Genomic DNA, 141,223 nt, shown 5'->3' with positions numbered 1-141,223 from the left:
TTATTGAGAGGGCTATTAAATCTTGTTGCACTTGAATTTTGAATGGATCTTCTTGGTGGTTGAATGTTCTTATTCTATCTTATGAAATTCTATGCTTTAAAATCCTTGTCTCTCGAATGTTGATCGACTTAATTTCTTGAGGTATGCTTGCTTAAAATTGTTTTTGGATGAGTTGAGATGAGAATTGAGTGGAGATTTGAGATTAATCTTGAGTTATATGCTTGAGGACAAGCATCATCTTGGTGTGGGGGAATTTGTTAGAGTGCAATTTATGCACTAGTTTTGCATTATTTACTTCCCTTAATATCAATGTTTTGCACTTAATAATAGTGATTTACTTGTGTTTTACTTTTGTAGGTGCAATTCTATTGATTGATGATAAAATTGAGCTATAAGATGATGTTTAAGGATGATTGTTCTCTTTGAGAAATTATGAGCGTCAGAAGAACTTTGTTGATAAGGCGTGGGCGCGTGCTGTCAACTGCGGACCTGCAGTTTTAGTTTAACGTGTTTTGTATTTTTGGTTATTTTTGTAATTACGAATTTAATATTTCAGATATTAGGATTTTATTTTAAATAGAATTCTAAAAGAGAAGAGAGAGAGAGTATTTAAAGGAGGAATCTATTGTGAAAAAGGGGGATTGAGGGATTGGAGAAAAAGAAACCCTAGATCTAATTTTTCTCTTCTCTCTATGAGGAACTAAACCCATTTTTCTGGTTGAAGGATAACGAAGCTTTGATTCATCACTACTGTGAGATCTTTCTTGTGCTTTAATTGTTTTATTACTTTTTGGGTATTTGTTTATTCTCTGAATTATTCTCATGATTATGTTTGTTAATTAGGTAATTGGCCACTATTTAATTATCAACTTAATCTATTGTCAATTAAAGGATTCATCGTATGAAGAATTTGATGTTTGTGACAAATAACATAGCAGAGAGTTGTGTTGTGAGAATAAACAATCTAATTTAAATGAATCATCATATGTGTTGATTAGGATTTGGGTCTCTCTGGTTTTTCAGGCTGTCAATTAATTAAATCCTATGATCGTATCTAGGGTTGTCTATTGATTAGGGAAATAACCAACGGTCGTACCTTGGTTATCGACTAGTTAAGGAGAGATTGGCTATTAGAGGGTCTCAGTAGCTATAACCGGTCTATTCATAAGTAGTAATAATCTATATTTGAATCAATGATCAGTAGTCGAATCAAGCTGAGTTAATTCCTTCAACCAGAGCTTTCTCTAATTTGAATTACAACTTTAATTTGCATTCTTGTTATTTTAATTTGATTTTTATTATTGTCAACAATTCCCCCATTTTATGTTTTACGTTTCAAAAGGATTTAATTAATTACCGATCTCTGTGGACACGACCCTGCTCAATCACTATACACAATTTATTTAGAGTAGGAATTTATTTTTGTTGGCTTCGACACCCATCAACAGTAGTTGAAATTGCACTAACTAATAAACCTATAATACATCAAAATTTATTGCAGAATATGCAGGTGACAAATAACTTTAGCTGGCAAATCATATGTGGGTGAGAAGTTCAAAGGACTGACGATATCCACATTTTAAAATCATTGAATTTCAATACACAAAAACAGTGAAAGATAGAGCATTATTAGTTCATATTTTTCTCATCTTCTAGATCCATCAGCAATAAAGTCACATGATCGTCGCCATATAATAACAAAAAGAGTCTTATTCTATATATATCGAAATTTGATTGTAAATTTAGTTTATCTGTGGAAAGAGGTAGTTTAATTCTTTTGAAAAACATAGTTTTGCATGTGAACAGATTTAGTGTCTATTGAATGAGCTTTGTACTAGGATGTTAAATCATACTGAAGAATAATGCTAAATAATAAGCCATCTAGAAGGGGACCTACGATAAAGTGGCCTCATTCATATTCATGTCTCTCTTTTATACAATCGCGATAGGTCTCATTATCAAAATCACTTCCCATGTGACCTATTTAAAGCCGATGCTTGAGTTTCATTTCTTTTGTATAAACATCATGGGCAAACTTTGTCTCTAATACCATGTACATGTTAATTTTGTCAAATGATGAATTATTAAAGTTATTGACGGGACAAGAGCCAAGGCATCGACTATCAAAAGATGAACTTAGTAAGAAGAGTTAACGTCGACGTTAGGGAATCAATTAAAGTGTGGAAAAAAAGAGTATAATTTTATAATGGTTAATATTGTTTTGGTGGATATATACAGCATCAAAAGTCGATATTTCCAACTAACTTACTGATGTTGATGTACGAGAAGAATATGCTCATGCCTTCCAGATAGAATCATACAATGAGTTTTGGACACGTGTCCTTACATGATCAAACAAAGATTCAGCCAAGTCCGTCCAAGTTGAATCTACAAAAACAGCTCGGATCTCATCCTATCGGCTCTTTGCCGAGCAACTCTTGGATCTCGATCAATCCACGGTTATTCGGATCCTGGACTTGGTCAAAACACCCTCTCTAATATATGATTATTGTTAAAAAAAAATAATAATGAGATAACAATTTAATGTAGTAGCTAATATAAACAACAAGGTAAAACAACAATTGGAAATCACAAATGAACAACTGAAAAACAGCAGGAAAAAGAAAACCGAAACAGAAAAACGGGCACGAATTTTCCGTCAAGCACAGACAGACAATTCTGGCGAACCACAACAACGACAAATTCGATCAGAAAACAAGACGAAAGAAGGAGGAAAGAAAAACCGTAAGCGCTCTGTGTGCTGGTTTCAGTGTGTGTGATAACAGAAGGGAAGGTGCCTTTTTATACTCATGTGGGTACGATGAAATGGAGCACGTGCGTTCAATGGTTAAGTTTTGGCTCGAGAGGGGAGAGACTCGGCTCCAGGCAAGCGGTGAAGTCGCCCGCCAGCTAATGAAGAACGAAGCCAGCTTCAGCTTGATGAGCTTGAAGAGCATTTGTACTTGTGCTTAATGACTGTTAATAGAGCTAGAAACCTTGTCATGAAAGAGATTTTAGATCCCAGTCAATCTAGGAGCTGGGATCTAAATGTGATGAAAAAAAATTACTACTTTTTGAAAACTGTTATTTATTTATGTTTAATTATGCTTAAATTACCACTTAATTGTAATGCTTTCCTATATATATATATATATGTTGGATTTGATAATTTTGCGTTACACGTACGTCTTAAATTTGTTAGTATCTCTTAAGTTCCATCAATATTTGACATTTAATTAATTATCTATAACATAATCTTAAGCTTCTCTATTTTTACAAGTTGTAATAATTTGAAGATAATTTTACTTAAGCTTATTAATATTACGGTGACTGCAACTTCTAAAGAAATATAAATGTAGTGATAAACAAATGCAAAACAAAGAGTGCACAATAAGTTACGTGGTTCGGCATAAAGTCTACATTCACGAACAAAGATTGGAAAATAATTTGACAAACAAATAGGAATTAGAAAATTAAAAATTACTTTTAAAACCCAATAAATCAATACACCTAAATGGATCTTCACTAAAGTACTTAAGTAGAAATTCTCACAATTCTCTCAAATTGTTTTAATTGCAATTGCTCTCAACTCTCGTAATTTAAGATGATTAAAAAAAAAAACTGCCACTTTATTTATAGGAATGTCTGTTTGCACTATTTCTCTTAATTTTGGTAAATTATCAACTTGTCTAATGTGTACGAATTCGACACCCAATTTTCTATCACGTTTCTTGAAAAATTCTCCAAATGGTGGGCAGCTATAGTACAGACATGTATGAGATATGAAAAAAGCTATTTCTCCTAACTCGCACCCTGACTCAAGCCCCGAAATGAAACTCACCATTTTGATTAAAATGAAAACGCGCTGTTTCATAACTAAAGTAAAAAACGGTGTGTTTTGCTTGCCAAATATTTCCCCTTCCCTTCATCGTTTCCCTTTGCCTGTCTCTTTTTCTTTGGCTTCTTAAGAAGAAACAATGAATTTGCTCACATCAAGCTCAAATCATCATCTTCTTTAAAGATGCCAAGATCCTTTGCTTCTCTTTTCTCCTACAAGAAATTGCAAACACTTGCCTTCAAAGATTACTGCACAATCTGGTTCAACACTCTGCAAAAACCCCTCATCCCTCTCATTCACAAATTTCTTTCTTCATCTTCTTCGCAAACCCTCCTCTACTCTCACGTCGACCTCCTTCTTAGCCATTTTCTTTCCTATTGTGACGCATGAAACAATACAACCACCCATGAAAACCTACTCGACCCGTCTTGGCGCAAAAGTCTTGAAATCCCATTTCGCTTTCTTGGCAATATCCACCATTAAATCTTCACCAACCTCGTTAGATCGCTTCTTAATGAAGAAAACGAAGAAGAAGAAGAAGACAATGATGATGAATTTTTTGATAATAGAGCGTGGCAAGTGTTCATGGTGTGGATGAATCTGTCCAAGAATTTAATGTCACAGATTGAGCAAATTGAATGTGGGTTGAGGCTAATACGGAGATGAGAAGCATATAAAACGACGTCATTTTGATGTTGATAAAAACAAAAAATAAAAATTCATGAAAAGTGCAAAAGTTTAGCTTTAAAATAAAAAATTAAACTTAATCAAAACAATATCGTATTGGTAATGTTCGGGGCTTGATTTGAAGTTTGACCCAGGATAAATAGCAGTACTGATGGGATATATGTGCGAGAAATTACCATTAGATTAAATGGAATAGATCCAACGGATGAGATTCGTTTCATTATTAAATAATAAAAATTTTTGAGATGCCTCCCCTTTCCATCACCTCACTTCTCATCTTCTTGTTCCACGACCATCAACAACAGCGCTAGTCGGGAATGATCAATAGCAGCAGCTGATGTTCTTCTCCAGCGATGATCAACAGCAGTACAAATCCCTCGTGGCTTCTCATTTACCGAACCAATTCTCACAAATCCCTCCGAAAGAAAACATAAATATGCTATTTGGCTTAAAGGAAAATTTCAGAGAAAATAGAAGGATGATTTTCTAGAAGATTCAATTCTTATTTATTCATCTGTCAACACATGTTTATATACAATCACTTACACGTGAGAATAACTTGTGACTAACTAACTTTCTTAACAAACAAAACCAACTACAATTTGTTACATAACAGTTTTATGAGCTGGATCAGTGACTGTTAATCGATAATGCTGAGCTGTCATTCTTCACTAGCAATCTCCTGCTGACATGGCTTTATTAAGCTGCTTGAATAATAAGTTGCCTTCACAGCCCCCCTCAAACTTAAGGGACAGGGCATGACATTGAGTTTGGCTCTTAGGTAGCTAAACCGAGTGAATGAGAGTGGTTTAGTCATGATGTCAGCTACCTGCTCTTCACTTGGTATGAATTGAATATTCAAATCCCCAGCAAGAACTTTGTTTCTGACATAATGCATATCAATCTCAATATGGTTTGTTCTTGAGTGAAAAACTGGATTATGAGCTAGCTCAGTAGCACTAAGGTTATCACACCGAATAACAAGTTTTTCCATGCACTGTAATTTCAATTCAGAAAACAGTGATTGCAGCAAACTTATCTCTGCACTTGCTGATGTTAAAGACCTGTATTCATTATCTGCACTAGATCTAGCAATGACTTGTTGCTTCTTAGATGACCAAGTTATTAGATTATGACCAAAGTAGATGCAATAAGCTCCAACTGATTTTCTGTCATCCAAATCCCCTGCCCAATCTGCATATGTGAAGCCTGTTAATTTCATATCACCATCTTTGATAAACTTGAGTCCATAATCTTGTGTTGCCTTTAAGTATCTAAGCACTTTTTTGCAAGCCATAAGATATTGCAGTGTTGGTGCAGAAACATATTGACTCAGTTTATGCACACTAAAAGCAATTTCTGGTCTTGTTAATACCAAGTATTGCATTCCACCAACAATGCTTCTATAATGTGTTGCATCTACAACATAATGACCAAGGTTTTCTTGAGCTTCCTTCTGTAGTTTCATCCATGTACTCATAGGAGTATCAATGTCTTTGCAACTGAGCATTTTAACTTCTGACAGTAAATCCCTTATGTATTTCTTCTGAGACAAGAAAATACAATATGTACCATATATCACTTTAATGCCTAAGAAATAAGAAAGTGCTCCAAGATCTTTCAAAGCAAACTTTGTACTGAATTCAGCAATGAAGTTTTCTAGCTCAAAACTATTTGGCCCTGTTATTAAGATGTCATCAACATATATAAGGACTAAGATCATTGAGGATTTATTTCTTTTTAAGAACAAGGAAGTATCTGAACTGGAATTTGTAAACCCCCACTGCAGCAAGCACCCTTTCAGCTTATCATACCAAGCTCTTGGAGCTTGTTTAAGTCCATAAAGAGACTTATGAAGCTTGCATACATAATCTGGTTTCTCAGCACTAATAAACCCCTCTGGTTGATTCATGAACACTTCCTCTGATAATTTTCCATTAAGAAAAGCATTATTCACATCAACTTGCCTTATCTTCTACTTGTTCATCACAGCTAGACTTAAGACTACTCTCACAGTTGCTGGTTTTATGACAGGACTAAAAGTTTTAAAACAATTCACTCCCATAATCTGTTGGAACCCCTTTGCCACTAACCTAACTTTGTATTTTAGCCACACTCCTATTAGTGTTGTATTTCACCCTATATACCCATTTATTTTCGACAACTTTCTGGTCAGCTGTTCTGGGCACTAAAGACCATGTATCATTCTCCATTAATGTTGCATATTCTTCTCTCATGGTTGTAAGCCATTTTGGATTTTGCATAGCTTCATATACAGAGTCAGGTTCTTTGTGAACAAGAGTTGTTGTATAAAGTTTTGGTTTAAAAATACCAGCTTTGCTTCTGGTAGTCATGGGATGTGTATTAGGTTGAATGAAAGTTGATGTATGAGGTACAAGTTGAGGTGGAGGTGATGAAGTTTGAGGCTCGATAGATGGTTCAATGACTGGTAGATGTGTTTGCAAATGAGAATGTTGATTGTCAATATGAGAAGAATTGTCTGAATGTTGTGAGCTGCTGTTGGTAGGAATTGCTGACTGAGGATTGCATGAATTGTTCACAACTGACACTGGTGTTACAGATAATGTGGATAATTGGTATACTTGTTGAGGTGTAAGAGATTGACTTGAACAGAGTGATGACTTATTGGAATTAAAAATTGAGTCTATGGAATAAGGAAATGTTGACTCATCAAATACAACATGTTTAGCTATGTATATTTTGCCTGATGAATGTAGAGACTTGTATCCTTTATGGGTTGGACTATAGCCAAGGAAAATGCATTTACTTGAGTGATAATCAAACTTGTGTTTGTTATAGTCCTTTAAGTAAGGATAACATGTACATCCAAAGCACTTGAGCATGCTGTAATCAAGTTTAAGCTTGAAAATTTTCTCATATGGAGTAAGAAGTTCTAGGGCTGTTGATGGTAATCTATTGATGTGATAAACAACTGTATGGAAAGCATCCCACCAAAACTTAAATGGTAGCTTGGCTTATGCTAACAAAATGAGTCCCAGCTCAACAATGTATCTATTTTTTCTTTCTACCAACCCATTTTGGTGGTGTGTATAAGGGCAAGAATGTCTGAAAATGATTCCATATTGGTTTAAGAATTGTGTAAATGATCTGTATTCTCCCCCCCCAGTCAGATTGCAGGTTTTTAATAATGGTGTCAAATTGGCTTTCAACCTGCAATTTGAATAACTTGAAAACATCTAATGCTTCTAATTTTAGCTTAAGTGGATAAATCCAAGTGTATCGGCTAAAGTCATCAACAAGACTTATGTAATAGTTATAGCCATCTCTAAAAGGTGTGGGTGAAGGCCCCCATAAGTCTGTGTGTATAAGTGCCAGGGGTTTTGTTGTTTTGGTTTCTGTGCTGGGAAAGTGTAATATGTGAGATTTACCCATTTGAGATGCTTCACATAATTTTTCAAGTGCTTGCTTTATAGTATTATAGAAGAGATTAACAGAAGAAACATTGTTTTAGCAAATGCATTAGAATTTGAGAATTTGGATGCCCAAAACGTCAGTGTAAAAGCTGAACTTTATTATTCAATGCATCACAAGATGAAATGTAACAGGAAAATTTATTGATTGATGCATTACAAGATGAGACACAACTGGAATCATTATTTTGAGTGTTTTTAGGAACACTTGAGTCAAAGGAGTATGCAGACAGTATTGATAAAGGTTGAACAAAAGAAGATTGAGACAAGTAAAAACAATGAAGAGACTCAGATGGCTTTAGAAGCAGCTTATACAATCCTTTCTCAACAATTCCTTTCAGAAGCACTTGTTTCTTCAGAGAATCCTTCACATAACAGACATTACCAATAAATTCAACAGAAAGATTGTTATCAGTTGTCAGTTTTGATATGCTTAGTAAATTCTTTGTGATATCAGGCACTAATAACATGTCTTTAAGTAGGATATATATTGGTTTATATGCAGCATTTGACCCTTTATAAGTAAAGCATGCATTACCAATGTGAGTTATAGGCAAACTTTATCCATTGCCGATGACCAGTTGATCAAATCCTCTAAATTCCTCTCGGACATTCATATTAGCCATACTGTTAGTCAAGTGATGTATGGCACCACTGTCAAGGTACCACCATTTATCAACATGTCCTTTATAGTTGGAAAGATAGGCTTCAGAAACAGTTGAATCTACTGCTGGATATGATAAGTAAGATATAGGATTGTAGCTTGGATAAGGTTGCAGTATATTGTTCTTCAATTGGAGGAGCAACATAACTGGTAAATGGATCAAAATTAGCTACATAAGCAGCCTTAGGTCCAAAAGATTTGCCCCTTCCAAACTATTTAGGTAATGGTGGAGAAGTATCATCATATATATGCCAACATTCATTTACTGTGTGTCATGTTTTGTGACATATCTGACATATAACTGGTGATTCATCAGCCTGCATGTTTACTGAGGGATGAAAATTTGTTTTCATAGGTGGCCTAAAAGGTTGCATCATCTGTCCTCTGCCATAACACCCAAAGTTACCAATACCAGTTGAAAAACCTCTTGGATATTGGTTATGAAACATGCCTCTGCCAGCATTGAAACCTTAACTCATCTTATTTGCAGTAATTATTGAAGCTAGATCTAGATATCCTGGACCTAATCCATTCAAAACTCTCATTGACAAATCCTTCTCAGTAATTATATCACCAGCACAAGCTAGTTTATTAGCAAGCAATTTCATTTTAGCACAGTATTCCTCAACATTCATTGAATCTTTCCTCAGAATATTCATTTCATATCGAAGTTGCATTACCTTAGCTTCAGATTGAACTCCAAATTGTTTTTCAATAGATCTCCACATATCAAAGGAGGTGTCATAGTTGAGAACAGAACTTAGAATACCTTCACTGATAGTTGACAACAGCCAGCCAAGAAGTGTTTGATCTTGTGCTCTCCAGTTGATGGAAGCTGGATTTTCAATGCTCTCACTAGATCCTCCAGATAGATAATGTTCTAGAACAACTTGTGGCTCTGAAATGAATCTTTCAAGACGATTTCCTTTGATTGAAGTTAATACTTGCTTACGCCAAAGTAGAAAATTTGATCGATCAAGTTTCACAGTTGCAGCAAAGGTAAATGAAGTTTGTGAAGTTTGAATTGAGTTTATGATTGGTTGATTTGAAGTTGCATTAATTGAACTAGCCATTTGTGGCTCTGATACCATGAAAGAAAACAGAAATGTGTTGTTTGGCTTAAAGGAAAATTTCAGAGAAAATAGAAGAATGATTTTCCAAAAGATTCAATTCTTATTTATTCATCAGCCAACACATGTTTATATACAATCACTTACACGTGAGAATAACTTGTGACTAACTAACTTTCTTAACAAACAAAACCAACTACAATTTGTTACATAACAGTTTTATGAGCTGGATCAGTGACTGTTAATCGATCATGCTGAGCTGTCATTCTTCACTAGCAATCTCCTGCTGACGTGGCTTTATTAAACTGCTTGAATAATGAGCTGCCTTCACACCCTCAGATCCTCATTTGACAAAGCCTACAAGAAAAACTTCAATCAACAAAGCCTCCAAGAAACTCGAGACCACAAAAATCGAAAATCCAGCTAAAAGCTTCACCAAAAAGATTGACCGTGTCGATACCAGCCTCAAAGAATCCAGCCGCGATATGTCCTCGTTCAGGTTCAAATCCAGCACCATTGGCGCCCTCGTTCTGTTCGTCGTATTTGGCCTTTCGAAGGGGAAAGTTGTTGCGAAATTACCGTTGAAGCCTTTGGGATTGTCATGGAGATGAGCCAATAGCGAACTTCGTTCATAAGATAGTGGTTTGTATTTCTTCTCTATTCTTTTTTATGGGCCAACTCGATTTTTTAATACAATTAATAAGTCTTTTTTATCTATTTAAACTATTTTAGGTTCCAGGAGACTTGGTACTTGACGTATCTAGCATAACAAACTAGACCATCAAGCTTGGCGGTGGCCTCTCAGGTCTCCTTCTAGTTATAATTTGATATTCTGGTTATAGTTATTTCGTAAAACTTGGTTGAAATCTAATCCTCTGCAAAAGTATTACTCCTTTATGAATATTCAGTGTATTAGATGTGATATATTTAAAGTGATTACATTGGGTTTTTGATGGAATTAGTTTTGAATTGTTAATATAGCCGAACTCAGTATCCTTTTAACTTGTTTACTTGTTTTATGTTAAAGCTTTAAAAGAAATCATTTTTATATCAAGGAAACAAATGAAAGGAAAATGCTTGATTGATATCGAAATTCATTTAGAATGATATTCAAGAATGTGATTCTGTTTCTGTCATAAAAGCTGGAAAACTGAGGTTCTCAAAGCCAAACAAATACTAGGTTGAAAGCTCTCAGAAAAGGGTGTGTATGTTTTTGTGTAGCTGAGTTGATCTTTGTTGTTAGCAGTTTGCTGCTTGTATAATATACCTATGCCCCCTTTGATTTATGATATAGTAATTATCTCCTTTTTGTAGTATGTACCTTTGTGGAGGATACTGTTCTTGGGATCATTGTTGATTGTAAAGCTGATGTGAGCATTTTTAACGTACTTTATGAATTATTATTTTTGGTGTCATTCCTCTGTAGTCGGTTTGGAATTTTTTTTTTCCCTGCTTTGTTGTGTTTTAATTTTGGAGAAGGTTTAGGTAAAATTGTAACAACAATTTGTTAGCATGATAGAATATTTTTCTTATATCTTAAGGGAGTGACTCTTTTATGCAAGAACATGGGAGAATCACAACTGCATACCCATTTGGTAGGATTCCATTAGAGTAAATTGGATTTTATTTTTGCCGAACATCAACTTAAAGCGTAATTTGTAATTGATATTTTTTAGCTTGATACTTTATCAGAGTTGATTTTTTAAGCATCTATTTACTCTTTTTTGCAGTTATGAAGATGCTCAGCAACGTGAAGGTATTTCCTTACAATTGTTCTGAATCATAATAATAGATCTACGTGGCTTGATTCATGCGTTATGAAAATATTTATTACTGCTGATATACATATAACTCCAAAAGTTAGTGTACTTCTTGTTATTGTTTTATGTATATCTATAGATTTCAAATATGAACTCTATATTCATCTTCCTAGTTCTTTTATGGTTCTATGTAGTTTCAGTGGAGAGGTTTTTATCTAAGTTATTGGAGCTTTGGTCAAAATTTGTGTTAAGACCCTTAGAAAATCTTGGACATATCATGCTAATAATTGAGGTGTATTACACAAATTTTTTCGATGTGCATGAGAGTGGGCTAACAGTTTGGACACAAGGTAAAAATATTGTTTATTGTTAATAGAATTTGCATGACGGACATTAAATAACTCCGTTATTTACATTTCTAATCTTTACTCCTAGGAGCTCTTACATGTAACGTCATTTAATGTATATTGGTTTATGAAATTTTTTACATGGGATTTTGTATCGGCTATAATCAATTAGTTGTTTATTTTATAATCTCTTTTATATTTTTGTCTTTCAGGTTAAATCGATGATATTCCAAGTGGGCTACAGGCGTTGCTATGTAGCAGGGGGTTTGAGTTGAATTACAATAATTCACCACACGTTTTAGATATAATGCTCCCCTTTCATGTTTTTTTTTTGGAGATGATACTTGTAATAAGATGCACTTGGCATAATATACTAGTTTTCGGTGGATTTTAGGGATGATATGTAGAAAATATTATGTTTGATATAGAAATATTTAATTTGATTTATTTTCATTAAATTGTGTTTCCTATAATTACTAAACAAAATAAAAATAAATTGATTTAGCAGAATAAGGAAATAAGCCTAGAAATTTGTAGGGGACTGAAGGAAATTAAAAATTGTTACAAGGTTATTTGCTGGGGAGATTATGGCTATAAACATTGGTAGCCAAATATAAGGGTTCTTTCAATTTTATTTTCGGGGAAATTGGTAGTAATTTAGCCATTACGTTTATTTTATCCCTGAAAGTAATAGGAAAAAAAAGAAAATAACTTAAAAAAAGACCAAGAAAGAAGAGGAATTTTCAGGTTGACTGTAATACCCCGCACCCGATTATTTTTGATTCACCACTTATATAAATTGAGCGCGATTATAAGCTCGAGTAGTCAAATTTTATTTACGTCACGGGATCGGTATAAGTTTAATTTGTATGAAGCTTAAGTGGGAAAAATAAAAGAGAAAGAAAAAGAATTCGGGTTCCATATAAAAGGAGGAAGCTGGTTTTCAAAATGGGAGAGAGAGAAGGAATGAGAGAGAGGAGCACGCGGGAGAGAGAGAGAGATAGAGTTGACCCGAGTTTGAGCCGGATCCGACCCGGAACCCGCAACTTTGACCCGACGAGTTCTCCCGTTTCCGGCCACCTTACCGGCCGTGCTTGGTACCGATTCGAAGGTTGAGAGACGAGCAACGTATCCATGCCATCCTCGTTGCCGGAAACCGACCAGAACGCCGGCGATTTGAGCTCGAAAACTCGCGGCCAAACCCTTTTTCGCCGCCGTCGATTTCGCCGGAGTTTGGGCTCACTTCTAGCTGGGTTCTACTCCTCACGTCACCAGCATCATTTTCCGACCAACCTCGTCACCTGAAACGGCCGGATTATCGCCAAACGACCACCGGAAAGTTTCGGATTTTTGGAGCTTCGATCCGCCGTCCTCGCCGCGCGTGGGAGGTCACCACCGCCACCATTGGACTCAGCGTGGCTTGAACTTTCAGTTCTGAGCTTCCCGTCGCCATCGGATGAATTCCGGTGACCGTTGACCGGCAAGGGCATTTCGGTAATTTCACAGTCTAAGGACAATTTTGTAATTTCAGATGTTGTGGATATTTTGGTAATTTCTGTAATTGAGGATAAGTTGGTAATTTATGGTTTTGAGGTTAATTTGATAATTTTGATATGAGGGTATTTTGGTAATATTGAATTCAAGGGCAATTCGGTAATTCATAAAACTTGAGGGTGAATTTGTAATTTATGGAATCATTGGACAAATTGGTAATTTTAAATTAGGGCAGTGAGGTAATTTGAGATTACGATAGTAATTCGGTAATTTAAGTCGATAAGGACATTTTGGTAATTTTACGTGCGGATGGTAATTTCGTAATTTTTGACATTTTGGTTATTTATGTAACCTGAATTGAGGACAATTTGGTAATTGACGATTATGAGGATAATTTGGTACAATAATGATGTTTGAGGATAAGTTGGTAAAATATTGATGTTGGGGGGTATTTTGGTAATTTTGGCATGTAGGGGCATTTTGGTAATTTTACTCATGCCGGAATAGTTTATCGTTAATAGATATTTGTTTCGAGATTTATGATATTAATTGGATGTATTTCAATTTACGGAGAATGATTATGTCGTTTTCTTGATTAGGAGGATTCGCGAACGAGAATTAACCCGCGGACATTGTCGACACCGAGCTTGGACATTGTCACTGTGAGTGGAATATACAAAACCTATTTTTAAAGTACATGATGATTTTATGATACAGTGCAGTATGTTTTGATAAATAAGTATTTGATGCTTCGATTTAATGATTTTTTTGAAAATTGATTTTTATTTATGTGTTGATATTTATTGTTATTGAGAATGAGTTTGATTAATGATTTTACTATCGTTTTTTTTGTAAAGGCATGATATTAGAATTGAGCAGATTTGAGATATGTTGAATAGAAAGAAAATGAGATTTCAGATGTGATTATATGTTTATGTACATGTGTATAAATGTTGTTTTTGAAATCATTAGACAGTACCCTTCCCCTCCAGATACAGTGATACAAATGATATGAGATGAGAGGCCTTTGGGGCCCGTTTGAACACACATAGAGGCTTTGGGCCGTGTGTTTGGGCGCTTTTGCCTTTTGGGGGCATATGCATGCGGTATGATTATTACAGTGATACAGATATTGAGATACAGTGATACAGTGTAGCTCCGGGGCGTGACGTTACCCAGATAGTACGTCATTGCCCGTCCGTTGAGGTCCGGATATGACGAGATTATTTCCCTGGGTACTTGTTTTATGATAGTTTTGGTAGTCAGTATTTGATATGATAAGTATTATGTTTCCATCGATTTTATGCAGATTTATGTAATATAGTATTTCAGTGATTCATTTGAATTAAATAAATTAAATAAGTTTATGTAAGTTCTTATGATATTTTGATGAAATTGATTTGAGAAAGATTGAATCATTTTAAATAGATTTATTTATTTGTCAAAAACTAATATCCACTCACTGAGCTTACTGAGTTTTATACTCATCCCGTTTTTATTATATTTCCCCCCCCCCCCTCAGGAGATTTACAGGTACATCAGTCAACCCAGTAGCGAACGTTAGTTTGATATTATGGTCACGTGATGGTGCTAGAAGTCGTGGATTTTTATTATTATATTTGGGATTTGTGTTATTATTTTATGTTATTAAGGATAATCGTTGTATTTTAATATACGGATGATTTTGGTGATATTTGATAAGTTGATTTAAGAAGTTGGTTATGGAAGATGTTTGGTTATTAAATTATTTCGGGAGTATTATTTTGTCATTTGCAGGGTTGGATATGTTTTATTTATAAGGGAGATGTTGCCGAAATTTTTATAGAATTCTTAAGCAGATTGATTTAATTTTACGAGTTTAGATAGACTCGTCCTGGGGAGTGCGGGGCGGGTCGTTTCAGTTGGTATCAGAGCATGGTTTTAGATTCTGTAGACTTTACTGTCGTAAATAGAATAAGTTTTATTGTCATTAAAGTCGGAATTGATATTTTGAGGATGCCATCAGGATTTATCGTAGTCGTAGATGTGATCGTGGCCGTATTAGACTAGTAGCTGGGTTGACTCCAGCAGATGTACTGTACCTTGAGAGATCATTACTTGTGACAGCGGACGAAGAGAGAGATAGTATAATGTTTGTCAGCAGATTAAGGCTGAGTATCCGAGGCCTGCTGAGTTATCGCAGGTGTTTTTTTTTTTGCATGAGTGAAAGTGGGAACACATCAGTATGGACAAGTTAAGAAGTATTTACATGGCTGAAATAATTTGATTTTATGGAGTACCTGTATTTATTGTCTCATATAAGGATTCTCAGTTCACTTACGAGTTCTGGGCTAGCTTGCAGAAATCTTTAGGCACCAAGTTGGATTTGAGTACAGCTTTTCATCCTCGAATTGATGGGCAATCATAGCGTACTATTCAGACATTGGAGAATCTGTTGCGAACTCGTGTTTTCGAGTTTGAGGGTAGTTGGAACATTTATTTACCTTTGATGGAGTTAGCTTACAATATCAATCAAAAGGACATCGTCTGAGGTTTTATATGGCAGGAAATGTAAAACTCCAATATGTTGATCGGATGAGATTGGTGAGTAGAGATTATTTGGTTTCGAATTAGTTCAGGATATCAATGAGAAGATGCAGCTAATTTCAAGAATTATGAGTATTTTGATGGTGTATGATTTTAATTAAGATTATTTGAGGTTAAGTATGGAATGTGATTATATTGAGGAATTTAAGAATATTGGAGTTTATGATTATGGTTTAATTTTATTCTTATGAGAGTATTTTTATTTATTTTTAGGCCGATGATATCGGTGTGCATTGGTTATTCAAGGATTGGTTTACCAGGAGGTAAGTAAACTAGATTTCTAAACGAATCACAATAAACAATATATATGTTTGACATGTTTGAAAAGTCTATTTTGATATATGTACGGATATTGATTTATATGTTCTGCCCATGTGTTTATGTAATGTGTTGATATGATATATTGTTATGTGTATTTATGAACATGGGCATACGAATGTGTGAATATTTCATTGGCATGAGCACGAAAATGTATTATAATTTCTGTAAAATGAGAAAGTCGATTTTAGCAAAAGAAATTTGAAGAAAGAAAGATTGTTTTACAGTTTTAGCTTGGATGCTTGAATTCGTTACTGGCTTAGTGGAGGATACTCTAGATATAGTTATGAGATAAGTGGGCGAAGGACGCATTGGCGAGAAGCCCAAAGAGTATGAAAGTTATGAAAATTAAGAGAGTGTCCTACTAAGCGGTAATCGAATGAAGGTAGCTCAAGTAAGTGGTTTGAAAGAGAATGTAAAAGTTTGAGAAAGACAGAATGAGATTTCGATGATTTGTTTTACGATGTTTTCGAATACCATGGCACGTCATTCATGTGCACTGTATATATGTATGTATGTATTTTGGTATATGCAAAGCTGGTTTACTTACTGAATTTCGTACGCATTATAGTTTATTGTGATTCAATTTCCGTAAATCAGGATTGATTCGTGATGAGCATCGAGAAGGACTTGAATGGAGGAATTAGATGGTTTGGCATGAATTTTAAATTCTTCCGCTGCAGTTAGCGGTTTATATTTGTATTTGCGATTATATATTTTTGAGGTATCAGAGTAGCGCAGCGAAAGTGTGATATGATTGGTTTTGATCTTTATAAGGATTTATAGATCATAAGTAATTCTTGAGGTTTAGATTCTATGAGCATGACTACAAGTGAATTTCGAGGACGAAATTCTTTGAAGGGGGGAAGTTTGTAATACCCCGCACCCGATTATTTTTGATTCACCACTTATATAAATTGAGCGCGATTATAAGCTCGAGTAGTCAAATTTTATTTACGTCACGGGATCGGTATAAGTTTAATTTGTATGAAGCTTAAGTGGGAAAAATAAAAGAGAAAGAAAAAGAATTCGGGTTCCATATAAAAGGAGGAAGCTGGTTTTCAAAATGGGAGAGAGAGAAGGAATGAGAGAGAGGAGCACGCGGGAGAGAGAGAGAGATAGAGTTGACCCGAGTTTGAGCCGGATCCGACCCGGAACCCGCAACTTTGACCCGACGAGTTCTCCCGTTTCCGGCCACCTTACCGGCCGTGCTTGGTACCGATTCGAAGGTTGAGAGACGAGCAACGTATCCATGCCATCCTCGTTGCCGGAAACCGACCAGAACGCCGGCGATTTGAGCTCGAAAACTCGCGGCCAAACCCTTTTTCGCCGCCGTCGATTTCGCCGGAGTTTGGGCTCACTTCTAGCTGGGTTCTACTCCTCACGTCACCAGCATCATTTTCCGACCAACCTCGTCACCTGAAACGGCCGGATTATCGCCAAACGACCACCGGAAAGTTTCGGATTTTTGGAGCTTCGATCCGCCGTCCTCGCCGCGCGTGGGAGGTCACCACCGCCACCATTGGACTCAGCGTGGCTTGAACTTTCAGTTCTGAGCTTCCCGTCGCCATCGGATGAATTCCGGTGACCGTTGACCGGCAAGGGCATTTCGGTAATTTCACAGTCTAAGGACAATTTTGTAATTTCAGATGTTGTGGATATTTTGGTAATTTCTGTAATTGAGGATAAGTTGGTAATTTATGGTTTTGAGGTTAATTTGATAATTTTGATATGAGGGTATTTTGGTAATATTGAATTCAAGGGCAATTCGGTAATTCATAAAACTTGAGGGTGAATTTGTAATTTATGGAATCATTGGACAAATTGGTAATTTTAAATTAGGGCAGTGAGGTAATTTGAGATTACGATAGTAATTCGGTAATTTAAGTCGATAAGGACATTTTGGTAATTTTACGTGCGGATGGTAATTTCGTAATTTTTGACATTTTGGTTATTTATGTAACCTGAATTGAGGACAATTTGGTAATTGACGATTATGAGGATAATTTGGTACAATAATGATGTTTGAGGATAAGTTGGTAAAATATTGATGTTGGGGGGTATTTTGGTAATTTTGGCATGTAGGGGCATTTTGGTAATTTTACTCATGCCGGAATAGTTTATCGTTAATAGATATTTGTTTCGAGATTTATGATATTAATTGGATGTATTTCAATTTACGGAGAATGATTATGTCGTTTTCTTGATTAGGAGGATTCGCGAACGAGAATTAACCCGCGGACATTGTCGACACCGAGCTTGGACATTGTCACTGTGAGTGGAATATACAAAACCTATTTTTAAAGTACATGATGATTTTATGATACAGTGCAGTATGTTTTGATAAATAAGTATTTGATGCTTCGATTTAATGATTTTTTTGAAAATTGATTTTTATTTATGTGTTGATATTTATTGTTATTGAGAATGAGTTTGATTAATGATTTTACTATCGTTTTTTTTGTAAAGGCATGATATTAGAATTGAGCAGATTTGAGATATGTTGAATAGAAAGAAAATGAGATTTCAGATGTGATTATATGTTTATGTACATGTGTATAAATGTTGTTTTTGAAATCATTAGACAGTACCCTTCCCCTCCAGATACAGTGATACAAATGATATGAGATGAGAGGCCTTTGGGGCCCGTTTGAACACACATAGAGGCTTTGGGCCGTGTGTTTGGGCGCTTTTGCCTTTTGGGGGCATATGCATGCGGTATGATTATTACAGTGATACAGATATTGAGATACAGTGATACAGATATGGGCTACATACAGTTATTGAGATACAGTGATACAGATATGGGCTACAGACAGTTATTGAGATACAGTGATACAAATCAGTTATTGAGATACAATGATACAGATATGGGATACAGATTAGTTATTGAGATACAGAGATACAGTGATACAGATATGAGGTACAGCCAGTTAAGATACAGATGAGATACAGGCCTTTGGGGCCCGTCTGAGTACACACAGAGGCTTTGGGCCGTGTGCTTGGGCGCTTTTGTCCTTTGGGGACTAGATTATGCATGCATAGATATGATGAGATATGAGATAGTATTTCCCTGTCTATCTGTGTAGCTCCGGGGCGTGACGTTACCCAGATAGTACGTCATTGCCCGTCCGTTGAGGTCCGGATATGACGAGATTATTTCCCTGGGTACTTGTTTTATGATAGTTTTGGTAGTCAGTATTTGATATGATAAGTATTATGTTTCCATCGATTTTATGCAGATTTATGTAATATAGTATTTCAGTGATTCATTTGAATTAAATAAATTAAATAAGTTTATGTAAGTTCTTATGATATTTTGATGAAATTGATTTGAGAAAGATTGAATCATTTTAAATAGATTTATTTATTTGTCAAAAACTAATATCCACTCACTGAGCTTACTGAGTTTTATACTCATCCCGTTTTTATTATATTTCCCCCCCCCCCTCAGGAGATTTACAGGTACATCAGTCAACCCAGTAGCGAACGTTAGTTTGATATTATGGTCACGTGATGGTGCTAGAAGTCGTGGATTTTTATTATTATATTTGGGATTTGTGTTATTATTTTATGTTATTAAGGATAATCGTTGTATTTTAATATACGGATGATTTTGGTGATATTTGATAAGTTGATTTAAGAAGTTGGTTATGGAAGATGTTTGGTTATTAAATTATTTCGGGAGTATTATTTTGTCATTTGCAGGGTTGGATATGTTTTATTTATAAGGGAGATGTTGCCGAAATTTTTATAGAATTCTTAAGCAGATTGATTTAATTTTACGAGTTTAGATAGACTCGTCCTGGGGAGTGCGGGGCGGGTCGTTTCATTGACCACGAGGCAGAATAGCAAAAGTGGTTTTCGATTTGGTTCTTCTTCTCACAAATTTTGAAATGGTATATTATACCCCTAAAATGAACTCATGACCTAAGGTTTATCCCTGGAAAAATCAAAATTGGTGCGCAAAATTCAAGTGAAACAACTAGCCGCCTCATTTGTTGCACCTAACCGTTTGGATGGCAGTAACTTTGCCATGTTGAAGCGGCCAGCAGCTCCAAGGAATCGGCTAACTGATTTCAATTCTTAAGTTGCGGGTTTTACTTATTTCATCTTCTTCACTTGCTTTATCACTCTATCTCTTTAAGACTAAAACTTCATCTTTATCTCACTAAAATTTATTATCTTCTCATCTGTTTCTAGCTCATTTGATACTTCAAAATCATTACCTATCACTTAAACACCATTTTTCACTCAAAATTCAAAAATCTCAATTGGTAGCCTCTTATAGTACAAGCATTGTGGAATAACTAATCTAACTCATTATACAATATGTTTATTACAAAATTCACATTATAGTTCTTGTAATTATCATTATATGCAAGTAGTTACAAATGAATAATTTTAATACCTAATATTTTACAAATAAACAATTAGATTGTGTCGTATTTTCTTTCTTAATGCTAGCATAGGGAGTCATTACACCTACTTAGACTGGTCATCATTTACACATGCCTTAACAATATAATTCAATATGATATTATACCAACAACGAATTACAATATTTAGTACCATATTTATATTTAAGAACTCTATAATAATATTTTGATGCACATGAAATATGAACATTAAACGTGAAAATAATGATAATATGAAATTACATACAATAAGACAATGTTAGTCATTGAAAATGGAACCTTTTATTACAAACTTGAGTTGTTCATAATTACTATTCGAACTTCTGAATGATTAAATGTAAATTTTAAAACTTATTAAAAGTTAAGCCTGGTATTTAGTAATTTTTTTTAAATTTTTGTACTATTTTTATTTACTTAAGTAATAAAATCAATAAAAATTAATTTAAAGAGATTATTTTTATTTATTTTTAATATATTTTTGTTGGAGAAAAATCAGTTTTTAAAATTTTTTATATAAACTTTTAAGATCACTCTCATACAATATATAAGAATTTGTAATCTGGAAATCGTATCTTGAAAATTTGATTTGGCTTTTTCCGCTGAAATGATTTATGCTCTCAGATCACGATCCGTCACTACCACTACTTTTAGATTACAATACGTCACCACCACTTCTGTTAAATCACGATCCGCCACCAAATAATCTTCCAGACTATGACTCAAGTTTGATTTGCACTTGCGCGTGGACGCCTTTATCACCACTAAAACAACTAGCACGAGAAAATTTTTCTCTCAACAATAGAGAGAAATATATTTTTCTCTCAACAATAGAGAGAAATATATTTTTCTCTCAACAATAGAGAGAAATATATTTTTCTCTCAACAATAGAGAGAAATATATTTTTCTCTGATCTGTATAAAATGGTTGCTTTCTCTTCTTTTGGGAGAAAATAAGCTCTTTTATATCTCTATCTAGTGGAAAAACTTTAGGCTCTATTTTTTATTTTATTTAATTCTATCAAATCAAGTTTGATTTAAATTGAAAATAATAAACCAAAAGTAACGTTACTTTTTTCTTGTCATAGGGGCCCATATTGTAAAATAACACAAGGCCCCTCAAACACAAATACATTACATGGAGCATCCCACTAAATAATATATTTAGCTTTTTAACCCAAATAGTTAATTATCTTACTTATTAATCCAGTAGTGGCGCAATCAATTAAATGAGCTAACCTGGGGATCATTTGAGAACATACAAGAGTGTCTATAATAATTAGGTCTGTAATTAAACTAGCCCAATTTTTTAATTCCAAATCTACTCCACTAAAAGATTGGAATTGACCTCCATAATTGTATGTTCGAATAATAATTCGTCCCAAGCCACATCGATTTCTTTACTGCATAATCATTTGTACCACATCGTTAATTAAATTGATATCTCAACTGTCCAATCGATTTAATTACATCTTATTCCTTGATACTTACTGGTTTCTGTAATGATCATTTTCAACATACTAAATTTGTTGACACACTCTGGCCAGAAAACCCATCAAGAGATGTGTTGTACAAATTCTATGATCAAGTGCCGAAAACCCATCAAGAGATGTGTTGTACAAATTCTATATTATTAATCAATAACTTCAATACTCATAATTGCTCCCACCAAGATACCAGATAATCTTAACCACAATTATGTGTCGTGCCTATTGGTAACTCAAATGGAATAACAATTACAATTATGAAATCATAACTAATTCAAGATTAAGATTACAGTAAAATCAATGCCTATGAGATTTAATAAGTATGACAGTTATTTTAAGGTTAATTAAATCTCATATGTGATCCAGCTCAATGTAGTCAAACTACATCAGTCAATTCATACACGATTAAGACAAATTATTCAATAAATTTACTACAGTCTAAACATAAATAGAGCTCCAAACTCTATTTATCAATTGCGAACTTAATTTATTTAATCATAAGATAACTTGTATTTATGTCTTCTGTGAATCCATATGATGATCACATAAATACATATAATATGATTAAACGGACCTTATTCAAAATATTTATGTAATTGAAAATATCTCCAATATTTTATTAATTAGAAAATAAATTAATATGCTTTAAAAGAGCATATAATCCCAACAATTTTGATATTATGTTGTTGTTGTTATTTTATGGAAATTGTAGTTATTTTTTATTATCAATTACTTTATGACAATAAAATAATAAAAAATAAAAGTAAAAATAAAAATATATTTCACTTATCAATTGTTTTGAGTTACCCAAAAAGAAAAAAAAAAGATAATGAAATACAAAAACTTTACGCAATCAATATTATACATTCATGTTTATATACATGTGAGTGTTTAATTCAATCTTGAATTCGATAATTAAGCTCAATGAATTTTATCTCTTGCGTTACAAGTAACAATGCAGGAATTTTAGGAACCCCATTCATGCTCTCCAAAGACAACATAGAACTGCATTTTGCTACAAATCACTTGGGTGCGTTTTACTAATTACAAACGTTTATTAATTTTAAGTGTATATATTATAATCTAATAATATTATGTCAAGTATTGTCGGCAATAACCTGATTAAATGAATCTTTTTTCCCTATTTTATTAGTTATGGACTGATTAAATAATCCTTCCAGTTTTTCTTGGGTAACCTTGTTGTCAAATTAATGATTTCTCCAGGTCATTTTCTTTTGACTGATCTGTTATTGGACATTATGAAGAAGACAGCACAAGAGAGTAACAGGGAAGGAAGAATTATTAATGTCTCTTCAATCAGTCATTGGTGGCCATATGGTGAAGGAATTCGTTTTGATAAAATCAATTATCACTGCTCAGGGTAACACCATCTGGTGGCAACCCCTAATTACACTTATAACCTCCTCTAGTTTACGATGATATTTAGTGGAGAATGATAATTTTGTTCTTGGAAATTATTTTCAACTCTTAGGTCTTTGAAAAATTTTTCATTCCATCCATACTGTGAAACGTATTGTTGAAGGGTAAATGTGAATTTTTAACAAGTAATTAACTAATTTTAATTCGTAAAAGTCTTTGATAATCAACTTGTGTGTGAACACTCGCAATCACCATTCAATGTGTGTTATATATATATGTGTGTGTGAGTGTGTGTGTGTTCCAGGAAAAAAATGCATATTTAAAAATTTATCAAGGCCAAATGGTAAAAATAAATTCTAATAGGCCATGAAAAAGTATCACTCCATCGTGATGTTATTGTCACTCAAACGTAGTCAATTTATTTGGAAAATACAACTATTGTTTGAATGGCTACTTGCGTCATGGCGGTGTTAATGTCACCGAAGTGTAGTCGATTTATTTGGAAAGTTCAACTATTGATTGGCTACTTGTGTGTGTTAATATCAGTGGATTAAGCATCAGTTTAATTGCCTTAACAAGACTTGCTTAATTATGAGCAGGTACGAAAGTTCCTTCGCGTACATTCGATCAAAGCTTGCCAACGTTTTGCATGCCAATGAGCTTGCGAGACGTTTGAAGGTTAAAATTTTCTTTCAAAGACAGAATTTTTTATTTTTCCTGATTTGATACCATCTTAATTATAACTGATCATGGGATGCTTTCTAATTAAACAGGAAGATGGGGTGGAGATAACAGCAAATTCACTTCACCCAGGAATAGTTCTCACCAACATTTTCCGTGAAGGTGGCTTTTTGAATGGTATTAACTAACTCAATCTTTCACCATGTGCCTATTTATCTTCTTGAATTTTATGTGTGTAATAATTTAGAATGCTTTTGTTGTATGAGTAACACATGTAGTGTGTGTGTGTCAAGTTTGAGTTTTCTGCTTCCCATCAAGTGATATTTGTATGTAAGTTGTGGCTTATAATAATATGTCTCACTTCTATTGTGATAATAAAATAATCTGTTGGATGAAAAAATAATTAAGCACTTGGTAAATTATAGTATTCTACTATGAGTTACGGAAACAGAATTTATGCATTTAAAAAATATTTGATTACTAAGGAGTTGTAATTTGTTGTATGATAGATTTTAAGTTATCTAAACTCAATAATAGACATTTTCATTACAAAGGTACTTAACAAAAATAGACGAGATTACCAAATAAAAAAGTTTCAAAATTAGTAAACATGTGATCGATAGTAATTAATTGTGGTCTTGCTAAAATTCTTTTCTGTTTATTGCAGTTATTCTTGGCTTTGTTGGTAAATATATGTTCAAAAATGTTCACCAGGTACTTTTATATTTACAAAAGAAAGAAATTAAATTCGATATTATGTGTTTGGATACATTGCTGTTGGTTACTAAGTTCAAATTGGTTTGTTTTGAACAGACTATTAGTCATATAAGTGTTTGTTTGTTTGTTCATTTTGATCTGGATATAACTTAGGGGGCAGCAACAACATGTTATGCAGCATTACATCCACAAGTTAAAGGGAAGAGTGGCCTCTATTTCTCAGAATGTAAGATAGCTCAACAAGGCTCGCATGCTGCTGACACGGAGTTGGCAACGAAATTGTGGGATTTCAGCTTGGATTTGGTTAAGAAATGTTCTCAAAATTCATAGAGGGTGTGATAAAGCAGCAGAAGAAGAAGAATCTGGATGGATAATATTTTAAAGAATTGTAATAAGGCAGCAGAAGCTTTAGCATATTTTATATTTTGCTGCTTTGAATTTTATACTTGGATGGAAGACTTTCCAAGCCATCTATTGTTATTTTCTACTTAGTGAAAACTCTAAGCCGGAAAATCATCTTTAACAAGGATAATACTACTATTAAATATTCAAAAATATTATTGTTACTTTCGATAGGAGAATCATCTTTTACTTTTTCTATTACTAATATACATTTTTATTACAGAATGGAGTAAAAATTGACTATAAAATCAAATGAAAGTCTAACAAATTAAAATGTTTCTCCTCTTTCAAAATTTAACATATGAAATTATTTCTTAAAATAGTATATCCTCTTCTAATTTAATTTTTCCCTAATCTTTTAAAGAGTTCACGATGTACAACAATTTTATGATGATTAAGGTTTATTTACTTTATCTTTTTTCATAATTTGATATACTATTATATTAATGTGTTGCACCATCCTTAATTGTAGAAGACAAATAAGAGTTCTAATTAAACAACATCAATTAGTATTCTAATGGTTTAATTTATAATATTACTTCTATATTCTTGATGGATCTTCTAATCAATTTAACGTAGTATTACAGGGAAGAAATAGCCAAATAAATGTATTAGAAATCAAATTTTGAAATAAATCAAACGAAAAAACAGAAAAATTACACAATCAATTAACAACCAAACGATTTCCGAGGTTAGTTGCAAGCCATACTACATAGTTGATGAAGGATAAGAAGCAGCAAATTAGTTTATAGTAGGTGGGAGGTTTACAGACCAGAAACTATTCTTGTATGATTTTTTTTCATATTTTTAGTTATTTATTGGGTTAATTTCAAGTTCCGACAAAAATTTTCTGTTAGATGGATTTTCTATTAGTTTGGAGAAAAGAGTTTGTCTAAAAAAATTATAAAAGAAGAAGAAGAAAAAGACGTATAAATATTAAGAGAAAAAAGTAATCACTTATGGAAAGAAAATTAAAAAAATCCTGACCACTGAATACAAAATTTCCATGCGTCATATGATCTTCAACGCACCGTTTGGTATTCAAGAAATGGGCAACTTCTAACAGCTATGTGCTTATCAATCACTGGACTAAATATTTTGTGCGCAGACGAGAGTTAGCTGCCGGTGACGAAATTGGGATGTGCTGGGATTCTTTCTATATATTCCAGATTCAACTTCTCTGTTCTTAAACGCGCCCCAACCATTATTGTTCAAGACCACGCTAATGTCGCTGCTGATCATGATCATCATCAATTCATTCGCTCGCCTCAATAATGAAATATATTCATCATGCATGAATCCATTTTTGTGCAATACATATCGGAATATATTGAACTTGGGGCGCGCGCATCTCGATTTCTTGTTTTTTTCTAAAGAATCTAGACTTAATAGAAATTATATATGTGTATATTACAAGTTACATCATGTTACTTCGGCATTATCTACAATCAATTTTAAATACTGTATATGAAAATTGACAACTCCATAGCAACCGAGTAACGATATCCAAACAAGTCAATATGAGTGACTACATAACCAACTTTTTTTTTTTAAGGATTTAACTTTAGAATTATGATAACAAAAGAATTAAGAATACTATTGGATCAAGCAACCTGTTGAGAAAAGATGGCGTTGGCCGTTGATGGGTATGACCTGCACGCAATTATTAGAACATTTAATCCATTTAACTATAACAATGACAAAATTTTGAAGATAATAAGTTGTCATTGGGTGACCACATAATCCCATAATTTTGTTGAATTTCGAATTTTAATGATATCGCAAGGAAAAAAAAAGGTCCTCTTTAATTCAATTTGTGACATTAGAGTAGCTACGGTGTGCGAAATGAGCTTGAATTAGTAATGCGTGTTGTTAAAAAAAATATATATATGAGTTTCAAAATTGTAAGTATTGCTAAATGATTGCAGGAAATAACAATGATACGTATAAGAAAAATAGTGTAAAAAATTGCACGTATTAGAAAACAAAAGTATTAACGATAGACCAAAAAAATCACATGTGTGTGTGTACATGTATGTATGTATATGTATTTTATCATTCTCTAATGAGGACATCCTTATTTTAACAAACTGAGGATACCTTCACTACAGAAAGAGTGTATATGTCTATCAACAACCCTCTAAAAAAAAATTAGTTTTACGCTCGTTAATATTTATTAGATTTGAAATGAATCAATGTATTAAATTTATCAAAATTAAATATTTAAGAATTTTTAATATTTTCTCTCTCCATGTGGATCTCAGTACAAACCTTTCTCCCTAATATTTTCTCTCTCCCTTTGCCATGCTCCCTCTTCCTCTTCCTCTCTCTTCTCTTCTCCCTTTTAAAAGATAATTTGATATAGACTAAATAGCTGAAGAAAAATATTATTTCTTTTTCACACTTTTTCTTTACATGATCCTATACAATTTATACAAAGATAAGAAGGTATTTTAGGACTATGTTATGGCTTGAGATATGAGAGTTTCCTATTATATCCACGAAGATTGTGATTTGAGAAAGTTTAGGCTAAAACTAATACTACCCGTTGTTGTCAAGTCTTGAACTTGGCAAGCCTTTAGCTAGAAAATTTATTCCTTCCTTTTGTTAGAGTTCATGATTGCCTTGCTGTCATTGTCTTGATTGTGGTTGATTTGAAATTGATTCTTATCACCTTTGTCGTGCTCTCTTTCTCCCTCTCTCTTTTCTTCTCTTCTCTTGTTTTTCACTTGACCTGGCCTGGCCTTTTACTTGACCTTTTCTTCTCTTCTCTTTTCTTTGTAATGTCAAATTAAAAAACAAATGAATAATCACAACGATCCAAATTAAAAGAGGACGCATATTAACCATAAAAAAGAAAAATCAAATAAAAAACAAGATGAATAGAGGATCCAGTCCCCTTTGATTTCTTTCTTAATACACTCTTCCTCTTTGGTATGCATAAAATCTTAGTAATATTGTAAAGGGAACAATAAATAAAACAAAATCTTGAATTTACTTTTACGTAAAAAAGTAAATCAAAATTAGTTGGTTTGAGGTCTTGAAGATTTGGTCACATGGCCTTGAATTCAATGAATATCACATAGGCAGAGCTTTTTCTTTCATTTCCAAAACTGAGAAGAGAGTTGTGAAATGAATTTGGAGAGAACAAAAATTTTTTCGTGACTAAGAGGAAAAAAGGTTAGATAAAAAAAAAAGATATGAGAAGACAGAGGGGAAGAGGGGGGGAGGGGGGGCGGTGGGAGAGAGCACAACAAAGGAAGAGAGAAATATTGGAGAGAAAGATTTGAAGTGGAGTCCACATCGAGAAAGAAAATATTAAAAACTCTTAAATATTTAATTTCAATAAATTTCATCGATTGATTCATCTCAAATTTAATGAATATTAATAAGTGTCAAATTAAAAGTATTTATATGTATGGACCATGATTGGGAGCCCCTCTTTTTTACACAAATTTTTACGAAAAATCTCAATCCTTAAATCATAATTAATCTAATGATTGAAATTAATGCTAATTTAAATTTCTTTTTTTAAAGAAAATTTAAAAAAAATGGGCCTACTAAAATTAATAATATTATTGTTTGTAATTATTATTAACTTTTTAAATTCTGCTTTCCTTGTTTCTCTTCTTATCTATGCTTCACACGTGTACGGTGTTTCCAGTAGCAACAAATATAAAAGAAGAAATGAACACTGCTATATCATTAAAAAAAATTTTTTATTGGAAATAATAAAGAAATTTAAAGTAAATAGTAGAAGAAAAATTGATTTGCACGTTATAGAGGCTGAATAAAGATTAAAATGTGTCCCTATATACATCAATAATTATCTTTTTATTTCTTATGCAAATCTTAGCCATAAAAAAATTACACTTTATAATTGGATTGGTAATGGTAAGTGATTACCCTAATTTTTCATATTTACCTATTGATTTCAGGAAAAGATAACAAGCCCTTGTATTTAAGTGTGAGTTATATTCGTGCTGTCTGTCATAGACAAATCAGTTGTAACAAAAAAAAAGAACAAAAAAAAGTAGAAATTATCTAGGAAGAAAAAGAAACAGAAGAAGAAGAATTAGTGGGGAAGATTGTGTAGGAAAAAGAAGAAAAATATGGAGCATTGAAAAATAATAAACGATAAAAAAGAGGAAAATAAAATGGAAATAATATTATTATTAATTTGGTGGTTCCAAATTTTTATTCATTTTTATTTTTTTAAAGAAATTTAAATTAACAGTAATGTCAAACCATTCTATTAATTATGATTAAGGATTGAGAATTTGTGTAAAAATTTGTTTAAAAAGAGGGGCTCCCGATCTTGTCCCTATATATATGTATGTGTGTGTGTGTTAGTGAAGCTGCTTAATATGAAGAACAAAGGATTCGAGTGGAGCTTATTTAGCTATGCTTGACTGCAGCAAATTCGCTTACTCAGTTGATGTGGCATGGTGACGTGGCCTAGTTAGTTATTCTGAACGAGCATTCTTCATATGTGTGTAACAGATTACTAACAAAGTGTAACAAGCTACTCTCGTGCAATATATATATAAGTGTAATATGTTCAGATCCAATTAATAAAATAGTTTCTCAAGTTTTCTTTATGTTGCTTTCTTTCATTTTCTTTAGCTTTCTCACTTGCCAAACATAAATACTTAAAGTTCTTTCATGGTATCAGAGCCATCAATGGCAAGCATGATTCAATCTAATGCTTCTTATAACTTTATTACACCTGTAAAATTGGATCGGAACAATTTTATTCTGTGGAGAACACAAGTCTTAGCATCAGTCAAAGGAAATGGATTAGAAGGCTTCATCAATGGTGTTTTGAAATGTCCAGAGCAATTTCTTCCACTTACCAGCACTGGAGAAGCTTCGTCGTCAAATGTAAGTGAGCTACGATCTACAAATCCTGACTTCATTGCTTGGGTGAAAACAGATCAACTCCTTTTGAGCTGGATGCTATCATCCATTCAGCAAAATTTGCTGTCAACTGTGATCGACTGCACTACTTCAAAATAGCTTTGGGACTCACTTAACAGTATGTTCATTTCTCAGTCTCAAGCTCGAATTCAAACTCTTAGAATGCAAATCCAAACTGTCAAGAAATGATCTGTGAGTATGGTTGAGTATTTCACTAAAATCAAACGAATAGCTGATACGTTAACCTTAGCAGGAAAACCAGTAGAACTTAATGACTTTGTTATGCATGTGTTGACTGGTCTAGACTCTTCTGATTATGAGTCTTTGACAACTGTTGTCCTAGCTAGAGAATGAACAATTACCTTAGATGATCTGTATTCATTGCTTCTAAATCATGAAAATAGAATTGAACAAAAGAAAGGAAAGCTTGCTAGTGATGTTATGCATCATATGTCAGCAAATGGAGCTCAGAAAGGTTCATTTTCTGGTAAAAATAACAATGGCTTTTAGAAAAACTTTGGAGGTAATTTTGGTGGTGATAATAGTTCAAATGGTGGTTATAACAATAATGGATCTCAATTTGCTGGTGGTAGAAATTTCTCAGAGGTTGTCTGTCAAATTTGCTTCATTCCTGGACATGGAGCAAATAGGTGCAAGAACAGGTTTAATCCTTCTTTTGTGCCTCAGAAAAATTTTGGTAGAGGAAATTTCAGAGGTCAATATGGTAGAGGCAGGTCTTTTAATGGTTTTGGAAAAGGTTCAATGTTTCCTGGTCCTCATTTTAGATCAAATTTTGGAAACTCTTATATGCCAAGAGGTGCTATTTTTCAAGCCAATATGGCATACTCAGATCCCGCTATCATCTCTGGTTATCCTTATTTTAATCACACCACTGGGCTTAATAACTTTCCTTCTGGTTTCACTAATGGATTCACTAATGGATTCACACCATATGCACCTGGTTTCACTAATGGAGTGCTTAGTAATTCAGCTCCACCAACTCAGCCACACTATGCTGTAAATCCTGAGATGATTGAAGATCCCTCATGGTACATTGACAGTGGAGCCACAAATGATATCACAAATGATTTAGGTAAGCTTGTCAATTCTAAAGCTTATATTGGTAATGAACAATTACTGGTTGGTGATGGAAATGCATTGCTTATTGAATATATTGGATCAATTCAGTTTGTCACAAACACTTTTGAATCACTGCTCCTAAATCATGTTTTACATGTACTAAAAATTACCAAAAATTTACTTAGTGTTTCTAAACTGCTTGCTGACAATAATGTTACACTTGAATTTGTTGGCACATCTTGTTTTATTAAGGCCAGGAGCACAAGGATCATCTTGCTTGAAGGAGTTGCTAAAGGAGGTCTCTATAAAGTCAAAAGTTCAGTCTCTTCCTCTCATCTTCAGTCTGTTACTAAGTCAGCTGCTGTCAATACAGTCACTCTTAGTCAAAATAAGTTTCAGTCTCTTTTTGCTTGTCTTTCTCATTCAACTTGTGAAAAACTTAGTTCAGATTTCTATCAGGGCAGTGGCAAAGTTTGTTTGTCTGTTGTGACTGAGAAAACTCTTGATGTAAATCTTCTTCATAGAAGATTGGGGCACCCTGCCATTCACACTTTAAAAACAGTTTTGAATTCATGTAAAAAATTTAATGATATCAATAAAACTCAAGAGTTAGAATTCTGTAATGCTTGTTAATTTGGGAAGAATCATCTGCTTCATTTTAATTCTGTTCAAACTACTTCTATAGCACCATTACAACTTCTTTATGTAGATCTTTGGGGACCTTCTCATGTTGTTTCCAGCCAAGGTTATACATATTATATGTTCATACTTGATGATTTTAGCAGATTCACTTGGATTTTCCCATTAAGAGCAAAATCTGATGTTCTGCCTGTGTTTGTCAGTTTTAAAAATTTAATTGAAAAACATCTACAAAGAAACATCAAGGTTGTTCAAACAGATTGGGGTGGGGAATTCAGGTCATTTTCATATCTGCTCAATAACTCAGGGATACACTTTAGACATCCTTGTCCTCACATTCATCATCAAAATGGGAGAATTGAAAGAAAACACATGCATATAGTTGATATTGGTCTCACCTTAATTGCCCAAGCTCATCTACTCTTACCTTTTTGGTGGGATGCCTTTTATACAGCAGTCTTCTTAATCAACAGACTCCCTACACCAACTCTACATAATATATCTCCATATCAGAAACTTTTTCATCAAACACTAGATTATTCAACTCTCAGAGTCTTTGGTTGTGCATGTTTTCCTTATCTTATACCTTATAACAGACACACACTAGAGTTTAGAACTGGGAGATGTATTTTTATTGGTTACAACTCTCATCATAAGGGGTATAAATGTCTTCATTCTTCTGGGAGGGTCTACATTTCTAATCATGTAATCTTTGATGAAAAATCTTTTCCTTATGCTCCTGGTATAGATTTTTCATCAGTAACAGAAGTTGTTTCAGTCAATTCTTCAGTTGAGTCAATCCCTGAGTCTGCTTCTGTTACACAATTCCAGGCTCTTTTAACAGCAACTTCAGCAGTTGATCCTGTATCTCCAGTTTCCAACTCTCATCAGGTATTATCTCAAACTTTTAATACACATTATACCTCTCTATCACACTCAACTACTGCCATACCTGATATCTCATCATTTAATTCTCATTCTCAAAATTCCCCCCTCATATTCTTCCTGCACCTCCTTACATTGGCCATTCTATGATAACTAGATCCAAGAATGGCATTTTCAAGCCAAAGTCTTATCTTTATGTTCTTTTAGCACAAACATATGAGCCTACCTCTGTTTTTCAAGCTTTATCTGATCTATTATGGTTCAAAGCTATGCAAAATGAGTTTAAGGCATTAAAGGTTAACCACACATGGGATTTGGTTATGCTTACTGCTCCTGTTAAGGTAGTTGGTAACAAGTGAGTTTTCAGAATCAAATACAATCCTGATGGAACCATTCTGAAGTACAAAGCAAGGCTGGTTGCTAAGGGCTTTCATCAGACCCATGGTGTTGATTATACTGAAACTTTCAGTCCAGTAGTAAAGGTTTCTACTGTCAGGGTAGTTCTCAGCATTGCAGTCATGAATAATTGGGTTCTTAGGCAAATAGATGTCAATAATGCCTTCCTAAATGGCTTTCTTGATGAGGAAGTATATATGTCACAACCTGAAGGCTTTATTGATCCTCACAAACCTCAGCACATTTGTAAATTGAGGAAAGCTCTTTATGGTTTGAAACAAGCTCCAAGAGCTTGGTTTGCTAGACTTAAAGCAGCTATGCTTTCTTAGTGGCATTTTCAGAATTCCAAGTCAGATAATTCACTCTTTTATAAGAGAGAAAATGGGCACTTAATTCTGGTTTTGGTGTATGTGGATGATATTATTGTTACTGGTTCCTGCTCAGCAAAAGTTCAGCAAGTCATTCAAGATATGCAGCAGACTTTTGCCTTGAAAGATCTAGGAGAACTCAGTTACTTCTTAGGCATTGAAGTCTCTAAAATTCAAAATGGAATTCATTTGTCTCAGGCTAAGTACATTGCTGATGTTTTGGAAAAGCATGATTTAGTTAACTGCAGTCCAGTGCCAACACCTATGTCTACAGGCCAGCAGCTCACCAAAGCTTCAGGTTCTGAAATTTCCAACATATCTCAATTTAGAAGCATTATTGGAGCATTGCAATATGTTACTCTCACTAGACCAGAAAATAGCTTTTACTGTCAACAAGCTCAGCCAGTTCCTTTCTAATCCAAGAACTGCTCATTGGGAAGCCTGCAAAAGGCTGTTAAGATATCTCAAAGGCACTATACATTTTGGTCTACAGTTCTACAATTGTGGAGTTATGCAGTTAAATTGTTTCACTGACTCAGACTGGGCTTGTGATCGAGGTCATAGGAAGTCAGTTGCTGGTTTTAGAGTTTACCTAGGTGCTAATCTTGTTTCATGGTCATCTAAGAAGCAAGCAGTTGTCTCAAGATCCAGTACAAAAGCTGAGTATAGAGCTTTGGCTCATGCTGCATCAGAGGTCATTTGGATACAGTCCTTGCTTGCTGAGCTAAGAATTCAGTTAAGTACTACCCCAATTATATGGTGTGATAATCAGGGTGCAATAGCATTGGCTTACAATCCAGTTTATCATGCTAAAACAAAGCATGTTGAGCTGGACATTCATTTCATCAGAGATAGAGTGGCATCAAAAGAGTTAATTGTTTGTTTTGTTCCTAGTGAAGATCAAACAGCTGATGTCTTAACTAAAGCTCTCACTTTCACTCAGTTTCATTATTTGCGTAGCAAGTTAAATGTTCACCCTAGAAGCCTCAGCTCAAGAAGGGATGTTAGTGAAGCTGATGATTTGTAGAGAACAGAAAAGAAGCTTCAGTTTAAGAGGGGATGTTAGTGAAGCTGCTTAATATGAAGAACAGAGGATTCGAGTGGAGCTTATTTAGCTATGCTTGACTGTAGCAGATTCACTTACTCAGCTGATGTGGCATGGTGACGTGGCCTAGTTAGTTATTCTGAACAAGCATTCTTCATATGTGTGTAACAGATTACTAACAAAGTGTAACAAGCTACTCTCGTGCAATATATATATAAGTGTAATATGTTCAGATCCAATTAATAAAATAGTTTCTCAAGTTTTCTTTATGTTGCTTTCTTTCATTTTCTTTAGCTTTCTCACTTGCCAAACATAAATACTTAAAGTTCTTTCAGTGTGTGTGTGTGTACACTTAGGGGTCTTTAGAATCCAATCCTATATGTACACTTAGGAGTCTTTAGAATCCAATCCGATCTACTCAACCTGTCTGATCCGTAGAAATCCAATTCGTAAAAATTCGATTGATGGATTGGTAGATTGGATTGGATTGAAAATTTAAAAATCCACAAGCGGTAGATTGGATATAGATTTACTTTTGTAAATCTGCGAATCCGCCAAAAAAATATTTATTTAATAAAAAAATTAAAATTGTAAATGTGGCATTAGTGCTTACTAATAAATAAATAAATTAGAATATAATTATATTATATCTTATCTGATAATAATATAAAATAAAAATAATTAAATAAACAAATATAGTTTCCTAAGCAGTAACTACTGATCTAAACAAATGAGTTTTTTTTTTGGGTTAAATATTTTGAAACTTTGAATGCATTTTATAACTTTATTTAAACAATTAATTTATTTAAATCTTATTTAATCTTGAATTTGATCGGTAAGAAATAATTTTTAAATTAATTTTTTTTTATTTTGTTAGTTCATGGATAAGACAGAATTAAATAAATAAAATACAAACTTTGAATGTGTTTCAGGTGAGCTAAGGTGTTTCTAATTACTAAGCACTTAATTATCCATCTATGATATATGGTATCATCGTGAATTTCAAGTTAAATATAGTTGTCCCCTACCTTCCACTCCTCTTTTTTTTTTGTATTTATTTTGTTGACATTTCTTTAGTACATCTGTGGACTATTTCAAGTTCTGTTGTTTATTGAAAATATGGTTCATTAAAGCAGGTATTTCATAATTACAGTGTCTGATGGGCTATTGTTATGGCTAATGAGTTAGTTGTGCATTTCTATGGTTATTGCTAATTTCAATGTTCATTTTGCAATCCAGCAATTGAGATGCGGATATAGAATATTGACATCTTCAACTGTCGCAGACCTTACGGTTGCAGAGTTTTGAATTTATTCTATCTAGGATTTATTGTATTTTATTTATTTATTTATTTAATATTTTTGGATAGGAAACAAAGAAACTAGTATTAGTAAGAACTTGAATTTATTGTAGCTATGAGATTTATAACTTGTAGTGGGTGTACTGGGTGGAGATGGTAATAAGAAATTGGCAAATTTTAGCTATTGTTGTTCGAGTGGTCTAAGTATGTCCTCAAATTTATGTACTTGTTAATGTATTATGGTTTCAGTGATTAAATCCTTCTTAAAGAAATTGAAGCGTGAGAGAATTGGTTTTTTAATTTATTGAAACTGAAACCATAAATTTATACAAGACAGTATGTGAGATTAAAGGAGCAAGTGGCCTAAACTTAAGCTATTGCTTTCCTAATTAATGGCCAAATCACAGCCACTAATGCATGACATTTATGCACAGCTAGCATAAAAGGAATATTTATAAAAGAATTAAATCATTGAAGATATTCTATAGAGATAATCTAGACGTTGGAAATCCCTTTGATAGTGCTCTGCATTCCGCAAATTAATCTCCATGATTTTCCAGCGATTGAGTTCTTTCTGTAAATTGATCTTCATGATTTTCCAATGATTGAGTTCTTTCCTTATCACTTCTTACTTCTGATCTATCTTGAAGGTCTTATGGTGAAATTGTAGATTCAATCTTATAACGTTGACTGAGAACTACATATAGTGCAAATTAGAAAACTTATTTTTGACTTTTGAGTGAGCCTGTGCATTTTGTCAGTATTTGATCCCTGATGGTGGCTGTCTAAGTCTCCTTATTACTTTCTTTCCACTGTTCCTAACCTTTAGAAAATTGTTATTATCTGCCTGGTGACTGGTCAAGTTGGAGCTATTCGGCTTGGGATTAGCAGGGCGTTGCAAAATTGGGAACCAGATCTACGTGCCGCGCTCAGATCCGGTACAACCTGCTAAAGCATTCTCTTTCATACCTTTTACTTCAAATGCTACCTTCTACTAATATTAGAAATTTATGCTAATCCACATAGCGAGAACTTCTTTACGTCATGTTAATGTTGGTATATTAACCAGTTGTTCATAACGTAACCCTACTCGCGTGTCTTAACAGCTGGGTTCTTGACGAGAGATTCACGTGCGGTTGAAAGGAAAAAACCAGGGAAGGCAAAAGCGAGAAAGAGCTTCCAATGGGTTAAGAGTTAATCGACAATTGGGGCTTCCATTTCAATGGCCCACGTTCTATGGAAGTTCAGTTTTGCCTCATTGCAATAACTTGTTGAGGCTTGAGAGTATCCAACCGGCTGGGCACATCCATTCAACACGCCCTGCTTCTTGCTTTCTGTACGCTCACGGTCATGGAAAAGCTGTGAAGATTTTTGAGCAGTTAATTTGTTAAACGAAACTGTTACTAGTTTGTACCCTTATTTCATCTTTATGTGCAAATACAAGAGAGGAGCATATGTTGAGCCCTGAATTTCGGTGTTGAGTACTGTAATGTCTTTGCTTTAAGGACAATCATACAGTATTAGGATTGATTTTACCATTGCTTCTCTTGATTGTAGCCAGACGGAAATTATTAGTTTGGATTCAAATGTGAAGATATATAATGTTGGGGGAGAATAATGCAAAAAGATTGTTCAAATAATATTAACTTTATCAACCCTTTCGACCGACGGTAAAAGATCTTAACAGAAGCAGCCTTGTAAATAGGAGAACATATCGATGACTAAATCAGCCAGCTGTCTAATTATCCACGAATGTTTATTAAAAGGGAGACTTTGTATGCGATCAAGCAGTAGCAGTAGTAGTTGATACATAATCACTGAAGGTTTATTGAAAGGGAAACTTTATACTAACAACGCCATCGATCACGTTATATTATTTTTTTTAACGTCTCTATTAATTAATTAATGATTTCTCTTCCTACTGCCCTGGCGAACGCGGGATGGGATGCTTTGTTCGTTTCTAAAGAAATTATCAGGATCCGCCTTAGTTTTGACATCAACCAATCTTTTGAAATTGTTCTTGAAGTATTTGTTTCCCCAAACGCCGGCTTCTTCGACGCTTGTGTAATTGTCACCAAAGTTATTTCTTCCGATTTCCAGATCCTTGCAATTGAAATATGTAGCTCGGGGATTTTTGGTAACATAGGGAGCCATGTAATCGTACAGCTTTCTGTCCAACTCAATCACCCTTTGAGATTCTTCATCATCATACCATTCCGCATAATACATGAGGTGGAATTTGTTGCTCCTGTGCGGGAATGCGGTTGCCGTCTCCGAGATCTCGTTGAATCTTCCGCCATAAGGAAATGAAATCACGTAAATGTTGTGCCCTCCTTCTTCATACAGAACCTCATACATCCCTTCCAAGGCTTCGACAGGAATAGGTTCCCTCACGTAGTCAGATTTTGCTTTCATGTAGTATTTGGCAAAACTAAGCCTGTCAAGCAATAACTCCAAATTCAGATTCTCTTTTGCGTTGAATGCACGATGGTAGACGGTTGATTCAACCCAGCTCATTTCTTGGCAATCTTCTTTCCTCACACCAAGCTCAGGGAACCTCTCCTGCATCAGCGGAAGCAGCCTATCTACTCCACCCAGATACTCGGCCGAGAATATGGCCACCATCGTTCTCTTTCCTTCCACTGATTTAAGCCCAGCACTGATTACTAATTCTTCCGGAAGCTTATACGCAATCTGCTGCCATTTGTGATGGATCTGTGTTGCATTCTGTTCCAAGGTTCTTACAACTGTGAATACAGTCACAGTTGACGGGACATCCACTAGGTTCACTTTCCAAGCGACAAGGATTCCGAAGCTAGCTACCCCACCTCCTCGAATGGCCCAAAAAAGATCTTCTCCCATTGATTTTCTATCAAGAATCCTGCCATTAACGTCCATCAAGTGAGCATCAATTACTTGATCAGCAGCAAGACCGTATTTACGCATTAAGTAGCCAAACCCTCCACCACTTAAATGTCCACCAACCCCTACAGTGGGGCAAACTCCTGCCGGAAAGGCAAGAAGGTTGTTACTTTCCTCAGAAACTTTGTAATATAGTTCCCCAAGGGTGGCACCAGCTCCAACCCATGCTGTCTTCTCTTCTGCATCGACGTCGATTTGATTAAAGTTTATCAAATCAATCATCACAAATGGAACCTCAGAAACGTAAGAGAGACCCTCATGATCATGACCCCCACTTCGAACTATGGTTCGTAGGCCATGTTTTCGGGCACATTTGAGGACCGATTGAATTTGTGATACGTGAAATGGCGTGACAATGACTTGAGGTCTCCGGTACTCGGGCGATGCGTACAGAAGATTTTGTTTTAAATTATTCAATATCGATATATATGAAGAGTTGCTTTGGGTAAAAATTACTTTAGAAATGAAGGTGTTCTCAGAGTGTAGAGAGAGGCATTGAAGAAACTTCTGATTAGTGTCGTGATGAACATGATCATCAGCTAAAGCTATCCCATGAAGAAATGATAACACAAGAACTAAAGTAGTAGTAGAAATATTAAATGGCAGAATTGATGTAGTGCTTTTAGTTTGAGGCTTCATTTTGGTAGATGTCTGATGATGTGTGAGTAGCCAAATGAATTCTATCCCTTAACTATATATCCTTTCAATCCAACAGCTCTCCTTGACCCAGTAATTTTAATAGTGTGGTATGCGGTGTATGATTGTTGATAAATATCGTATGTTAATAGTTTTATATTCTAATCATGATTGATTATATATTATGATATATTACATCAATGCACGAACAATTTCGTGACTGGCTGCATGTATATGTTCAGACATAGAGTGGAATATTTGACGGTCCTATTGGGTGGGCTTCTTATATTTATTGTGAAATGCAGTGTGACACCTGAAACAGTCGAAATAAATGAATTGTTTAAAAAAATATATATAGTAACATTGCGATTTTATTCGGTACTTAATTTTTTTTTGTTTTAACCACGAAGTATTATGGCGAGAGTCTCAACTGTGGGAGGCACTTTTAAGTCGGTACCACAATTCAGACTAAAAGTCCCTGCTCGAATCGGGAGGCACATATTTTCCCAACAAAGATGACTTCTCTGAGACTCGAATTGGGGAGCAAACCCAGTCAAGCCACTTAAAAGGGACTCCATTGCTAGTAGAGCCAATACTTTGTTGATTTGTTCGGTGCTTAAATAATGCCCACTTTGTACAACTGTTTCCTTTTTTTTTTTTTACATTAATATCAATTATTAAGCTCTTATGCTGGTCGAAAAAAGTCTATTAAGCACAATTCTAAAAGAGCATGAGAGTTCAATAGGAAGTTTAATAAGTCAATTAAGCACAGTTATATAAAAGTATGAGAGCTCAGTATGAAGTTTTATTTTTATTTTTGAGAAGAGAGCTCAGTATGAAGTTTAATAAGTTAAGTAAGCACAATTATACGAGAGCATAAAAGCTTAGTATGAGGCTTCATTTTGGTGGATGTCTGATGATGTGTGAGTAGCCAAATGAATTCCATCCCTTAACTATATATCCTTTCAATCCAACAGCTCTTCTTGACCCAGTAATTTTAATATTGTGGTATGCGGTGTATGATTGTTGATAAATATTGTATGTTAATAGTTTTATATTCTAATCATGATTGATTATATATTATGATATATTACATCAATGCACGAACAATTTCGTGACTGGCTGCATGTATATGTTCATACATAGAGTGGAATATTTGACGGTCCTATTGGGTGGGCCTCTTATATTTATTGTGAAATGCAGTGCGACACCTGAAACAGTCGAAATAAATGAATTGTTTAAAAATATATATATAGTAACATTGCGATTTTATTCGGTGCTTAATTTTTTTTTTTTTTTGTTTTAACCACGAAGTATTATTGGGAGAGCCTCAACTGTGGGAGGTATCTTTAAGTCCGTACCACAATTCAGACTAAAAGTCCTTGCTCGAACTGGGAGGCACATATTTTCCCAACAAAGACGACTTCTTTGAGACTCGAACTGGGGAGCAAACCCAGTCAAGCCACTTAAAGAAGACTCCATTGTCAGTGGAGCCAATACTTTGTTGATTTATTCGGTGCTTAATTAATGCCCACTTTGTACAACTATTTCCTTTTTTTTTTACGTTAATATTAAATATTAGACTCTTATGCCGGCCAAAAAAAGTCTATTAAGCACAATTCTAAAAGAGCATGAGAGTTCAATAGGAAGTTTAATAAGTCAATTAAGCACAGTTATATAAAAGTATGAGAGCTCAGTAGGAAATTTAATAAGTTAAGTAAGCACAATTATACGAGAGCATAAAAGCTCAGTAAGAAATTTAATAAGTCAATTAAGTATAAATACATGAGAACATGAAAGCTCCTACATGAGAGTTTAATAAGAAATTTAATAAATTAATTAAATACAGCTATATAAAAATATGAGAACTCAGTAAAAAATTTAATAAATTAAATAAGCACAGTTAAATTAGAGCATAAAAATTCGGTAAGAAATTTAATAAGAGCATAAAAATTCGGTAAGAAATTTAATAAGTAAATTAAGTATAACTGTACAACACTTGTCAAAAAAAAAAAAAGTATAACTGTACAACAGCCAGCTAGTGTTAGCAAGTAGCCTGCAGAATGCAGATGGCTTGAAAAACGATTTATAAAGTGGACGGAAGCAGGGAACAATTGCGTGAAGAAAAGTAACCGAACAAGTGAAATGACAATACGTGGTCGTACAACCCTGAGTTATCATGATTCCTGCTTCTTGGGTATATCATAGGTCCCACACCCACACGGCATTTAATATCAATTATTTGATAGCAGTGGAGTGTGATTGCCAAGTGAAAACTACTTACTGTTACTTCAAGGCATCTGAAAAATCGACAACCCCAAAGAAACAAAAGCATGCATTGCCATCACCCCAATCTGCCAAAACGGCCATGTGGCCACCGCCAATGGCCACTCTGTGTTGCTTTCTCGTTGGAGAGGAACTCGCCTGGTTGCACCGAAGATAATTTAGTTACATGCTAATTAGGCTGCTGAGACTAGAACTGGATTGGTTCGATTGAAACCAGAAATGGAAATTCAATAGTTGTTAATCATTTGTCATTTCACAAAACACGAGAGTAATACATGTACATGCGTACTCTATTCTGATTTGAGCAGGTGTGGCTGTATTTTATCTGATTACTGGCGAATGAAAGAATAAGAGCATTGGCCCTGCTATCCCAGGTGCAGGAGCGTAGCGGGATGTGTCAACCGGCAATGCGAGGTCGTATAGATCATTTCTTATTAGCAAGGATTTGGAAGCTTTGGGGGAGAGCTTCACATAGGACGGGACCGGGCTAGAGGACTCTCTATCGTCCCCATCGTCCTAACAGCCGATCACGCAATTAGAGCTACGAACAGTTTGATTGTTCTTGGGCAACAGAATCCGTAACACAATCAGGGGTGCCGGGTGAACGTGGTGTGAACACTTTTTAAATATATCACTCCTATACTTTAAATTGACAAAATACTTTTATCGTCCACTAGTCCATTAACTTTCATTATGGTAAATTGACTATTTCGTCCTTAATACTCAAAATGAGGTAAAAAAATAAATTTACTCTAAAAATTAATGTAAATTTTCAATACACAATTTTTTTATTTTTTTTATTAACAATACATTTTTTGATTAAAAAAATTATTAATGGTACATATTATTAATAATTATTCATAAAAACTCCATATTATACCATAAAAAATTATTAATAATATATAATTTACAATTATACATATTATACCATAAAAAATTTTAGTTGGAGCTTGGAGGAGTAGATCTTCAAAAATTTAGGTTAAATTTTAGAAGAGTAGATTCGGTTGTAAAATAATTTTTTTTAGCAATTATAAACAATTATCATTGTTTTTAATCAAAGTTTCGTCCATTTTAAAAGATTAGATTACCGTTATGATGTCAGCGCTTGCAAACGGCAGTTAACGGATTGGTGGACGGCAGAAGTATTTTGTCAACTTAGGGTATATGAGTAATACACTTAAAAAGTATTCACACATGTTTAATACGAGTGTTATTTAAGAATAAATGACTGATAATTTCCCTAAAAACAAATACCACCTAAACATATATATGTTAATGGAACGTGTTTTTGGAATCTAAAAATGTAATAATTAAAATTTCGTGGTAGGCTGGTAGCATTCCAAGTGCTGCCAGTCAAGAAAAGGATGCCACATTAAAAAAAAAAACAAAAACAAAAAAACATGACTCATGCCGGCTCTCTGGCTTTATTTTGGATTTTTTAAATAGTAATTAAATATATTTCAATAGCACCACAAGACGCACCGAGTGCTATTTAAGACAAGATTTTGAAAAAAAAAAAATTCATTCCCGGCCTGCCCCAGATCTGTAGTTTTATTTTTTGGAATTTTTTTTAAAAATAATAATTAAAAAGTATCTCTTTCGTTGCGTAACTTTGAAAAATACCAAATTTAAAAGCAAATGCATTTTAAGCGTTATCGCTGCTTCGCAAAAGAAGACAACTGCCCAAGACAATTATAAATTGAGGGTTCGATCAGTTAAATTTTTGTCAAGCTCTCTCCACAACTGACGCGAAAAGAAATAAAGAGAGAAAGAAAGAAGCAAATAATCATGTTGCTTCAAATTAATCCGCGATCAAGCTTTTCTTTGAAATACCATCCTTTGCAACACGCTGGTAAGCTTCCTTCTAATATTTTAAGAATGTCCAAAAAATTTACATTTAAGGTGAATTTTATTCTCCGTTTCTCACTCGCATGTGTTTGGTATTGATAGCTTTACTACGTGCACATCTATTCTTTGATAGTGAAATTATGTCGTATAAGTTTATGAGTCTAACTTATGCTCAAAGTATAATTGTGAATCTTATACATTTAATTCATAATTTATTTTTAATCAATATGGGATGATGTCCCTAGCTAATACTAGAGATAAAATCTGATGATAAAAATTTATCAGAGGCTTAAGTGATTAAAAAATAAATTAAGAGGAAACAAAGTTCTCATTCTATCTTTTTGTTTTTTGTTTTTGGTAAGATAATTAATATTTTAGCCATATTTAGGTTCAGTTAAAACATTCCAGACTCGAGTGAAACACATAAATGGCTTGGCAAACAAAAGTGAAAGCAAGAAGTACTCCGTCAGATGCTCCTCCGAAAGTTCATTTTTTTTAACCAATAAAATTGGACACAGCGAGGATTTAGTAATCAATAGAAATCATAAACTATTGAGCAAATCAACAGTTGCACTGGCAGCTCAAGATGGGTATTCATCAGAATCCGAGCTGGTTTCAACAAGCTTTATGCAAGTTTTGAACAAGAAGTGTGATGCATTCTATCGGCTTACTCGTCCCTACAGTTGCGTTAGCATTGTGAGTTTGCTTAATTAATTTTAGGTGTATGTGTAAAATGATAGACAAATCAATCTAGCTTCTTTCCTTTTCTTTTTGTTTTTCTTATGATCAGTTTTAAATTTATCAGATTGCAGCGTTATTATCAGTTTCTTTGCTTCCATTACAAAATCCTGCTGATTTCACTCCCAAGCTTATCATAGAAGCATTCAAGGTAAAATTTAAATGGCTTAATTATTGTCAAGTTTATTTTGGAATTTGGATGAGTTAATTTTTTTTTATTGATATTAATTTTCAGTGCATGGTGCCCGCAATAATGATGAACAATTATGCCAATGCCATAAACCAATTGGCAGATGTTCATATTGACAAGGTATATATATATTTCACTCACCCGTATATTTTGATTATTTCATGTATAAATTATATATGTTTGGCTAACAAATTTAGATTAAAATTGTCAAAAGGTTAACAAGCCTCATCTTCCCCTTGCTTGCGGAGACTTTTCAATGGGAGAGGGACTTGCAATTACAATAGCATCTCCATTGATGGTAATTAATTAAGCAATGACCAAACAAAATTAAGGTCTTGTTTAAAATTGAGGTTGGGCAGTAGTAATTTAAAAGTTACAACACTAAAGTAAAATATTTGGTAAACACTAATTGATTTAGTTTGGAAGTTAAATTTTTTTTTTTTTTACACTTATATGATAAAAGATTTATTATATCTTTACTGATTTTGTCAAGATTATTATTTAAAAATTATATTTACTGCATACTATTGACTTTTATTTCATAATTATAACATTTTTTCTACAACAATTGTAAAGCACTTCAATATCGAACAGGGCCTAAAGCTTTTAATTAAGTTTGTTTTCGCATCTTCTACATTGTTAATTATGATTTTACTGTTCAAATTTATGTAAACCTTAATTACTAATTTCCTTTAATTAATTTTCAGGCTGTGGCTATGGGGATTATGCTTCGATCTCCACCACTAGTTATAGGCTTCATCATATGGTGTATAGTTGGAGGCGCTTATTCCATCGATGTAAGCACCCAAATTATTTCAATACACGATAGTTATTTTTGGGAAAAAAAAAATCCAAATCAGAAACTTCAGTTAGAGATGAAGATGAAGTCAATTTAATTAATTAATTATTTCAAAAATAAATTGGTTAATTGATCAAATTGATTAAGTTCATCATCTAATTAATTGTTGTTCGCAATCTCAAACTTGCATTTAGCTTCCTCCCCTTCTTCGATGGAAGGGAAATCCATTGATGGCTGCAGTGACTATCATCAGTATGAATGGACTTCTACTTCTTTTTCCTTTCTTCATACACTTCCAGGTATTTACACTGTTAAGACTTATTTTGAATATCATTGTTAGACTCTTACCTAAAATGTCAAGCTATTGGGTCATGCGACTTTTCTGACATGTACACGTACAAATTCTCAAATTTGTCAATATATATGGTTTCATGCCAAAAGTTGGTCATTTATATTTTCAAACTAATTACAAAATGGATTTGATACATAAACACAGAAAATTGTGCTCGGTAATCCCGTATCATTTACGAAACCAGTGTTGTTTACCGCTGCTTACATGGTGATCTGGAACGCTGCAATTGCATTTGTGAAGGTAACTAATTCAGAAATTGAATAAATAACTATATGTATATATAAACGTACAGTATATGAATATTTCATGTCCATCAATAGCAACAACTTATATGATAAATTTTATACTTACAGCCTAATTGGTATATCTTATCTAATGATCATAAATGCTTATTTAATTATATAAGCTATTTTCAATTTTTTTTTTTTTGTTGTTTGGATTTTTTGAGTAGAGATTTTAAAAATTAAATAAGTTATTTTGCCTCTACTAGTAAAAGCTCAAACTTTGGGTTTTTACGAATAGTAGTTGAATTTTTTTAAATATTAAAATATCTAAAATATTCTTTACTTATTTCATAATCTTATTTTATTCCTTTCAAAACATAACTTCAAATACCTTGCATATTAAGATAATTTTACAGTTTTTAATGAACGCTCTCATTGATAATCAAACAACCAAATTTTTTTTGATAAAAACTTTATTTGTAAAAACTCTTCTAATAAAAGTTCTATTTAAATAAGCTCTTTTTGAAAATTTATACCAAACGAAGCCTTAATTATTTTTGGTTTTGGACTTATATATAATATATAGGATATACCCGATGTGGAGGGTGACAAAGCATTTGGCCTTCGAACGCTCCCAATCATCATAGGGAAAGAAAAAGTGAGTAATAATAATTTTCTTTACCAATATATTTATGATTTATTGGCTAACAATATTAATGATATGTTTCTATAATTTCTGAAAGGTATTTTCGATTGCTGTTAATATGATGTTAATGGCTTATGGAGGTGCTGTACTAGTTGGAGCTTTTTCGCCTTCCGTGTTATGCAAACTTGTTACTGTAAGAATTTTAATCAGTAATTTCTACAACAAATTTAGCCTTGTTTTTATATATGCACTTGATCTTGAATGTGATCTTCGTAACTCATCATTTAAATTTTTTTTTATGATCTTTTCTTGTAGATGATAGGCCACTCCGCATTGGCTTTCGTTTTGTGGCGTCAGGCTAAAACTATTGATCTCTCCGATAATAAATCAGTGCAATCTTTTTATCTGTTCATTTGGAAGGTAAGTGATTCCTATTTCCATGTGTGAATACTTAATCAAAGAAAAATGTTAAAGAAATTGAAGGCTAGCTGACAAGATTTTGTTAGATTTTTGTGCTTAAATATCATCGCTCCTTAATCAAGATTTTTCATTTACTTCCATAGTGACATGTTTTGCTGACGCATCTGCAGCTGTACTATGTTGAATTCTTATTTGTTCACTTCTTACGCTGAGAATGAGAAGTCCTTACAAAGAGGAACAAAGTGAGTAAAGAAAATTATGAATGCGCGGCCAAAATCATATCGGCATCACGTACTAAATACTAAAATGCTTATCTAGCTCTGTGCTTCCTTGCAGCAATTGTTGCACTATGTTCTGTTGTACATTACGCGTTAAATAAGTTGTAAGGTTGTTAATTTTGTAATAATTATAATAACTATGTTGGTTATACTCTAACTCAGAGCATTCATTGCAGCCATTGGATTTAAAGTTGAAACAACTAACATCAGTTGTTTTCTTATTGTGTGCCGAAATATGTCCAAAGTTTTGGGGTGTGTGTGTTTTATCCTTGTTTTTATTATTTCAATTCCTATTTTCCACCATTTTGTTCTCTTTTATCTTCATGAGTACAAAATACAGTAAAATCTCAATGAAATCATCACTTAATAAATTAATAATCTCAATTAAATAATATTATTTGTTAATTCTGACTTGAGGCCAACATATAAGACTAATAATTGAATATAAGATAAGACACTACCAATATATATATATATATATATATATATCATTTTTAGTTTCATAGAGAACTCACCAAATATATGTTGATGGAGGCTCGCTTTCAACCATAAGATTCCTTTGATTGTTAAATGATTAGGACACTTCTGTCCTTATTGTTTTTCGAATGATAAAAATATTCATCCACTCAATCAGCAATCATCCAAAGTTGTAAATTTTCAATAATTGCATCTCTCTTTTTGGCATAGGCTCTTCTGCCATATAGAATATGACAAATTTATAACCATTTGAGCAGGTGGCTGCATAACTTGCATGTATACTTGCATCTGCCAGAAAAATTAGTCCACTGAAGATGGCCCATTCTTAAGAGACGGTGAGTTAGAATGCCATCAAATTTGAGCCATTCAATCAAGACGTATCCTCAAAGTTGCAACTACTTAGCTAATTGTTTGCACGCATATGATTTGCTTGTCAAATGATTGGAAGAAAATAACATCAACATATTCCTTTCAAGTTTCTAAAATCATTCAACATACCTTCACTTCCACAACAAGGCTGGCCTGATTTTGGACAAATTAAAGACAAAATATATACACATCATCATATCTTGCAAACAGAAGCAAGAGCATTCTAGTTTGTCCAAAAGTATATAAATTGCCTCTTTTGTTTTCATTTAATATCTTCCAAAATCCCAATACTTCATTCGGGGGGAAAGAAAAGCTTTTCCTTTGTTTCTCCAGAAGAGGTGAGCATGCATCCTACTCTCTCTTTTTCCCCACCTTCAACTTGCTTCTCAAGTTTCTTTAAATTCATTCCTTAGGGATGAAATATTTTGATTATGTTGTTTACAGGAAACTTTTTTTTTTTTTTTGGTTATTGTATATGCCATAAGGTAAATTAAATGAAGAAGAGAATTAGTGCACGCATCCGAAAGTGCCTTTCCCATGCAGGTTTGTTTACATGTTTTTAAGTTCTTTTTCTTTTTCTTTTTCTTTTATCATATAGAACAAATGTTAGTACTATCTCTTGAGATTTTAACTGATTAAACCAATAAGAAGCAGTAACAGGGTTGAAATTGGAGCCAAAAGTTAGCGGGGTTATGTTTTTAAGGGTCAAAGTTTAGCTAATAGAACTATGAAAATTTAGAAACTAACTTCGTTTATTTTAATAACTAAAAAAAAGGTACAGAACCTAGCTAGGACCAATGGTTGTTGAAACTTGAAAACCGTTGTTGAAATTGCACTAACTAATAAACCTATAATACATCAAAATTTATTGCAGACTTTGCAGGTGACAAATAACTTTAGCTGGCAAAGCCAATGACATATTATTTTCCTGGGTCCAGCTACCTTGCGTCATGGGTTTGATACACTAAAACATATTTTAAAATTATATGTGGGTGAGAAGTTCAAAGGACTGACGATATCCACATTTTAAAATCATTCGAATTTTAATACACTAAAACAGTGAAAGATAGAGAATTATTAGTTCATATTTTTCTCATCTTCTAGATCCATCAGCAATAAAGTCACATGATCGTCGCCATATAATAACAAAAAGAGTCTTATTCTATATATATCGAAATTTGATTGTAAATTTAGTTTATCTTTGGAAAGAGGTAGTTTAATTCTTTTGAAAAACATTGTTTTGCATGTGAACAGATTTAGTGTCTTTTGAATGAGCTTTGTACTAGGATGTTAAATCATGCCGAAGAATAATGCTAAATAATAAGCCATCTAGAAGGGAACCTACAATAAAGTGGCCTCATTCATATTCATGTCTCTCTTTTATACAATCGCGATAGGTCTCATTATCAAAATCACTTCCCATGTGACCTATTTAAAGCCGATGCTTGAGTTTCATTTCTTTTGTACAAACATCATGGGCAAACTTTGTCTCTAATATCATGTTAATTTTGTCAAATGATGAATTATTAAAGTTATTGACGGGACAAGAGCCAAGGCATCAGCTATCAAAAGATGAACTTAGTAAGAAGAGTTAACGTCGATGTTAGGGAATCAATTAAAGTGTGGAAAAAAAGAGTACAATTTTATAATGGTTATTATTGTTTTGGTGGATATATAAAGCATCAAGCGTCGATATTTCCAACCAACTTACTGATGTTGATGTACGAGAAGAATATGCTCATGCCTTCCAGATAGAATCATACAATGAGTTTTGGACACGTGTCCTTACGTTATCAAACAAAGATTCAGCCAAGTCCGTCCAAGTTGAATCTACAACCACAGCTCGGATCTCATCCTCTCGGCTCTTTGCCGAGCAACTCTTGGATCTCGATCAATCCACGGTTATTCGGATCCTGGACTTGGTCAAAACACCCTCTCTAATATATGATTATTGTTAGAAAAAAATAATGAGATAACAATTTAATGCAGTAGCTAATATTAACAATAACATAAAACAGCAACTGGAAATCACAAATGAACAACTGAAAAATAGCAACTGGAAATCACAAATGAACAACTGAAAAATAGCAGGGAAAAGAAAACCGAAACAGAAAAATTAATCTGAGGCCTGCACAGAATAGTATCCTTAAAATAGATTTACCACCTACTGAAATGCTTTAGGTTTGCTGGTAACTGTTTCCCAGGATACAACAGGCACAAATTTTCCGTCAATCACAGACAGCCAATTTCGGCGAACCACAACAACGGCAAACTCAATCAGAAAACAAGATGAAAGAAGGAAGAAAGAAAAACCATAAGCGCTTTGTGTGCTAGTTTCAGTGTGTGTGAAAACAGAAGGGAATGTGCCTTTTTATACTCATGTGGGTATGTAACAACAACATAAAAATTGAATTTCAGTATTCAATATATATGTAATTTAATTGCTGTAACAGCCATTGAATTTAAACAATTCAATTCAATTGCATAACAGCCCAAAAATAATTGCGAAGCTGTTACAAATTTTTTGAATTCAAAAGGTGTGAAACTGTTAAGAAAAATTTAATACTGTTAAGAAAAATTAAAGGAAATTAAAAATGTGCCATGCAAGCTTAGGTGATTTTGGGTTGACATTCGTGTACGCGGGACATGCGGGCGCAAACGAGTTCAACCAAATCGGTCATAGATTCGCACCAGCCTTGCACACACACATGTGAAGAGAGCCTCTATCCTTAAAATTATTGTTCATGCATGGTTAAGTGTTTATATATAAACACTAATCCCTTGGCTTCTTTTTCTCATGTGGGATAAGCCTCATTTCCTTTTAAATTTTCAACTTTAAGGGTGAACTTTGAGAGACAATTTCTCATTCACCCAAGCACCATTTTGAGAAAATAAAAATACATTTTTAAAGTATTAACAGAGTAGAATCCAAACCTCACAAGATTTTTCACTATCGTTAAGTGGGACCCACTCAAAAAGTGCAATCAAAATAGCATATTGATATGCTATTTTTTCAACAATTATTTCACTGAGACCGCCAATGCTTCTCTCTTGAAAGGCATCGATAATATTTGTATTAAGTATCGACTTTTAAAGTCATTGTTTTTTTTTTTTTTTTGTGTAAGACTTTTAAAGTCATTGTTAATTCACTTGAAAATGCTCATTCTTTATCGATAAATTATTTTTCGAGTGTAGTAATCCAACTAACCGTATTTTCTAATTTATCAAACCCATTTGCTTCGACTGATTCGACCACTCGTCGATTTCGGGTCGTTCAAGCCGGATGCGGGAAACTACTCAAGCAACTCGAGTCGAGTCGAGACGAGGCTCGGGCCAGGCTTCAACTACATTCCTACTGGCTATCACAATTTCACTAACCGTTGGATACCATAAGCCGGCTAGTGGCTCGGCTAAATGATGAAATGGAGCACATGCGTTCAATGGTTAAGTTTTGGCTTGAGAGGGGAGAGACTCGGCTCCAGGCAAGCAGTGAAGTCGCCCACCAGCTAATGAAGAACGAAGCCAGCTTCAGCTTGATGAGCTTGAAGAACATTTGCACTTGTGCTAGATGACTGTTAACAGAGCTAGAAACCTTGTCATGAAAGAGATTTTGGATCCCGGTCAATCTAGGAGCTGGGATCTAAATGTGATGAAAAAAAATAACTACTTTTTGAAAATTGTTATTTATTTATGTTTAATTATGCTTAAATTACCACTTTATTGTGATGCTTTCCTTTATATATATATATTGGATTTGCTAATTTTGCGTTACACGTACGTCTTAAATTTGTTAGCATCTCTTAAGTTCCATCAATATTTGACATTTAATTAATTATCTATAACATGATCTTAAGCTTCTCTATTTTTACAAGTTGTAATAATTTGCTTCTCTATTTTTACAAGTTGTAATAATTTGCTTCTCTATTTTTACAAGTTGTAATAATTTGTTTCTCTATTTTTACAAGTTGTAATAATTTTAAGATAATTTTACTTAAGCTTATTAATATTATGGTGATTGCAACTTCTAAAGAAATATAAATGTAATGATAAACAAATGCAAAGCAAAGAGTGCACAATAAGTTACGTGGTTCGGCATAAAGTCTACATTCACGGACAAAGATTGGAAAATAATTTAACAAACAAATAGGAATTAGAAAATTAAAAACTACTTTTAAAACACAATAAATCAATACACCTAAATGGATCTTCACTAAAATACTCAAGTAGAAATTCTCACAATTCTCTCAAATTGTTTTAATTGTAATTGCTCTCAACTTTCGTAATTTAAGATGAAAAAAAAAAAAGCTACCCCTCTATTTATAGGAATGTATGTTTGCACTATTTCTCTTAATTTTGGTAAATTATCAACTTGTCTAATGTGTATGAATTCGGCACCCAATTTTCTATCACGTTTCTTGAAAAATTCTCCAAATGGGGGGTAGCTATAGTACAGGCATGTATGAGATATGGAAAAAGCTATTTCCCCTAACTCGCGCCCCGACTCAAGCCCCGAATTGAAACTCACCGTTTTGATTAAAATGAAAGCGCGCCGTTTCACAACTAAAGCAAAAAACGGTGCATTTTGCTTGCCAAATATTTCCCCTTCCCTTCATCATTTCCCTTTGCCTATCTCTTTTTCTTTGGCTTCTTAAGAAGAAACAATGAATTTGCTCACATCAAGCTCCAATCATCATCTTCTTTAAAGATGCCAAGATCCTTTGCTTCTCTTTTCTCCCACAAGAAATCACAAACACTTGCCTTCAAAGATTACTACACAATCTGGTTCAACACTCTGCAAAAATCCCTCCTCCCTCTCATTCACAAATCTCTTTCTTCATCTTCTTCGCAAACCCTCCTCTACTCTCACGTCGAGCTCCTTCTCAGTCATTTTCTTTCCTATTGTGACGCATTAAACAATGCAGCCACCCATGAAAACCTACCCGACCCGTCTTGGCGCAATAGTCTTGAAATCCCATTCCGCTTTCTTGGCAATCTCCACCCTTAAGTCTTCACCAACCTCGTTAGATCGCTTCTTGATGAAGAAAGCGAAGAAGAAGAAGAAGACAATGATGATGAATTTTTTGATAATAGGGCGTGGCAAGTGTTCATGGCGTGGAGGAATGTGTCCAAGAATTTAATGTCACAGATTGAGCAAATTGAATGTGGGTTGAGGCTAATACAGAGATGAAAAGCATATCAAACGGTGTCATTTTGATGCTGATAAAACAAAAAAGAAAAATTCACGAAAAGTGCAAAAGTTTAACTTTAAAATAAAAAATTAAACTTAATCAAAACAATATCGTATTGGTAATGTTCGAAGCTTGACTTAGGGTTTGACCTGGGGTAAATAGCAGCACCGATGGGATATATGTGCGAGAAATTACCATTAGATTAAATGGAGTAGATCCAACGGATGAGATTCGTTTCATTATTAAATAATAAAAAATTTTGAGACTCCTCCCCTTTCCCTCACCTCACTTCTCATCTTCTTGTTCCACGGCCATCAACAACGGCGCTAGTCGGGAATGATCAATGGCAGCAGCTGATGTTCTTCTCCAGCGATGATCAAGAGCAGCACAAATCCCTCATGGCTTCTCATTTACCGAACCAACTCTCACAAATCCCTCAAATCTTTATTCGACAAAGCCTCCATGAAAATCTTCAATCGACAAAGCCTCCAAGAAACTCGAGACCATGAAAATCGAAAATCCAGCTAAAATCTTCACCCAAAAGATTGACCGTGTCGAGACCAGCCTCAAAGAATCCAGCCGCGATATGTCCTTGTTCAGGTTCAAATCCACCACTATTGTCGCCCTCGTTCTGTTCGTCGTTTTTGGCCTTTCGAAGGGGAAAGTTGTTGCGAAATTACCGTTGAAGCCTTTGGGATTGTCATGGAGATGAGCCAATAGCGAACTTCGTTCATAAGATAGTGGTTTGTATTTCTTCTCTATTCTTTTTTATGCGCCAACTCGATTTTTTAATACAATTAATAATTTTTTTTTATCTATTTAAACTATTTTAGGTTCCAGGAGACTTGGTACTTGACGTATCTAGCATGACAAACTAGAGAGGGAAAATTGCATAAATGAGAAAGAAAGACGAGATTGAGTTTTAAGCATTTTATAGGTGATATAGCATTGGACCGGGCATTTTTTAGGAAAGGATACATGAGTCCAATCCCAACTTGTTTGTCATTGAGAAAACCCCCAGTAGCATTATATTAAAGATGCCTTATTTTCTTCTTTTCGTTTCTCATTGTTTACTTCCAGAAAGCAAAAGAACATAATACAAAATGGTAGCTTTGGTTTTTAGCTGGATTGTGCTATGCGTTTTGTTTCTTGTAGGTCCTGTTTTTCAATATTTTTGTGGCCGTTAAATTTGATTTCTTTGATATTTTATTTTAAACATAAGATGTCATTAATTAATTAATAATGGAGTGCTAGGAATGCAATTTTATATTAAGCATCATATGCAATTTGTTTTGGTGCTGTTTATGCATAAAAAACTTCCAGGTGCTGCTTAGCCACTGTTATCCACCAAAAACAGTACCTGGAAATTTTCAGGAGCTATTTTGCTGCTCTTTATGCACAAAAACAGCACCTGGAAATCTCCAGGAGCTGTTTTACTACTATTTGTGCAGAGAGACTGTACCTGAAAATTTCCAGGTGCTGTTTAGTTACTGTTATGCTGCAAAAAGAACACCAGAAAATTTTCAGGTGTTGTTTTACTAATGTTTATGTAGAAAAACTGCAGCTGAAAAATTCCAGTGGTGATTTCCTACGGCTTTATATTCCTGTAAATTGTACTTCATTATGATCTCGATTTTCCTTTTTTTTTTAAATGGTAGGATTCCATTAGAGTAAATTGGATTTTATTTTTGCCGAACATCAACTTAAAGCGTAATTTGTAATTGATATTTTTTAGCTTGATATATACTTTATCAGAGTTGATTTTTTAAGCATCTATTTACTCTTGTTTGCAGTTATGAAGATGCTCAGCAACGTGAAGGTATTTCCTAACAATTGTTCTGAATCATAATAATAGATCTACGTGGCTTGATTCATGCGTTATGAAAATATTTACTACTGCTGATATACATATAACTCCAAAAGTTAGTGTACTTCATGTTATTGTTTTATGTATATCTATAGATTTCAAATATGAACTCTATATTCATCTTCCTAGTTCTTTTATGGTTCTATGTAGTTTCAGTGGAGAGGTGTTTTTATCTAAGTTATTGAAGCTTTGGTCAAAATTTGTGTTAAGACCCCTAGAAAATCTTGGACATATCATGCTAATAATTGAGGTGTATTACACAAATTTTTTCGATGTGCATGAGAGGGGACTAATAGTTTGGTCACAAGGTAAAAATATTATTAATTGTTAATAGAATTTGCATGAAGGACATTAAATAACTCCGCTATTCACAGTTTATAATCTTTACTCCTAGGAGCTCTTACATGTAACGTCATTTAATGTATATTGGTTTATGAAATTTTTAATATGGGATTTTGTATCGCCTATAATCAATTAGTTGTTTGTTTTATAATCTCTTTTATATTTTTGTCTTTTAGGTTAAATCGATGATATTCCAAGTGGGCTACAGGCGTTGCTATGGAGCAGGGGGTTTGAGTTGAATTACAATATTCACCATCCCTTTTAGATATAATGCTACCCTTTCATGTTTTTTTTTTTGGAGATGATACTTGTAATAAGATGCGCTTGCATAATATACTAGTTTTTGGTGGATTTTAGGGATGATATGTAGAAAATATTATGTTTGATATAGAAATAGTTAATTTGATTTATTTTCATTAAATTATGTTTCCTATAATTACTCAAAAAAATAAAATAAATTGATTTAGCATAATAGAGAAATAAGCCTATAAATTTGTAGGGGAATTAATGGAATTAAAAATTGTTACAAGGTTATTTGCTGGGGAGATTGTGGCTATAAACATTGGTAGCAAAATATAAGGGTTCTTTCAACTTTATTTTCCGGGAAATTGGTAGTAATTTAGCCATTATGTTTATTTTATCCCTGAAAATAATAGGAAAAAAATAACTTAAAAAAAGACCAAGAAAGAAGAGGAATTTTCGGGTTTACCACGAGGCAGAATAGCAAAAGTGGTTTTTGATTTAGTTTTTCTTCTCACAAATTTTGAAATGGTACATTATACCCCTTAAACGAACTCGTGGCCTAAGGTATGTCCTCCGAAAAATCCAAATTGGTGCACAAAATTCAAGTGAAACAGCTAGCCGCCTCATTTGTTGCACCTAACCATTTGGATGGCAGTAACTTTACCAAGTTGAAGCGGCCAACAGCTCCAAGGAATCGGCTAACTGATTTCAATTCTCAAGTCGCGGGTTTTACCTGTTCCATCTTCTTCCCTTGCTTTATCACTCTATCTCCTTAAGACTAAAACTCCATTTTTATCTCACTAAAATTTATTATCTTCTCATCTGTTTCTAGCTCATTTGATACTTCAAAATCATTACCTATCACTGAAACACCATTTCTCACTCAAAATTCAAAAATCTCAATTGGTGGCCTCTTATAGTGCAAGCATTATGGAAATAACTAATCCAACTCATTATACAATATGTTTATTACAAAATTCACATTATAGTTCTTGTAATTATCGTTATATGCAAGTAGTTACAAATGAATAATTTTAATACCTAATATTTTACAAATAAACAATTAGATTGTGTCGTATCTTCTTTCTTAATGCTAGCATAGGGAGTCATTGCACTTACTTAGATTGGTACCTTAACAATATAATTCAATATGATATTATACCAACTACCAATTACAATATTTAGTACCATATTTATATTTAAGACCTCTATAATAATATTTTGATGCACGTGAAATATGAACATTAAACGTGAAAATAATGATAATCTAAAATTACTTACAATAAGACAATGTTAGTCACTGAACATGGAACCTTTTATTACACACTTGAGTTGTTCATAATTATCTAAAATTTTACCATTAATCTTGAGTAGTGAATTGTTAAATATGAAAAAAGAGAGTAGTGTCTGAGTTGGGTTTTTCAAACATTTAGTGTCACCATCAATAGAAGGGTTTGGTAGGTTGTGTATGGGTTGGTGAACACATTAATTAATTGTGATGAGAAACCATGTTAATAAAAAATGGTTAGCCGTTTTTTTTAAAGACTAACCTCAAGGCCTTTTTCTCTCCTCCAATCTCCCCCATTATTATGAACAAAAAATAAAAAATTATAAAAATGGTCTATCACTTTCCCATGTTACCATGTTGTGAATCTTTGGATGTTGAATTATGGGAGGCTTAAACAAACTACACATGTTACATTATTTTTTTACACTTTCATTAATGTGCATCCATATTGTCAACATCTTTAAAAATTTAGTTGTCGATAAGTTGAAGTATATATGATGATCAATTGAATGGTTAGATTTAAGACTAAGTAAATAGTATTGGCACAATGATTACTGTTAACTCTAATCATCTTCTTATAATGCTCATTTTAAAGTCACTTACAAAATCGCGGATTAATGACATATAATATATCTTAAGGCATCGTTATTATATATTTTATTTCGAATGGGTCGGATTTGGGCCGAGCCTTGATGGGCTTTGGCCGGCCTTCAGCCGAACATATCCATGTACCATAGGTTGGTTAGGCTTCATATAAAAGAAAAAAAAAAGAAGAAATGAAAAGAAAAAAAATGATCAACCATAAATATGAAACACCTACCATTAATCTTGAGATTGGGACCATTAAACTTGAAACCAAAGTACCTTGAGACTTAGGGCAATGGACATGAAACACAGAATCAGTAACTTATAACCCTAGAAGTCATGCAAATTATAGACTAATAAATATAAAACACCTACCATTAATCTTGAGATTGAGATCGTTAAACTTGAAAACCAAAATAACTAAAACTTAGAGCAATGAACATGAAACACATGATAATTAACTTGCAATGCTGGAAGTCATGCGAATTATGGACCAATAAATATGAAAGCCATACCATTAATCCTGAAATTGAGACCATTAAATTTAAAACCGAAGTAACTTGAAACTTAGGGCAATGAACATGAAACACGAGATCATTAACTTGCAGCCCTAAAAATCTTGCAAATAATGCACCAATAAATATGAAACACCTACCATTAATATTGAAATTGAGACCATTAAACTTAAAACCAAAGTAACTTGCGACTTAGAGCAATGAACATGGAACACAAGATCATTAACTTGCAAGTTGAAATATCTTGCAAATTTTGGACCAATAAATATGAAACATCTACCATTAATCTTGAGATTGGAACCATTAAACTTGAACCGAAAGTAATTTGAGACTTAGGGCAATGAACATGAAACACATGATCATTAACTTGCAACCTTAAAAATCTTACAAATAATGGACCAATAAATATAAACACCTACTATTAATCTTGAAATTGGGACCATTAAACTTAAAAACAAAGTAACTTGAAACCTAGAGCAATGAACATGAAACATAGAATCATTAACACTTGCAACTCTGGAAGTCATGCAAATTATGGACCAATAAATATGAAATACCTATCATTAATCTTGAAATTGAGACCATTAAACTTGAAACCAATGGCAGACCTGTGCCTGGGCTAGACTGGGCTGTAGCCCGGTCTAGCCCCAAAAATAAAAATTAAAAAGTTATTCAAAAATTACAAAATTGCCATTAAATACATAAAATTATATTTACTTTTACTTATTCCTCTTTACCTTTCCTTGTTTCTCCTTTTTGCATCCATCCAGCAGCAACAATAAAATCCCTCACTCCCGCGGCTGTGGTGGTCCCTTGTTTCACTTCTTTTCGGCTCAAGTACTTTCCATTCAATTTTTAATAGGTAAAAATCACATCTTATTTTAATTTATGACAGTTCCCTCCCTAGTTTACAAGTATGGATTAATTTATTACAACTCTCTCTCTCTCTCTCTCTTGTTTACAAGCATGGGTGAAATCAAAACATATTTTCTATGATTCTCTTTCTTGCAATAATTAGGTATAAAGTATAAACAATTAAACAAATATCAACAATTGAGATTTGGGTAATAATTTTTGGTGATTGTTGATTTGTTAGTTACCATATAATTCTAATTGATGGTTGGCATCTCTATATTAGAATGAGTAGATAATAAATTGTCTAATAAATAAATAAATTTGTTTATTGAACTTCCTCATTTGATTAAATTAACTCAAATCTCATTGTTTATCTATTAATTTTTTTCTTGTTATTCTAATATTTTACAAAAAAAAATTTCAAAAATTTGATAAGCATGGGTATTTGTATTAACCATATATTGACTTGTATGAGCTTTTAATGTTGATTTTTTTTATTTTGCGACTTTAAATATATTTTAAAATAGTAGAATGTATAGCTTATAACACTTTTAATGATTTCTTGATTCTTACACAATTACATGTTGTTATAGGTTGTAATGTCAAACAACAAATCCAAACCGAGGAAAACTCTACTTTCACTCTTTACTAAAGTAAATGATGGTCAATTATCAAATGGGACAAGTTCTATGTGCAACATTGATGCCTCAAGTTCTCCACCTAAGTCTTAAAGAGTCGAATTTGAGAAAGTTGGTACTCCATCTACTATTGACACGCCTTATTTAGAACGTGATCCCGGATTGCATTTTTCAATAAGTGCTTTTCCCATTGACAAGCGTGAAAATGTGCGGATGGCATATATAAATATGGGATCATTTCAACCCAAACTACAAAAGTATCCATCGACTAAATATAGTACGCAAAACCGTCGATTTCAATTTTCTTAGTTCTTGAAATTTCCTTGGCTTGAGTATTCTATATCAAAAGACAAAGCATTTTGTTTTCCATGCTATATTTTTCATGATAAGCCATCTAAGAATGAAGTATTTATTGTTGATGGGGTTCAAAATTGGAAGTATGTTGGTTGTGAAAAAACATGTCATTTTGCTCAACATGAAAGAGGTCATGGTTCTTCTCACAATGATGACATGTTAAAATGGAGCAATTTAAAGGATCCATCCAAACATATTGATAAGACAATGAATGCACAATCTTCGCAACAAATTTTGGAGAATAGACTGCGACTTAAAACCTCAATAGTAGCTACCAAGTGGTTAGCAAAACAAGCATGTGCTTTTAGAGGTCATGATGAGTCCGTTAATTCGCTTAATCGTGGAAATTTTATTGAATTAATTAAGTTGTTAGTAACAATGAATGAGGAGATTAATAAAGTTGTGTTAGAAAATGCTCCTAAAAATACCCAATACATAGCACCTAAGATTCAAAAGGAGTTATTGAATATTATTGCTAATAAAGTACGGCACAAGATTCGAGAGGAAGTGGATGATGCTAAATTTTGTATCATAATTGATGAGGCAGTAGATGAATCTCACAAAGAACAAATGGTTATTATTTTGAGATATGTTGATTGTGATGGTTTTATTCGAGAGCGTTTCTTTGAAATTGTGAATGTTGATGAAACAAAGGCCTTGACTTTAAAGAATGAGATATGCAATATGCTTGCTCATTACAATCTTTTAGTTGAAAATTTAAGAGGTCAATGGTATGATGGTGCTAGTAATATGGCGGATGAATGGAATGGATTACAATATTTATTTCCCAATGATTGTCCGTATGCTTATTATGTACATTGTTTTTGCTCATTGACTACAACTCATATTAGTTGCAGTATCTAAAGAAGTGCATGAGGTATGGCTATTTTTTTCGAAGTTGAGTTCTATTATTAACTTTGCTAGTGCTTCTTTCAAGCGTTATTCTGAGTTAAAATCTGCTAGAGAAAAAGAAATTATAGATTTGATAGCTTTAAAAGAGCTTGAGACTGGTATAGGGACTAATCAAGTTAGAACTTTACAAAGGGCTGGAGATACACGTTAGAGCTCACATTTGACTTCAGTTAATAAGTTTATTGAGATGTTTGGTGCAACTCTTGAAGTATTAGGAAAGATGATTAATGATGGATCTAATCGAGATACGCATGGGGAAGCTAAAGGTGCATATAGGGAGATGAAATCCTTTGAGTTTGTGTTTATTTTGCTTTTATTGAATAAAGTTCTCAGAATTTTTGATATCCTTTGTCGAGCATTACAGACAAAATCACTGGACATCTTGAATGCTTTGAACTATATCTCAAGTACAAAAAGACTTTTGCAAGAGTTTCGAGATAATGGATGAGATGATTTTATTAGAAGTGTAGTATCTTTCTGTGAAAAATACGATATTACTATGCTTGATATAAGTGATTGTTATATGGAAGGTACAAGGCGTTCTTGTCAGCAAAAAGATTATGTTACAGTTGAACATCATTAGCACTTTGATGTATTTAATGCTGTAATAGATTTTCAATTGATGGAGTTAAATAGTAGATTCTCTGAGCAAACTGTGGAACTCCTCACTTTGAGCTTGGCATTGGATCCAGTTGATGGGTTCAAATCATTTGATATAGACAATATTTGTTCTCTTGCTGAGAAATTTTATCCTCATAATTTCACTCCAAATGAGGTGCTTGCTTTGAGAAGAGAATTAGAACATTATCAAATTGATCTCATCCACGATTTCAAAATATGACTTCCCTCTCTGAGCTATGTCGACGATTTGTTGAAACAATGAAGTCACAGCACTATTTCTTGATTGATAGATTAATTCGTCTAGTCTTGACTCTTCCTGTTTCCACGGCCACAACAGAGCGTGCATTTTCAACCATGAAACTTATCAAGACATCACTTCGTAGTAAGATGGAAAATGAGTTTTTTTCAGATTGTATGGTTATCTATGTTGAAAGAGAAATTACTAATACTGTTGATTCAGATTCTATAATTGATTATTTTTATAATTTGAAATCCCGAAAAGTACAACTTCGGTAGAAAATTTGTATTAGGATTGTATTTTTTTTATACTACTTTTTTAAAATTATTTTTATTTACAATATGGGATGTTTAGGCGTAAGGCTCTTAATGTCTCTTGTTATTAGGTGTATTTTGTCATCTATATATATGAAATTTCATGTTCACTTGGTATAAATTTTTTATTTTAGCTCAAGGTACTGCAGAGTTTTGGGTCCGCCCCTGCTTGAAACTAAAGTAATTGAAACAATGAACATGAAACATAGGGCAGTAGACATGAAACCTAAGGCAATGAACATGAAACACATGATCATTAACTTGCAACTTTGGAAGTCATGCAAATTATAGACTAATAAATATGAAACACCTATAATTAATCTTGAAATTGAGACTATTAAACTTGAAACAAAGTAACTTGAAATTTAGGGTCATGAATATGAAACATTGGATCATTAACTTGCAAGTCTGGAAGTCATGCAAATTATGGACCAATAAATATCAAACACCTACCATTAATAAGAAATGAAGACAATTAAACTTAAAACCAATGTAACTTGAAACTTAGGACAATGAAGATGAAACATTGGAGCATTAACTTGCAAACCTGAAAGTCATGCAAATTATGGACTAATAAATATGAAACACCTATTATTAATCATGAAATTAGTACCATTAATCATAAAACTAAAGTAACTTGAAACTTAGGGTAATAAATATGAAACACAAGCTCATTAATAGACAACTCTGAAAATCTTACAATTAATGAACCAATAAATATGAAAATGGTACTATTGATCTTGAAATTAAGACCATTAATCTTGAAACTCATTTTTTATTATTATAAAACTACTTTTTTATTATTATGTGGTCTTTACTATTAAGATAATTATTATTTTATTGTTATTTTATTTATTATATTTAAATAATATATTATTTATTACGATTTAATTTGTTTTTCTAACGTTTCACATGCAATTGTCGTAGCTAAGGCCCTCCAAATGCATTAAGAAGTGTCAAATATTTTGGCCACCTTATATATATATATATATATATTTATTTATTTATTTATTTGTTTATTTTGGCCACCAACTCCCTACCCACCTTTGTCAGCAACTTCAAATGTCAACGACACGTGATTCTTCTTTTTGACTTTTTACCAAAAGTAATAATCCAAATTTCCTCTTCTCAAAAAAAAAAATAATCAAAATTTCCTGGTAGCACGCCAAGGGCTACTATTTAAGAAAAGGGTGACACATTAAAAAAATAAACATGATTGATGATTCCTGCCCGCTCTGTAGTTTTATTTTTGGATTTTTTAAAAATAGTAATTAGATCTTTCAAGTAGCACATTAAGATATCAAGTGCCATTTAAGACACGGTGCCGGATTAAAAAAAAAAAAAGGTGATTGCCGGCAAGCCACAGATCTGTAGTTTTATTTATGGAATTTTTTTAAAAAATAATAATTAAATCATTTAGGGAGCACTCGAAGTCCAAAGGCTATTTAAGAAAAGGTTTGTCCTCACAAGGATGGCAAAGAGTGCCACATTAAAACCAAATGCATTTTTCTGCACAAGACAAATATAAATTGAGTGTTTAATCACTTAAAGTTTTGTCAATCTCTCTCCACAACACACGTGAAAAGAAATAAAGAGAGAAAGAAAGAAGCAAATCATCATGTTGCTTCAAATTAATCCGTGTTCGAGCTTCCCTTTGAAATACCATCCTTTGCAACACGCTGGTAAGTTTCATTCTAATATTCTGACAATGTCTAAAAAATTAATACTTACGGTGAATTTTATTCTTGGTTTTCCACTCGCATGAGTTTGGCATTGATAGCTTTAATAAGTACCCATCTCTTGTTTGATGGTGAAATTATCTCGTATAAATTTATGAGCATAACTTATACTCACATCATAACCGTGAATCTAATCTTATATATTTAATTCATAATTTATTTTCAGTCAATATGGGATGATGTTCATAACTAAAACCAGAGATAAAATTTGATGATAAAAATTTATTAGAGACTTAAATGATTAAAAAAATAAATTAAGAGAAACCAAAGTTCTCATTCTATCTTTTTTTTTTTAAGGTAATTAATATTTTATCCATATTTAGGTTCAGTTAAAACATTCCAGACTCCACTGAAACATATAAATGGCCTGGCAAACAAAAATCAGAGCAAGAAGTACTCCGTCAGATGCTCCTCCGAAAGTTCATTTCTTTTAACCAATAAAATTGGACACAGCGAGGATTTAGTAATCAATAGAAATCACAAACCATTGAGCAAATCAACAGTTGCATTGGCAGCACAAGATGGGTATTCATCAGAATCCGAGCTGGCCTCAACAAGCTTTATGCAAGTTTTGAACAAGAAGTGTGATGCATTCTACCGGCTTACTCGTCCCTACAGTTGCGTTAGCATTGTGAGTTGCTTAATTAATTTTAGGCATGTGTGCAAAATGATAGACAAATCAATCTAGCTTCTTTCCTTTTCTTTTTGTTTTTCTTATGATCATTTTTAAATTTATCAGATTGCGGCGTTATTATCCGTTTCTTTGCTTCCATTACAAAGTCCTGCTGATTTCACTCCCAAGCTTATCATAGAAGCATTCAAGGTAAAATTTAAGTGGTTTATTCATTGTCAAGTTTAATTTGGAATTTGGATGAGTTAATTTTTTTTTTTATTGATATTAATTTTCAGTGCATGGTGCCCGCAATAATGATGAACAATTATGCCAATGCCATAAACCAATTGGCAGATGTTCATATCGACAAGGTATTTATATATTTCACTCACCTGTATATTTTGCTTATTTCATGTATAAATTATATATGTTTTGCTAACAAATTTAGATTAAAATTGTCAAAAGGTTAACAAGCCTTATCTCCCCCTCGCTTGCGGAGACTTTTCAATGGGAGAAGGACTAGCAATTACCATAGCATCTCCATTAATGGTACAAAGTTAAAGCTTCACTCTTCGACATTGTTAATTATTATTTCACTTTTCAAATTTATGCAAACCTTAATTACTAATTTCTTTTTTATTAATTTCCAGGCTGTGGCTATGGGGATTATGCTTCGATCACCACCACTAGTTATAGGCTTCATCATATGGTGTATAGTTGGAGGCGCTTATTCCATCGATGTAAGCACCCAACTTGCTTCGATACATAATATAGTTATTTGTGAAAAAAAGAAAAAAAAATCCAAATCAGAAACTTCAGTTAGAGATGAAGATCATGAAGTCAATTTGATTAATTAATTGCTTCAGACAAATAATTGGTTAATTGATCAATTTAATTAAGTTCATCATCTGATTAATTGTTCTTCTCAATCTCAAACTTGCATGCAGCTTCCTCCCCTTCTTCGATGGAAGGGAAATCCATTGATGGCTGCAGTGACCATCATCAGTATGAATGGACTTCTACTTCTTTTTCCTTTCTTCATACACTTCCAGGTATATATACTGTTGAGACTTTTTTTGAATATTATTGTTAGACTCTTACCTAAAATGTCTAGCTATCGAGTCATGTGATTTTTCTGACATGAATATGTACAAATTCTCAAATTTGTCCACACACACCAAATAATCATATGCTTTCATGTCAAAATTCGGTCATATATATTTTCAAACTAATTACGAAAAGGATTTGATACATAAATGCAGAAAATTGTGCTTGGTAATCCCGTTGCATTCACGAAACCAGTGTTGTTTACCGCCGCTTACATGGTGATCTGGAATGCTGCAATTGCATTTGTAAAGGTAACTAATTCAGAAATTGAATAAATAATTAGGGTCCAGCTATGGTATCACAGTGGTACCATACCCCAGCTGGATCTAATCATTAGATCCAGCTATGGTGACAACTGTGGGCTGGATCCAACTGTGGTATGGTATCATTGTAGTACCATAATTTTGCCCAAATAATTATATGTATATACAAATATAGAGTATATGAATATTTCATGTCCATCAATAGCAACAGCTTATATGATAAATTTTATTACTTAGAATATATTTGATTTTTTTTTTTGTTGTTTGGATTTTTTTAGTAGAACTTTTGAAAATTAAATAAATTATTTTGTCTTTTATTAGTAAAAACTCAAATTTTGGGCTTTTACGAATAAAGGTTAAATTTTTTTTAAATAATAAAATGCCTAAATTGTCCTTTACTTATTTTATTTCTTTCATAACATAACTTTAAATAAATTGCTTATTAAGGCAAATTTATAATTTTTATGAAAAATTCTAATTGATAACCAAATAACTAAAAAAAATTTAGTAAAAGCTCTACGAACAAAACATCTATTTAAAAAAAAAAACTCTATTTGATGACCTATACCAAATGGAGCCCTAATTGTTTTGGTTTCGAACTTATAATATACAGGATATACCTGATGTGGAGGGTGACAAAGCATTTGGCCTTCAAACGCTCCCAATCATCCTAGGGAAAGAAAAAGTGAGTAATAATCATTTTCTTTACCAATTATTGTTTTATATGATGTGAATCTCGAATACAGTATATATAAGAATTATTGGCCAACAATATCGATGATATGATTTGTTTAATTTCTAAAAGGTATTTTCGATTGCTGTTAATATGATGTTAACGGCTCATGGAGGTGCTGTACTAGTTGGAGCTTTTTCGCCTTCCGTGTTATGCAAACTTGTTACTGTAAGAATTTTAATCAGTAATTTCTACAACAAATTTAGCCTTGTTTTTATGTATTCGCTTGATCTTGAATGTGATCTTCGTAACTCATCATTTAATTTTTTTTTTAATGATCTTTTATTGTAGATGATAGGCCACTCCGCATTGGCTTTCGTTTTGTGGCGTCAGGCTAAAACTATTGATCTCTCCGATAATAAATCAGTGCAATCTTTTTATCTGTTCATTTGGAAGGTAAGTGATTCCTACTTCCATGTGTGAATACTTAATCAAAGAAAAATGTTAAAGAAATTGAAGGCTAGCTGACAAGATTTTGTTAGATTTTTCATTTACTTCCATAGTGACATGTTTTGCTGACGCATCTGCAGCTGTACTATGTTGAATTCTTATTTGTGCACTTCTTACGCTGAGAATAAGACCAAGTCCTCACAAAGAGGAACAAAGTGAGTAAAGAAAATGAAGAGTGCGCGGTCAAAATCATATCGGCAGCACGTACTAAATACTAATATGCTTATCTAGCTCTATGCTTCCTTGCAGCAATTGTTGTACTATGTTTTGTTGTATGTTAGGCGTTAAATAAGTTGTAAGATTGTTAATTTTGTATCTCAATTAAATAATATTATTTGTTAATTCTGACTTGAGGCCAACATATAAGACTAATAATTGAATATAAGATAAGACGCTACCAATATATATATATATATATATATATATATATATATATATATATATATATATATATATATCATTTTTAGTTTCATAGAGAACTCACCAAATATATGTTGATGGAGGCTCGCTTTCAACCATAAGATTCCTTTGATTGTTAAATGATAAGGACACTTCTGTTCTTATTGTTTTTCGCATGATAAAAATATACATCCCCTCAATCAGCAATCACCCAAAGTTGTAAATTTTCAAAAACAATCATTAATTGCATGTAACATATGCACTTCGGATTTCTTAATTAAGAGTGCGATTTAATTTTTCCTCTTCACTTATGATTTTTTAAATTCGTCACGATAATTTATTGAAATAAATTAAGCGCGATTACACGCGCCGATGGTCGGATTTTATTTTCATCACGGGTCCGAATTGAGCTTAATTTGTATTAAGCTTAAAAAAAAAAAAAAAAAAAAAAAGGGGTCGGATTGTATAATTGGTGAAGGGGAACTGTTTTTGAATTCAAAAACAAAGTGAGAGAACCCGTGAAAGAGAGAGAGAGAGAGAGAGAGGAATTTTGACCCGTTGACCCGAAAACCCGACCCGGACCCGCGATATTGACCCAAACGGATCTCCTAATTCCGGCCACCTTACCGGTCGTGCTTGGTACCGATCTGAAGCATGGAAGCCGACCGTCGTATCCCCGTGGTCCTCGTCGCCGAAAACCGACCAGAACGCCGACGATTTGAGCTCGAAAGTCGCGGCCAAGATCCTTTTCCGTCGCCGTTGATTCCGCTGGGTTTGTGACGCGCCACCACTTGGAACTGGTTCCTCACATCTCCAGCAACAATTTCTGACCAACCACGACCACCAGGGACGCTGGAAAATCGTCGAACGACCACCGGAAAGTTTCGGATTTTTTTTGGAGCTTCGATCCGCCGTTGCCGCCGCGCGTGGGAGGACACCGCCGGCACCATTGCACTCACCGAGGTCGGAACTAGCTGACCTAAGCTCCCCGTCGTCGTTGACTGAAGTCCGGTCACCGTTGACCGGCAGGGGCAATTCGGCAAATTCCTGAAACTTTGGGGTGAATTTGTAATTTTATGTAATTAGTGGACATTTTGGTAATTTTGAGTGAGGGCAATGAAGTAATTTGTGATTTCGAGGGCAATTCGGTAATTTAAGACGTTAAGGACATTTCGGTAATTTTATGCCCCGAGGGTAATTTCGGAATTTCAGACAATGTGATTAATTTATGTAATATAAATTGAGGACAATATGGTAATTGACGAATACGAGGATATTTTGGTAAAATAATGAAGTTTGAGGATAAGTTGGTAAAATATTGATGTTGGGGGTATTTTGGTAATTTTGGCATGTAGGGGCATTTTGGTAATTTTACTCATGCGGGAATAGTTTATCGTTAATAGAGATTTGATTCGAGATTTATTATATTAAATTGGTTGTATTTCTATTTACGGAGAATAATTATAGTGTTTCCGTGATTAGGAGGATCCGCATCCGCGAACGAGAATCAACCCGCGAACGTTGTTGATACCGAGTCTAGACATCATCACTGTGAGTGGAATATACAAAACCTATTTTCATAGTATATGCTGATTTTATGATAAGTATTTAATGCTTCGATTAAATGATTTTCCGGCAAATTAATTTTTATCTATGTGTTGGTCTTTATTGTTATTGAGAATGAGTTTGATTAATGATTTTATTAGCGTTTTTGAGTAAAGGCATGATATTAGAATTGAGCAGATTTTGAGATATGTTGAATAGAAAGAAAATGAGATTTCAGATGAGATTCTATGTTTATGTATATGTTATTTTTGAAATCATTAGACAGTACCCTTCCCTCCAGATACAGAGAAACAGATAATATGAGATGAGAAAAGAGATACAGACAAGAGATACAGATAAGATGAGATAGAGGCCTTTGGGGCCCGTCGGGACACACATAGAGGCTTTGGGCCGTGTGTTCGGGCGCTTTTGCCTTTTGGGGGCTTATGCATGCACAGTACAGATATATGAGATATGAGATGAGATCGTCCCCATCTATCCGTTGTAGCTCCGGGGCGTGACGCTACCCAGATAGTGCGTCATTGCCCGTCCGTCGAGGTCCGGATATGATCAGATTATCCCTTGGGTACTTGTTTGATGACAATTTTTAGTCTTCAGTATTTGATATGATGAGTATTATATGATTCCATCGATTTTATGCGAATATATGTATTATAGTGTTTCAATGAATTGATTTGCATTAAATGAGTTTGAGCAAGTTCTTATGATATTTTGAGAAATTGAAATTGATTTGAGAAACGATTTGAGAAATTGATTTGAGAAAGATTAAATCATTTTAAATAAATTTATTAAATTGTCAGTAACTACTATCCACTCACTGAGCTCACTGAGTTTTATACTCACCCCTCTTTTATTATTTTATATTTTCCCCCCCACAGGAGAGTTACAGGTACATCAGTCAACTCAGTAGCGAACGTTAGTGTGATATTGTGGCCACGTGATGGTGCTAGGAGTCGTGGATTTTAATTAGTATTATATTTGGGATTTTTGCGAGTTGTATTATTTTATTATTTTATGTAATCGATGTAATTTAATCTTAGGATGATATGGATATGTTGATTTGAGAAGTTGATTATGGAGGATGGTTGGATATTGAATTATTTTGGGAGTGTTGATTTGTAAATTGCAGGATTGGATATGTTTTATTTTTAAGGGAGACTCTGCCGAAATTTTTTATAGAATAGTTTCGATTTTACGAGTTTAGATAGACTCGCCCTGGGGAGTTGCGGGGCGGGTCGTTTCATTGCATCTCTCTTTTTGGCATAGGCTCTTCTGTCATATAGAATATGACAAATTTATAACCATTTGAGCAGGTTGCTGCATAACTTGCATGTATACTTGCATATGCCAAACAAAATTAGTCCACTGAAGATGGCACGGTGAGTTAGAATGCCATCAAATTTGAGCCATTCAATCAAGACGTATCCTCAAAGTTGCAACTACTTAGCTAATTGTTTGCACGCATATGATTTGCTTGTCAAATGATTGGAAGAAAATAACATCAACATATTCCTTTCAAGTTTCTAAAATCATTCAACATACCTTCACTTCCACAACAAGGCTGGCCTGATTTTGGACAAATTAAAGACAAAATATATACACATCATCATATCTTGCAAACAGAAGCAAGAGCATTCTAGTTTGTCCAAAAGTATATAAATTGCCTCTTTTGTTTTCATTTAATATCTTCCAAAATCCCAATACTTCATTCGGGGGGAAAGAAAAGCTTTTCCTTTGTTTCTCCAGAAGAGGTGAGCATGCATCCTACTCTCTCTTTTTCCCCACCTTCAACTTGCTTCTCAAGTTTCTTTAAATTCATTCCTTAGGGATGAAATATTTTGATTATGTTGTTTACAGGAAATTTTTTTTTTTTTTTTGGTTATTGTATATGCCATAAGGTAAATTAAATGAAGAAGAGAATTAGTGCACGCATCCGAAAGTGCCTTTCCCATGCAGGTTTGTTTACATGTTTTTAAGTTCTTTTTCTTTTTCTTTTATCATATAGAACAAATGTTAGTACTATCTCTTGAGATTTTAACTGATTAAACCAATAAGAAGCAGTAACAGGGTTGAAATTGGAGCCAAAAGTTAGCGGGGTTATGTTTTTAAGGGTCAAAGTTTAGCTAATTAATAGAACTATGAAAATTTAGAAACTAACTTCGTTTATTTTAATAACTAAAAAAAAGGTACAGAACCTAGCTAGGACCAATGGTTGTTGAAACTTGAAAACAGTAGTTGAAATTGCACTAACTACTAAACCTATAATACATCAAAATTTATTGCAGACTTTGCAGGTGACAAATAACTTTAGCTGGCAAAGCCAATGGCATATTATTTTCCTCCTCTATCCTTATCAACATATGCGGGTGAGAAGTTCAAAGGACTAACCATTTTCATATTCTAAAATCATTCAAATTTCAATACACTAAAAAAGTGAAAGATAGTGCACTATTATAGTTCATATTTTTCTCATCTTCTAGTTCCATCAGCAATTAAAGTCACATGATCGTCACCACATAATATCAAAAAGAGTCTTATTCCATATATATCGAAATTTGATTGTAAATTTAATTAGTTTATTTTCTGGTATAATTAATACGGGAAAGAGGTAATTTAATTGTTTTGAAAAACATAGTTTTGCATGTGAACATATTTTGTGTCTATTGAATGAGCTTGGTACTGGGATGTTAAATCATGCTGAAGAATAATGCTAAATACTAAGCCATCTAGAAGGGGACCTACGATAAAGTGGCCTCATTCGCATTCACGTCTCTCTTTTATACAATCGCGATAGGTCTCATTATCAAAATCAATTCCCATCTGACCTATTTAGAGCCGATGCTTCAGTTTCATTTCTTTTGTGCAATCATCATGGGCAAACTTGTCCCTAACATCATGTTAATTTTATCAAAAGATGAATTATTAAAGTTATTGACGGGACAAGAGCCGAGGGCATCAGCTATCAAAAGATGAACTTATTAAGAAGAGTTAACGTCGATGCTAGGGAATCAATTAATTTAGTGTAAGATCTTAAAAAAAATTTAAAAAAATTGAGGTTAGAATATTGAATTTGTTATATATATATATATATATATATATATATATATATATAGAAATGCCGATAGAAATTTTCTAATAAGAAATTTTAAAGTGCGAAAAAATTTTAAAAAAACTCTTAAACATTATTTTGGCGATATATACAGCATCGAGCGCAGATATTTCGAGCCAACGCACCGATGTTGATGTACGAGAAGAATATGCTCATGCCTTCCGGACAGAATCATACAATGAGTTTTGGACACGTGTCCTTGCTTTATCAAACAAAGATTCAGCCAAATCTATCCAAGTTGAGTCTACAACAGCGGCTCGACTCTCATCCTATCGACTCTTTGCCGAGCAACTCTTGGATCCTGATCAATCCACGGTTATTCGGATCCTGGACTTGGTCAAAACACCCTCTCTAATATTTGATTATTTCACTCAGACCGCCAACGCTTCTCTATTCTTTGGGCCTTTATTAAAAGACATCGATAATGTTCGTATCAAGTATCGATCTTTTAAAGTCATTGTTAATTCACTTCAAAATGCTCATGCTTTACCGATAAATTACGTTTCGAGTGTGGTGATCCGACTAACCGAATTTTCTAATTTATCGAACCCGTTTGCTTCGGCTGCTCCGACTACTCGTCGATTCCGGGTCGTTCAAGCGGGATGCGGGAAGCTACTCAAGCAACTCGAGTCGAGTCGAGACAAGGCTCGAGCCAGGCTTCAGCTAATAAATATAACAAAACACGGCTCTGCTACATTCCTACTGGCTATCACAATTTCACTAACCGTAATAGTCGCATCACACGCGCTTGCATTGCTTGTGGCTGCGCCGGGTTTGATTGCGGCCTCGCTTGAGCTGGCTTCAACAAGGAGGTTAGTCAGGGTATCGACTCAGCTTGATGCAGCCGCAAAAGGGACTTATATATTGAACAGGGATTTGGATACCATAAGCCGGCTTGTGGCTCGGCTGAATGATGAGCTGGAGCACATGCGTTCGACGGTTAAGTTTTGGCTTGACAGGGGAGAGGCTCGGCTCCAAGCAAGCGGTGAAGTGGCCCGCCAGCTACTGAAGAATGATGCCAGCTTTAGCCAACAGCTTGATGAGCTTGAAGAACATCTGTACTTGTGCTTTATGACTGTCAACAGAGCTAGAAACCTTGTAATGAAAGAGATTTTGGATCCGGGTCAATCCACGACCCGAGATCTAAATATGATGTAAAAATTACTATTTTTTGAAAAAATGAATTTTTTTTTTCAACTTAAGAACGTGCAAGTTTGACAAACAATCAACCGATTAACCATTTCAAATGGAAAAAAAAAAAATTATTACAATCTCTAACACACAGTGGTTCCCAAAAATGAGGCCCTCAATGTTTTATGTTTAAAGTTTAATAAAGTTTTTTTTATATTAAATCATCTGTTATCTGAATACTACATTAGGGTCTTCACTAATCTAAATTCGAGTCGAGTAGGACCACTAGGACCGTAAAATTCTCCCAACAAGTATTTAACCCAGCTGCATTCCCAAACCGAGAACCGAGAACCTTAGTTAAAATAAAACATCTTTATGCCAACTGATCTACACGCTTATTGGTTAAAATTCAATTAAGCTTCAATTGCCGGTCTATAGGACCCGCCAATCAATTCCCAGCAGTCAAGCCACTTCTTATACCCTCCATTTTCCATTTTTATTTAAGAGGACCAGCTGCTGCTGCTGCTGCTGCCCATTTATTATTCACACCCAACGGTTTGCCAATTGCCATTATAAGTTAACAGATGAATAATTGCACCTTAGAATTTCGGCCAAAATTGGCCAAATAACCGATATCTTTTTACATGTATGTATTATAATTAGTCACGCACTAAGAAAACTTGTTCATTTTTCTTTTTGTTAAATATATACACTACTCATCATATTCTTATATTCGTACAGCTGAAGAGAGCAAATTATACATATTTCCCATCGTGCGTGCTGGCATTTTAAATTAAAGAATTAATTAAGCTCGATTATTATCAGCAAAAGTTAACTGTACTTTTGTGCTCCCAACAATATGGAAATTAGTTAAAAACTTTAATAAAACACCGTCTCTTACAAGCCTCAAGATCCTCGTGGGCCGGCATGCAATGATGTGCCAAAAGTTTAAGCTAGGTTCCGACAAAAATGGTTGACTGTTTTACTGAGCACAAATATTGGCGGACAACTCCTACCGAACAAGGCGGTTTATGATTCAAATTCATTAATTGAAAGCTACGACGACAATTTCAAAATCACGAACATGCTGCAAAGGTTTATAGGTATAGCCGTGTCTTTTGAAGAAGATGAGCCTCAATATTATATATTCACAAGAAGATGAGGGGTCTTCATTCAACCACTTGCTTGTGAAGCTTTCCTTTAATTTTATTTAGGATTTGCTAATTTTGCGTCACACGTACTTCTTAAATTTGTTAGTATCTCTTAAGTTCCATCAATATTTTACAGTTAATTAATTGTATCCATAATATGATCTTAAGCTTTTCTATGTTTACAAGTTGTAATCATTTGAAGAGAGCAGTCAGGTTGGACTCGGCATTTATTAATACGTGAATATGGAAAGTTATGACATTCACCATACATTTTATTAATACCTTAATATATTTTCTCAAAAATGTCAAAATGATGTATCCTACTTCAGTGCATACACCTACCCGTTTCAAAATGCACATTTTAAGTTGATTTATTGCAATGGAAATAAGATGTTAGTATTTCAATTCCAAAGAGATATATTTGCATCCAATTTGGAGGCGGGTGGTATTATTTATTGCAATGGAAATAAGATGTTAGTATTTCAAAATGGGCTGTAATAAAAATAGAGTGGAATAAGAAATGAGAACTAGAATACATTAGGCCCCGTTTGGTACCGTTTTGCAAGCCATGTTTTCGTTTTCATTTTTATAATACACACGTAAAACATGTTTGGTGGTTTTGTTTCACAAAACAAATTACAAAACACAAAATCCGGATTTATTATTATAACTATACAACTGAAAACAAGTTAAACATGTTCTCCAAATTTTACAAACTAAACCTAAAAATGAATTAAAAAACAACAAAAAAATCGTGACCCTCTGCAGCCCTCACTCAAAATCCAGTTCACTGCAGCTCCCTCTTTCCCCTCAATTTTCTCAATCCAGTTGTAGCAAATCTCTCTCTTGGTCGCTCTTGGTGTGCTAGCCACTGCCGCTGCTCTTTCTCCGCTGTAACCGCTGCTGCTCCGACTCCGTCCAACTGCTGCTACTCCGACTCCGTCCAGCTGCTGCTACTTTGTCTTTGCTCTCTCGGATCTGCACTTGCTCTCTCGGATCTTTGCTCTCTCGCTACTTCGTTGTTGCTCAGTCGGATCTGCACTTGCCCAACCATTTCGAGACAGTTTTGACACATATGAAGATGATGCAGGACACGAATTGGGTGGTCCGATAAGTCCATCTCTGCTTCAGTTGAAAGATTTGAAATACTTAGACTTAAGCATGAATAATTTTAAAGGCTTCAAAGTTCTAGAATTCATTGGATCACTAAAGGAACTGAGATACCTCAATCTGTCAGGCTCATTTTTCAGTGGGACTATTCCACAAAGTCTTGGAAACCTCACGAATTTGCTTTATCTTGATCTCAATAATTTTGTTGATCAATCCAATCAAATAGGCCTTGGATGGCTTTCTGGTCTTCCTTCCTTGAAATATCTTAACTTGGGAGGGGCAGATCTCAGCAAGGATGCAGCATATTGGCTTGAAAGTATTAGTATGCTTCGTTCTCTTGTTGAGTTGCGCTTGCCCAATTGTAATTGAGCGATTCTTTGGTGTTTTAAAAGCGCGATTTTTAATTTTAAGGGACATGCATAATTATAATTTACGTAAGCAACGTCTAATTTCAATTGTTATTTGGGGACTTTTATGTGCAAGATTTGGTTACCAACGATGAATGAGACACTAGTAGGCCACTTACTAATATTGATTTATCTCTAGCAAGTGTCGCAGAGATGAATGCTACAAGAGATGGAATTGCAGTTTTTATGTGGCATGATTACATACGTAATGCATAATGTGTATCATGTAATTTTTTTATAATTATTTTGTTTAAATCATATGTTGTAATATATATCTTAATTATATGGTGTAAAAACAATGACAATGTCAAAAAATTTTTAATTAATGTTAATTCTTAAACTTTATTATCATGTAATTTTTTTATATTAAATTTGGTTAAATTATTTTGTTGTATTTGTGTGTATTAGCTAAATAATCATTTTATGACTATAAATATAATGTAAATGATTAGTAAAAACTGTTTTTGAAAAAAAATATTACCAAACGCATATTCTCTGTTTTTATCATTTTCAACTGTGTCTACCAAACGCATATTACTGTTTTCAATTTTAAAATATAGGATACAGAAAATGATACCAGACACATATTTAAATTCAAAATACAACAACTGCAAAACACCATTTTCATTTTCGTTTTTATTCTCCGAAAATACAGATTAAAAAACAATACCAAACAGGCCCTTATTTACTTAACTAGAGGAATTGGGATCGGAATGAACTATTTTATCTTAGAATTAGAATAAATCATTTTAAATTACTAAACTAACTTTAGTTTATTATTGTCATTATTTTTTGTAATAATTGTGATCATCATCAATAAAATTAATAATAATAATAATAATAATAAAAGAAGGACAACATAAGAATTTTAAAATTTGAGTAAGAGTACTATGGTCACTTTAGAAAATGAGATTCTCATTCCTAAATCCTACCTCCCTACAAGGCCAACGATTTTGATTCTCATTCAACTTCTCATTGAAGCAAGTAAATACATTATTTATTTTTATTTCTTAATTTCTGTTCCGATTCTTGATGATCAGTAAACACACCATAAAAAAACACTATATTACTACAATTCAATACCGTGTCTACACTTTCAAAATTTTCATAAAATGATAACTAGTTTGAATTTTGAAATGTCCAACGAACCCTTATTTATTAAGAGTTGAGTGACCACCTCTACAATTATATATTACGTTACAATATCCACTAACAATACAACAAAGAATTTTTCGGAAGTTTAAATTTTAAAAATTGTGCAACATACATATAGCATGAGATGTCTATCCAGCATAATTCGAACATCTACGTCCATATGTCGAAATACATGTGTATTACTGAAGATATATATGAGTTCCTGTGGGGGACTCAGTCTTTACATCTGTAGCTGACTGCGAAAATACATGTGTATTACTGAAGAAGTATTTAATTTCACTTTCAAATATGATAGGCCAAAAAATTCTCAAGGTGCAACACCTATAAGCGCAACGTACAAGTGCTTAAAGCAAAAGTGCCCTTGCACAAAATTTAAGGTGAGCTGAGGTGCGTAATAATGTCGTCGACATTATTGATTTACTTTTAGCCATGCAGGAGAGAAGCTTCACCGATCATCAACTTGATTTCTACCCTAACTAATTAACACAAAGTGACATAGAAAATATTAATTGATCACAACTGCTTTCATGAATTCCATTAATGCTCCCTCAACCGCACAAGCAGTGATTCTTCTTTTGCTATAAAAAAAGGGAAGGAAAAAAAAAACCCACAAGCAGAAGTGCTCCTGAACATATCATCTCTTCTATTAGTTCATCCAACAAAAACAAATCAAAAGTGCTTTTGACAATCAGAACCCTAATATTAGAAATGGCAGAGATAACAAAGGTGAAGATTACAAGCAAAACCCATGTGAAGCCGAGCAAAGTGATAGGAAGAAGAGAGTGTCAGCTGGTGACTTTTGATCTGCCGTATCTGTTTTTTTATTACAACCAGAAGCTGTTGTTGTATAGAAACGGGGACCGTGAGTTTCACGACGCTGTCGAGAAACTCAAAGATGGGCTTAAGCATGTGTTGGAGGAGTTTTATCAGCTGGCTGGGAAGCTGGGGAAAGATGAAGAAGGTGTCTTTAGGGTTGAGTATGATGATGACATGGACGGCGTCGAGGTGGCCGAGGCCGTCGCTGATGAGATCGCCGTCGATGATCTGACGGCTGAGGAAGGCACCAAGAGTTTCAAGGAGTTGATTCCCTATTATGGAGTCCTGAATTTGGAGGGGACTCATCGGCCTTTGTTGGCTCTTCAGGTACAACACTAAATTCAATCAATTCATCCAAAAAACAAAAATCTAAATGGTTTTTGTATCTATTTTAATTTACTTCATAGACAGGAATAGCTTGTAACAATTTTTCTTTGCATGTTAAAATAATTTTATTTTGACATTATGTACCTTATATTCAATCATATAAATAGTGAGTACTGAGTAAGTGTAAGGTATATAAAATAAAATACATCTTAGGGATACTTTTACTTTGCATGTTCATTCTGTAATGTCATATCATGTACATACACCTATGCATTGTTAGTGCTCAACGGGACAGCTGCCTTTGTCACCCATAAAGAGAAACCTTTTATTTCTTCCTCATTAAATGAATAATGCGATCTAAAAATTCAAATATAACACAACACTAGTCACTATACATGCATTATTGAGTATTGACACTTCTCATCAGACAGTTATATTGTGGGATCTGTTGCATGAAATCTGCATGCATCAGAAACATGTACATTATGGTGAGAAAAGATAGTAATATAATTATAATAAAAAAAAATATTTCTGTCATTGACAAAAGAAATTTAAAAAGAAAAAAAAAATAGGACCCAAGCGGATGTGATAGAAAATTGATTGATTTGTCACCCATTTTTAGATCTCTTTTCATTTATGAGAGGTACATTACATCTGTCTGTGATAAATGCCTTTATTACTGAGCTTGAAGATCAAATAGGCAACCAAGGGTCTTGTTGATCTAGACAAAAATAGCGTAGCCTGAATTGACTTTCTATCTGGTTGATCAAATAGTTACAAAAGCAAATTTAATCGCGAAAATGACATGTAAATACTATACTATAATGTGAGGGTAAACACTACGTTACACTCATGTAACGTACACCCACACACATGAACAGTGTATAGGCCATTAATTATAATTTAAGGGTCCCCTAATGTGAGTTCCACACATGAATTTATGTAACTATATTCAACAAAATCTCTTTTTCCTTATTAAGAAAAATATATATAGGGTGGAATTAATCAATCTTAGTTGTCAAAATTCTTCATCAATTTATTGCTACCTACTTGTTGGCAAGTAGCTAAAATAATTATATATATTTAAAACGACGCGGAGGTTTTGTACCTCTGAAGATGATTAATGGGATGGTAAATATCACTTGTTTCGAATTTAGCACACATAAACTGATATGGTTTCAACATCCAACTTCAACCCACATCATAAATACCCAACAATTTTTGGTGTCCTGATGGGGCCACCAGTCAAGAGTTTGAGACTTTAATTCTATATTATATATCTTGCAAAAATTTTGTTAATTAATTAATTAAAAGAGTAAATTAAAATTATGAATTCCAATTTTGTATTTGGAGTATGCATTATCGAATTATAAGTCCTCAGAAAAAAAAGAGAGGGAGGGGGGGGGGGGGGGGGGGGGGGGGTGTAAAAAGAATCTCATTTTTAGCTGGACTGGCGACCTGTATCAGCTTCAGGCCATTAATGGTGTATTTATGCTTCATTATAAATTTCCCTTGCGTTTTCATCGTTCAATTTCGTGACGTTGGTTCCAGCTTCATCGTAGCCGTCCATCATGAGCCTTACTTACATGCTATCTTGATCGTGTGCGCACAGTTGACCAAGCTGAAAGACGGAATGGTAATTGGATGCGCGTTCAATCACGCGATCCTAGACGGCACCTCCACGTGGCACTTCATGAGCTCATGGGCCCAGGCGTGCAACGGGGCCACCTCGGTCTCGGTCCCACCTTTCCTGGAGCGCACAAAATCCCGCAACACGCGCGTGAAGCTCGACCCCTCACTCCCCCCGGACCCACACTCCCAATCCAGCGGCGACGCTGCTGCCAAGCAGGAACCGGTGCTAAGAGAGAAAGTCTTTAAATTCTCCGAAGCGGCCATCGACAAGATCAAGTCAAAAGTCAACGAAAACGGGCCATCGGACGGTTCAAAACCGTTCTCAACGTTCCAATCACTAGCTGTGCATATCTGGCGCCATGTAACCCATGCACGTAGCCTAAAACCCGAAGACTACACAGTCTTCACAGTCTTCGCCGATTGCCGGAAACGCGTGGACCCGCCGATGCCGGACAGTTACTTCGGGAACCTAATTCAAGCCATCTTCACGGTGACGGCGGCGGGGCTATTAACAGGAAATCCACCGGAATTTGGAGCGTCGATGATACAGAAGGCTATAGAAGCGCACACCGCTAAGGCCATTGACGAACGCAACGAGGGGTGGGAGAACGCACCGAAGATCTTTCAGTTCAAGGACGCCGGCGTGAACTGCGTGGCGGTGGGGAGCTCGCCGAGGTTCAAGGTTTACGAGGTTGATTTCGGGTGGGGGAAGCCGGAGAGCGTGAGGAGCGGGAGCAACAATAGGTTTGACGGGATGGTGTATTTGTACCAAGGCAAGAGCGGAGGGAGGAGCATTGATGTTGAGATTACTTTGGAACCTGGTGCAATGGAGAGGCTTGAGAAGGATAACGAGTTTCTCATGGAGCTTTAGCTTAATTAATTATTGCTTCTTCATTTGCAAATAAATTTGACATCAAGATGTTTCAGTGTCTGAAGTTTCTGTTGCTAGCGTATGACATTTTCTAAGGGATTTCTTTGTTGTTTGGATTTGGAAGTTTGATATAATTAATTTAATATAATATGGAGGGCGCCTATGTACTTTGAATTTATTGGGTATTAATTTTCTTTTATGCTCGTTCATGTCTCATTGATGTTTGTTAATTTCTTTTCAATTAACTAGACAATATCAGTATGATACATTTTTATCTATCTAATTTTATTTTTATTTGCACGAGAACAGGCAATCTGTCATTCAATCAAAATTCCAGTATAAGTTTATATAAATAATATTTTTTTTTATAATTTTTTTTTAAGGTTTGATGAATGAGGATGAGAAACATCACTTTCTGATGAATGAGGATGAGAAACATCACTTTCTAAATATTGACTCTTGTCTTCTTTATTGCTCAAATTCGGATCAATGCCGACGTAAAGTACATTCACCACTTTCTGAACAGACGCTACTTGTAAAAAAAAAATTTATATAGAGTACAAGGTGTGTGGGGTTTGAATCCCACTGTGTAATACTTTAAAAAAAATGTATATATAATGAATTAATTAGGGTCTGTCTAGATCTAACCGCGGCTTTTTTTTTTATTTGGTTTAAACGACGAGGCGGTCCTGAATGGATTTTAACTGTGTGTCTAACCGTGATTTTTAATTTGCTCCTAAAGCATTATGTTCGTTAGTTGCTAGAATAACATAATTAAAACATGCTTATGCTTGTTTATTGAGCTATGAATGACTATCGTCTCGTTTTGTTTGTGTTAAGAGTTGGGAAGTTGGCTATCTCATAATGCGTCTGTTACAGCCAGCACTGGCTCGTAAATGTGCCTTTGTTGGCATAGCATATTTCTGAATTTATTATCCGTTTAGTAACTACTAACTACCGATGAGCTTAATTTCTAAGGCATCATATGATCAATTAAGTGGGACTAACGGTCGTTTGACAAAAGAGCAATAATTCCCACCCGAAAATGAAATGATTTAAACAAGAAATTTAAGAAAAATAAATAAATCAAAGACTCATGGGCTGAATAAAACTTTCAACAAAAATTCAAAGCTAGCCCAGTACAGCTAATAAGCCCATTTAGCAATTTGTGGCCTTCGATAAGATCGAATCGTGCGCACTTAAAAATCCTCACCGCCAAAGTTGCAGCAAAATCAAAACTAAATTCTAGTTCTTCAGCATAGGGTTTGTTTGATCCTCTTTCTATTGCAAGACCGAAAGGAAACCAAATGGCGAGAAACAATCTTGGCCGTATATTTGCATCAATTGCCGATCTCTCAGCTCCACCGAAGCTATCCCCTCCGCTCGTCGGATCCTCCAACTCGGTGAGCCGACTCATTCGCTCATCATCATCGACTCGGCAAGAAAACTCGCCCGTCAAAGAACCAGGAGAGACCGTTAAATCAAATCAAGAGAGCGAGGAAATTGTTGATGATCGAGGAGATGGAAACGAAGAAGATACCGGTGACTTTGTGAATAAAGATACCGGAGAGGTCGGTGGGCCCAGGGGTCCCGAGCCCACCCGTTACGGTGATTGGGAGCGTAACGGTCGATGCTATGATTTTTAATTTATTGTGAGTTTTTTTTTTTTTCATTTTTACTGTTATTGTTATTATAAAATTTGAGATTATTAACACAGTTTATTTTCTTTGTGACAAATTCCAATGTAGAATAAAAGCTTTGCTGCTGTTGAATTGAACACATGCAATTGAATTTGAAAGCCCTTTGTTGATTCCACAAAAATAACTTTTGTAGTAATTTGTATTTGATGTGCGTTTAAGAAACAAAAGCTCATTCGTTTTTATCCACTGGATCCATGATCCATCGATTGAACCGGAAATGCTTTAAGATTTGGATTGTTTACACAAGTGCAAGATAGACCGGTCGAAGCCATGTGTTTTTTTAGAGTGGATTAAAATTATTTTTAGTTAAAATATCAATGTATTAATTATATTAGGAATAAATCAATTTAGAACACTTATTTGAAATTTTTCTGAAGTTGTAAATAAGTTACAATTCATCTTAATTCATAAGTTACTTCGTCCCTACCATATAATTGGGCGCTTCATATTAATCTAATAAGAGTTCTTTAATTTAAATGAAAAAAAAAATATGATTTCTTGATATTTAACATTCGAGAACCAAATGGTTAATGTAAAATTCACCTACTAAATGGCTAAAGAATAGAAAATCCACGAAAGGTGAAAGGTGAAAATATTAACTCGGCTCAAATCTGGCTTAGAAATAAATCGGGTCCGTCCGTCCATTTAAAAAAAGTGACATTATGTCCTTATTTATAAGTAAAGATAAATAAAAAGATTAAGTTTATAATTTAAGAAATAAATATATTTAATATAGATATTTTTATAATATAATATTTATCTCTCATTCAGTTCTTTTTATATTCAGATAAAAGTTACAAAAAAAAAATTTCTATTCAAATGTAAATGTATAAAAATCGAACATAAATTATAAAAGAAATATATAAATACAATTTAAAAAATATTTAAAATTAATAAAATTTCATATTTGAGATGTTTAATATATAAGTTTTTTGAAGTATAATAACACGTTCAGTTGGCAAAGTATTTTACATGAAAAGAAGAGATTTGAAATTAAAACCTCGTTGACACTTGACATGAGGAATAAGACGGTTCATTAGCCAATATTAAAATAAAAAATTGAGTGACCATAAGGGTTTCAATGGATTATAATCAGGGTTTTGCTAAATTACAGCCGCTGTATTTTGCTAAGTTACAGCCGTAACTTATATCCTATACAAAAATCATATCATGCGGATCTTGCTATCTTTTTTTTTTTTTTAATGAGAACTATTGCTCATTATATTTACAATCATACAAATATTGAGACTCGTTTATATCAATTCTGATATGGCACCGCTCAAATTTTTAATCATCTCAAATATTCGAGAGATGTCAACTCTTATCCTAGGAGAAATATTGTCTTCACTCAAGTTCTGAGGCTCCGAGGAAGGAAATTTAAATTAAACCCCTGCAATGCGTCTGCGAAGGCTCGAACTGCTTCACTCACATTTGTAAGGGAGTGGCTCTAACCACTTAGGCTAAGCTCAATTTAAATTCAACAAATTTTTGTTTAGAGGCTCGAACTGCTATCTATTATTATTTTTTAAGTGTATTTTAATAAGGTGCAAGTTATATTAGCTGTAACTCAACAATTGCCTTATAATTATGGTATCAACTAAAAATGCATTTTTCTTTTTATTTATTTATTTATTGTAACTACAAAATTAAGAAATGTTTTAAACTGGGGTATCTGTGTAAGGTAACCAAAAGTTTTGGGCCATGTCATCATGTGGGTAAATTACTAAACTTACCGAATCAATTAAATTAAAAAATATAATAAATGGGAAAATACAAATAGCAGGGTTTTGTTTTCTCCTTCGTTCGACGATGTTTCTCTTTTTCAGTCACTCTCAACGTTAAAACCTCTTCGCGAACTTCTCTACGGTTCCCTTCGTCCGGGGAATGTAAGTTAGATCTCTCACGCTTCTACTTTTCATTCCACAACTTCGTGAATAAATTTTTTTAGGATTTTTGTTGGTTTTTTAAAAATTTTTTAATTCGAGTTCTTAGATTTGGATGTCCAAGATTCAATCTTAAATTAGTGGGGGGTCCTTTCGTTTAGTGTTCTCTAAATGGGTTGTAATTGGTATTGCTGTTAGACCTCTGCTTAGTTGATTGTAGCGCAATTTCTTGGGTTCTTCATGTTAGGTTGTTTAGTTTGCTTGTATGCTTCTAGGTTTAAATTATGAAGAAACTCTATTAAATTTTAGTTAAATGGTATGAAAAGAGAAATTTATCCGAAGCGAATTCAGAAGCTGGATTTTAATTGTAGTGGGAATGGAGTGCAATGAATTTTAGTTCTGGGGAAGTAGAATTCATTTTGAATTCTAATATGTACTATCCTCTGTTACACTGCAGGATTTTTGTTAAAAGGAAAATTCTTATTCAACAAATTTTTGTTTTATAGGCTCAGAAGGTACTTATTCATCCTTTTTGTTATACAATTTCAGGGTGATTTGTTTGTAGCGTCATCAGTCATATTGACGGGTAGCCTGTTTCATTACACAACTCCTTGAGGGCATTGCAATGGATTCACCAGAACGTAGTCGGAGTTATGCGAAACGAGAAATGGAGGATGGTATTGATGTTAAGAGTGAAAGGGCCAGGGATGATGAAGAGTGGGAGGGCAGTGATAAGAGGAAGCATAGGTCAAGCAAGTCTAGAAAGCCTAGCAATGGAGAAGAAGCTGAGGGATTAGATAGTAGTGGAAGAAGGAGGAGTTCTGGTGACAGAAACGAGAGTCGTAAGAGGCCTGGCGGCTCTAACAAAGCAGACAGTGATGAAGATGATTATGACACAAGAAAGGAGCAACGTTCTAAGCAGTTGAAGAGAAAACAAGAGGAGAGTTCCTTGGAAAAGTTGAGCAGTTGGTATCAGGATGGAGAAATAGATAACAGAAAAGATGGTGGAGATAAATCTGGGAGCAGAGGGCATAGTCGGGCTGATGAAAGTGAGAGAAGAAAAGTGAGTTCGAAGTTTTCGGAGCATGAGAGTTCCAGGAGTGGAAGTAAAATCAAGGAAGATAGATCCCATGACGGAGAGTTTGAGAAGACACTGGATAGAGATTCAAGGTACTCTGATAAAAGGGAAAGTGGCCGTGATAAGGGTAATGATTCTTCTGAGCAAGGCAGAAGCTCAAGGAGGAGATGGGATGATTCTGATACTCTCAGGAAAGCTGAAGAAACTAATTATGAAAGAGCTGATATGAGAAGTGGAAGGACTTCTGATTCTAAATATGAGAGTTCTAAAGAGAGAAGTGCTTCTGCAAGACATGAATCCAGTGAGAGTAAAAGCAGGGGTATTGATTCCAACAGTGAGAAGGGTATCAAGTCCAACAACAGGGAAGAGAGAAGGATTGATTCTGAGAAGAGCAAGAGCAAAGGCAGGTCAGAAGCTCTAGAAGAAGAAAATAGGGCTAGTCCTATTAGTCACGAGGACAGATCTGTGAGGGATAAAAATGAGAAGCACAGGCAGCAGAGAACTCCAACTGCTCGAGATATTCCTGAAGGCCGTGAAAGGTCGTCGATCAAAGATGAAGATGGAAATACATGGATGAAAGATAAAAGTGTTAGGGAAGTTGGGCGCTCAAATAGGTCCAGGACCCCAGAGAGAAGTGGTAGACGTCATCAAGATTCAGAACACTCTGAGGGGGATTATGAAAGAAGCATTGACCTTAAACGGAAGGAACATGAAAAAGATAGTCACAGGGACGATAGAACAAAGGCCAGAGATGATGGTTGGATTGACAGGAATAGGGATCGGGAAGGTTCGAAAGATAACTGGAAAAGAAAGCAACCCAATAACAATGACAAAGATTCAAAAGATGGGGACATTTTTTATGACCGTGGCAGAGAATGGGAGTTACCTAGGCATGGTCGAGAGAGGAATGACCATGATAGGCCTCATGGTCGGTCAGGTAACAGAAAAGATGGAAGTAGGGGTGAAGCTGTGAAGACATCATCAAATTTTGGAATTTCAAACGAGAACTATGATGTGATAGAGATCCAAACCAAGCCTTTGGATTATGGAAGAGCAGAGGCTGGGCCCAGCTTTTCCCGGAGACCTGAAGTTGGCCACCAATCCGATGTTCAGTTGGCTCCAAATGAACAAGAGTGGCCATATATGGAAGAAGATAGGGCAAAAAGAAGTGACATTTATGGATCTGGGCTCTCAGGTGAGGATTCAAGAGACAGATTTATGGATGATGGTACCTCTATGCGAGATCTAAATTCATGGAGAGATGAGATTGACTACAAGGGTGGTAAAGGAAGAGGCCAGAAAGGTAATCTGTCCGGTCGCCCTGCTGGTTCTGCTGGTGGTTCACAGCCTCCATATGGAAACCCGGATTCTGGTTCGTTTGGTAGAACTCCACCACAAGGAGGGAAAGGTAGTAGGGCAGGTAGAGGAGGAAGGGGCAGACTTACCGGGAGAGACAACCAACAGGTCGGGGTGCCATTGCCTATGATGGGGTCACCTTTTGGACCTCTTGGAATGCCACCACCCGGACCAATGCAGCCACTGAACCCTAATATGTCACCTGCTCCTGGTCCTCCAATTAGCCCTGGTGTCTTCATTCCACCTTTTTCTCCTCCTGTGGTCTGGCCTGGGCCTCGGGGAGTTGATATGAATATGCTAGGTGTCCCACCTGGTCTCTCTCCTGTTCCTCCTGGACCATCAGGTCCAAGATTTCCTCCTAATATGGGGACTCCAATGAACCCTGGTATGTACTTTAATCAATCAGGTCCCGGAAGAGGGGGCCCTCCCAGCATGTCTGGGCCTGGCTTTAATGCTAATGGACCAGTAGCACGAGGGACAGCACCTGACAAACCCTCTGGTAGTTGGGCCCCTCCTAGATCTAGCGGAACCCCTGGTAAAGCTCCTTCCAGGGGAGAGCAGAATGATTACTCTCAGAATTTTGTTGACACTGGTATGCGACCCCAGAATTTCATCAGGGAGCTAGAGCTCACCAATGTTGTAGAGGATTACCCCAAGCTTAGGGAGCTTATACAGAAAAAGGATGAGATTGTATCCAAGTCTGCTACTGCTCCAGTGTATTTCAAATGTGACCTGCGTGAATTTGAGCTGTCCCCTGAATTCTTTGGAACCAAGTTCGATGTTATTCTTGTGGACCCTCCTTGGGAGGAATACGTTCATCGAGCTCCAGGTGTTGCTGACCAAATGGAGTACTGGACATTTGAAGAAATACTCAATCTAAAGATTGAGGTAATCTGTTTGCATATCACATTTCCTTGCTGATGTTTTTCAGTAAGAAATGAGTACTGTTTTGTGCTTGTCCTTGCATTGGCATTTGTGGCACCAATGATATAATTGTTTAACCATTAATTTTAAACTTATCATTTTTTTAGGCATTTCATATGATAACAACATAGTTCCCATAATTGGATATACCCTGTTACTTTGCCATATGTAGTAATGTCTGTAGTTGTGAATGCATCTTATACAATTGTGGCTTTTGGAGATACGATGCATTTTTTCTTGTCAAGTAAATGCCATATTTCTGTCTTTTGACCAAATATTTATCCATATTTTGAACCATTTTATTCTCAGGCAATTGCAGATACGCCTTCTTTTATCTTCCTTTGGGTGGGTGATGGTGTAGGTCTTGAGCAGGGTCGCCAGTGTTTGAAGAAGGTACATAAATAGAAAATGAGTGGGATGTTGCTTTCCCTTTAGCTGTAACAAAGTTATGTGCTGTGATGTGCAATCAAGCATTATATAATTTAACTGTATGTTCTTGGTAATGCAGTGGGGTTTTAGGAGGTGTGAGGATATTTGCTGGGTGAAGACAAACAAAAATAATGCAACTCCAGGGCTGCGGCATGGTCACACCTTGTTTCAGCACTCAAAGGTGGATAGAATATTTAGTTTCCATCATGGATACTCTTTTACATATTTGATATTTTCGTGACATAATGAATTTATGATGCAGGAACACTGTTTGATGGGTATAAAAGGAACAGTCCGTCGAAGTACTGACGGTCATATAATCCATGCCAACATTGACACCGATGTAATTATTGCCGAGGAACCTCCTTATGGTTAGTAATATACTTGACATCTTAGACACTGATGTTAGGAGTACGCATCTATATAATTAGTGTTTATTTGCTAGTCTTTTGCATGTGAAGGATTTACATGAAAAGACCACATAGGAATCTATTATCGTAAGTGTGCCGTGAGAAAAAGTTAATATGACGAATAATTATAAAAATTCTTGCTTTAATTGGAAAAACATATGCTCAACATTGTGCTCTCCTATGATAGAAATCATGGCTATATACTGAATCTCTTACACGCTGTTCAATATGGGTTACTAGGCACTAACTGAAAATTCTTCTGCCAATTACATTGTAGGTTCAACTCGAAAGCCTGAAGATATGTATCGGATAATTGAGCATTTTGCCCTTGGGCGCAGAAGGCTTGAGCTCTTTGGTGAAGACCACAATATCCGATCTGGTTGGTTGACTGTTGGTAGTGGACTATCTTCATCAAATTTCAATAAGGAGGTATTCTATTACTTCAAAACATGATTGATTGTAGTAGGGGAATACTTTTATGCACATTATTTTATCTTCTTTCTGAAACTGCCCCATAATTAGGCATAATTTGGACACCATTTGTAAAATGCCAGATTGGTAGTCAGTTTTTTCAAGACTAGGAAGAAAAGCATAGTTTTTGGCCTTCTTAGTATTTTGCAATGGATAACATTTGGTTGTTTGAGGGAATAGTATGGGAAATATAAGAAGCTTGATTCTTGACCTAAAATATGAAAAATCTGCGTCAAATGCATTTGCTTCTCTTTTCTTCAGAAGAATTTGCGCCTCTTTTTTTGGGTACTGGGAAAGGGCAAAGGTTGGTTTATCTTTCCCCTTGTCAACCTTAAATCATTTTAGCTTGGATATATTTTATAACATGGTGAGAACAATATGCAAACTCCAAGAAAATTTATAATTTTAACTCCGTGCTCTTTTTTGCCCTTTTTTTTCCCCTTCGTGGAAATTGAACTCCTTGCTTGTGATTGTTAATGAGTTTCCTTACTGTTTTCTGAAATGGACTTTGACCGGAGGGATTTTGGGTGTTTTCAGGCATACATTAAAAGCTTTGCTGACAAGGATGGAAAAGTTTGGCAAGGAGGGGGAGGACGAAATCCACCTCCCGAGGCGCCCCATCTTGTTATGACAACCCCTGAAATAGAGCTGCTTCGCCCAAAGTCTCCTATGAAGAACCAGCAGCAATCAGCATCCATTTCAGTGACACCCATTAATTCCTCAGGTAGAAGGGCCACTGGAAATTCACCCCAGAATCCCAGTGCCTTTAGTTCAAATCAAGAAGCTTCTAGCTCTAACCCCTCCACTCCGGCGCCATGGGCATCTCCAATGGAGGGATTTAGAGGACGGGAAATGGGTAACATGCCTTCAGATGAAAAGTACTTTGATATGTATTCATTTAGTGGGCAGGCAAATGCCGACTACCCAGATTTTGAAACTCAAAGACAAATGAATTTGTTGTAGCAAAATTTTGAGCATTAAACTGCTATGTTACTTTGTAACATGATTTTGTTCCGATTTGAAGTATAAAAGGAAAAGCCATAGCTTCCATTGTTATCAGTGAGGCCTAAAACCCTGAAAACCGCTCTTGAAAGGAGGCAGAAGTTACTTTGTAGCTTCTAGGGACTGAACTCTTTTCCCCAGAACCGTCGATTAAATAGAAAATTAAACATGATCTTCCCTTCCGTAAAAAGTATCACTCAACCCTCGAGATACAGCAACATCTTCTGTAATGATACACAATGACAAATCACTTTCTACATGAATTCAAGCCCGCTCTGAAAATTTCTAAGAATATACTATGACTATCAACAGAAACCTTAGAAAGAAATGACAAAAATCAGGATTGGAATTTCATTCGGCTATCCTTCTTCTAGTGAGCTTTCACGTTTCACTTCTGAGCTTCTGAAGGAGGGACTGGTCGTCGGTAGCGTTCCTTGGAAGCAGCACACTTGTGATGTATCATCTCTAATTCTTAGGCTTTTGGGGTGGTGGCACTGCTGAAGGAGTTTCTTTAGCTGTATCTGGTACAAATTGGTACAAGTTATGTTAGTGAGGGTAGAGCGAGAGAGAGAAAGAGATGCAGAAGAATGAACGAACCCTGAGGCTGAGTTTGAGGTTCAGAGAGGCTTTCTCCTTGAGGTGATTGCTCCTGCTGGTGGGCTGCAGATGCCTTTAGCTGCTCTTCTGTCATTTTTAAGTATTCTTCACTGGTGTATGCTTTGTTTGCTGATGCAGCACCATCTGCAAATTAGGATAAATCACATGAATTCACCAGAATTCTTTAAGGATGACTTTACTAACCCTATTGAATGCAAATCTTACAAACACAACAAGCAAGGATCGAGAACAATTTTCTAAGAGGACCGGAACAATTTTCTCAGGCACTACTAAATTGAAAGGAATATTTGTCTAACTAGAAATAACTGCATTAAAAAGATCAGAAGGAAAATGAAAAAAGAAATTAACTGCACAAAACCCTATTATACAATCATTAAAAAACCGTAATACTATAATCTCTTAAAATCATGTTGATTAAGCTCTTAACTTTGAGAAAATCTTTCACTGCAGTGAAATTCAGGAAAAATGTACTAAAAGTGGATCATCACAACCAGAGGTTTCTTATACTTTTGTTTGTAATCCTCTTAGCCGGTGAATTATGGAACTCATGGCCATTTCTAAGTGCAGAAATTGTACCAGAAACGTTGTGGCAAGTGGTTCAGTTGTCTTGAAAGCCAAATGAAGCCTATTGGGCAGTTGGGGGCCCCTTCGTCCAAGCAACATGGGAGTAAACAAAACTTTGGCGTCCATTTGTGTTCACACTCTTTAGTCTTACAAACAAAGTTGGAGACAATTTACGTGCTTTAGGACATAAAATTGCAAGAAGGAAAGCAAGTTAATTGGAAAACTATTTGCATGTTAGTAGGAGGTTTCTCATCACAGAGGCGCAATTCTGAAGAGGAAAAATGGTCAACAAAATTTCTGAGATAAAACTATGTAACAATCGACATACACACTGAATGAAGGATCAAATTCAAAGATACTAATACCCATTGGATGGTCACAAAACATAATTAAATAGATATGCTCAATCACTCACTGGGGTCAGCAACTGTCTGAGAATCCTCAGTGCTGGTAACTGATGGAGGAGTTGACATGGTGTCAGTTCTGTTTAAGTTGTTTGGGTTTTGTGTTGAAGTAGAAATGTCATCTAGACCAATCTCACGTTCAAGGGTGCTCTTGAATTCCCTAGAAACATCCTACATGGGTACAAACATGATAGTATTCATTATAGCATCCTTGTCAAACTTGACCTCAAGCAAAAAAAGGGGAAAACTAATTAAACCAACCTGAAGTTCTCTAATGGTGGGTTGAAATGCTCGCAGAGTTTTCCCCAAATTCCGAGCAACCTTCATTTAGATAACTGAATTAAGATTAGAAAAATAGAATTATACATTATAACGCTAAACTCTGAAAGCAATCAAAGGATGATCCTAAAGGCACCAAAAGAGCAACAGCAGAGTCAACTGATCCATAATAATGACAATCTTATTACACTAAAATGAAAAATGAGAAGGCATATCGCAAACTAGAGGCTATTCACACGTAAATTAACATATTTCAACGACAACACAACTGACAAAAATAGTTAAACCTCTAGATTTCTTGAGTAATACAGAGTAGATGACATCAAGATGAAACAACATATACCAGCACTAATGCACCATTTAGCTCTGGCAGTAGTCCTTATCACTACTGGATAGGTTGGTCATCAAATATTTGAGCTGTGTTATATTGTCTGACAACTCCCCTAGGAAAGATACTACATTTACTCACAAGCCAAGAAACTTCATATATTTCAAAGTAGAAATCCTCAAGAAAATTCTCAATCTGCCTGATGAACATTTAACCATGAAATGTATGGATTTCTTCTCCTAACTTTAAAGAGCACTTTAAATTCACACACCAATGTCAGACCATTGCTGACTGTCTATCGCAATTACATAGGGACCTTTTTCTCTCTACAGAATATAAACTCCCCTCTTTTCACAAGCGTTTAACCAAATAGGTAGCAAAAGATCAATATTCTAATATTCATGCCTTAAAACTCATGGTAAACATAAACATATCTAACAAACAGTCTGGTCAGCCCAAAAATGATCCACGTGCAGAGATAAGTAAGCTTTTGTATGTGTGTATTTATGTATATGTATATGTGTGTGTGTGCGCGCGCGCGCGCGTGTGAAACTCACCTCAGCAAGACCTTTGGGACCAAAAACCAACAAAGCCACCACCCCAATAACAAGAGCCTCAGGAGCTCCAACTCCAAACAAAGATGCATAAAACACACCCCTTTTACACCTTCTCTTCTTCTCTGCACACACCATTTACACCAAAAATTTAAAAAAAAAGAAAAAAGAAAAAAAAAGAGCATAACTTTTCAACAACAAGGAAAGGAATCAATCCCAGATAAGAATCAGTACCTAATAAATTAACAGACTTTGGTGTGACTGAAATACCCAGATGCTTTAATCCACTCCATTGTGAGAAAAGACTCGAACCCAGTTGCGGAATCGTTGTGGAAAGATGAAAATTTGTTGTTTTGGGACAGGAAATTGGGGTAGCAGAAGAAGATAGTGAGTAGACTGATGGTCTTGAGCTAGTGTAAGAAGGCGATGATGAACACAATAACAATGCATGAGTTGATGAGGCCATGACCGTCACTATCGTCATTTGTTTCAGAGCAAAATGTGATGTTGTTTTTTGTTACGGCCCAAAATTATCTTGATAAAAGCAAAGGTCATCTGTTGAGAAATTTTGTTGCCATTTTTGTCAGTTGTGCAGCCAGCAGTCGTGGCTGTCGATTGTACTTGTGGTTTGATTTTGTTGCTGGACATATTTTCGGGGAGTTAATATGGGCCAAAATTTAGCTTAAAACATTGGGCTTTCTGCAACTGAACTCTTGCTGTTGGGTCTTTATAAACTTTGGGCTTACCCACAAAAATGGGCTGACTGTGAGTTTAAAACGCACAAAAGAAGTAATTACACATTTTCTTTTTCTTTTTTTAATATTATTACATTTACATTTTCTACGTCCTAGGTACAAATTAAGAACGGAAAAAAATATGTGTGAGGCCCAATGGTGCTCTGCCACATGGGCCCTATGCTAGAACTCACTAATATTTTTAATATTAAATTTAGTTGTTCCTACCGTGGGATCTGTTGTTCTATCGGGTGAGACAATCCCATACAAAACATTTTCATCAAGAATCTATTGGGAACTTTAAAGGTATACTAGTATTGCATGCATATAATAATAAATACTCCAATGATATAAAATTTATCTACACATTTATAAACATATATATATAATATTTTGTTATTGTGTATATAAAATAATCGCTAACTAAAATAAATATTTTATTATATCAATTTTATTTTATTATTTCAATATTATAATAATAATAATAATAATAATAATAATATCTTTAAAGTTAATAATTTTATTTCTTAACTAATAAGGTTAATTTTAGATTTTTATAATGTATATCAGGATATGTATAGAATAAGATTAAGTATAATACTGACATTTAAAATTAGATTTTGAAATATTACCCCTTACTTACTTTTCAAAACTTATTGTAGGATAAGGTAATTTTGTTTAAAATAATTTATAAAAAAAAATTACTAAATACAAAAACTAGTTTTAAACTTTTAAAAATTATTTTTGAGCCACCAAAATGAATCTCAAATGAATTATAAGTAAAATACAAGCCAAAAGTAGTAGTGGTTGCCGTGTAATAATGTGAGAACATGAACGCAAATGCAATATAAAATTTTTAGGAACTCGAGAGAAAACGGATGAGAAGATAACTCTAAGGATGGCAATGGATCGGATCTGACCCAAGATCCATGTGATCCAAATCCAATTGGATCGGATTTGGGTCGGATTAAAATAGATTTGGATTGGATTTGGATATCGATGTGTGGATCTAAGGCGGATCTGGAGCAAATTCGGATTTATCTTAATATCTAGATCTAAATCCATATCCACTCACCATTTAATGTAATTTTATTTTTAAAAATTCTTAATAATTATCTAATTATAAATGATGATAAAATTTATTCATTAACATGTATTTAAGAATCTTAAAACTTAAAGGTACTTAATTGATAATAAGACAAAATTTTATCAAGTGTAAAATAAAATTAAGATATCCTGTCTAATTTTTTTAAGTTTTTCACTCTACAATTTAGTCTATTTATTCCTCTTTAGTCTACTCTCGCTTTTCCACTTCATTTGAATGCTTGGATCAATTATTTAATTGTTACGAAAATCGATAGACTTGAGTTTGTTTTTCTATCATTTTCTCATAATCTTATTTATTTGTATAATCACTAATCAATGGTGGCTATCAACTATGAAATAATTATGTTAATAATATATTTAGTTAAATATGATCATAATAAAAATAATAAAGCACTGAATATAATAAATCATTTTTAACTTATATGTTAATATTTAATGATATAGGAATGATGATAGTGTGCAATGGATATCAAGATGGTAAAGGAGACATTATAATATTATAATGATCTTATTCCTGCAATTACTTTTGATCGATATTTTATTATCTTTCTTATTTATTTATTTTGGTGTAAAAGTAGAAGCTACAATACTTATTAGATTTTTTATACAAATTATATAATTTAATTGTTACCAATGCATTTTAGTCTTAAATTTTCTTTCTAAAAAAAGATTGATCTCTTATTATTGAAATTTAAAATTCATGATGGATCTAGAGCAAATTTGGATTTTAATTTTTCTTTTTGGATTTGGAGCAGATATAGATCTTTATTTTTTATTTCGGATCTAGATATGGAGTGAAAAATATAAATCCATGACGGATCTGGAGCAGATATAGATATTAATTTTTATTACGGATCTAGATCTAAAATAATATAGATCCAATCCATATATGCTTCACTGCCATCCCTAGATAACTCTCCTCCATTATTTATTTTACATTGATGAGAAGAGGAATTTTTATTCAAAATTAAGCATACCAGCACCACGAAAGCAGATATTAATTATTATGAAAAATTACTCAAGAAGTCCAAATGCACTTTCTCAATTATGATCTATGCACGAATAATGAATCAATAATATTAATAATCAATGTCGATTGATTTTTTTATTTTATTTTTTGTGTGGATTACAATCAATGTGGATTTTAATAATGAAGGAATTGACCCACGATGATTTGTCATGTCATCAAAAGCTAATGTAAAAAATAAAGATGGTGTCAATGACATGCACCTCAGGGCAAACCCAGGCATGAACCTATGAGGCTATGACAAGACACAAAGAAAATTAGGGAAAAAAAATGTATTGTTTTATGTTCTTAATTCATGAATGTAATGTTGTAGGGATATTTCAAATGCAGATACCTTGCGTTTTTTTAAATGAATCTTTAAATATGATTAACAATATCTACTCATGCAATTGATTGTAGTTAAAAAAAAAAAGTCTTTATTACTTTTAATACATTCTATTTCATTTATTGGAATCTTATCACGTGTTATCCATAAAGTAATCATGTAATAATAAATACACACATGATAAGACTCGATGAATAAATCAGGGCGAAAGCTTAGTTCAAGCGGTAAGAGTATTACTTTTTTAAGATTAACGTCTTGAACTTGTTTGAGCTTTTATTAATGGAGAATTAGATGAAATTCAACCATACTCTTATTAAAAAAAATCAATGAATAAGTAAACATAAAAAAAAAAAAAAACATTGAAGACTTTTCATCGTAATTAAATAATAATATTGTCTAATTTCAAATTAACATTTTAAGACGTAGAAAACGAACAGGTCGAGTAATTACTCTAATAATATCCTATTATATAACTAAATAATAGCTGAATTGAAATTAAAAAAATAAAATTTGCATACAAGAAAATTATAAGTAATAAATCAAGTCTCACCTACTTGATAAGTTGAACATGTGGTGTGCCGGGGAAGCTTTTGCCGTGTAGGGCCAAAAAGACACAAAGCCACCACATAAGAGGCCAGTTTTTGAGAAAATATCCAGTGGGTGCACCTCTTGGTGGACCCAATAATAAAAGTGGCTTAAGAAAAGCTACCTTTATTCGCTTCTTCTTCAAAAGTTTTTTATTTATTTTTTATAGCTATTATTATCATTTTTTTTTAACATTATTAGTCTTTTTTGTGGTTACACGAGTGGATCTAAAAAAACGTTATCATTATGTTTGAAGAACCTTTTTTGTTTTATAATCTTGTAAAAGTTATGAAAAGATAATGTATAAAGTTATGCATAATGGGAAAAAAAAACATTTGCATGGGAAAGAGGTTAATTAAAAGTTAAGAAAAGTTGATTAGAATTTTAGAAAGAAACCTAGTAAGTTTGTTGCAACATCATCACCGAATTAGTGAAAAGTAATTATGAAATTAAGGTAAAGGTAAAGGTTGTCAATGCAATAATTTTAATGACATGATATCATAACCCAAAAGTTTTTTTTATATATATTTTTATTTTAAATTGTTATATCACAATTCAGTGATGTGAAAACTTTTAATAAGAAAATTTATATTTAATGAAGGCGATCTCTAACTTATATTTATTATAACTTATGACCAACAAAATTAATATAAATATGAGTAATTTTTTTGTGTTTCGGTATCTCTATCATCGATAAACTAACAATATTTTATTGCTCAAACAGTGCAATCTATTCTAATTAATTTATGGCCTTTTTAAAATGTAATTAAGCGATTTTTCTTTTTTAATTTTTTTCCCTATAGAATTAGGGCATTGGGAAGGTACAGAAAAGGTTAAAAGGTAAGAACAACGAAGAAAAGATGAAAAAGATTAGAGACTTTAAAAAGGAAGTTAGCGGAAAGGGCCTTTTTTTTATTGATAAAAAAGTAAAAAGAGTAATAAGGCCAAAAGGGGAAGAGGTTGTGATGTCGTTATCAATAGCGTTAAAAAGGAAGCATATAGATAAAATTTTGATAATTGATTGATTATTATTGCTTAGAAAGGACCACCGCCCGATCACAATATATTATTAATTTAATTTGAGAGGAGAACACCAATTTTTTTATTAAAAAAAAAAAGAAAAAGAAAAAGAAAAGAAAAGAAATAGGGTATGTCGCTATCTTACGCACGAGGGGTGCGCACGAAAACCGATTCAGCAAGTGAATGTGCGCACACACGTGCACAGCTTGACAATAAAGCTTCTCTTGTTGGCTACAGAGTAAACAATAATAATTGACAAATATAGAAAAATAAATTAGGCTCTTGGTCTAAAATACCCCTCTTCAGTCTTCACCCAGTGAGTGTTTGTCAATTGGTTTTATTATTATTGAGTTAATTTGATGGGTTCCTTAGATATATAAAAATAATAATAATTAATACGTATGATTTTTGGGTGATTTAGGGTGTGTTTGAAATGATAGGTAAATATTAATTATTATAGATTTAAAATTATATTAATATAATTTTTTTTATTTGTACAATAAAAAATTTATTATATGTTTAATAATTTTGTGAAAATTATTATTTAAATTTAAATTTATTATATATTATTAATTTTTATTTTATAATTATATATTTTTTTTTTACCGTAACTACATGTTAAAAGTTACAATATTTTAATACCGAACGGAACCTTAGTCGGAGAGAAGGGATGAAAAAAAAAAAGAACATAGTCAAAACAAGTGTGCAGCCATAAAAATTTTTTAATCGATGATTAAATCTAGTGTTAGGCAAGGCTTCTCGGCACAGGATCCACGAATCAAGATCCAATTACCTATAAAGAATGTTTCAAGTTGCAATGGCACTAAATTTGGGTCTCGAAACTTCGAAAAATAAACCATGCTTACGGTATTAAACAAATATTGTACATTCGTGAATCTCGTTCTACATATTTTTGAACTTAACAACTTTTGTAGTATCAATATGTTAATTAGTTTTTATAGAAATTAAAAATTAAATTTTGTACTTAAGAGATAGATGAGTTTATTTTTAGATTATACAGATATTCCAAAATATTAATATCTTAGGTTGGAGGGAAGTGAGAGTAATTATTCTTTTTGTTTAATTTGAGATTAGTTACGAGTTTGATTTAGTTATAAAAGTAGAGTTGAATAAAACAAATCTAGATCTGATTTGAATTATTAAAATTAAATTAAATTATAAGATATATAGAAGATTAATTCAAATTAATATCTCAGGTTGGAGTGAAGTGATAGTAATTAATTTTTTTAATTTAAAATTAGTCATACGTTTGATTTAATTATAAAATTAGATTTGAATAAGACCACTACCTTTTTTTTTTTTTTTTTTTTTTGAAGGTAAGTTGAACTTTAGTCTCATACAGATCAAGTTTGGGGAGGTGTTTGATTAACATTGTATTTTTGATAAAATGCAAGATTCAGGAAGGAAAAAAAAAAGTAAAGAAGAAAAAGAAATCACCCGCATGGGTCTGCCTATCAAACGGTCGAAAATTCATGATCAGCACAGGAATGACTTTTGATATTTTGCCGGCGTGTAGAGCAACTCATGTGGAGCACAGAAACACGGTCACGAGAGTCACGCGTACAAGGAAGGAGACAATGTATGCAGACCCAACACGTTAAACGACATTAACTCACGACTACTTCACGCCAATTATCTTGTTCGGTTCCGTCACTAACTGCCTGCGTGGCATTAATCCGTGAATTTGAGTATAATAAGAGGGTAGTTACGCCATTACATCTAAAAAGAACAAATGCGAGCGTTATCTTTCAATTTTTTAATGCTTGCGGTGAAACTCTGGTGCTGCCTTAATTAATTAATATACTAATTTATCTGTTTACTGTGTGATTGACTTTATAGAAGGAAAAAAAAGAAGTTATAATTACAAAATCTCAAGAAGAGAGAGAGAGAGAGAGAAAGAGGGGTAGGGACAGCTGGCTCTTGTCCATTCTATTTTTGTAATATTATCAACATTCTATGGATCTACTAGCAAAATTTTAGAAAATAAATTTAACATATTTATGAACTACACTTTGTTTTTTGTTATTGTTAGTATTATAATCATCAAAATATATTAATTTCCATTGCTTTTTTATTCATACTCTTATGTTCATTAAAGTAAAACTTACTGTCCCTACTTATAATTATATGAATTTTATTTATTTTTTCATTTATTATATGCCAGTTTTAATTAAAAATTTAATTTTTCATAAAGTTCTGATAATCGCCATTCATAATTATAATTTTTTATTGTTAATATTAAAATTTAATCTCAAAAGATCAATTTTATCAAGAAATTATTGTTTCTCTAGAATTGCTTTTTTATTATAGGTGCATCCGCAATGTAGTTAAAACCAAAAAAAAAAATGAAATTACTTTCAATAATACAAGTGATTTTACTAGGACGGTAAACAAAAAGCTGAAGAAAAGAGAAACTAATAAGATAATAGCTCAATAATTAAGCCAAAATAAAGAAACAAATTCTAATAATTGATTAAAGTGGTGGGACCCAGACTTCCATTCGGCTGACGTGTCAATAATTTAAGTGCAAAATGGATGGAAACTGGAGGATAACGACTGGAGCGGAACTACTAAACCCGAAGGAAGAGTGTTGATGATCTATTATTGTTTTGGTACGTAATAATAAAACATATAAACTCACCGTTTCGTAATAATTCTTTTGCTCTTCGTTTTTTCAACCAAATCTTTGAAATTCTTGAAAAAGCGGAAAGCTTTCGTTTGGAGATCCAAACGGAAGCTGTAGATGTTATTACACAACTCGTTTGTGCCGTCGTTTCATGTTTTGAAAATTTGAAAACAAGATGAGTAGTGTTCACGACAGCGTCGAGACCGTTAACGCCGCTGCAACTGCCATAGTTTCAGCTGAGTCCCGCCTCCGGCCAGCCGCGATTCAGGTTCGTTTATGGGGTTGTAACTATTCTTCTCTTTAATGAGTTATTTTGTTTTTAGTATAAGTTTTGTCCGGGAAAAAAAAACAGAGTTTTATTATTATTATTATTATTTTACATACACATATTCACAGGTTATGTGTTTGGTAGCTGAGAAACTGAGGGAAAATAAGAGAAAAAGGGATATGGGATCTTGGGTTTTTTATGCTGTTGTTTGGCCTTTGAAAGTTGGGAGCTTTATGAAATGTTTAATTAGTTTCGGTGTCGTGAATTAAAATTTGAGTATCAAAGTTTGTTTAGTTATTGCCCCTGGATATCCTTTTGGTGAGAAGTTTTGAGTCTTGATGCATCTTGTTTGATTTGTTTGTGAAAAAAATTATCTTTTGGCTCTGCTTACTGATAAGAAATTGAAGTTATTTGTAGAAGAAATCTAAGATATTAATCGAGTTGCTATGTTAGGACCGTATAAAATTTTTATAAGTTGAGTTATTCCACCATGATGAATGACTGTGATTCAGAGTCAAAGAAGATAACTTTTGAGCAAATTGACTAGAGATGCTGTGATGTTTCCTGGAGTTGCGATAGCCCTGCAAAGCTTAAATGCAGTTGGGCTGCTGAAGCCCTCTTCAGGAGCAAAAGTTAAAAGAGAAAATTTTTGGAGTTTGGATCTGGTGTAATTAGTGACACATGGGAAGTATAATTAATTGTTATCAAAGAATAATTAATTTTTAATATTTTCTGGGCAATTGAATAAAATTTTCAAAATAATAACTTGAATTAGTTTTTATTTGAAGTCATATCATTAATGGATCCTTCACCTAGCATTTGGTGACAATATATGCTAGATCGAGGTGGTGTAATGCTGGCTGTGTTTAAATGGCAGAAGTGTAGTTTTGAGTTGCAGTTGTGTTGCTATGCCGTTACATGTCTTCTTTTAAGTAATTAGCTCTAAATGCCTTAGTATGTTGATGAAAATATTTCAACCAACACTTTATTAATGATTGTAAACCTTGGCTGGTCTTGTTAGTCAGGGCTGGCATTTTTTAATTAAGGTATTTCTTTTGGTAAATTTTCTTAAGCTGAATGACTTAGGATGAAAATGAAGCCAACTCTGATTCTGTCCAAACTTCTTATTCTGTATTTTTTTTTTTTAAAAAAAATTACTACAGAAAAGAAGATGGGGAAGCTGTTGGAGCCTCTACTGGTGTTTTGGATCTCATAAAACTAGCAAGCGGATTAGCCATGCTGTCCTTGTTCCTGAACCAATGGTAACAGGAGCCGCAGCCCCAGCTGCAGAAACTCAAGCCCACTCAACAGCCATTGTACTTCCCTTCATTGCTCCTCCCTCTTCTCCTGCATCGTTCCTCCAATCAGACCCTCCATCTGCCACCCAATCACCTGCTGGATTGCTTTCCCTCAATTCCCTTTCTGTCAACGCCTATTCTCCTGGTGGACCTGCATCCATGTTTGCCATAGGCCCATATGCTCACGAAACACAGTTAGTTACACCACCTGTGTTTTCTGCCTTCACCACTGAACCATCTACTGCCCTTTGCACCCCCCCTCCCGAATCTGTTCAATTGACAACTCCTTCATCTCCGGAAGTGCCATTTGCTCAACTGTTGACATCTTCACTGGAACGTGCTCGAAGAAACAGCGGGACTAATCAGAAGCTCTCATTATCCCATTATGGATACCAGCCTTATCAGCTGTACCCAGGAAGCCCAGGTGGTCAACTCATATCACCAGGTTCAGTAGTCTCTTACTCTGGCACTTCGTCTCCTTTCCCAGATAGACACCCGATTCTTGATTTCAGTGCGGCGGCGGCACCCAAGCTCTTGGGCTTTGAACATTTTACTACTCGCAAGTGGGGGTCGAGGCTAGGTTCCGGATCTGTGACTCCAGATGGTGTGGGGATTGGTTCAAGAATGGGTTCAGGCTCTTTAACGCCTGATGGCGTGGGGCTTGGTTCAAGGTTGGGCTCAGGAACTGTAACACCTGATGGTGCAGGTCTTGGTTCAAGGCTGGGTTCAGGATCTTTGACACCTGATGGAATGGGTCCGACCTCTAGAGATGGATTTGTGCGGGAAAATCAGATTTCTGAGGTGGCATCCCTTGCCAATTCAGATAATGGAACTAAAAGTGATGAACATATTATTGATCACCGTGTTTCATTCGAGCTGAGTGGTGAAGAAGTTGCACGCTGTCTTGCAAATAAGTCAGCTGCTTCTCCCAGAATCGTCCCAGAATTTCCACAGGACATAGTTCCCGAGGGCGAAATACGAAGAGATGGAAAATTAACGGATAGTGAAAATCATTTTGAGTTGTGTCCTGAAGAGTCTTCTAATAGAATGCCTGAGAAAACTATGCGAGACGGAGAAGAGGAATATTGCTACCGAAAGCATCGTTCAATCACTCTCGGGTCAATCAAAGAGTTCAACTTTGATAACACAGAAGGAGAAGTCTCCAATAAGCCCTCCATCAACTCTGAATGGTGGGCCAACGAAAATGTTGGAAAGGAGTCTAAACCCTCCAACAACTGGACTTTTTTCCCAATGCTGCAGTCAGAGGCCAGCTGACATTCAAATTTTCCGGCATGGCTTCACCTTTGAGCCCAGATTATAATACTGATTGCAAGGCTAAAAGCCGCTAGATGCTAGCCTGTAGATGTAACTATGAAATTCATGCCATTTTGTGAATTGTGATATAGCTTGGCATGCCTGGGATCAAGGATAGATGGATGGAATAGATGAATCTACTGCCGATGTGAGAGTACTTTTTCTAATGCCTTTTGACTATAAGAAAATGCAGACAGGAAAACAGTTTTTAGTTATCCATAGTGTGGGTACTGTTAGAGCATTCTTTTTAATATTTCTTTACCTTTATGTTATACCAAACATATAGCCTTGTATCATGGATTTTTTTTCCTTATGTAATAATAAGTTTATTTTTTGGCACGAGGAATTCTTTATATCTGTTTGGTTATCATTTTGGTTATATAATCCCCTCAATTTACAAATGCGGGAGCTCACAGAGGGTTTGATGTTCACTTGCAACATCAGTATGATCCTACTGGTGTTTCCGTGAAGTTTTCTCGTTGTTTGGTACTGGAGGCTCATAATCCTGATAATTCATATTGATTACTACTCATGTAACCGCATAAATGTATATTTTACTGGAATAATACACATCTAAGAATAGAAACTCCTCTGTTTTTGGCGTGTGAGAATGGAAACTCTTTTCTCTTCTTCCATTTTCCCACAAAATAAGATTATTCTGGAAATGTATATCAGAAACTCAAAAGCAGGCGAGACTGTTCCTGTCCCAAATCTTACTTGGGCTAAAAATAATAACATAAGTGGGTATATGAGTTTATAGGCAGCCTTTTCTTTCGAGTAGGTTTTTAGGGATAGTTTTACTCGTGGATTCATAAAGTTAGATACCACATCGAAGTATGTAATATCAGACGGGCTGTCAGAATGAAAGAGTTACCACATCGAACTAAAGAGTTTAGAATGTCAGAATGAAGTCAAAATTGGATATGAATGACATGAACTAGAGACGATTGCTATCCATAGAATACAGGATCTGTTAAGTCACCCGATTGGAAAAGAAGGGTCGTTGTGGATGATGATTGGGTGGATTGTTACAATTTTAAATCTCAGATGGTCTAAAATTACGAATCTAATTAAAGATGCATATAATAAACTCTTGCCGGTTTGTAGGTTGTTGAGTTCTGCCCATGAATTTGTAATACATTACTAGGTGGTCCATTTGTTAGAACATTGCTCCCTGCCGCTCAGAAATTCAGAGCGCGCGAGGTTTTTGAGTGAAGAGATAAATGTAGTAATTAGGTCACGATATCAGGCCATTGTCATTTATGTGTGATTTATGCTGGCTGGCTGGCTAAGATGAGCATACCGAGCGGTGATAATGCTTGTTAGGAAACAAGCCAGCCCCATGTCATTCTCCAGCGTCCTCATCCAACCAACACAAGAGACAAAACTCGGAAGTAATAACGAATCGAAAACCAAGAATGTGCTTTGGTCCACAGACCAGAAATTGGAAGATCTTGGAAAAATGACAATAGGAAATATTTGTATTTTTTTTTTAATGCGGATGTCCTATTTTTTTCCTTCTTAGACACGTTATTAAGGATAAAAGATATAAAGTTTGTATATAGTGGGCCTGATTATGGTCTTTAGTAAAAACTCTATAATATATAAAATTAAAAAAATAATTCAAATTAAAAAAAGATCAAAATCAAGACAGGCTTGAGGCTACCGTATCCCTAGCCATAAATTAAACAAGTGAAACAAATGTACTACAACACAAGACACCAACTGCCTACCGCATAGCCAACAGCCACACCCTCTCAGCCTCATAGCCGTTATCGCCAGCGATCGTCATGAGCCCAGCATGTGAGTCAGAAAATCACAGCAGTAGGCAGTAGGTAGCCACACGAGTCGCAAGCCCAGCACTCAACACAGTAGCAAACCTAGCACTAGTAGCGCAGCAGCAATGAACCCATGTGATCTTTGAGAAGAAGCCACGCAGGTCGTGAGCCCAACGCGCAACACAATAGCAAATTTTGATGTAGAAATCTGGTCGTATATGTTGAGATGATCAGTTTATCTCGTCAACATTTAAATTTGTTTTGATGGGGAATAAACTTGTCCTCGAGCACTCAAACAAGCAGATTCCAATAATCATTAATTTCTGGTTTCGATTATTTCATTTCTTGTAAAAAATAATAATTTCTATATTAATTTTGAATATATATTGTAAAGTTGCAATTCTTCTTTTGCTTGTTTATTTATTTATGTCATGTCATCATGGGATCAATAAAATTAACGTACAATATTAAATAAAAAAACATTAAGTGAGTAATATCACTAAAACATTACATTAAATTTAAAGAAAAATTTTAAAATCTTAGTAAGATCGATCACGCAAGTCATTAAATAAACTAAAATATACTATAACGGTAAAATAAAAAATTATAATTACCAAAAAAAGTCACTTTCAAATAAAGAAAAATCTGGCAATAATCAAATACAGTACATAATATTAATACAGTACATAATATTATCTATTATTATTATTATTTTAGATGACATCTTGACGCATATTATATTTATTACATAATAAATTTATAATTAGCAGCATGATGACGTGGCATGCTCCATCAGTCCATCTCCCCTAAAGATTTTTTTCTTTTTAAATTTTTTTGGGGTAACTAACGGTTGAAAACGAGTTTACGGTACTCGGAAATTTACCAATGCGGCAATCACCATCATTACTTTTTAATAATTATAATATAATATAATATATATATATATATATATGTATTTTTTTTAATAATTGTAAAATCAACGCACAGACAACTCCATGTCTTGGGCTCAGACATACTCTCTCTCTCTTCCCTTTCCTTCTCTTTCTCTCTCTACATTTCTATCAATCTCTGTCTTCTTTTTACGCGATCTCTCTCTTTGAACTCAACAACAACAAAATTCTTCTTGCAAAGGAATCCCTCAATACGCTGCCGTTTTGACTAGGGTTCTTTCATTTCTCCACGATTACATTCAACCAGTTCTCATCTCAACATTACGCAACTAATCTCTCAGACGTACGTTTCTTCTTCACTTCAGATTCAAACTGCCGTTAAAACATGTGCCGGTGAGTACAATTTTTTGTTATTATTATTAGTATTCTTTTTTATGTCTTTATTTTTAGCCTGTGCTGAGATCTGTCTATTAACGCCGTCGTTTTGAACTAAGTTAAAGATCGTAAAACTCTGTTTAGTTCATTTGAGCAAAATCCAGTTATTTTTAGTGAATGAATTTCAGATTTTATTTTTAGCGCACGTGTTTATTTTGCCAGTTCCTATATGTAGTTAGAAATTTGAACTAATATGATTTGCGTTGTGATTATATATAATGCACGTACAAGACGTGCTTAATTTACGCGGTTTTAAGTGTAAAAATGTGGTTCCTTTTTTGAGGTTGTTGGATGAGGTAGCTTTGCTAGTCAGTCAAAATTGGCTGACTAATTTTGACTTTTCATATTGCCTGTGAGGTTTTCTTTTTTTTTTTTTTTTGATCAGTTCATTGGTTCAGTATAACATTCAGACATGCAATTTTTCTCACTTTTGTTTAATTTGATTTTGGAGTTGACAGTGACATAGACACAGTCTTGCTAATTATTGACCATGTTATATTTTTCATTGTTTTTTTTGTTCAGGTTTTAGAATTTTAGAATAAAGTGTTGCACGATTGGTTGTTGGTTTTAGAAATGGAATTGCCTTAGAAGAAATTTCCAGCTGCTTTATTCTTTTTTTGGTAAATATTGAAGAATAAGAAAAATGCGTTCTTGGTGGGGAAAGTCATCGTCGAAGAAAAAAGCAAGTAAGGATGGTATAATTTGCACAATACATCAAAAAATTAAGATCACATGTGAAGGTAAAGCAAGCAGTAAATCAGGAGGGTCTCGCAGACATTGCAATGATACAGTTTCGGAGCTAGGATCCCAGTCCCGAGCAGAATCTAGATCAACTTCCCCTTCCAAGCAAGTAGGGAGGAGTCAAAGTTTTGTTGAAAGGTCCAATGCTCAACCACTTCCACTTCCTGGTTTGCGCTCTGCAGCTGTAAGTCGTACAGCTTCTGAAATTAGTATCTCCACTAAGCCAAAACTGGAAAAAGGTTCCAAGTCTTCATTGTTTTTACCTCTTCCAAGACCGGCATGCATACGTAGTAGGGCAAATCCTGCTGACTTGGATGGAGATTTGATCACCGCCTCTATTTCCAGTGAGAGCTCCATTGATAGTGATGATCAAACTGACTCCCGTCATCGCAGTCCGCTGGCAAATGACTATGACAATGGGACTAGAACAGCTGCAAGCAGCCCTTCCAGGTTAGCCTGCTCGTAACTCATTAACCTTGACGCTTTGACAATGGATAAAAATGTAAATGGATGGGAAATTTGTGTTCACATGTTATTGATGTTTTATTATATCTACTTATTCCTGATCAATTGACTCCATCTTTCTTTCCACCCCTTAAGTGTGATGCCCAAGGATCATCTTTCCAATGCCTCTCAAACAAGTTCAAGAGAGGAAAAAAAACCGGCAAATCTTTCATTGAGTAATCGTCTCTCCCCATCACCCAAACAAAGACGTTTAAGTGGTCATGTGCCAAATCTACAGGTTCCGTATCATGGTGCTTTCAGCAGTGCTCCTGACAGCTCGTTGTCAAGTCCCTCCAGAAGTCCACTGAGAGCATTTGGTAGTGAGCAAGTCGTGAATTCTGCTTTCTGGTCTGGGAAGCCTTATGCAGATGTCACATTACTTGGCTCTGGCCACTGCTCTAGTCCAGGTTCTGGTCAAAATTCTGGGAATAATTCGATGGGAGGTGATATGTCAGGACAGTTATTTTGGCAACAGTTACAAAGCAGGGGTAGCCCAGAATATTCACCAATACCTAGTCCCAGAATGACTAGCCCAGGCCCCAGCTCCAGAATCCAAAGTGGTGCTGTCACCCCTATTCATCCTAGAGCAGGAGGTGCACCCATTGAGTCGCAGACAAGCTGGCCTGATGATGGAAAACAACAAAGCCACCGCTTGCCTCTTCCTCCTATAACAATATCCAATTCTTCTCCCTTTTCTCATTCAAATTCGGCTGCAACATCACCCTCTGTGCCGCGAAGTCCAGGAAGAGTGGAAAATCCAGTTAGCCCCGAGTCACACTGGAAAAAGGGAAAGATGCTGGGTAGAGGCACATTTGGACATGTTTATGTTGGTTTTAACAGGTTTGTGGTTTATGTTTGTTTTAACAGGTTTGCCACAAAGAATATTGCTTTTTTTTAATTTTTTTTAATGCATGTGCACTTTGATTTTATTAATAAACGGCTTGCAAAACAATTGTATTAACCTCCCATCAAATTTAGTACATTAGCAAGCTAAGTAGTTGAGATCAGTGTTAGCAGATTTTCTTGATTATCGATTACAAATGGCTCATTAGGACTGAGGTTTTTAAACATGATGTTTTAATCTGTTTTGGTATTTTTACATGTTGGTCATTATTTAAGTTTGTATGTATCTGATTTCTCCTCTTAACTGGTCCAGTGATAGTGGTGAAATGTGTGCAATGAAGGAAGTTACATTATTTGATGATGCCAAGTCAAAGGAGAGTGCTAAGCAGCTGATGCAGGTATGATCACTTCCAAGTATAACAGTCAGCTTTCAGTTTATTAGATAATGGTTTTTGTTTCTTTGCCTCCCCCCCGCTGCCTGCATCCTTTCTTTGAATTGTTTATTTAATTGCTCCCTTGTTTTGTAACATATGCATAGCTTTAAGAAAACATTCTTACTCGAGTTCTGTGGCAGGAAATTGTATTATTAAGTCGCTTACGGCATCCAAACATCGTGCAATACTATGGATCTAAAACAGTAAGTATTTTTGTTCTATTTCCATTCACTGAAGCATGTGACAATTGTTATTTAAAGCTGTTGATATTTATTTTCAGACATTGTCTTTTCATATGGTACAAATATGACTATTGGATTTTTTTTCCCGAACAGGTTGAGGACAAACTTTATATATACCTGGAGTATGTATCTGGTGGGTCAATTTATAAACTTCTCCAGGATTATGGACAGTTTGGCGAACCGGCAATTCGTAATTATACACAACAAATCTTGTCTGGGCTTGCATTCTTACACTCAAAGCATACAGTCCACAGGTGATAATCCTCCTATTCTTGAATAAGTTTGAAGCTGCTATATACAGATTAGCTACTCTGCTCAATTTGTACATTGTTTGTATTCTTAAATAAAGGGCATTTATTTTACAGGGACATTAAAGGAGCAAACATACTTGTGGATCCAAATGGGCGGGTCAAGCTGGCAGATTTTGGGATGGCAAAGCATGTAAGTTTAGGCATAATAATTTCTTTTAATAAATGTATAAATTGCATCTGATTAAACGAGAATTTAGCGAAACATTAAATGCTCTGTGCAGATTGCCGGCCATTCATGTCCATTATCATTCAAGGGAAGCCATTACTGGATGGCTCCTGAGGTCAGAAATTATTCCTTTTTGTACCTGAACTCATTAATAACAACATGGTTCTCAATTGTGATATCAAATCTAAATTTACACTCAGGTTATAAAGAACTCAAGTGGTTGCAATCTTGCTGTTGATATTTGGAGTCTTGGGTGCACTGTTTTGGAAATGGCTACAACAAAACCACCTTGGAGCCAGTATGAAGGGGTCAGTACTGAAGCAACAGAAACGATCTTAAATTTTCATCTTTCTTATACAGAAAATGATAGTTTATGTTGTCCAGTTGGAGCTCAGTTCATTGTGTGAGATAGTTGCATGTTATGATCTGCAGGTTGCTGCTATGTTTAAGATTGGGAATAGTAAGGAACTCCCAACAATTCCAGATGACCTCTCTGATGAAGGAAAGGATTTTATTAGGTTGTGTTTGCAACGTAATCCCTTAAACCGTCCAACAGCAGTTAAGCTTTTGGATCACCCTTTTGTGAAGGGTGCTGCACCTTTGGAAAGAACTATTTTGGCCCCTGAGCTGAGTCGTTTGTGAACTCTACTCATCTTATTTTCAAATTCGTTTGGAGATCCAAACGGAAGCTGTAGATGTTATTACACAACTCGTTTGTGTCGTCGTTTCATGTTTTGAAAATTTGAAAATAAGATGAGTAGTGTTCACGACAGCGTCGAGACCGTTAACGCCGCTGCAACCGCCATAGTTTCAGCTGAGTCCCGCCTCCGGCCAGCCGCGATTCAGGTTCGTTTATGGGGTTGTAACTATTCTTCTCTTTAATGGGTTATTTTGTTTTTAGTATAAGTTTTGTCCGGGAAAAAAAAACAGAGTTTTATTATTATTATTATTATTATTATTATTTTACACACACATATTCACAGGTTATGTGTTTGGTAGCTGAGAAACTGAGGGAAAATAAGAGAAAAAGGGATATGGGATCTTGGGTTTTTATATGCTGTTGTTTGGCCTTTGAAAGTTGGGAGCTTTATGAAATGTTTAATTAGTTTCGGTGTCGTGAATTAAAATTTGAGTATCAAAGTTTGTTTAGTTATTGCCTTTGGATATCCTTTTGGTGAGAAGTTTGAGGCTTGATGCATCTCGTTTGATTTGTTTGTGAAAAGTTTTTTCTTTTGGCTCTGCTTACTGATAAGAAATTGAAGTTATTTGTAGAAGAAATCTAAGATATTAATCGAGTTGCTATGTTAGGACCGTATAAAATTTTTTTAAGTTGAGTTATTCCACCATGATGAATGACTGTGATTCAGAGTCAAAGAAGATAAGTTTTGAGCAAATTGACTGGAGATGCTGTGATGTTTCCTGGAGTTGCGATAGCCCTGCAAAGCTTAAATGCAGTTGGGCTGCCGAAGCCCTCTTCTGGACCAAAAGTCAAAAGAGAAAATTTTTGAGTGAAGAGATAAATGTAGTAATTAGGTCACAATATCAGGCCATTGTCATTTATGTGTGATTTATGCTGGCTGGCTAAGATGAGCATACCGAGCGGTGATAATGCTTGTTAGGAAACAAGCCAGCCCCATGTCATTCTCCAGCGTCCTCATCCAACCAACACAAGAGACAAAACTCGGAAGTAATAACGAATCAAAAACCAAGAATGTGCTTTGGTCCACAGACCAGAAATTGGAAGATCTTGGAAAAATGACAATAGGAAATATTTGTATTTTTTTTTTTAATGCGGATGTCCTATTTTTTTCCTTCTTAGACACGTTATTAAGGATAAAAGATATAAAGTTTGTATATAGTGGGCCTGATTATGGTCTTTAGTAAAAACTCTATAATATATAAAATAAAAAAATAATTCAAATTAAAAAAAAAATCAAAATCAAAACAGGCTTGAGGCTACCGTATCCCTAGCCATAAATTAAACAAGTGAAACAAATGTACAACAACACAAGACACCAACTGCCTACCGCATAGCCAACAGCCGCACCCTCTCAGCCTCATAGCCGTTATCGCCAGCGATCGTCATGAGCCCAGCATGTGAGTCAGAAAATCACAGCAGTAGGCAGTAGGTAGCCACACAAATCGCAAGCCCAGCACTCAACACAGTAGCAAACCTAGCACTAGTAGCGCAGCAGCAATGAACCCATGTGATCTTTGAGAATAAGCCACGCAGGTCGTGAGCCCAACGCGCAACACAATAGCAAATTTTGATGTAGAAATCTGGTCGTATATGTTGAGATGATCAGTTTATCTCGTCAACATTTAAATTTGTTTTGATGGGGAATAAACTTGTCCTCGAGCACTCAAACAAGCAGATTCCAATAATCATTAATTTCTGGTTTCGATTATTTCATTTCTTGTAAAAAAAAATAATTTCTATATTAATTTTGAATATATATTATAAAGTTACAATTCTTCTTTTGCTTGTTTATTTATTTATTAGTATTTGTAGTTTATTATATTGTGTTGCTAATATTTTGTGTGTTGAAAAACATTAAGTGAGTAATATCACTAAAACATTACATTAAATTTAAAGAAAAATTTTAAAATCTTAGTAAGATCGACCACGCAAGTCATTAAATAAACTAAAATATACTATAACGGTAAAATAAAAAATTATAATTACCAAAAAAAAGTCACTTTCAAATAAAGAAAAATCTGGCAATAATCAAATACAGAACATAATATTAATACAGTACATAATATTATCTATTATTATTATTATTTTAGATGACATCTTGACGCATATTATATTTATTACATAATAAATTTATAATTAGCAGCATGATGACGTGGCATGCTCCATCAGTCCATCTCCCCTAAAGATTTTTTTCTTTTTAAATTTTTTTGGGGTAACTAACGGTTAAAAACGAGTTTACTGTACTCGGAAATTTACCAATGCGGCAATCACCATCATTACTTTTTAATAATTATAATATAATATAATTTTAATATATATATATATATATGTATTTTTTTTAATAATTGTAAAATCAACGCACAGACAACTCCATGTCTTGGGCTCAGACATACTCTCTCTCTCTTCCCTTTCCTTCTCTTTCTCTCTCTACATTTCTATCAATCTCTGTCTTCTTTTTACGCGATCTCTCTCTTTGAACTCAACAACAACAAAATTCTTCTTGCAAAGGAATCCCTCAATACGCTGCCGTTTTGACTAGGGTTCTTTCATTTCTCCACGATTACATTCAACCAGTTCTCATCTCAACATTACGCAACTAATCTCTCAGACGTACGTTTCTTCTTCACTTCAGATTCAAACTGCCGTTAAAACATGTGCCGGTGAGTACAATTTTTTGTTATTATTATTAGTATTCTTTTTTATGTCTTTATTTTTAGCCTGTGCTGAGATCTGTCTATTAACGCCGTCGTTTTGAACTAAGTTAAAGATCGTAAAACTCTGTTTAGTTCATTTGAGAAAAATCGAGTTATTTTTAGTGAATGAATTTCAGATTTTATTTTTAGCGCACGTGTTTATTTTGCCAGTTCCTATATGTAGTTAGAAATTTGAACTAATATGATTTGCGTTGTGATTATATATAATGCACGTACAAGACGTGCTTAATTTACGCGGTTTTAAGTATAAAAATGTGGTTCCTTTTTTGAGGTTGTTGGATGAGGTAGCTTTGCTAATCAGTCAAAATTGGCTGACTAATTTTGACTTTTCATATTGCCTGTGAGGTTTTTTTTTTTTTTTGATCAGTTCATTGCTTCAGTATAACATTCAGACATGCAATTTTTCTCACTTTTGTTTAATTTGATTTTGGAGTTGACAGTGACATAGACACAGTCTTGCTAATTATTGACCATGTTATATTTTTCATTGTTTTTTTTGTTCAGGTTTTAGAATTTTAGAATAAAGTGTTGCACGATTGGTTGTTGGTTTTAGAAACGGAATTGCCTTAGAAGAAATTTCCAGCTGCTTTATTCTTTTTTTGGTAAATATTGAAGAATAAGAAAAATGCGTTCTTGGTGGGGAAAGTCATCGTCGAAGAAAAAAGCAAGTAAGGATGGTATAATTTGCACAATACATCAAAAAATTAAGATCACATGTGAAGGTAAAGCAAGCAGTAAATCAGGAGGGTCTCGCAGACCTTGCAATGATACAGTTTCGGAGCTAGGATCCCAGTCCCGAGCAGAATCTAGATCAACTTCCCCTTCCAAGCAAGTAGGGAGGAGTCAAAGTTTTGTTGAAAGGTCCAATGCTCAACCACTTCCACTTCCTGGTTTGCGCTCTGCAGCTGTAAGTCGTACAGCTTCTGAAATTAGTATCTCCACTAAGCCAAAACTGGAAAAAGGTTCCAAGTCTTCATTGTTTTTACCTCTTCCAAGACCGGCATGCATACGTAGTAGGGCAAATCCTGCTGACTTGGATGGAGATTTGATCACCGCCTCTATTTCCAGTGAGAGCTCCATTGATAGTGACGATCAAGCTGACTCCCGTCATCGCAGTCCGCTGGCAAATGACTATGACAATGGGACTAGAACAGCTGCAAGCAGCCCTTCCAGGTTAGCCTGCTCGTAACTCATTAAACTCGACGCTTTGACAATGGATAAAAATGTAAATGTATGGGAAATTTGTGTTCACATGTTATTGATGTTTTATTATATCTACTTATTCCTGATCAATTGACTCCATCTTTCTTTCCACCCCTGAAGTGTGATGCCCAAGGATCATCTTTCCAATGCCTCTCAAACAAGTTCAAGAGAGGAAAAAAAACCGGCAAATCTTTCATTGAGTAATCGTCTCTCCCCATCACCCAAACAAAGACGTTTAAGTGGTCATGTGCCAAATCTACAGGTTCCGTATCATGGTGCTTTCAGCAGTGCTCCTGACAGCTCGTTGTCAAGTCCCTCCAGAAGTCCACTGAGAGCATTTGGTAGTGAGCAAGTCGTGAATTCTGCTTTCTGGTCTGGGAAGCCTTATGCAGATGTCACATTACTTGGCTCTGGCCACTGCTCTAGTCCAGGTTCTGGTCAAAATTCTGGTAATAATTCGATGGGAGGTGATATGTCAGGACAGTTATTTTGGCAACAGTTACAAAGCAGGGGTAGCCCAGAATATTCACCAATACCTAGTCCCAGAATGACTAGCCCAGGCCCCAGCTCCAGAATCCAAAGTGGTGCTGTCACCCCTATTCATCCTAGAGCAGGAGGTGCACCCATTGAGTCGCAGACAAGCTGGCCTGATGATGGAAAACAACAAAGCCACCGCTTGCCTCTTCCTCCTATAACAATATCCAATTCTTCTCCCTTTTCTCATTCAAATTCGGCTGCAACATCACCCTCTGTGCCGCGAAGTCCAGGAAGAGTGGAAAATCCAGTTAGCCCCGAGTCACACTGGAAAAAGGGAAAGATGCTGGGTAGAGGCACATTTGGACATGTTTATGTTGGTTTTAACAGGTTTGTGGTTTATGTTTGTTTTAACAGGTTTGCCACAAAGAATATTGCTTTTTTTTAATTTTTTTTAATGCATGTGCACTTTGATTTTATTAATAAACGGCTTGCAAAACAATTGTATTAACCTCCCATCAAATTTAGTACATTAGCAAGCTAAGTAGTTGAGATCAGTGTTAGCAGATTTTCTTGATTATCGATTACAAATGGCTCATTAGGACTGAGGTTTTTAAATATGATGTTTTAATCTGTTTTGGTATTTTTACATGTTGGTCATTATTTAAGTTTGTATGTATCTGATTTCTCCTCTTAACTGGTCCAGTGATAGTGGTGAAATGTGTGCAATGAAGGAAGTTACATTATTTGATGATGCCAAGTCAAAGGAGAGTGCTAAGCAGCTGATGCAGGTATGATCACTTCCAAGTATAACAGTCAGCTTTCAGTTTATTAGATAATGGTTTTTGTTTCTTTGCCTCCCCCCCGCTGCCTGCATCCTTTCTTTGAATAGTTTATTTAATTGCTCCCTTGTTTTGTAACATATGCATAGCTTTAAGAAAACATTCTTACTCGAGTTCTGTGGCAGGAAATTGTATTATTAAGTCGCTTACGGCATCCAAACATCGTGCAATACTATGGATCTAAAACAGTAAGTATTTTTGTTCTATTTCCATTCACTGAAGCATGTGACAATTGTTATTTAAAGCTGTTGATATTTATTTTCAGACATTGTCTTTTCATATGGTACAAATATGACTGTTGGATTTTTTTTCCCGAACAGGTTGAGGACAAACTTTATATATACCTGGAGTATGTATCTGGTGGGTCAATTTATAAACTTCTCCAGGATTATGGACATTTTGGCGAACCGGCAATTCGTAATTATACACAACAAATCTTGTCTGGGCTTGCATTCTTACACTCAAAGCATACAGTCCACAGGTGATAATCCTCCTATTCTTGAATAAGTTTGAAGCTGCTATATACAGATTAGCTACTCTGCTCAATTTATACATTGTTTGTATTCTTAAATAAAGGGCATTTATTTTACAGGGACATTAAAGGAGCAAACATACTTGTGGATCCAAATGGGCGGGTCAAGCTGGCAGATTTTGGGATGGCAAAGCATGTAAGTTTAGGCATAATAATTTCTTTTAATAAATGTATAAATTGCATCTGATTAAATGAGAATTTAGCGAAACATTAAATGCTCTGTGCAGATTGCCGGCCAGTCATGTCCATTATCATTCAAGGGAAGCCCTTACTGGATGGCTCCTGAGGTCAGAAATTATTCCTTTTTGTACCTGAACTCATTAATAACAACATGTTTCTCAATTGTGATATCAAATCTAAATTTACACTCAGGTTATAAAGAACTCAAGTGGTTGCAATCTTGCTGTTGATATTTGGAGTCTTGGATGCACTGTTTTGGAAATGGCTACAACAAAACCACCTTGGAGCCAGTATGAAGGGGTCGGTACTGAAGCAACAGAAACGATCTTAAATTTTCATTTTTTCTTATACAGAAAATGATAGTTTATGTTGTCCAGTTGGAGCTTAGTTCATTGTGTGAGATAGTTGCATGTTATGATCTGCAGGTTGCTGCTATGTTTAAGATTGGGAATAGTAAGGAACTCCCAACAATTCCAGATGACCTCTCTGATGAAGGAAAGGATTTTATTAGGTTGTGTTTGCAACGTAATCCCTTAAACCGTCCAACAGCAGCTGAGCTTTTGGATCACCCTTTTGTGAAGGGTGCTGCACCTTTGGAAAGAACTATTCTGGCCCCTGAGCCTTCAGATGTTCCCCCTGGAGTTACAAATGGCATAAAAGCTCTGGTAGTTTCATTTCTCTTGATATTCCATTTCGTCTCTATTGGGATTGAGATTGTTGTGTATGCTTGATATTTGGTGCATGTTCTCCCTTTGGGTTCCTGTTTATTTTAGCAATGGAATTTAGATGTACCACGAATATTAAAATGGTGATATTGTCTTGATATGCTTTTCACATTCTTAACTGTCTCATATCTTTAATGTGCAGAAGGCATTATAGAATTTTTTTTCAACTGCTGTCTTATTCCAGTGAATCAATTAATTTGTAGGAAGTTCGTGTGATACATTGTGTTATCACATCAATTTTAAACTTTCAATGTTAGAGATATGCAATTCTGCTAGTTGGATAAGTGTTTGACTCGTGGTTGGAAAGAACATGTGCAGAATGTAGTGAAAATTGTTCTAAAATCTCAGGCAAAAGCAGATGATCATTATATAACTTGTTCTTTTTCTGGCTACTATGACATGGGAGTCTTATTTATTTAATCTCTCTAGCAAAATATTGACAATCTTTCTAAATTCAGGTTCCTTCCTAGTCATATTGACATAATGCGTGCAGTAAAGCTCCATTGGGTTAGTACATAGAGATGTACTAACTAAAGCAATTAAAGCTGCAGGGATGCTTAAGACAGTTTGCTAGTTTATCTTTAGTTGAGTATCACAATGAGATAAAGGTTTAGGGAAGTATTGTCCACTCAGTTGGGTGTTTAATGTGAGTTATGGATAATATAGAGTCAACTTTTTCCATCAAAACTTGGATTTGTGTATGGACAACAGCTGTTCCAGTTACATGGATATTTTGGGGGCAAATGTGAAGTAAGGCTTTAATGAATAAATTTAGGTTTAGAGGGACAAATGAGACACCAAAGTAAACTTCTATACCAAATCTAGAAAATGATTAGTCCTGTTGATTTTAAATTGTTGTGATAAGCTTAGATAACAGTGATGAGACTTTTTTTTTTCATTATTTGATATTTGATGTGTGTTTGATTGCACATAAGAGCGGAGAAAATTCTTTGTGTTTTTTTCTTCGATTTTTATACTTGGGCAATGACCTTGGGACTGTCTAAAGAAACTGGCTTGTTTTCCTAATGTCCATCTAGAGCATATCCTCTTCTTTGTATGCGGCCAATTTCTGACTATTGGTTTGGCTCATTAATTAACTTTCAGGGCATTGGACAATTGAGAAACGTTTCCACTTTTGATACTGAGAGACTTGCTGTTCATTCATCAAGAGTTTCGCAAACTTCTCTCAATGCCAGGTCTCTCTTTTTCTCGCTTTCTTACACAAAAATTAGCAATGATAAAAGTAACTCAACATCATCATCTTCACGAGCTTGAATTCTGATTTCTGTTACCTGATCTGCAGTGATATCAATATTTCAATGAACAGATCGTGCCCCGTGTCACCCATTGGAAGCCCTCTTTTACATCCAAGGTCACCACAACACCTGAATGGAAAAATGTCTCCTTCTCCTATATCTAGCCCTCGGACCACTTCAGGTGCATCCACACCTCTAACGGGTGGCAGTGGTGCTATACCATTCAATCACCTGAAACAACCAGTTTACTTGCAAGAGGGTTTTGGGAACTTGGCGAAGCCCACAAGTAACTTTTATGGCAATGGCCCTTCTTACCAAGATACAAATCCTGACATATTCCGAGGGATGCAGCCAGGAGGGTCTCACATATTCTCAGAATTAGTACCCTCCGAAAATGATGTTTTAGGAAAGCAATTGGGAAGGCCAGTTCATGGGGAACCGTACGATGGACAGTCGGTCTTAGCTGATCGTGTGTCTCGGCAGTTCCTGAAGGATCAGGTGAAGATGAATCCATCCCTAGATCTAAGTCCCCTATCTCCTTTGCCCGCCCGGACTAGTGGTATCTAACTTCATTCATTTTTTTGGACCCACCAATCTCTGCGAACCTGAAGTTTTCAGATTCTCTTTGGTTCTACTAAACTATTTATTCTCAACTGCTGAGGAAGCTAAGTTGTCAATAAGTGTCCAGAGTGGAAATCTATGGAATAAGTTTTTTTTTTTTTTGGAGGGGGTGGGGTGGATGAAGGGGCTGGAGGTGGATACATTATTTGCCATGGCTTCGTTTTCGGGCTTATGTCTTGCAGATTCTTGATCGATCAGCAACTTAAGCTGTGTGACAAAACTGATACTACTGTTGGATGGCTAGGCTAATTTATAGTGGAGCTTGCTTCCCAGCTAATAACAAACTTGCTGTTGAGGGTAGTTTGTGATATGATTCGGCATCAACTTTGTACAGAGCAGAGTCCATAGAACGTCAACTTGTGGCTAACTGAACTATGGTATTACGAGCTTGATTATTATGGCGGAAGGTAGAGCTGACGATCCAATGTGGGGCTGTTCTTCAAGGAACTTAATTATAGCTGCAAAATCAGTACAGTATTTTTAGATCATGGTATAGAAGAGAAGAACGACCAACTCAGTACAATTATTAGACTGTAGGCTAATTTTTTTGGGGTCAAACTGCTGTACAGAAAAATGGAGAACAGAATTGGGTCCAAAATTTGTGTACAAAACGATCACAGATTTGTCAAGCTTCTGCATCAGTTGCAGTTGGTTCAGGTGTCACTATTGTTATGAATTGTTCTACCAATTTGTTGTATGTACATTAACACTTCCGTAAATTGAAGAGATCTCACTCCATGAACGTGTTTTTTTCTGACCATACAGAGACGCGCATACAGGATTGAGAATTTGTTGATGTACTTGGATTTAATCATTGTAAATGTTCAAGTTCCAGCTCCCAGCACAAGATGCTAATCTGATGCAAAAACGGAGAAATTGGGTGACGACTCCTTTGTCTGATTATACGATTTCTCTTTGTTGAGCTATATCTTTGTTTTCCAGGTTGTTAACTCTTATGTGACACCAATTATCTGATGATGAATGAAGGTGAACATGTTACTGCATCACTAGAAGGATATTTGAACCCAGCCAAGCATACATACCTCAGTATGAAGCTTGGGATCAAATATTTGAAGTAGTCATCTAATCGAAGTAATATAGATTAACTGCAATCAGTGGCCTTGGCAATTCCAGTTTCATCAACTTGTATGTTACTATACCTTCTAAAGCAGCTTGTATCAGATAAGTAGATTGAATCGGCAGAAGCAACAATATATGTTCATTAATATACCCTCTCAAGCAACTTGTATCATCTGCAATCAGATGATCCACTAGAAAAACTTGCAACAGAAAAACAAGATCAACAGGATCGTATGGGTACAGAAATCTCTCGACACTTATTGTTTTGTTACAATGGAGGAGAGAGCAGAAGTTTTTAGTAAGCAATATCCTTATTCATGAAAACATAAAACATCTATATTCTCTAAGAATTTTGAGACAATCTATTAATCAAATCCAAGCTGAAATCCCACAATTTCCTTGCCAACTCGGTATCAACAGCATGTGGGCTTGGTTGAGCTATGTTACTGTCGTTGAAATAGAGGCCAGTCTTCCCTTTAACTTGTGGATGCAACGCAACATAACATGTTTGTTGCCGCCCCCTGCTCCCCCCCCCCCCCCCCCCCGCCTCAAAAAAAAAAAAAAAAAAAACCGATATATGTAACTAAGAGCATGTTCAAATACACCTATTTGAAAAGTGGACGGTTTAATTCCTATCAAAGGTATTCATCTGAATCTTTGGACATTGTAACAAGAATTGTGTATCTAGAGATATCTGTAAAGATGGAAATACCTGCTGCACGTTTCTGAACACAAATTTACCAAGAAAGCCAACAATAGCTGCAACAAACAAAAAGGAAAACATAAAGCCATGGCACAACCACTGGATGCAAGATAGAGAAAAGGAAAAGGAAAAGACTTTGAAATACCACAAGGTATCCGGTCAAATTTTTCTTAATATTATGAATACCAAGTTCCTACCTTTCTGTTGTTGTCAAAGAATGAAACTCATGCCAGGCATCAATTACATCATACTATCAGCACACGAGATTTAGAAAGCAAAATTCAGTTTTTACAAAATATTGTTAACACTAAGATAGGTGAACAGGAAATAATGTCCTGCAGCAGGTGACCGGCAATTTTATTAAATTTCTAGATAATCTGTAGCTGGGTTAATACGCGCACACAGTTTCACTCCCATGTAATTGTGCGAGCCGAATTTGGTTAGTTTACACTTACTTCAGCATGAAAGATAAATTCATTCGCATATTTAGAACCACACACACAAAAGTGCATCACTTAGTGAAAGGCAGAAAAGGTTGACATGACATATCCACTAAGTTCCCTAATTGTGCTTCTTCATGCAAGAAAAGCAATCTAAAATATTAAGACATATAAAATTCTCTAAAATGAAAAAAAAAAGCGCATCACGAAAAATTTGAGTTATTACCATTCACAAAGCCCTCCTGACGGAAAAGGTTGGTGTTAATTGCTCCAGGGTGAAGTGAATTTGCAGTTACCTCCACCCCCTCCTCTTCCTATTTAAAAACATTCCATCAGTATAGTACAGCAAAATATGTGGTTGATGTTCGGCAGTACACTAAACCATCATTATCTACCTTAGAAAAGATTCTTTTGATGTATATTACGACAGTGACACCAAAGTACAAGCACAGTTGAGTATAAAAAGAAAATAAGCGAGGGAAAACATTGGTACCATGGATACTCATTAACGTAAAATAATAGGATGAGTTGTATATGGAGACACAGGTGACTCGTATCAAAAGTGAAAAACTTTTAATTTATTAAAGATGGATCAGTAGAAAAAAATGCTTTCTTCTTTTAAGAAATCTTAACCTTCAAATGTCTCGCAAGTTCATTGGCATGCAAAATGTTGGCGAGCTTCGATTGACCATACGCAACGAAATTCCCATACCTGCTCATAATAAACTCTAGGCAATCAAACTAATTGTGCATTTGTATGGCATGCGAATCAAACTTCATAGGTTTTCAAAGCTTTATTTTGATAGGACTCTATATGACGCCAGTGGATATGTAAAAAATACTTCTAAATAAAATGTAATTCTACAGTGAATAATAGCATTACACCAGGAAGGAATCACATTGTAAAAACATAATAAATGCTTAATGACTTTATTGCTGACATGCTATCTGCTGAAAGCTTAAATATAGCCATCAAAGAGGAATTTCCAGATACCCAACAGGTGGTATGTCTGGAAAATGTGTGTATAAGCCACTAGTAACATTTGGGAGTTTATCCATTATTCAAAGCTTCACATTCAAGTTGTCATCGTTCATATACAAAGAAAAGAAAAGGAAAAGAAAAGGGTGGCACTATCAATCTCGTCAACCTCTTAAATGTTCCATAAATGACTTGACAATATTAGATATTTAATCAATTAATGTATGTAACTGAACAAGGCAGATGTGCAACTTAAATTAATTCCTGAACTCGACCTGTTCTTAAACACTGGTAATAAATAGCATAGGTGCCTAGGAGCGAAAAGATGTGCATACTGAACAACAATCCACTAAGATGTTAGTTAGGGTCTTGAAGACACCCCGGGAGGTCAATTAATAGCTGTATATTTCCCAAATAAACATCTCATGTAGACCACAGTAGAGTGACATAATGATTGTCATTTGTCAAGCATACCATCTTGAACTAGAAAAAAGTATAATCAGACAGTGTTACCCTGACTGATCGTTGAGTTTCTCAAAACGAATTCCTTCACGATATGTAAACCGGTGACCCTCTGAGGAGACATTTACAATTCTTCCTTCCCTGCCACTCTCTTGTGCTGTCCTCTTCATAGTGTCCAGTAAAAGATTAGTCAAAAGAAAATGACCTGGAGAAAGCATTTGAAAACAAGGTTATCCTAACTGTTCAATCAATAGTCAAATGCATCAGATGAAAATCCGGAAGAATTATTTTTTTTCTTTGTGAAACTATTGCAAATCTTTGTGCAGAGCATTTGGCCGGTGACGAGTATTAAATGCATGACATAAGTTTAAATCAGCACACAACGACTGCAAAAACCCTCCCACTGTTAGGTCTAATTTTCCACATTAAGACTGTGAAACTGGTTAGTTAATTCTGTTATGTGCTTAAGTGACGAGCTGAGTCAGCATTTGTGGGGCTAGTAATTAGTTAAGTTTGTTGCTGCTAATGACTGGACAACAAAGCTATAAATATATAATTAGAGGCTGATCAGATGAGAACTTTTATCACGATTTTGAGAGGCCTAGGGTGAGATATAGAAAATTCTATGTGAGAGAGATTTAATCCTTGTCATCAGTTGTCTCTTTGTAATCAATCAGTTCAATAAAAGCTCAAGCCCAAGAGGGTTCTTCAGCCGTGGATGTAGGTACCATTAGTACTGAACCACGTAATATTTGAGTGTTGTCTTCTTCTCACTCTCTCTCCTTTCTTAATTCTTTAGTTTCTTGGATGTGTTGTTGCTTTATTTTCTTATGGTAACAATTCTTGGGGAGTCAGATTGAATCGATTTGGTTTATTAACGACCAAGATTTGATTAGTTTCTTAACAAATTGGTATCAGAGCCCTTACAACTCTTGGCTCTTGTTCTAAAATGGCTTCTACCAGATACGATCTAGAAAAGTTCAGTGGCGAAAATGACTTCTATCTATGGAGTCTCAAGATGCGTGCAATCTTGATACAATAGGGGCTTGATGATGCTCTTGATATTAAAGAAGATCAAATTAGCAAGAAAGAAAAAGTAAAAGGCTCCTCAGGTTCAGGTGGAGACTTGAGGACAATCAACAACAAAGCTCACAACACCATCATCTTGCATCTTTCAGATGAAGTGTTGAGGGAAGTAGCTTAAGAAAAATCTGCATCAGGCCTCTGGACAAAACTTGAAGAGATGTTCCTGAAGAAATCTCTTGCCAAGAGACTTTATATGAAAAGAAGGTTGTATATGTTCTCAATGAAGGAGGGAACAACCATGAAAGATCATCTTGATGAGTTCAATAAGTTAATTCTGGATCTGGAGAACATTAGCATCAATCTTGAAGATGAAGACAGAGCTCTTATTTTGTTAAGCTCTCTTCCAGACTTTTATGAGCACTTTGTTGATACATTATTGTATGAGAGACAAACCCTTACCTTAAAAGATGTAAAGAGTGCTCTCGAGTCAAAAGATTTGAAGAAACGAGCTGAAGGAAAAGATCAGAGGCTGGGTGAAATCCTGGTGGCCAAATCAAAATCTAAAAAGAAGAAAAAACAGGAGAAGAAATGAAACAACCAAAAGGAAAATATTGATAAGAAAAATAAGAAGAGGAAGTGTTACTTCTGTCAAAAGGAAGGGCATTATATCAAAGACTACTTTGAGAAGAAGAAACTTGAAAAGATCCAAAAAGAGACCTCTGGGAAGGCAGCTATAGCATCAGAGGATGAAGAAGATTCAGAAGGTGTTGATGTACTCATTGTTGCTGAGAAACAACCCACTAAAGAATGAATCATGGATTCTGGTTGCTCCTTCCATATGAGCCCCAATAAGCAACTCTTCAAGACTTTTGAGAAAGTTGATACAAGAAAAGTTTTACTAGGTAATAACTTAGCCTGTAAAGTTGTTGGAATTGGGACTGTTACCATTACCATACATGATGGGGGTAGAAAGAGATCTAAGAAATGTTAGATACGTTCCAGAGCTAAAAAGAAACCTTATATCTTTAGGAGAAGTTGACCAATTTGGCTGTAGCATAAAAACTGAAAGTAGTGAACTATAGGTCATTAAAAATGGCACAGTTACAATGAAGGGGGTTAGAAGAAATGTGTTATATGTTCTAATAGGATCCTCTTACACACCATGAATAATGGCCTCTGTTAGTAAGGATAAAACTAAGCTATGAGACAGAAGATTAGGTCACATGAGTGAGAAGAGTTTAAGAGAGCTAAGGAAACAATGAGTAATTGGTTCTGATCAGATCTCATCTATTAAGTTCTGTGAAAAGTGTGTGTTTAGGAAGGCAACCAGACAAAAGTTTGGCACTAGGAAGCAGGAAACCAAACATTCCGTGGACTACATTCATTCAGACTTATGGGGGCCATCACAGGTTCTATCACATGGTGGTGCTAGATACTTCATGACTTTGATTGATGACTACACCAGAAAAGTTTGGGTCTATGTCCTAAAACAAAAAGGAGAAGCTCTACTGAAGTTCAAAGAATGGCTGACATTAATTGAAAACCAAACTGAGAGGAAAGTAAAAAGGCTGATGATTGATAACGGCCTAGAATACTGCAGCAAGGAGTTTGATGGCTTTTGCAAAGAGAAGTGGATTATAAGACACAAAACAGTAAGACATACACCTCAGCAAAATTGCCTTGCTAAGAGGATGAACAGAACCTTAGTGGAAAAGGTCATGTGCATGTTGTTTAGTGCAAATCTATTAAAACACTTCTGGGCTGATGCTGTCACTACAGCAGCATATCTAATCAATAGAAGCCCCTCTACAACACTGAACTTCAAAACCCCTCAAGAGGTTTGGTCTGGTAAAACCCTTGATCTTAGTAATCTTAGAATATTTGGCTCACCAACATGTGCACACATCAACTAAGGAAAACTTGAACCTAGGGCAATTAAAGGTATCTTTATTGGTTACCCTGAAGGTGTTAAAAGATATAAGATCTGGTGCTTTGATGGGAAACCTTCAAGAGTAATTGTGAGCAGGGATGTTATCTTTGATGAGGATTCTATGCTGCAACAAAAGGTTGAAACTGAACTATTAGCTTCTGAGCAAAGTGTCAGTCAAGAGCCTAACTTGGAGATGGAGTCTGCAGATGACAAATTTAAATCCCATGATAGTAAATCTAGCTCCTCAGGAAAAGATACTTATCAAATGGCAAGAGACAGAGAAAAAAGAGTTATCAGAATGCCTAAGAGATTTGGTATAGCTGACTTGATATCCTATGCACTTACTGTGGCTGAAGAAGTTATTGGGGAAGAACCTGGTAACTATAAATAAGCCATGAACAACAGAGATAAGTCAAAATGATTATCAGCAATGAAAGAAGAAATGTCATCACTAAAGAAAAATGATACATGGATTTTGGTAGAAAACCCTATGGATAGGAAGCTAGTTGGGTGTAAATGATTTTTCAAGCTTAAAGAAGGGGTTGCTGGTGTTGAACCTCTAAGGTATAAAGCTAGGTTGGTTGCTAAGGGTTTTACATAAATGGAAGGGGTAGATTACAGTGAAGTGTTTTCTCCTGTTGTTAAGTGCAGCTCAATCAAGGTCTTGATTGCCATTACAACTTATTTTGATCTGGAGTTGGGTCAACTAGATGTCAAGACAGTCTTTCTTCATGGCAACCTTGAGGAAGAGCTATACATGGAACAACCAGAAGGTTTCATTCAGAAGGGATTAGAAGACAAGGTTTGCTTACTTAAAAAGAGTTTATATGGCTTAAAACAATCACCCAAATAATGGTATTTGAGATTTGATCAATTTATGGTGGCACATGGCTACTCAAGAAGTCAATATAATAATTGTGTATACTGTAAGCTTCTACCTTCTGGAGATAGAATTTATCTGCTTCTCTATATTGACGACATGCTCATAGCATGCAAACACAGAGAAGAGATAGAGAAACTTAAGTCTGAGCTGAGATCTGAATTTAAAATCAAAGACTTAGGCTCTGCAAGTAAGGTTCTGGGAATGCAGGTCAAGAGGGATAAAGCTGCCAAAACTCTATTCCTCACACAGGCTGGTTATGTTAGAAAGGTGCTAAGCAAATTTAACATGGTAGATGTTAAAGCTGTTTCCACTCCCTTAGCCACTCATTTCAAATTGTCAAAACAGTAAGAGTCATCTGATGATGCTGATATTGAGTATATGAAGGAGGTTCCTTACTCTAGTGTGGTTTGGAGCATTATGTATGCTATGGTCTGCACTAGACCTGATGTTGCTTATGGTGTGGGCTTGGTTAGCAGATTTATGGGGAATCCAGGGAAGATTCACTGGAATAAAGCTAAATGGATACTTAGGTATCTTAAAGGGACATCTGAATTTGGTATTTTGTTTGGAGGGGATAATGGTGTCACAAGTAAGGTCATTGGCTATGTGGACTCTACTTTGCTGGTGATTTGGACAAGAGAAGGTCTACTACTAGTTTTGTTTTTACATTGTGTGGTGGAGCTGTGAGTTGGAAAGCTTCTCTACAACCAGTGGTTGCTTTATCCACTACTGAAGCTGAGTACATTGCATCAGTTGAAGCTGTAAAAGAAGCAAAGTGGCTCAGTGAAATGGTGTCAAAACTGGGACTTAATTAAGAAACGATTCCCATATCTTGTGACAGCTCAAGTGCAATTCAACTGAATAGGAATTCCAAATATCATGAGAAGACCAAACATGTAGATATAAGGCTGCATTTCATAAGGGAAGAAATTGAAAGAGGTGCAATAGATGTCGTTAAAATATCTACTGAGGACAATCGAGCAGATGCATTAACAAAACCATTACCAACAATCAAGTTTAGGAACTCTCTGAGCTTGATTGGGATTAGGTGCTTGTAAGTCAAGCATATCAACAAGCTGAAGCAGAGCTGGGTGAGGCTAGAATAGAATGAACTAAGGTGGAGATTTGTGAAGCTGGTTAGTTAATTCTGTTATATGGTTAAGTGGCGGGATGAGTCAGCATTTGTGGGGCCAGTAATTAGTTAAGTTTGTTGCTGCTAACGGCTGGACAATAGAGCTATAAATATATAGTTAGAGGTTGATCAGATGAAAATTTTTATCACGATTTTGAGAGGCCTAGGGTGAGAGATAGAAAATTCTTTGTGAGAGAGATTTAATCCTTGTCATCAATTGTCTCTTTGTAATCAATCAGTTCAATAAAAGCTTCAAGCCCAAGAGGGTTCTTCAGCCGTGGATGTAGGTACCATTGGTACTGAACCACGTAATCTTTGAGTGTTGTCTTCTTCTCACTCTCTCTTCTTTTTTAATTCTTTAGTTTCTTGGATGTGTTGTTGCTTTCTTTTCTTATGGTAACAGTTCTTGGGGAGTCAGATTGAATCGATTTAGTTGATTAACGACCGAGATTTGATTAGTTTCTTAACAAAGACAAAACAAGTTGCCCTCAAAACCAGAAGAATGGCAAAGAACCACAGACCAATATTTTTCCGGCTTAATAAGTTTTAAATTAATATCAATTTGTAACTAATAAAATAGAAAAAAATCATATATCCAGGTTATTGTTCACAATGACTAACAGAATCAGACAATAATATATACTCAAAGCATATGTAAGTGTAACGAACCCAAGTGGTTTGTTGCAAATTGCAGTTCTATGTTGTCTTTGGAAAGCATGAACGGGCTTGCCATAATTCCTGCATTGTTACTGGTAACAGAAAAGATAAAATCACTGAGATAATCAGACTCAAGGGAAATCGTCAAGTAAAAATTGTGTATAAATGCGTCTAAATTGAAGAAATGAGAACAAAGTATAAGACATTGTGGAGATAGCCCGTAACAAGCTAAGCTTCCTATGTGAACCAGTACTGTGAAGAAAAAAACCATTGTAGCTTTTGTTCTTTTCTTACATTAGTATATTGAGTGGAAGACCCTTAGTGGTAAAATCTGATGCAAATTTCCTCACAGACGCCAAGGAACTGAGATCCAACTCCAAGACATCAACTTTAGCCGTTGGGATTTCCTTGACAATGGCATCTTTAACATCTGTACCAGCAGCCATATTTCTGACCGCCATAAATACATGGACGCCCCGCAATGCAAGGACACGTGTGGTTTCAGCGCCGATGCCACTAGACGCTCCTGTAACCACAGAGGAAAATTCCTAATTAGTACACAGAGAAAAATACTCGTGCCTAAACAGTTGCTCTTCATGATCAACATATCTCTAGAATATGTCCGTTTTGCAGGTCCTATTAAGAACTTCTTACCCAAGTCAAAAGCAAGAAATGTGGAACCATGCACGAGGGATAGGATAAATTCCAATTCATCAATGAAGCACGAGGGATAAGATAAATTGCAATTCATCATTTTTCGTGCAGTGAAAAGGAGAAAAACTATAAAAGTAGCTTGCAAGAGAAAAACTATAAAAGCAGCTTGCGTGTGGCTGGGTTCAATTTTGGAGTCGGACAAAGGTTCAAAAGCCCACCAAGAAAATCCCTCAAATCACACTGTTCTCTCGAGACAGCAACATGTTGCATATAGACCGTATATCACATAAACATGGAAATATATATTAAATATTCTCTAGAACAGGGAAGCCGCTTTAAGCATCCCCTGATACCAAAAATACATGATGAACTCTAAATTTCAGGAAGGTTGATTTGCTTTAAAATTAATTTTGAGAGCATAACTTTTACCCAACTAACAAGTGATCACATATGTTAATCAAAGTAGGTTTCAATACGCTAGTAACAAGTGAAAAAATTGTTATATTTTCCAGTACTGAATTAAATGTTCTCATCTAACGTGTAGATAAATGTTAGGTACTGAAGCATGTATCCCCCACTTTCAATGATCATATGAGACCATACACAGGCCCCACAGGCCATAGTTGTTTCCCCAAAATTATCCAGAGCTCAAGCTACCAAATAAATAACCAGTCCGAACAACAATTTACTCGAGCATTCAAGAAAAAGAAAAGAACCCAGATATCAGTTTATTACAATAATTTTTTTTTTCTTTAAGAAAAAGGAACTTCAAAAACCTGTGACAATAGCAGTGAGGCCAGTGGCATCAATCCCTTGAGTAACTTCTTCAGCAGGTGATGAAGCAGAGAAACCAGATGGCCCTTTTCTGTTAAACAAACGCATCATCATCTTTCTCTTACTTTCTCTTACAGTGTGATACGAGAAATATATTGAGGCACAGTTCAGTTAAACTATCAGGCTGCTGACAATCTGAGAATGGGCAGTAGTTTCTCGTTTACACGGCTTTCAGACAACGATCTGTTCTTGTCCGAAATCGGGCCACGCAAATTAATTAATTATTAATTAACTGATTGATTGATTGAGTATAGTCTACATGGACGGCCATCTTTGGCTTTGAGTTTGAAGTATGGTGGTGGTTAGTCACACTTGTAATTAACGTTTTCTTGTTATTTTCTTTTAACATTAAGGAAAAAAAAAGCCATTAACCTTTTTGTCAAAGTAGTAGGTATCGTGATCGCAATTCGCAACAGTCAAGCGGCAAACTCAAATATCTTACATTAGCTCAGCTGCTCAGGTTAAAATAGTTCATTAATATATTTTTGTACGAATATAGGAGAAAAATGCCATTGAAAAAGAAAGTTACCAATTAAAAAGAGATCATGAGCTATACTCAATCAACTCTGAAGATAATATATATGCATATATTTTAAAATAAAACCAAAATAGTGTTGGGCAGTGGCGAAGTGGATATCTACATTTGACAACTAAAGTTTTCTTTTATTTCAATAATAAAAAAGTTCCTTTCCCCCTTCCCATTCAACATGAAAGGCCTCACTTCTTTGCGGACTGCTCTTATTGCCGCTTCTTATGCTTCTTGTGACTACTTTGACTTGATCGAATACTCACAATCTTTTTATTAATAGGGTGAAATAGATATTCGTTTAATATTATGTGAGAGTGTAAATTTAAACTGTGATATTAGAATTATTAAATATAATCTTGATAAATTTTTAATTATAAATATTAGTAGAATTTTAATTGTAATATATAAATATATCAAGAACAATAATAAAGTGGATATCTAAAGCACTGTTACTAGTTATAGAGTATGAAATTTTCACAAAATGATTAATAAAACATTTTGGCCCCTAATTTTTCTTGTTTTCTCTAATAAGGAAGTTGTTTCTTTATCACCGTCATCAACAACCAAAAGCTTCCCAACTTTAAGTAAAATGAGCAAACTAATAACTATATATAGGAACTCTCCAAAATGAAAGTAACTGCATCCAAATTTCGGCTATATAGAAGCGCATGTGATTTTAAGCATTTGGCTTGACAATAATAAAAAAAAAACATGAATAATTTATGAGTAAATATATGCAAAAATTATTTTTGTACAAATTGATGTAGCATAATAAGGTTGGTTGAGTGAAACCACCTCATGACTCACATGATTTATCTTTATTATTTTATATTTTTACTTAACAAATGATGTTTTACTATATCACTTAATCACTTTGTATAAGAGTGTGTAACTCTTTTATTACTTATAATTTATTGGCCTACTCACATACACAATAGTTATATAATGCATCCTCAAATCGAAGGAATAAAAAAGACCGCAAGAAATTAGATAAATCAATAATTATCTGGCAAAATTGATGTTATACTTACTCAGTTGGAATATCAATTTGTATCCTAACTGATATGTCATCAGTAGAATTTTACTACTTAGATTAGAAATGATAGGACTTAATAATTAACTATCACTTAAACCAATCAAATAATAACTTTTCATTTGCCACATCAGTAGAGATATAAATTAAATATATCAACTAAATAAATATATCATTATTGAATTAACAATTATTTATACCTTGATTGAATAATTAATAAACGTACGTCAAATATGAAGCTGCGAACAGAGCAAGAAGAAATCATGCATGCATGCATCTTATAATGCAATAAGGAAATTGTTAAGATTATGTTGAACGCCTGAACAATCCTGATAAAAATTGAAAATCAAGCTATAACCAACCAGAAAATAGAATAAATGAAATTGCAATAACATAATGTACGGCAAGTAGTTTCCATTAATTCTAGATTCTTAATTTTGAAAAATGCATGAAATTAAACATTTAACTAAACTCATTAGTCTTTATATACACACACCCACACTCTAGTCCTAGTCCTACAAGTATTGGACAGCATTGAGTTGATGATGATGAATATCATTATCATGATCATGAAGCAGCGACGTCAGCGTGGTCTTGAACAATAATTATCGGGGCTGGGGCACGCTTAAGAACGGAGAAGTTGAATCTAGAATAGAAAGAATCCCAGCACATCCCAATTTCGTCACCAGCAGCCAGCTCTCGTCTGCGCACAAAGTCTGCAGTCCAGTGATTGATGAGCACATAGCTGTTAGAAGTTGCCCATTTCTTGAACACCAAACGGTGCATTGAATTCGTATCACAATCCCACACGCTGACCCTAAGACCTTCCGGATTCCCAATTACTTCATTACGACTAGCCTCGTCGAGAAAAGGCATCACATATCTCTCGGCCAAACGTGTTTGCACTAACAGCCTCGACAAATGCCCCAGGTCACTACGAGTAAGTATCTTGGTGATGCTCCATGGGTACGTGAAGAGGTCCAGTTTTGTTGAGACCCCAATTCGAGACTCGTGTTCCTCCTCTCCGGGCCTATAATATTTCATTAGCCCAATGTTGTACGCCAGCATTTGATTTCTCATCATGTCCTCTGCAGGAATGTAAACTTGAGTGGTGTCTTCTTTGGTAGGCCAAGTGTCATCACGCAAACTCAGTTTTGTTGAAATCTCCTTTCTGTTATCATTATTAATAATAATAATGTTGTGATCTCGCTTTCTTGTTCTTTTCTTACTGCTTTCTTGATGAACTTGTTGCACATGCTTCCGTTTCTTATTGAATTTGGAGCAACAGGATATTGGCTCTTGACTGCTAGTTCTACTCATCGCCATTCTTGAACCGGAGGAGAAGCTATCATCAACTATTGATGACGAAGAGGGATTAGACCCGTTATTAGTCCCTTGATTCTCTATGGGGTCTTTCTTTCCTGACGAAGAAATGGCACCAAGCGGGTTTTGCGGCATCCCCATTATATTCTTGATGAATATCAAATTGGCTAGGGTTTTGATTCTTGAGGGTTGTTGAGGCCTAGGGTTTTTACGTGCAAAAATTAAAGAAGAGAAAATGTTGTATGAAATTTTTGTGTGGGTTTATGGAATGTAAAAGAGAGGCACTTAAAGTATACATAAATAGAGAGAACTGATATGAGGTTATCAGAAGTGAATTAGGAAAATTAACATACGTACACATTTCAATTTTCAATTTCCCATTGATTTTAGGTTTCCTAATTAAGTAATGAGAGTTTCATTAGAGCAACAATAAGTTTCCTAATTCTATATTGAGTACCAGCTATAAATAAGAAAAGATATTTTGCTATTTGTTTTACACATATCCTTCATATATTAGAAGAACGGATTTAGATTCTTTTATAATCTTTTTTTGAATATTTTAAAGATTTTATAACATGTCAATTTTGTATTCAATGGTCAAGATTTGTTTATATTTTTTTCATAAATTATTATTTATTCTCCTAATATCTATTATCTTTTTGTTGTTCTTCTTCTTTTTAAATTCTTTTTTCACAAGCTTTTTTCTCCAAACTAAGAGAAAATCCATCAAACAGAAATTTTTTTATCGGGAACTTGATATTAATCCAAAAAATATGAAAAAAATGTCGTATAAAAATAGTTTATTGTGTGTAAATCTCCCACCAACCATAAACTCAATTGCTGCTTATCCTTGATCAAATATGTATTATGTCTCCCAACTAATCACCTTGGAAATCGTTCAATTGTTTATTGATTGTGAAATATTGCCGTTTTTTTCTTGTAATTTTTTTTTCATTTCTAATACATATATTAGGCTATTTCTTCCTGTTATACTATGTTAATTCGATTAGAAGATCCAAAAAGGATATAGTAAGTGATATTATAAAATCATTAGAATAATAATTGATGTTGTTTAATTAGAACTCATCTTCTTCTTTTAAAATTAGGAAAGGTAAAATACGTTAAGGTAAAAGTAAATAAATCTTGACCATTCATCATAAATTAATACACGTAGTGAAATTTTTAAAAAATTAGATTACAAAGAGGATATACTCTTTTAAGAAATAATTTTATATGTTAAATTCTGAGAGAAGAGAAATATTTTTGAATCTTTAATTTGTAATACTTTCATTTGATTTTATAGTCAATCTTTACTCCATGTTGTGAAAAAAACGTATTGAAATTCAAAAACAAAGGCGGCCCAGTTGAATGGGGTGTAGTTATAGGAATAGGATGGACCAATCAATGGAGTCCATGTGTCCTTTCTCATTTCAGGTAGGAAATTACGAATGTACAATTACAATACCATCATAGTAACATCATGTATTATTTGCAATGAGTTTGACCATGCCATTATGCCAAGTCCAGTTTTATCAACAACATGGTTTGCATTTTGCAGTTATACAAGAGCAAAAAAATCTATAACAGAAAAGCTCAAGCACCAGCTGAAATGTCTTAGATTCAAGCTCAAGCTAATGCATGCTTTTGTTTTCAGAACATTTGTTAATCAAATTCATGCTGAAATCCCATAATTTCCGCGCTACCTCAACGTTAAGTGCTTGTGAACTTGGTTGAGCGACTTTACTGTCCGAGAAATAGAAGCCACTCTTCCCTTTAACTTGTGGATGCAATGCCACATAACATGTAGTAGCTGTCCCCTAAGTATCCAGAACAAAATAAACAAACATATAAAAAAGATAGGAATAATTAAAGAGCCTGTTCAAAAATACTTGAAAGTGGTGGGCAATTTATTTTCAGTCTTGTATATTTCATTTGAATCTACGGTTTCTGTTACGAAGAATTAATAATGAATGAATCCGAAGAAGTAATATCATATCTTATTTCTTTGTTTCTGAAAATTTAGGATTACCTGCTGAACATTTTTCAGCAAACATTTACCAGCAATGCCAGGAAGAGCTGCATCCAACCAAAAGAAACCGGAAGTTAACATAAATAATCAGAGAGTTTTTTTGAGAAGTTGTGTTGTCTTAATTATCTGTATTGGTTCACCCTTTAAATCCTATGCAATAAGTTCACTAATTGTGCTTCTTCATACACGCCGAAGCAATCAAAATTGTACATACATGCAAGACCTAGAGGAGGGGGGGTGGGGGGGGGGGGAAAGAGAGAGAGACTCACCATGCAATATAGTGTTCATGCTACGGAAAAGGCTGTTATGACGGATAATGTTGGTGGCAATTGCTCCTGGGTGAACTGAATTTGCAGTTATGTCCACCCCATCTTCCTGTTTAGAGAACATCCCATTAGTATATTGCAGCATGAGACAACATATCAATTCTTCTCATTGAGAAAAACAAAGGTTGAATTCTAAATCAGAAAAATGGATGAGAAAATCGTACCAAAGAAATCAAAGAAACAGTTGCAGAAAATACAGTTTTCTACTTGCAGTAACTTATAATTCATCAAAGCAGGAGGGGTAGCCAATTCTTTAAATGTCTAACCTTTCCATCAGAAAATTGGTTTTAGGAGAAGTCTAACCTTTAAACGTCTCGCAAGCTCATTGGCATGTAGAATGTTGGCAAGCTTTGATTGACTGTATGCACGAAAACCATTGTAACTGTGCATAAACAAGTCCAGGAAATCCGATTACTTATATAGCATATTCAAGAGTGAATAGCATTACATCTCAGGAATCACATTGAAGAAAAAACAAAAGATGAAGAAGAAGAAGAAGAAGCAGAGCAGATGATTGGAAGGACCTGTACTGAGCAAGAATCCAATATGAATGTTAGCTTAAGGTCTTCAAAACAACCAAGTGGTTGATTTGTATATGTCTCATATTGACTACACTTGAATGATTTTAAATGATTGCCAAGGGGACCATCTAAAAGTAGAAAAATTAAGTATTATTCGGATAGATGGTTTTACCCGGACGGATCATTGATCTTATCAAAACGAATTCCTTCATGATATGCCAACCGGTGACCCTCTGAGGAGACATTAATAATTCTTCCTTCCCCGCCACTCTTTCGCGCTGTCTTCTTCATTGTGTCCAATAAAAGATTCGTCAAAAGAAAATGACCTGGAGAAAGTATTTGAAATTAAGGTTACTGCATTCTCCCATCAATCATCATATGCTTCAGAAGAAAGATAGGAAAAAAAATTTCATAAGCACCGAGAAGTTTCAATTCTTTGTGAAGAACAATTAGTTTGAATCTTCTCCTATAAAAATGCTATCATTTAGCTTAAAGCAGTGTAAAATGACAGTAAATATCATCTCTGTGTAAGATAGATAATTCTTCCACATCAAGACAAATAAATCACCCTTTGAAGCCATGGGACTGCAAAAACTCCTAGCTATTACAGCCTCCACTGATCAGTACTTCTCGTGCTTAAGAAATTTGGAAACAACATTGGTTCATAATTAATAAAATGGAAAACTTCGTTCCTTTTTTTCCCCTTTTTTCCCATTGCTAAAACTCTTCAAGAGCATCAGATAATAGTATTGTGCTATGTAACGCACCCAAGTGATTTGTTGCAAACTGCAGTTCAATGTTGTCTTTGGAAAGCATGAATGGGGTTCCCATGATTCCTGCATTGTTGCTTATAATTGGAAAAGCAATCAGTCACTGTAAAATTTCATTAAATATAAGTATGTGTAAATTGAAGAAATCAGATCAAAACATAAGAAAATGAGTTGGCACACGAAAATGTGAGGCAGTAGAACGGCATTTACATTAAGATATTCAATTGATGATGCTGGATGTTATATTCCGATGCAAAATTTCTAACGGATGCTAAGGAACTGAGATCCAACTCCATGGCATCCACTTTGGCAGAAGGGATTTCCTTGACTATTGTCTCTTTAACATCTTTACCAGCAGCAATATCCCTGACCCCCATAACTACATGGACACCACGCAAGGCAAGCACACGTGCAGTTTCAGTGCCAATGCCACTAGTTGCTCCTGTAATCACAATGTCCATGAGGGGGATAGAGTTAAAAAAAAAAAAAAAAAAAAAAACCTTGTTAGTACACACAGCAGATTCTTGTGTCAATACAATTACCCTCATGCTAATATGTACAATTTTACAACTCTTAACTAAGGAAAAATCTAGGGAAATGTCAAATTAAACAAGGCGCATGGAGACCAATTTAAATAATTCAACTTTACTTCTGAGTTGACATCATAGGTATGATGAATTCTAAATAAATTTCAAGAAGGTTGACTTGTCCTCTCACAATTGACAATTTGATCGTAATTTTGATACAATTTCTTCTCAATCGGCAACCACTCCAGAAAAGTTAATCGGAGTCAGCATTCATACACTCACATAAAATAATATAACGCTTCGGAACATATTAAGTTCAAGGCAAAACGCTGTCATTTAACATGTGATAACAGTTAAGTACTGAAGCATGTCTGACTTTCCTGGACCATATAAGATCGAACAGAGGCCCCATAATGTGTAACCAAAATCATCCAAAGCTAAATACACCAAATAAGTAGAGAATTTTCACTTTGTCAATAAAAGAAGGAGCTTCAGTTTCCATAACCACGTAGACAAAATCATAAAACTGAAACCCAGATTTCTGAAAAATGTAAAAAGATCAGTTCACTCAAGTACTCAAGAAGAATAAAAGAACCACGTTAACATTTTAGGTGTCAAAAAAAGAAACCTGTAACAATGGCAGTGAGGCCAGAGCCATCAATCCCGTCAGTAACTTCCTCAGCAGTTGAAGAGGCTGAGAAGCCAGATGGCCCCTTCCTGTTAAACAACCACAGCTTCATTGTCCTTCTCTTTCTCCAACAGTATGTGAAGACTCGTACAATTTTACAGGCACGGGCTTCTGAATCTCTCTACAAAGGGTGGCAGTTTATAAAGACTGACAATTAATTTGAAAATTGTTCTTGAAAGTGGAGACATTGGTGGTTCATTCGATTGATGCTAGTGCTGGACATTTTTGACTAGCTAATGTCCAAGGCTCCAAGCTGGCGATTGGCGTCAATTATTGCCACTCAAAATAATTTATCTGATTAGCAAAAGGCCAACTATAAGATATAATATATCTTTTGTAATTTGTTTGTCTTTATGCAGACATCTTTTAACAGGACCAAAATTCAGTGGAACGCGTAATCTATGTGTGAGTACATTTATCTAATGCGAATTATCTTTAGACTAAAATACCATTGATGAAGAACTGAACTAGGGCTGTTCATTAATTCAAATTCAATCCAATGTCAGGCCAATACCTATTTCAACCGGTTCATTGGCAGTCTTATCAAAATTTACATCATGGGCTTGAGTCTCATGTAGTGTTTGCAGTGTTTTTAATTAATAATATCTTTTAAAAAAAATTCAATCCAATGTAATCATAGATTGGATCTTGCAACTATTGAACCGCCTTAACAAGTTAATATCAAAGCTTTCATCATCATCAACAAAATATAACAGAAAGCTCAAGGAAAAAAAAAAAAAAAGAAGAAGAAGAAAAGGATGATGGGTTCCTATCAGTTACAGAAAATCTATTTAATGTCTTGTGTCTTGTCTCTCTGGAAGAGGCAGCAGTAACTTTTTTACTCTCTATGAATTTTGAGAACATCTATAGATCAGATCCGAGCTGAAATCCCACAGTTTCTGTGCCAACTCAGTGTTAACAGCTTGTGAGCTTGCCTGAGCTACGTTACTGTCTGCGAAATAGCTGCCAGTCAACCCTTTCACATGTGGATGCAATGCGACATAACATGTTGTTGCTGCCCCCTACATTCAGATAAAAGTAATCAAACAAGAAAATACGGAAAATTAAGAGCCTATGCTAAAATACAAAACTTCTATTTATTACAACTAAAGATCTAAAACTTTTCTGCATTGCCTTCTGGAAGAAGGATATTTATAAACTCATATTTGAAAATTGACAATATAGTTTCTGTCAGCATTTTTCCTGAAAATCTATGAGACTGTAGCTGAGAATGATGCTTCTTAAGAAAAAAATTCAAATTTTGTTCATTTGTTTCTGTAAAGAGTGGAATTACCTGCTCAACATTTTTTATCACATATTTACCAAGAAGGCCTACAAGACCTGCATCAAACCGAAAAGGACCATATAGTTGACATAAGCCTGCCACTTCCATCAAATGCATGAAGGCAAATAGTGAAAGGGAAAGACTCGAACAAGAACACAAAGGCCAAAAGGAATCCAGTCGAATTTTCCCAGGCTAACAAAATGAGGTATTGAGTTGATACCACTGAAAAAGCTGATATTGCGGAAAAGATTGGTGGTAATTGCCCCTGGGTGAACTGAATTTGCTGTTATGTCCACCCCATCTTCCTGTTTAGATAGGATCACATCAATATATTAAATGAAATTTTGGTTCAGATGACTCATAATGGGCTTTGCAGCATACCACCATTATGTTTTACAAGTAAAGATCATGACTAATGAGTACTACTGGCAGATATGAGAGAAAACACTTCAGTAAGCTTAAAACAAGAACAGATGCCATTCTTAGCATAAAAAAGGAGTGCATAAAGAAGATTAATTAACATTATTCCTAAAAGAAATGATAGATTGGTTTGTAATATACAGCCTCGAGCAAGTCATGCACCTTTAAACGCCTAGCAAGTTCATTAGTGTGCAGAACATTAGCAAGCTTTGATTGGCCATATGCTGAAAAACGGTTGTACCTGCACGTTATTAACGCCATATGTTAAGATAGGGAAGATTTACATCATGTTTGATTAACACTTTTGAATACAAATCACCATATAAACAACTTACAAGCTATCCTTAAGTCCCAACTGTTGTAAACTGTCTTAATTCAAACAAGCCTTAGCAGTCCAAAAGCGACATGCATGATATTTTTTAATAACTATAATTCAAAAGCCAACATCTATAAAGTTTACTCGCCATAATTGTATGAAATCTTAAATATCATGTAATCAATCATTTCCAACTTTATATTATTCATTAGTCACAAGCAGAGTGAAGCCCTTGTACTTTGACATCATTCCCTTCTTGCCTTTCCTAGATCAAAGATTTGAATCTAGTAGTAATAAATCTAATAAAAAGCAACTTCTCATATAATTTGGATTTGCTACTTGACCACAATGGAAAACTTGAGTACTCAACTTACATTAAGCAATATTGATTGTGTAACATATTATAAACTGAAGTACTTTAATCATCAAGAGGAGAAAATTGGGATTATAGTAGGATATTACCCTGACTGATCATTGATTCTATCGAATCGTATGCCTTCTGGATATGAGAACTGGTGACGACGTGATGACACATTTACAATCCTTCCTTCTTTGCTACTTTCACGTGCTGTTTTTCCCATTGTTTCCAACAACAAATTTGTCAAAAGAAAATGACCTGCAAGAAGATAGAGTCCAAATCACTCATCTCCAATAAGTCAATAGAATTACAACTCAATTAGCTTAAACATCTTTGTTGAATAGGATTTCCTCTTTCCCTCTAAATCATCTTGGGGCATCATTATACAAACCTCTAGTATTTCTACATTAAGGCCAGAAGTATAAATTCCACGATTCAATTAACTAGTGTTTGGGAAAAAAAAAACAAAAGTTATCAGTTCCCACTGATGTTTTTATTCCATTATATAGATTACACAATGTAACATGTCTCACCAATGTGGTTCGTAGCAAATTGCAGCTCTATATTGTCCTTGGAAAGCATGAATGGTGTTGCCATGATTCCTGCATTGTTACTTAGAAATGCATAATTCCTCTCAGTGCAAGGTTCCATGTTACAAACAATACACTCTAAACCAAAGACTCCGAATTAAGCTTCTAAAAACTAAGAAAGTACCGTTAATCTTACATGAGAATGTTCAGTGGAAGACCTGAAGACTTGAATTCTGATGCAAATTTCCTCACCGATGCCAATGAACTTAAATCCAACTCCATGGCCTGTACCTTGGCATTAGGGATTTCCTTAACAATTGCTTTTTTGACCTCTCTACAAGCAGCCATGTTCCTCACTGCCATAACTACATGAACACCACGCAATGCAAGAACCCTAACAGTTTCTGTTCCAATACCACTTGAAGCTCCTACACAAACAGAAACCACTCCAATTATCAAGCACAGAGAATGGGCTAAAGCTAGAATAATAAATCATATACATAGTCACAATCACCAAGTATTTTGTTACAATTTCCTAGTTAACTGTCAAAATTTCTCAAGTTTTTGAGTTACATTTTTTGAATGTCTATAAGAAATTAAAATATAATTATAAGTTTAACAAAAGTTGAAAAAAAAAAAAGATAATGTTACCTGTAACAATGGCAGTGAGACCAGAGCCATCAATCCCTTGAGTAACTTCTTCAGCTGTTGAAGAAGATGAAAACCCAGAAGCACCTTTACTGCTAAGCCTCCACATTCTTTCTCTTTCTCCCTCAATCTGAGCTTCAAACTAAGAGTTTGCAGAGCAGATAGGTTATTGACCACTATTTTAACCGATAATTTGTGAAAATCATACAAATTTTGTCCAAATTTAGAATGATAATACGAATATTCAGGTGAAAAAGACTAAAATGCCTAAACAATTTCAGACAAAAACAGAGCACCCTCGACAGTCCTATCCTGTGGCTTCAATTTTATATCTTCACGGTTCGTTTAGTTTGTTTAAACTGGCGGGAATCCGTTTACTTGGATTGTTGTTTTAACCTTCACAAATTTTAGTATAGTTTTGCAAAATTCTTTTCATTTTAGTATTTATTCAAATAGCCCCACCAAAATTCTCTGGGCATTTTAAAAGAAATATTAAAATTTAAAAATCTCAAAATTATCCAGCAGGCCATCACTGACCACTTTCTCCCTCTATTTTATAATTTTATAT

General features: G+C 34.7%; 15 protein-coding genes and 3 long non-coding RNA genes across 21 annotated transcripts in view; 13 read left to right on the top strand and 5 right to left on the bottom strand.

The window, feature by feature from the left end:
* Window positions 1-12,577: 12,577 nt before the first annotated feature.
* On the top strand, window positions 12,578-19,895 carry LOC112097758. Its single transcript, XR_002905243.1, has 5 exons — window positions 12,578-13,312; window positions 13,912-13,974; window positions 14,835-17,828; window positions 18,428-18,490; window positions 19,671-19,895. It is a non-coding gene; the product is annotated as an uncharacterized LOC112097758 (long non-coding RNA).
* A 3,147-nt stretch (window positions 19,896-23,042) lies between these two features.
* On the top strand, window positions 23,043-25,226 carry LOC18032262 (short-chain dehydrogenase TIC 32, chloroplastic). The gene is made up of 6 exons (XM_006421924.2): window positions 23,043-23,148; window positions 23,343-23,499; window positions 24,098-24,176; window positions 24,272-24,356; window positions 24,847-24,893; window positions 25,050-25,226. Exons 1-6 carry the CDS (start codon window positions 23,043-23,045, stop codon window positions 25,224-25,226), a joined length of 651 nt encoding a protein of 216 aa, XP_006421987.2.
* A 12,607-nt stretch (window positions 25,227-37,833) lies between these two features.
* On the bottom strand, window positions 37,834-39,492 carry LOC18032375 (berberine bridge enzyme-like 4). Its single transcript, XM_006421923.1, has one exon. It carries the CDS (start codon window positions 39,490-39,492, stop codon window positions 37,834-37,836), a length of 1,659 nt encoding a protein of 552 aa, XP_006421986.1.
* A 4,071-nt stretch (window positions 39,493-43,563) lies between these two features.
* On the top strand, window positions 43,564-47,204 carry LOC18032333 (coumarin 8-geranyltransferase 1b, chloroplastic). Its single transcript, XM_024190887.1, has 12 exons — window positions 43,564-43,627; window positions 44,012-44,319; window positions 44,429-44,512; window positions 44,597-44,671; window positions 44,766-44,849; window positions 45,259-45,348; window positions 45,545-45,649; window positions 45,847-45,942; window positions 46,513-46,584; window positions 46,670-46,765; window positions 46,888-46,992; window positions 47,163-47,204. Exons 1-12 carry the CDS (start codon window positions 43,564-43,566, stop codon window positions 47,202-47,204), a joined length of 1,221 nt encoding a protein of 406 aa, XP_024046655.1.
* A 1,202-nt stretch (window positions 47,205-48,406) lies between these two features.
* On the top strand, window positions 48,407-49,246 carry LOC112101218. Its single transcript, XR_002907339.1, has 3 exons — window positions 48,407-48,454; window positions 48,602-48,659; window positions 48,991-49,246. It is a non-coding gene; the product is annotated as an uncharacterized LOC112101218 (long non-coding RNA).
* A 14,449-nt stretch (window positions 49,247-63,695) lies between these two features.
* On the top strand, window positions 63,696-67,191 carry LOC18032624 (coumarin 8-geranyltransferase 1b, chloroplastic). The gene is made up of 12 exons (XM_024192016.1): window positions 63,696-63,759; window positions 64,140-64,447; window positions 64,556-64,639; window positions 64,726-64,800; window positions 64,895-64,978; window positions 65,080-65,169; window positions 65,377-65,481; window positions 65,692-65,787; window positions 66,413-66,484; window positions 66,605-66,700; window positions 66,824-66,928; window positions 67,063-67,191. Exons 1-12 carry the CDS (start codon window positions 63,696-63,698, stop codon window positions 67,102-67,104), a joined length of 1,221 nt encoding a protein of 406 aa, XP_024047784.1. The 3' UTR covers window positions 67,105-67,191.
* A 713-nt stretch (window positions 67,192-67,904) lies between these two features.
* Window positions 67,905-70,047, top strand: LOC112101212. Its single transcript, XR_002907331.1, has 3 exons — window positions 67,905-68,441; window positions 68,864-68,932; window positions 69,826-70,047. It is a non-coding gene; the product is annotated as an uncharacterized LOC112101212 (long non-coding RNA).
* A 603-nt stretch (window positions 70,048-70,650) lies between these two features.
* Window positions 70,651-73,214, top strand: LOC18033300 (UPF0496 protein At3g49070). Its single transcript, XM_006421919.2, has 3 exons — window positions 70,651-70,698; window positions 70,846-70,903; window positions 72,151-73,214. Exons 2-3 carry the CDS (start codon window positions 70,855-70,857, stop codon window positions 73,212-73,214), a joined length of 1,113 nt encoding a protein of 370 aa, XP_006421982.1. The 5' UTR covers window positions 70,651-70,698; window positions 70,846-70,854.
* Window positions 73,215-77,605: 4,391 nt separating this feature from the next.
* LOC18032863 (BAHD acyltransferase DCR) lies at window positions 77,606-80,853 on the top strand. The gene is made up of 2 exons (XM_006421918.2): window positions 77,606-78,153; window positions 79,766-80,853. Exons 1-2 carry the CDS (start codon window positions 77,719-77,721, stop codon window positions 80,654-80,656), a joined length of 1,326 nt encoding a protein of 441 aa, XP_006421981.1. The 5' UTR covers window positions 77,606-77,718; the 3' UTR covers window positions 80,657-80,853.
* Window positions 80,854-81,963: 1,110 nt separating this feature from the next.
* On the top strand, window positions 81,964-82,302 carry LOC18032972 (succinate dehydrogenase assembly factor 4, mitochondrial). Its single transcript, XM_006421917.2, has one exon. The coding sequence runs from the start codon at window positions 81,964-81,966 to the stop codon at window positions 82,300-82,302; it is 339 nt and encodes a 112-aa protein (XP_006421980.1).
* A 1,833-nt stretch (window positions 82,303-84,135) lies between these two features.
* LOC18033573 (methyltransferase-like protein 1) lies at window positions 84,136-89,952 on the top strand. The gene is made up of 7 exons (XM_006421916.2): window positions 84,136-84,242; window positions 84,789-87,561; window positions 87,907-87,990; window positions 88,106-88,207; window positions 88,289-88,397; window positions 88,714-88,865; window positions 89,445-89,952. Exons 2-7 carry the CDS (start codon window positions 84,865-84,867, stop codon window positions 89,868-89,870), a joined length of 3,570 nt encoding a protein of 1,189 aa, XP_006421979.1. The 5' UTR covers window positions 84,136-84,242; window positions 84,789-84,864; the 3' UTR covers window positions 89,871-89,952.
* Window positions 89,953-90,011: 59 nt separating this feature from the next.
* Window positions 90,012-93,250, bottom strand: LOC18032020 (sec-independent protein translocase protein TATB, chloroplastic). The gene is made up of 6 exons (XM_006421915.2): window positions 92,891-93,250; window positions 92,660-92,781; window positions 91,757-91,816; window positions 91,507-91,666; window positions 90,507-90,650; window positions 90,012-90,430 (listed from the first exon to the last, which is right to left on the bottom strand). Exons 1-6 carry the CDS (start codon window positions 93,138-93,140, stop codon window positions 90,375-90,377), a joined length of 792 nt encoding a protein of 263 aa, XP_006421978.1. The 5' UTR covers window positions 93,141-93,250; the 3' UTR covers window positions 90,012-90,374.
* A 6,806-nt stretch (window positions 93,251-100,056) lies between these two features.
* On the top strand, window positions 100,057-103,320 carry LOC18031222. The gene is made up of 2 exons (XM_006421914.2): window positions 100,057-100,369; window positions 101,533-103,320. The coding sequence occupies exons 1-2, from the start codon at window positions 100,277-100,279 to the stop codon at window positions 102,940-102,942; spliced, it is 1,503 nt and encodes a 500-aa protein (XP_006421977.1). The 5' UTR covers window positions 100,057-100,276; the 3' UTR covers window positions 102,943-103,320.
* Window positions 103,321-105,745: 2,425 nt separating this feature from the next.
* Window positions 105,746-110,171, top strand: LOC18031446 (mitogen-activated protein kinase kinase kinase YODA). Its single transcript, XM_006421913.2, has 10 exons — window positions 105,746-106,042; window positions 106,607-107,275; window positions 107,426-108,169; window positions 108,486-108,570; window positions 108,747-108,809; window positions 108,942-109,102; window positions 109,214-109,289; window positions 109,381-109,440; window positions 109,526-109,633; window positions 109,758-110,171. The coding sequence occupies exons 2-10, from the start codon at window positions 106,728-106,730 to the stop codon at window positions 109,965-109,967; spliced, it is 2,055 nt and encodes a 684-aa protein (XP_006421976.1). The 5' UTR covers window positions 105,746-106,042; window positions 106,607-106,727; the 3' UTR covers window positions 109,968-110,171.
* A 2,217-nt stretch (window positions 110,172-112,388) lies between these two features.
* Window positions 112,389-119,472, top strand: LOC18031457 (mitogen-activated protein kinase kinase kinase YODA). The gene is made up of 12 exons (XM_006421912.2): window positions 112,389-112,685; window positions 113,244-113,912; window positions 114,063-114,806; window positions 115,123-115,207; window positions 115,384-115,446; window positions 115,579-115,739; window positions 115,851-115,926; window positions 116,018-116,077; window positions 116,163-116,270; window positions 116,396-116,635; window positions 117,800-117,891; window positions 117,999-119,472. The coding sequence occupies exons 2-12, from the start codon at window positions 113,365-113,367 to the stop codon at window positions 118,516-118,518; spliced, it is 2,697 nt and encodes an 898-aa protein (XP_006421975.1). The 5' UTR covers window positions 112,389-112,685; window positions 113,244-113,364; the 3' UTR covers window positions 118,519-119,472.
* Window positions 119,473-119,771: 299 nt separating this feature from the next.
* On the bottom strand, window positions 119,772-129,406 carry LOC18032107 (short-chain dehydrogenase TIC 32, chloroplastic). Of its 2 annotated transcripts, none has more exons than XM_024185963.1 (8): window positions 129,295-129,406; window positions 128,159-128,390; window positions 127,877-127,956; window positions 122,288-122,441; window positions 121,429-121,507; window positions 121,022-121,109; window positions 120,369-120,411; window positions 119,772-120,176 (listed from the first exon to the last, which is right to left on the bottom strand). In XM_024185963.1, the coding sequence occupies exons 1-8, from the start codon at window positions 129,404-129,406 to the stop codon at window positions 119,996-119,998; spliced, it is 969 nt and encodes a 322-aa protein (XP_024041731.1). In that variant the 3' UTR covers window positions 119,772-119,995. The 2 variants fall into 2 exon arrangements, with proteins under 2 accessions (XP_024041731.1, XP_024041757.1); XM_024185989.1 differs by having other exon boundaries at window positions 120,369-120,444; window positions 121,046-121,109.
* A 4,391-nt stretch (window positions 129,407-133,797) lies between these two features.
* Window positions 133,798-137,274, bottom strand: LOC18031308 (short-chain dehydrogenase TIC 32, chloroplastic). Its single transcript, XM_006421908.2, has 8 exons — window positions 137,039-137,274; window positions 136,094-136,325; window positions 135,881-135,960; window positions 135,286-135,439; window positions 134,896-134,974; window positions 134,536-134,641; window positions 134,267-134,313; window positions 133,798-134,054 (listed from the first exon to the last, which is right to left on the bottom strand). Exons 1-8 carry the CDS (start codon window positions 137,148-137,150, stop codon window positions 133,869-133,871), a joined length of 996 nt encoding a protein of 331 aa, XP_006421971.1. The 5' UTR covers window positions 137,151-137,274; the 3' UTR covers window positions 133,798-133,868.
* Window positions 137,275-137,553: 279 nt separating this feature from the next.
* The window catches only part of LOC18033027 (short-chain dehydrogenase TIC 32, chloroplastic), a 3,752-nt gene continuing 82 nt past the window's right edge, over window positions 137,554-141,223 (bottom strand). The window contains exons 1-8 of one of the 3 annotated variants that reach the window (XM_024191120.1): window positions 140,659-141,223; window positions 140,204-140,435; window positions 140,011-140,090; window positions 139,582-139,735; window positions 138,966-139,044; window positions 138,577-138,688; window positions 138,393-138,439; window positions 137,554-138,120 (exon numbers count right to left, since the gene is read on the bottom strand). The exon at window positions 140,659-141,223 is cut by the window's right edge and continues 82 nt beyond it. In XM_024191120.1, coding sequence (XP_024046888.1) covers window positions 137,944-138,120; window positions 138,393-138,439; window positions 138,577-138,688; window positions 138,966-139,044; window positions 139,582-139,735; window positions 140,011-140,090; window positions 140,204-140,435; window positions 140,659-140,764 — 987 coding nt within the window. In that variant the 5' untranslated portion in view covers window positions 140,765-141,223 and the 3' untranslated portion in view covers window positions 137,554-137,943. The remainder of the gene's footprint in view (window positions 138,121-138,392; window positions 138,440-138,576; window positions 138,689-138,965; window positions 139,045-139,581; window positions 139,736-140,010; window positions 140,091-140,203; window positions 140,436-140,658) is intronic. The other 2 variants (XM_006421907.2, XM_024191071.1) reach the window with 2 other exon arrangements.

This window comes from Citrus clementina, unplaced genomic scaffold (genome assembly GCF_000493195.1).
Source record: "Citrus clementina cultivar Clemenules unplaced genomic scaffold, Citrus_clementina_v1.0 scaffold_9, whole genome shotgun sequence".
NCBI lineage: Eukaryota > Viridiplantae > Streptophyta > Magnoliopsida > Sapindales > Rutaceae > Citrus > Citrus x clementina.
The sequence above is the reverse complement of the archived record's forward strand: the minus strand, read 5'-3'. Positions and strand labels throughout refer to the sequence as shown.

Excerpts from the sequence above, each read along its gene's own strand:
- LOC18032262 (XM_006421924.2), top strand. The coding sequence starts at position 23,043 with ATGAATTTTATCTCTTGCGTTACAAGTAACAATGCAGGAATTTTAGGA. Across the intron at positions 23,500-24,097 it reads ATCAATTATCACTGCTCAGG|GTACGAAAGTTCCTTCGCGT; the intron begins GTAACACCATCT and ends AATTATGAGCAG. Across the intron at positions 24,177-24,271 it reads AGCTTGCGAGACGTTTGAAG|GAAGATGGGGTGGAGATAAC; the intron begins GTTAAAATTTTC and ends CTAATTAAACAG.
- LOC18032375 (XM_006421923.1), bottom strand. The coding sequence starts at position 39,492 with ATGAAGCCTCAAACTAAAAGCACTACATCAATTCTGCCATTTAATATT.
- LOC18032333 (XM_024190887.1), top strand. The coding sequence starts at position 43,564 with ATGTTGCTTCAAATTAATCCGCGATCAAGCTTTTCTTTGAAATACCAT. Across the intron at positions 44,850-45,258 it reads CAATAGCATCTCCATTGATG|GCTGTGGCTATGGGGATTAT; the intron begins GTAATTAATTAA and ends ATTAATTTTCAG. Across the intron at positions 46,766-46,887 it reads TGTTATGCAAACTTGTTACT|ATGATAGGCCACTCCGCATT; the intron begins GTAAGAATTTTA and ends CTTTTCTTGTAG.
- LOC18032624 (XM_024192016.1), top strand. The coding sequence starts at position 63,696 with ATGTTGCTTCAAATTAATCCGTGTTCGAGCTTCCCTTTGAAATACCAT. Across the intron at positions 65,788-66,412 it reads CTGCAATTGCATTTGTAAAG|GATATACCTGATGTGGAGGG; the intron begins GTAACTAATTCA and ends TATAATATACAG. Across the intron at positions 66,485-66,604 it reads TCATCCTAGGGAAAGAAAAA|GTATTTTCGATTGCTGTTAA; the intron begins GTGAGTAATAAT and ends AATTTCTAAAAG.
- LOC18033300 (XM_006421919.2), top strand. The coding sequence starts at position 70,855 with ATGAAGAAGAGAATTAGTGCACGCATCCGAAAGTGCCTTTCCCATGCA. Across the intron at positions 70,904-72,150 it reads AAAGTGCCTTTCCCATGCAG|CATCGAGCGCAGATATTTCG; the intron begins GTTTGTTTACAT and ends CGATATATACAG.
- LOC18032863 (XM_006421918.2), top strand. The coding sequence starts at position 77,719 with ATGGCAGAGATAACAAAGGTGAAGATTACAAGCAAAACCCATGTGAAG. Across the intron at positions 78,154-79,765 it reads GGCCTTTGTTGGCTCTTCAG|TTGACCAAGCTGAAAGACGG; the intron begins GTACAACACTAA and ends GTGTGCGCACAG.
- LOC18032972 (XM_006421917.2), top strand. The coding sequence starts at position 81,964 with ATGGCGAGAAACAATCTTGGCCGTATATTTGCATCAATTGCCGATCTC.
- LOC18033573 (XM_006421916.2), top strand. The coding sequence starts at position 84,865 with ATGGATTCACCAGAACGTAGTCGGAGTTATGCGAAACGAGAAATGGAG. Across the intron at positions 88,208-88,288 it reads CCTTGTTTCAGCACTCAAAG|GAACACTGTTTGATGGGTAT; the intron begins GTGGATAGAATA and ends TTTATGATGCAG. Across the intron at positions 88,866-89,444 it reads CATCAAATTTCAATAAGGAG|GCATACATTAAAAGCTTTGC; the intron begins GTATTCTATTAC and ends GGGTGTTTTCAG.
- LOC18032020 (XM_006421915.2), bottom strand. The coding sequence starts at position 93,140 with ATGACGATAGTGACGGTCATGGCCTCATCAACTCATGCATTGTTATTG. Across the intron at positions 92,782-92,890 it reads AAAGTCTGTTAATTTATTAG|AGAAGAAGAGAAGGTGTAAA; the intron begins GTACTGATTCTT and ends TGGTGTGTGCAG. Across the intron at positions 90,431-90,506 it reads ACCTCAAACTCAGCCTCAGG|ATACAGCTAAAGAAACTCCT; the intron begins GTTCGTTCATTC and ends AATTTGTACCAG.
- LOC18031222 (XM_006421914.2), top strand. The coding sequence starts at position 100,277 with ATGAGTAGTGTTCACGACAGCGTCGAGACCGTTAACGCCGCTGCAACT. Across the intron at positions 100,370-101,532 it reads TCCGGCCAGCCGCGATTCAG|AAAAGAAGATGGGGAAGCTG; the intron begins GTTCGTTTATGG and ends AAATTACTACAG.
- LOC18031446 (XM_006421913.2), top strand. The coding sequence starts at position 106,728 with ATGCGTTCTTGGTGGGGAAAGTCATCGTCGAAGAAAAAAGCAAGTAAG. Across the intron at positions 109,103-109,213 it reads TCAAAGCATACAGTCCACAG|GGACATTAAAGGAGCAAACA; the intron begins GTGATAATCCTC and ends TTTATTTTACAG. Across the intron at positions 109,441-109,525 it reads ATTACTGGATGGCTCCTGAG|GTTATAAAGAACTCAAGTGG; the intron begins GTCAGAAATTAT and ends ATTTACACTCAG.
- LOC18031457 (XM_006421912.2), top strand. The coding sequence starts at position 113,365 with ATGCGTTCTTGGTGGGGAAAGTCATCGTCGAAGAAAAAAGCAAGTAAG. Across the intron at positions 114,807-115,122 it reads GTTTATGTTGGTTTTAACAG|TGATAGTGGTGAAATGTGTG; the intron begins GTTTGTGGTTTA and ends TAACTGGTCCAG. Across the intron at positions 116,636-117,799 it reads CAAATGGCATAAAAGCTCTG|GGCATTGGACAATTGAGAAA; the intron begins GTAGTTTCATTT and ends ATTAACTTTCAG.
- LOC18032107 (XM_024185989.1), bottom strand. The coding sequence starts at position 129,406 with ATGATGATGCGTTTGTTTAACAGAAAAGGGCCATCTGGTTTCTCTGCT. Across the intron at positions 127,957-128,158 it reads CTTCCACTCAATATACTAAT|TAACAATGCAGGAATTATGG; the intron begins GTAAGAAAAGAA and ends TTCTGTTACCAG. Across the intron at positions 121,508-122,287 it reads AAACTCAACGATCAGTCAGG|GTATGGGAATTTCGTTGCGT; the intron begins GTAACACTGTCT and ends TATTATGAGCAG.
- LOC18031308 (XM_006421908.2), bottom strand. The coding sequence starts at position 137,150 with ATGAAGCTGTGGTTGTTTAACAGGAAGGGGCCATCTGGCTTCTCAGCC. Across the intron at positions 135,440-135,880 it reads GTTTGCAACAAATCACTTGG|GTCATTTTCTTTTGACGAAT; the intron begins GTGCGTTACATA and ends TACTTTCTCCAG. Across the intron at positions 134,642-134,895 it reads AGCTTGCGAGACGTTTAAAG|GAAGATGGGGTGGACATAAC; the intron begins GTTAGACTTCTC and ends TTCTCTAAACAG.